Raw genomic sequence first — 142776 nt, 5'->3', positions numbered from 1 at the left:
CAGCAGAGAGGTCAGTGAGGTGGAGGAGAAATGCAGGGTGAAGTAGGAGAAAGCTGGTGCAGAGTATCAAGAGATTGTTCTTCCACTTCATCTCAGTGCCCCCCTCCATGCCACCAACTGTCCGCCAGGGTACTTTGGACTAAACTTTATTGGTCTTCCTATACGTTGGGCTAGAAGGAGAAACTGGTGGGACAATTTTTAATTTCATCTCAGCTTTCAAATATCCAAACTGATAAGTGCTGCAATGGAACACATTTCTTTCTAAGTTTAAATTGACCAGCAGGCAAACTGCAGGTTTAGGGGTCTTCCAGTAAAGACTAGTACACCAATGTATATCAGATACCCATGTACTGCCTGAATGGTGTTTTGCAAAGCTTGAGTCAAGCCTTACATCAGGAAAGATCCCTTTGTGGAAATCAGGTATTCAGTGCCTCCTGAAGCTGAAGACCATGATGGGCAGTGCCCAATGACTGACCACAGCAACCTGAGCTGGCCAAAATGAGGTCAGCAGATGACTATAATCAAGGTGAGGTCATGGAAGATGGAAATAACCATGTTAAAACTGAAACAATAGGGTGGAATTTAGGCTATTTCCATATTAAGCTGGAGATAAGATGAAGACTGCTCCATGAAAACATGTCCTCTAAGAACAGTTGGTGAGACAGTGCTTCAGCTAGAGCAATGTGAGGAAGAACCTACAATTAGCCATTACCCAGGTGGACTATCCCATTCACAATCAGAGATGCCACTTAAATAGGGAGAGCCATCTTTGATCTCCCAGGTGCCGCAAAAGAGCTGGAGGTACTGTGTCCTCCAGCCATTACTATTTTTTCTTTTTTTTAAAAAATCCTCAGTGGCCCAACTGGGGTTAGCTCCATGGCTGATAGACATCGTGGGCTTAGCCTACTTTCTTCCATTGTTTCATCTGCCTATGAAGTTGGGTATGAATAGTTAAAACAGAGAGACCATCAATGTTCCTAGAACAGCCCCATTCTCTCAGGACTGCTATAGAACTTCATCTCTCTGACTGGCAGTTGGGCAACAGGTTAACCCTCTGACCCCTGTTTAGATAACATGATGATCAGGGAAAGTTAGTGTAGCCTAAAGCAACCCTAGAGCTAGTCTGGGGTGGAAGTAGCTCTCTCTAATGCCAATGATGAGTTGGTTATGAAGTTCAGAAAACACACACTGTCCTCTTGCTCAGTTAACTGTTGAATGAAGAGAGCCAGAGAACACCATACAGAGGGAGGATTAAGGGCATCTGCAGTGATGGTCATTGGCTTCAAACTGGAGGGTGCGATTCCCTGATTAAAGTCTTATACCTTTTAAAAATATGTTGTACACATTACAGGCACATAATAAGGGGTGGGGCTTTGAGTGACTCTTGTTACAAATTCCCTGGGGAGGATTTAGTGCAGAAGGGGGAAAGGGAGGAGGAAACTTAGGGTGGACCACTCAGGAGTGTACAGGAGTCCCCCAGACCTTCTCCCAGGCCTTAGGATAGGCTGGATGGAACCTCTTATTAGAGGTGTTGGTCATACATTCCACATGTTTTGATGTTAGTTGTCTGGATTTGCCATTTTGTTTATTTCTCTTATTATAGTTTAATTTCTCTTATTGTATTTGTGTTTGTTATTTTGTGAGCCTCACAGAGTTGGGCTGAAGTCGGGGGGGCCACTGAAATTGAATTAAATCATAAATAAATAAATAATATGTATCTTGCCCAAGGTCCACTGAGCTCTAGTAATACTACCAGTATTCCTGTTTTTGATGGACTTCTGCTGAAAACACAGCTCTCCAAACAATTATTTCATAGGATAGCCACAAATGAAATAGTGTGTGTCTGTATTTCAGAAGCCTTACTGTCAATTTGTGATGCGATTGTGGTTTTATGAATTTAATAAGAAAAATAAAAAGACCATTAAAAACATGTGGGAAATAAGTCACAAAATAAATGCAGAAGATGAGTGCTCTCCACAGGAAGTAGCCTAAATGAAGGATTATGTTAAGAGGGTGTTGATTGCCTGTAATTGTAGTATTTCCAAAGATCTTGTTATCTAGAAAAATGATAGTGTTTCTATTAGCAAAAAAAAAAAAGAATCTGGTCAAAGTGGTTGCTGATTTTGTGGGAATGAATATATTTGTCTCCAAGTATAAAGCTTACAGGTATTTTATAGCCCTAATCCGATGGAGACAGTGGGGACCCAGACATGCATTTGGAAAGGGGTTACAGATGAAGGTATGCCCATATGACAAAAAATAGTAGAGGACTCAGGTAAAATGCCCTTTAGGTCCCTCACACTTGGCTATTCTTTCTCCCCAAAGTTTTCTTTCCCCCAATTTCATTCTATTAGCATTTCTTCCCTCTCCTTCCTTGAATAATTACTGGAGTGGTAAGACGGGAGAAATTGAATAAAATAATTAAATAAAAGTTTTAAGAGTTTGAATGCAGTTCAGGGCATCCAACGTCTTAATTTCACCTGAAGATCTTGGAGGGAGAGAAGAAGGAAGGAGATGGAAGGTTCTCTGTTTTGTTTTGTTTTTTAAGAAATTGCTGGACTAGAACCAGTAGCTATTTTGTGGAGCAGCATAAGTTTTGAGATGGCACCACATTCTTCTGTATTATTCCAAACCCCTGACTGCCATTTCTGTTTTCCCAAAAGGCCCCAACTCATTCTCAGAGGTCCTCTGGGGGATGTGGGAGAGAATGATAGCCTAATGCCCAGCAGTGTCTGCCTGGGGACAGGGGGAGGGTATCAAAAATGTTAGGGTTAGAAGAAAGCAAACTGGATGTCAGAACAGATGGCTGAAATTGCTAAGAAGACAAGAGAAGCCAAACCCTAGAAAGATAAAGGTCTCAGTAAGGACAAAGAATTCCAGACAGCTGTTAGAAGAGACAAGAAGCAGTATTACAACTTCTGTAAAAACACTGAAGATGAAAACAGTACTATCAATAGTGAAATAAACAGCACAAGAAATAGGTGGCAACAGACTGGCAATTGATAGGTATCAGTGAAGATCTTGGGAAAGATATTCAGATGCTGTGATGTGTCTATACATACAAGGGTTGGAATTGTGCAGGCAACAGTTTTCCCTCTGAAACTCTGTGAAAGCAAAAGTTGGACCTCAATGTGACAGAGTGGCTACACCTCCCACCCATCACAACAACAGCTCTTCCTTGCTATGGCTGTTCCTTGCTATGGCCATGCATGGGAAGCATGGTACCATGCCCAGGCAGTGCAAGCTAAGGGGTATCTGCACTCTAGCCCCACACCACAATCCTGGGGACTTTGAGCTCCTTGTTCAAACATGGAGCTATTCTTCTCAACCTAAAGCCATAGGAGAAGGAACTGTGATCTTGGCCATTGGAACAGATCCCAGCCCTGGCTATGAGAGTATCTAGATATGGTGTAAGGAAGTGCAGATGACACTTAACCTGCTTTGCCTCGGCGGTGAAAAGGTGAAGGGTCCCCTGTGCAAGCACCAAGTCATGTCTGACCCTCTGGGGGCACGCCACTTTTGCAATGTTTTCTTGGCAGACTATAGTGGGGTGGTTTGCCATTGCCTTCCCCAGTCGTCACCTTTCCCAGCGAGCTGGGTGCTCATTTTACCGACCTCGGAAGGATGGAAGGCCGAGTCGACCTGAGCCGGCTACCCGAGAATCCAGCTTCTGCTGGGATCGAACTTGGGTCATGGGGAGAGTTTCAGCTGCAATACTGCCGCCTACCACTCTGTGCCACACAAGGCTCTGCCTCGGCAAAGAGTCACATTTTTCACCCTAAATCCATAGAAAAATAAAGTGATGGCAGTGGTGGGTGGGTGGAACAGGACCTGGTCCTTGCTGTGATAGCCTTACTTTCTTGCCCACCTAAATTACCCTGGGCAGAAAGATCCTGCATTGGAGAGAAAGGTGGAAAATCCTGTATAGGATGGCAGTGTGGTGCCCTAGGCATGACTGGTAGGTGTGTGAATAGGCATGTTTGGAAGCATGTTTCAGTGCTTCCAATTATAACAGGGTTTTGCAGAGTCAGAATATATATTTAGGGAAGCTGGTATGGAAGATGATGACTGTGCTTTTAAAATTGTAAGAAGAAGCATGAATAACTTGAGCTGAGTTATGCTGATGCAACTACTCTAATAGCTGAAATTGCAAATGATCTCCAAGCTCTGGGAATAAAAGTCAAGGAGCACAGTGAAAACATGGGACAAGATTAAATATAAAGAATATCAAACTAATGACAACAGGTACAGCAACCAGACTTAGACTTGAAAATGAAGATATCAAAGTGGTAGATAGCGTCTGCCTTTCAGGATCAGCTATCAACAGAAAAGGAATCAGCAGTCAAGAAATATACTACAGGCTAGCACTTGGTAGAGCAGCCATGAAGGCCTTGGAAAAGATATTCAAATGCTGTGATGTGTTTATACCTACAAAGATCAGAATTGTGCAGGCAATGATGTTCCCCAAGGCACTCTATGGAAGTGAAAGTTGGCTTTGAAAAAGCTGAATAGAAAAAGTATTAAAGCTTTTCAATTTTAGTGCTGGAGAAGACTTCTGAGAATACCATGGTCAGCCAAAAAGACAAACAAATGGATCATTGAATAAATCAACCCAGAGTTCTCACGCAAAGCACAAATTATCATATTTTGGATATATGAAGCAAAACTCCAACTCTCTTGAGAAGTCTGTAATGCTGGGAAAAATGGAAAGAATGACAAGTGACAACCAGCAGCAAAGTGGATGGACTCAGTTACAGTCCCAATAGGTACACCATTGGAAGACCTGAGGGACCAGGTTGGGAAAGATCATCCTGGAGAAAATCAATTGATGTGGTTGGTAAGAATCAACACCAAGTTGATGGCACATAATTGATCATTCAGTCTACATAGTCAATGACTTCACTACTCCTAGCTGTCCAAGAGCTAACTCCATGTCAACAACAACCCCATTTGCCACTGTTCAGCCACTATCACAGCCAAAGTAGAATGACAAAGAAGTAACTCGGTTTTGCAGTAAAGTTTTTTTTAAAATCTAAGCTGTTTATAGAATATTATATTTTTAATGGTATACCATGATCCCCTTCACTGTCTTTCTTTTTGACTCACTAGACTTTTGCATCTATGTATGCAAAGGCTTCAGTGTTGTAATCCTTGGGGTAATGAACTGGTCCTCAGGTGTCCCTTGGAGTGACCTCTCTCACATTTGAGTGTGAGACCCCTGCAATGGAGACAGGATAAAGATTGGTAATCTTTGGTAATGGGAGCTATCATGCTAGTGAACTTTTCTGCTACCTGAAGGATGTGTGGAGACACTTTGATGTTAGGAGAACATCCTTAACTTTCCTATTGGGTGGAATTTGCTATGATCTGTAGGACTCATTATCAGTAAAAGATATGATTCACGTTGATGCATTTATCATTTGGGTTTCCATGCCCGCATCTCCCTCATCCACAAAGTGAAAAATAAACCATTTTTCTTTTTAATTCTCTCCCCAGGGGTCAAAAAGGAGACAGGAGCAATCCATCAAGATGCAAGAACAAACAGAATTTCCCCATTTTTTTATGCTCAACGTGTTTTTCTATGATAGGTAGATAAAAACTAAGAAATCAACCTTAATAAGAACTAGGGATTGATCAAAGTCATCGAATAAATCAGCCATATAATTTTACAAGTAATTGTAATGGTTGCCTATTCTAAAATACCATCAGACTCATGAGTAGGAATTCAAAGATATCTGATTTATTAAAGAATAGTATGCAGGATCACAGAGAAAGCTGAGAATGATGAAAGCGCGCCAAATTCAAACTAAAAACCCACGGTGCAAATGAAATCTTCTTCTCAAGTTCATAATCCCAGGTGCTCCTAACGGTTTCTGATGGTCTGTGGGAAAAGTCCTTGAACAGAGCACATAACCCAAACACATTCCATTGTACTGATTTCACATACAGAGCTTGGCACAAGGTCTCACAGAGGCTTCCTCCCAAACAGAAACGCACGTCAGTGCCATGGCATGTGAAACGTTACGATGTATAAACTACATTGAATCAGTGAACATGACAGTAATATAAACATAGTTTAGATTGATACAGGTGTGTGTGTGTATCTATCATCTATCTATCTATCTATCTATCTATCTATCTATCTATCTATCTATCTATCTATCTATCTATCTATCACTGCAGGCAGTGACTGCAGCCGTGAAATTAAAAGGCGCCTTCTCCTTGGGAGGAAAGCTACAGCAAACCTAGACAGCATATTAAAAAGCAGAGACATCACCTTGCCGACAAAGGTCTGTATAATCAAAGCTATGGTTTTCCCAGTAGTGATGTATGGCTGTGAGAGTTGGACCGTAAGAAGGCTGAGTGCCGAGAAATTGATGCTTTCAAACTGTGGTGCTGGAGAAGACTCTTGAGAGTCCCTTGGACTGCAAGGAGGTCAAATCAGTCAATCCCACAGGAAATCAACCCTGACTGCTCATTGGAAGGACAGATACTGAAGCTGAAGCTCAAATACTTTGGCCACCTAATGCGAAGAGAGGACTCACTGGAAAAGACCCTGGTGCTGGGAAAGACTGAAGGCAGAAGGAGAAGGGGACGGCTGAGGAGGAGATGGTTACATAGCATCACCGATGCAATGAACATGAATCTGAGTAAACTCCTGGAGACTGTGGAGGACAGGAAGGCCTGGCGTGCTGTGGCCCATGGGGTCACGAAGGGTCGGGCACGACTTAACGACTGAACAACAACAACAAAATTAATAATAATTAATAGAGGTAGAGCCAGGTTAATTGGTGGAAACAGCAGTTCATATATCAAACTAAATGAGTTTTACCACAAATGTTTGTAATACAATTATTTTTTGGGTTGCACAGTGAAATGGGATTTTCCATTGTTTACAGTTGCCATAAAGAAACTTGCTTGTTTTGGAAATTGGGGGTTTGTTGGTCCCTAGGAGTCAAAAATGCCTTGATGGAACGTAATTATCATCATGCATTTATTTTAATATGTCCCATGTAACCACAGGCTGCATCATCCTCATTATTATTATTATTATTATTATTGAATTTTTTTTTAAGGTTACATAAAATCTGATATTAGCAATCTTAAAATCAGATAGTCACAAGGGTTACAATTATGTGCAACAGAGGCATGGGATTCACAAAATGAGCAGGCGGACCATCTGTATGTGATTCAATACTGAGCAATTAAAACAATAAATACATCTTCAGAATTAAGGCTCAATCAGTAGCTGGATGCTATTAGGAGTCTGGGTATATATTTGAGGTAGAGCAAGCAGTGTTTTAGAAGCTCTGAAGGTGCTGGAGGAAAACTTTTTGTCTACAGAAAAGTGGGACTTGGTCCAAATTTCTTGACTTTTTCTGGATTTGGGATTTTGAGATGAAGGAAAAAGACAGTTAAAATGGTTGCTGTGGCAACCAGGACTACAGTGTGTGACCAGGCAATGAGATAATGAATCTGTGAGAAGAAAATAAAATGTCAAGGAACCATATCTCCACCTGCTTTAGGTGACCTTTGTGAAGCTTGCATGTGTCTGGAGAAACTGTTTGCAGATATTTGCTGCCTAATATTGTGTTCATGGTTTCAGAACTGAATTAGCTGCAATCTAAAACCAGGGCTTCGTTTTAGTTTTGGAATGTTTATTTCAGAATCTTTTGCCCTCCCAACACGCATACCCTCACATAACTGCACATGCTCTTTGTTGTGATTGTCAAAACTACATTTCTAAATTGGATTAGCCTAGATTTTATACGCCATTTCCTGAAGTTGAATCTCAATTCAGCTAAGCCTGTCTCTTCTTACTGAAACTGAAATCACAAAAAAATCACTTTCCTGGTCTCGTCTTCCATTCGCACTAATATAATGTTTATGTTTTATTTTTGTGAATGTGTTGTTTGACAGACCTTTCCATAAATTTTACAATTGCATTGCAACATGTAAAGAAATGTAGATTTAAAATAGTAACGAAATTTCAGTTTGTGTATTGCTTCAAAAGTATGAGATAACATAAATTCACAGTCAGTGTGAATGAAACAAACTACTCGAACCCTATTTGGAATTAAGAGGTGTATATTTTCTCTCTTTTTTATTTTTTAAGGTAAATTGTTTTCTCTTTGGTAAAAAATAATAATTTTAACAGTAATAATTGTTTACTAGTTTAGATAGCTGGAACTTCTAGAAAAAGTAACATTTAGGGCATAATACTATTTTATTTTATTTATTTATATTTCAAATTTTGTCACCACCCATCTCACTCAAAGAGTGACTCTGGGAGGTTTACAATAAAACAAAAATAAATACAGATTAAAATACAATAAAAACAGTATCCTTGTATATAAATATAAAATCCAAGATGGAGATATTAAAAGTTCTTAAATAAAATTCATGAAATTCATGGGGGCCTCTTCAAGGTGCTAACCACCCCCAGGATTGATCACCCCTCCTCCTGCCCCAAGCGAGATGGCAGAGACAGGTCTTCACCCCCTTCCGGAAGTCTGGGAGAGTGGGGGACCGCCTCACCTCTGCAGGAAGAGTATTTCACAGGGTGGGGGCCACGGCAGAGAAGGCTCTCTTCCTGGGCCCCACCAATCAACAGTCTCTTATGGAGGGGCCTATAACATGACCTAGCTGCCTGACTGGGTGGGATGGGTCGATGTAATGGGGTAACCTGGCCCCATACCATGTAGGGCTTTAAAGGTGATGACCAACACCTTGAATTGGACCTGAAAACAAACTGGCACCCAATGCAGCTCCCACAGCAAAGGTGTTACATGTGCCCTTCTTGGGGTACCCAAGACCGATCATGTGGCTGTATTCTGAACCAGCTGTAGCTTCCGGATACTCTTCAAGGGTAGCCCCATGTAGAGTGCATTGCAATAGTCTATATGGGTCTAGCCTATAATAATACAATAGGATAGGATAGGATAGGATATTATCTAGTCTACAATAATATACTTGCTTTACTGATGTCTTTAACCATGATCACTTTAACTTTTCTTTAAATTGTTGCTTTCTTGATATTTCCATGGTTTTTGTCCTTTTAGCTGTTTAAAAGATTATTTCTACATTTATAGTTTTTATTAACACTTTGTCCACAAGGTCATTGCTGATAGCCACTCTTTAATAATGCGTTGCTCTGATTATTGCTAATTCTACCTGTTCTTATTTGTTATTGAATATGTTTTAAAATTATTTTTGGTCTCTGGCCCTTCCTGATTATTCTTACTAGTGCATTGGAATAAAACAAAGAGAGTTAAATGGAAATTATTTTCTGAACATTCATATGATGCCCTTCTAAACAACTTGCAGGGAGGACACAAAAATCATGTGGCTGGTCAGCTTCGTCATGGAATTTGTAATACATTTGCTTATCTTACTACTGACTCAATGAGCAGAAAAGGATGTAAATTCCAGCACGTTATCCCCACCTAGACCCTGATAAGCAAGATGGGGGCTGGGGAATGCAAAAGATCTAAGGTTAGTGAATGAATTATGTACATGACTGAAAGGGGGTTAATTCTATGCTCTCTTGTCAAAATCAGTACTGCAGATAGATAATTTTAGACTCTGGACAATGGTCTTCTGAATGAGCATCCTTTGCATATATTTGAAAGGTAAAGATAATAAAATGAGATTCTAACTGTAATTTTTTTTAAAAAAAATAATGAAGATGCTGTGGCTATCAGCACAGTAGCATCAAATATACTGGGTCCTGGCATGGATTCTATAGATCAGCCTTTCTCAACCTTTTGACCCTGGAGGAACCCTTGAAATATTTTTCAGGCCTCGGTGAACCCCTGCACATTCAGGCTCAAATATAGGCCAGAAGTTACAAAATGATTATATTCATTTCATGGGTAGGCCTGTATATATGCATTAACAGTGTTCTTAAACTAAAAATAAAGAATGAAACCTACCTCTTTAATGTGCAGTTGCCTGAATTTGAAATATATTTTTAAATAAATTGTGATCTTCCAGGGAACCCCTAGTGACCTTTCTGCCATGGAACCCTGGTTGAGAAACCCTGCATTAGATTGACACTCAGCTTTTTGTTTCTATCACTCTCAGTGATCTTCTGGGATGTCTACACAGCCCTAATGCATAGGCCAAGGCCCAAACACTAATAATTACAGCTCATTTTTTGTCAGTTGTCAGCTCATGTGGAACCTCAATAACCTTCTTATCATCCCAGTTGTCTCAAATGACCAGACCACAAGCAAACATTCAGGCCTATAACCCATAAGACTTTATTTTTCTCATGAGCATCCAGTTACACTGGGCTGGAAAAGTTAGATTCTGTCCATATACTTGCCAGCTGTCAATTCATCCTTCTCTGGTTATAGTGTTGAGTGATCAATACTTTCATCATTTTAAATGAAATTGGAAACGGAAGCAATTGCTTCTGCTCTTCATTTCACAGCTGAACTGTTGGTTAGAAGTGAATTAGTCAGAACTGGGTGATATTGAATATAAAAAGCACAGCATAAATACAAGCACATATACACAGAGATTTACACTCTGCATGACTGGCAACCCCTACAAGAAGAAATTTGAGTTAATGGTTCTCCATCATTATTATAAAACTCTGCTTGTGATCCATATCTATTATAATCCGCTTTTATGAAAATACTGATGACTGCAAGGTCTTCTCAGTAACAATAGACTGTTCAGTCAGCCCTGTAAATAATTCTGCAGATGCTATTAGCTAAAGAACTAGTGGCTTCTATTTCCATGCTGGTTGTAAAAAAGGGCACAGAGGTTTTGCTGGTAGACTGAAAAAGAAAATAAAAGTCTTCTGCTAAATAAGCTGGTGAAACTAATACAGATTTCCTTCCTTAGTACCAGCATAGAAATTAAGCAGAGTGGTAAACAAAGGACATCACTTATGACAATCAGATCAGTTCTTAAATACAAGATTTAACACATTGGTTATCACTTCCTAAGTTAGGCTCCATAATTTACAGGAGACACACACACACACACACACAAAGAGAGATAATTTACAGGAGATAATTTGCAGGAGAGACAGAGAGAGTAAGAGAGATCTTCTGCAAATTATGTCAGCATAGCCCCCCAGTTTCCTTAGATTATACATTAATGGAATTGATGTATTGCCTAGTTCATTGAACTGGAAAATAGTTCTGAAAAATCAAACCTTTTCTTTCAGGTTTCTTTCACAGGCTGCCACTAGACTAAAAGTCGTCAAGCAACTCTCAGTGAGATTGGAATCTACTCTTACTTTTCATCAGTTCTGGCTAAATTCCATCATTCAACAGATCGAAACTCATTTTGTTACATGCAAATATAGTATGGCATTAATGTACAGTATCTATTGAATTAGTGGGTCTTGGGAAAGTACATTTGAATGGAGATAATGTTAAAACCTTTTAGAATGAATAATTTACTGCCAGAATGGAAAACTGTTTCTAGTTAAACAGCTGCTTTCCCTATGGTTCCCATGCTTTTGGTAAACAAGGCCCTCCTCCTCCTCTATTCTCTCTCTCTCTCTCTCTCTCTCTCTCATATCTATGGACCTATTTATGACCATTCACTCACATGCATCCATTCTTCCATTTATATTCCTCATTCCTGTTCAGGAACCAATGAATATCCACAAAGAGAGCCATAATTCAGGATCAGAAGCAAAAATATGACCACTCCAAGGCCTAATTTCAAAAAGAGTTATTCAGTAGTGGAGAGACACATAAAAAAATAGTCCAGAAGTCTGCAAAGGATGTAGTCAATCTGATTTCGATGTTGTCCATCTGGTGAAGTCCATGTATAAAGCCGTCTCTTAGGTTGTTGGAAGAGAGTGTTTGTTATGCAGAGTGAATTGTCTTGGCAAAATTCTATCAGCCTATGTCCTGCTTCGTTTTGTTCTCCCAGGCCATACTTACCTGTAATTCCAGGTGTCATTTGACTGCCCACCTTAGCATTCCAGTCTCCTGTGGTGAAAATAACATCTCTTTTAGGCATGTCGTCCAGTAGGTGCTCCAGATCCTCATAGAACTGCTCTACTTCAGCTTCTTCAGCATCTGTGGTTGGGGCGTATATTTGGATCACTGTGATGTTAGATGGCTTGCCCTGAATTCGAATTGAGATCATTCTGTCGTTTTTTGGATTGTATCCAAGCACTGCTTTAGCCACTTTACTATTAATTATGAAGGCTACTCCATTTCCTCTGTGGTCCTCTTGTCCACAGTAGTAGATCTGGTGGCCATTTGATGTGAAGTGGCCCATTCCAGTCCATTTCAGTTCACTAATGCCCAAAATGTCTCTCTTTAATCTTGACATCTCACCAATAACTACATCCAATTTGCCCTGGCTCATAGATCTTACATTCCGGGTTCCAACGGTGTGTTGATCCTTAGAACATCGGATTCGCCGTTCACCACCAGCACCGTCGGCCGCTAGCCGTCCTTTCGGCTTTGAGCTAGCTGCGTCATCACGTCTGGGGCTAGTTGAACTCATCCTCTGTTCCTCCCCAGTAGCATTTTGACCATCTTCCGACCTGGGGGTCTCATCTTCCGATGGTATACCGACATATCTCTGGTTGTACTGATCCATTTAGTTTTCATGGCAAGAATACTGGGGTGGGTTGCCCTTACCTTCCCGAGGGATCGCATTTAGTCTGACTTCTCTGTCATGACCTTCCCGTCTTGGGTGGCCCTTCACGGTTTAGCTCATGGCATGATTGAGGTGCTCAAGCTCCAGCACCACGGCAAGGTAACGATCCTTTGCTGAAGCTATGTTCTCTAGGTGCATGGTTTCAGGAAGGCAGAAAGCTTCACCCTTTAGCCCTGCCATATCTGAGAATATACGGTAGTGGATGACCTCCGGAACTCAATACTCTTTTCAGATCATTCCATTTGGCTTATGGCTTTCTGCCTACATTTGGTCAGAGTATGATCCTGGAACTATGTTATAACTGAACAACGGTTTCATACAAAATTATAAACGAATACTTACCTCTGCTACATTGGAATTATGGCATAAATTACAGTATGTCTCCTGTGGCATCATTGCATTCCATAGTGTGGTGCCTATATGATACTTTGGGTCCAAAGATGCACAATGGTTATAAATTACCTTCTCCCTGCAGTAATAAGAGCTTGATTGCCCCAAGAACTGTCATATACTAAATACGTATGCAAACATCGGATGATGCCAAGAAAATTATTCCCATTTATCTCAACAACCAGCATCTCTTGGCCAATCTTGTCAAGTCTGTTGAACCTGGTTAGTATTTGATGAAAGTCTACTAAGGAATATGAGAGTTTAGGCTAGTAGAGATTGGAAAGTGAAAAAAAAAATCTTAGAAGAAGGCAGTAGCAATCCATTCCTATTTCAAGCCAAGAAAATTGCATGAAGTCAAGAGGAATCAAACTGCACTCAAAGGAAATTTTACCTTTTTGCCTTCCTCCCTGGAGGCTTCCAACGTTCTGATAATGTTCTTGCAACTCTGTAAATCCTTTATTGATCTGCTTGGGTATTTTGTGCAGCTTCTGTACATTGCATTTTACGCAGAGTAGAGCTGATTGTACTCTAAATTGTCAGTAGCTACTAATGTACATTAATCAGAGTGACTTCATTCTCTGTCCCTTCCACACCCCTTTTCTCTATTCTGTACTGAAAGAGAGAGACAAACAGGACAGCACTGATCTGGCCAGGGACGATTTCCATAAAGTTCCTCCCCTTCCTCCTACACATACATGCCAACTCCTAGAAGCGCACATCTTGAGGAATACTGCTCTTCCGTGCATGTTAGCTTGGTAGTTTCCAAAATACTGTTTTGTTCTTTCAGGTCAGACTTCCAGTTTTCATTCCAATTTCAACTTAAGAGGGAGAAAGAGAAAAGAACATCCAAGTCTTTGTTTGTTAAAACGCCAGTGAGCTGTGTCTATGTTTTAGTGCAATTACCCTGCGCTTGTTTTTGAAGCCAATTCAGTGGCCTGCTAGAACCACTGAAATGGAGCAGAGCTTATAACACAGCTGAGAAGCTGGCACAGAAAAAGAACATTATCCAACAGTTTTGGCCTCCTGGAAAGCATGCGCCTGAAAGATTTACATGGTGAGCTGCTGGCACGCTTAGTGAACAAATGGATTATGATCTGCTTTGTTGATATTGCATTTTAAGAGAAGCTGTCTGCAGACAGGTCCTCTGTTGTGGATCCTGCTGTGTGATTAGAGCTAACTGCAGTCTGATTGCTGGGAGTTGCAGGTGGCTTCTGGTTCCTTGCACAGAACTCTTTCTTCCACCTCTGCTATATTAGATGTTGGGGTAACCTCTGCCTACATAGATCCAGTAGAGTTTAATGGAAATACAGTTTGCAGAGATTTCCACTAAACGACGTTCATTTAGCTTGCAATAGAAATAAGAAATAAAGAAATCTAGTTCATTGCTTATAAGAGTAGACAAGTTCCAACTGTCACAAATGTAATGCATTTCAATGAAGACAAGAAGTTATCCTGAGGTAATTGTTGAACAATACCTTGAGGTGCACAGAATATTGCAGAATTCCACCCTGTGTTCCTGAGCGCTCCAAACAAATGCCATATTCTTGATTTCTCTAGCCCATTCATGGATTTAAAAAAGGGGGTATGGATATGCTCCTAAAAGACTCCAAGTGGCTTTTTCATCACCACATTTTTTGAATGAAACTGTATGTGAGATCGTAGGGAAAATACAAAATGGCAACCGCATGGCCGTGCCATTAAAATGGCAGCAATGGTAAGGGCTTAGACTTGTCCTTTGAATATCTGGCTAACTAATCCTCACAGTTCAATCCTTAGCCACTCTATTTCTCCAGAATAGCTTTGTCTCATCCCAGGAAAAAGAAATTGGATCAGATAGGAGGCATTGATTACGTTTGTTCTAGACAGAGCAAAGGCATAAGATGTTTTATATTGACCATCAAAAGGGCCTAGAGACATCTCGCATTAGGTGGGGATTAATTCTTTACTTTCACAAAGTATCTGGCAAATATGGTAGACACTGGAGAGCTTTCCTCCTAGCCTGGCTAAACACATATTCCTCCATATTGTTGGTGGATAAATATGAAAAAAACCCAAAAGTAGGGTGAATATGGCCATGCAGTTAAAGGTAATAGAAATAGTAGACCATGTAGGATTTTATTGTCCATTTTTTACAGATCTTCTACATGATTTTATACAACCATTCACTTCTCGAGGTGAGAAGTTAAGAGACAGAATATGTGAATTTATTACTGGGTGATCACTTCCATATGGATCAAAGAGGGTCGCAGTTATATTCAACTGTCATTCATGTATAAGAAAAGTTGTTGAAATAATTTGGAAAAATCCAATCTTGTATATTGACTATTGACTATTTTTCTTTCAAATTCCTATTTTTTTTGTATAAAAATGTTTTTAGAGCTGAAGATTGATTGTAAATAAAAATTATTTGATTAAAGTGAGATGATGATGATGATGATGATGATGATGATGAAATAGGAGTATCAAAGATGAGGTCATCTCTAAATGTCGGAATTTTCCCTCTGGAAAAGAAATTAATAAAATTGTCTCTGAGATATGAATTTTGTAGTCTCCGCACATCCCACTAAAATGCAGTTATTATGACTTGGTCTATGTCCTTCAGGATATGTGAGCTAAAAATAAAATCTCTTTCTTTAGAAGTGGAATTGTAAGTGGCAGCTTAGAGGTGTGGAACTCACATATAGTTTAGGAAAGCATAAAAGAAAACAGAGATCAGTACACTTATTTTTAGTAAGGCATTTAATTAAATTTCAGTAATCAACTTTCAGTAAAGGATTATTATAGGGCATTAATGAATATACAAACATTTCATTTGCTTTTTAATGAAGTCAACTCTTCTATATTTAAATTATGGCCAAGGATTATATAATAGGATTTGCAGCATCTTGAACTCTGTGGTTCCAAATTGATATCAGGAGGTGCCATTTTTCTATAAACCTCTTGTTTTGTCAGTTCAGTCACATAGGCTGTGTCTCATATTCTATTAATCCACTTGAAAGTAATGGAGAAATTTCCTACAGAAACACTTCACTTATCATAACAAAATAAAACCATCATTTATACCAGAAGATCATATCCAGACACATCTCAGTTTCTTCCAGAATGAGCGTCCAGTAGGATATAATTTAGGGAAAGTGCAATTCATTTTGTTATTTATTGGCTCCAGCAAAACTAATACCATCTCCTATCACTAACTTCTGATCTTGAGAAAAAAATTCACAGCACTGAAAAGCAGTTGCACATTTCTCTCTATTACTGAAAGAGCCACTTGGAGAAAGGCACCGTTTCCAATTTCTGCAATAGTATTCCATTTTCTAGCCTAGTATAGCAAATGGAGGAGCTACTATTTCAATGCTTTCTGGCTTCTGCAAACCAATACCTTTCATTTGAAAGTTTCCTTGCAAACCTTTTAAAGTGTTCTTGGAATTAACAGAAGATTCTGATCCTGTAAGATGAATGGTAACCAGTGGTTCCTAGTCACTTAATTGGGGCTTTATTTGATTAATTTCATTCAGCCATAAAGTGAGCTTACCTCTCCAGTTTATATTGCTAAGAAGCCAAGAATGTTGTGGAGTTTGCTCTTATAGCCAAGATCCGGTTAGGTGAGCAAGGCTTGGAATTGGTTTCAAAAAAACATGTGAATGGAATCAGTTTCCAGTCACTTTGCCTACCAATAGCTTTCCAGGAAAAAAAAAACAGCGGGTCTTCCTGACACTCTAAGGCAGTGTTTCTCAACGTTAGTAGCTTTAAGATGTGTGGACTACAACTCCCAGAATGCTGGCTGGGGAATTCTGGGAGTTGTAGTCCACACATCCTAAAGTTGCCAAGGTTGAGAAACACTGCTCTAAGGTGAAGATGGAAAAATTGGAAAGCAGCTGGAGCAAGACCATAACTCAGTGGCACAGCATGTGTTTTTTCATGCCAAAAATCTAGCTTGGTTCTGAGTAACTACAATTCTTTAAAAAAACAGGTGGTATGAGATGGAAAAGACTGGAAACAATGGGAGAGATAGAATGGGAAAGACTGAAAATGAGAAAGACTGAAAAGAAAAGAATGAGAAGAATGAAAGACTGGGTATTGCATAAAGATCAGGTTGGCTATAGTGGATGAAACCATAGAAAAGCAGGATATAAATCAAACTGATGAATAACTGAATTAAAACAAATCAACTTGTGCATTTATTATGGATATACTGTATGTATCAGTAGTAAACCCATTATAAATTACAATTTATACACGTGTACATTTTAATCTATTTGTAGGGCTGACAATGCGATAGTGTAAATATTAACTGGCCCTGAATGTAATAGGATAAGGAAAAGAGTTGGTAGAAGGCTGCCCAGACTTCACCGTGCTATATTCTGTGTTACATCAGGAGATTATAATTGACACATGATACACATGGAATTTACCTTGAAGAAAATCATTTTCCTAGGATGTCTCACAGGTTCCAATGCAATTTTTTTTTGCAGGGAAACATTCAGCCCACTTTCCCTATCTCCTCCCTTCCGGATTTCTTGGGTCACATCTCCCATCACTGCAGCCTGCATATCTCTAGTGAAAGTATGCGTTAAACTATAAGCATGGTTCAGACAACTCCACTTGCCTTTTTAAAAATTGTCAGAAATATGCAGAGAGCCTAAGGGGTGGGCTGTGTTTATTTCCCCTCCTACCTCTCAAAAGGTCATGTTGTAAGAAGACAAAGCAGAACAAATACCAGCAAGGAACCCTCAATAACCTTTGCAGCTGCAGTGAATTTACAATGATATCCTTTGTTATCTAAATGCTTATCTTCAGAATTATTAACTTTAATTATATATTTTCAAACAGCAAGGTGACAGTTTCCCCCATTACTTAGTATAATGAACAAAAGTAGAAATCATGTGAATATTTTAAGCTATCCCATTTACTTATTTATTATATGTTGCTTTTCAGCAGGGTAATCAAAAGCCACACATTTTCCATCAGGGTATTAACTGACAACATTGCTTTCCGTATTATTTTCGGCAGCCTCTTCCGTGTTTTTAAATGTAGCTGATACTCTGCTGCTGGCTTTAAACTGTATTTTTGTTATTGTAAACCACTTCTGAATTTTTTGGACAAGTGGTAAAGAGATATTTGAACCCACACACATGTATGGCAGACTAATTCAGATATATATTAGTGAGAATGCACAATTAAAGTTACGTATCCTCTTATGACTCTCTAATGTCCACTTATGTATATTCACATTGGGCAGATGCCTTAACTGGGTGATATCTAGGACTTGAGTGCACATTAGGAAGAAGCATATTCCATGATGTGGATTGTTTGGCTTTAGCTATGTGCATTGTTTGAAGCCACAATTTTGATTTGTCATCTATGACTTAATAGTTAGTTGGATCTGCAGAACACACTATTTGTTCAGTAACTGTGTTTATATAAAACATGGCTTAGCAGGATGTAAAAACTAGAGCATTTATTCATATATTGTATAAAGAGCATGAAAAGGTGATGCAAGAGGATGCAGCAAAAGATTTATCCTAAATTCACTTCCTATTCTTTAGAAATAGTGCAGGAAGTTTGTAGAGCTGCCACCAGGGGTAGAGAACCCTTCTTTCAGAAAACATTAGAAAATACAGATTAATCAGAACTGTAGGACTACAGGTAGTCCTCATTTAGCAACAATTTGCAGTTACGATGATGATGAAAAAGTAACTTTACAACCAATCCTCACATTTATGACCTTCACAGGTCTGTAAAGCAAAGGAAAGTTGAAGTAAGATCATAAGCACAGTTGCAGCTTCACTTAGCGATGGCTTCGCTTAACAACTGAGTTGCCAGTCCCAATTGTGGTCGCTAAATGAGGACTACCTGTATTGGGAAGGGTGAAATAAAAAGGAAAGAAAAGAAGGAGAACACATTTTGATTCATGGCACAAACCTGGGATAGCCGCACCTTTGTTGTCTATAATCTGGATGGAGAGATGAACCCATCTCTTTAAATGCTATATACAATATATGCAACTAACCAACTAATTAACTAATTCAGTAGGCTGCTTGGGAACTGGGGATGAAACTGATGAAGAGGTGCTCTCCTGAAGCCCAGAGAAAAGTGCTAGTTCAGGAACACAAAAATAGTATTTTCCTTTAAAAAAAAACACCATTACCAGGTTTTTGAACCGGCAACCTTCTATTTATAAGGCAAGTGTTATAACCTTTGTGTTATAACCATTTCTGCTAAATATAGAAGAAATCATGGTAATTATTAACTCAGTTGAGGGGTGTTCTCTCCCCTGCAAAGCAACTAATGAACTGCTGGAATTAACTGGTAATAAAGACACACCAACCAAAACAGGCAGGAATGCTCAAGGCAAGATAAGGGGGGAAAGAGTCCTTTCAAAGTGCAGCAGAGAACATGGCCAGAAGTTGCATTTGTGATGAAAACAGGGCAAGTATAGAGCCATGTCAATTATTCCTGCCCTCCCAAAATGGTTGCTGGCCTATTTTGATGAAGTGGCAACCAGGCAGTTGTGGTAAGTCCTAGATCATTAAAAAAAAAAAAGCTACATACACAAATCTCCATTGCTGGATCAAAACCACATTTCTTGAAGGCTTTGATCCCTTAAGTTATATTCTGTATAAACTATTTTATTATTTTTTTTAATTCCATTTTTATTGACCAGAGATTTCTTTTTAGTTGACTGTTTTCCAGGTGTGGAAAATAGTGACAGTTTGCTGCTAGCAATTTTCCTGTTGCAGATAATAGGCATTAGAAACTGTGACTTCCAAAACTGTAAATGAAAAATGCCACACATCTGCTCCAGACCCTGGCCTCACTGCTGCAGCTTTATTCATTATGGATGACTGCTTCCTGCAACAGTTAACCTACAGAAGAGAGTGAATTAAATTGCCCAAACTGTTGGTTCTATCATTTTAAAACACCTTTAACTCTTTTGTAAAAGTCATGCACAATTCCCTGATTTGGGTATTTTCAACTGTACCTGAACTGGGGAAATATGCTTTTTATTCAGTAGTCATGGGTAACAAAGCTTTGATGATTCATGGATGGATGGATGATAAAAGATAGATAGATAGATAGATAGATAGATAGATAGATAGATAGATAGATAGATAGATAGATAGATAGATGATAGACAGACAGACTTACAATGCAAATGTGTCTTTTAAAATTTATTTTTTTAGATGTTAGCACTCCTGTTAGCACTCCTGTATTTTACCAGCTGACATGCCATCACAAGATCTCACAACATCCATGAAGCTTTCACTATTTCTAATTTATATTTAGACTGCTTTTTCAGTGTATCAAACCTTGACACAAACGTGTCCTTTTTCTGCTGCATCCCCATGATACTGCCTTCATCTCATCCCCACCAGCCCATGAGTGAGAAAGGCTTAACTGTACCACTGCCAAAGTAGTATTTTCCCCCTTCTGTCCACAGCATCCAATGGCAGCTGAAAGGTGTGCAAAATCTAATAGGCTTTGTCACCCTGAAAGGAAGTTACAATTAGGAGTAGAGTTAGAGTTAAGATTTCAGTTAGTCAGATGACTTCAGTGATTAGGCATGGAGGACAGGTTGGATTAGCAACGAGGACAGTATACTTTTCTGCCCATGTAGTTTTCTGTATGGGTGGATAGCATTTTAACTCATAAGTGGGAAAGACCCGAAGCTATTTTAGCTGCCCGAGGCAATGGTCTGAAAACACTGAAGGCCTGGGGAATAAATGAACAATTCTGTGATCTGTGATGAGATATATCTGTGACCAGTGACCAGTTCTGTGATCTGTGATCATATGTATTGTGGCCTTTGGATTATCAGTACTTCAGTGAGAAAAATCATATTGATCAACCATGGGGTAGCAGAAGTCTTGCTGGAATAAGAGTAAGAAGTCAAAGAACTGCCATTAAAAAGAAGGCGAGCGAAAAGATAAAGAACATCTTAGATGTACAGACTTACACTGTAACCTGGGAAATAGCAAAACCTTAATTTAATGAACCATTCAGGGGGAGGATGTCTAAAGGAAAAATGATAGAAACGAACAAAACTAAACATGATGTGAGGAAAATGGGATTTCCTCCCCCTTGTCTTCCTCATAATTGTGGAACTTGTTCACTGAAATAATTGGGTAATAGAAAGGACAAAATAAAATACCTCTTCATACAGTGCGTCATTGATATATAGAACTGGCTTCCACAAAATGAACAAGCCCCTTAGCCTAGATCTCTAAAATCAGGTAGAGAAAGGATTGTACTGATCATGATATTTTAGTGGACCTTATACGCTGAGAGGCAGTATACTTATCTGACCATGTAAAGTCCATTAAAATATCATGATCAATAGCATGTTTCTGAAAGATAGGCATTGGGGGTTACTGTCAAGTTGTGTATGTTGGCAAGGATGCCCTAACTGTGACCTTCCCGGCAAATTCAGAGTGGTTGCTACTAGCAATAGAAATCAATAACATACTAATACAATCAAATAAAAATAGTATGGTATATCTTATGCTGATTCAGGAATATCCAGAAGAAAAGGGATGGGGGAGAGGAAACACATGTAAGATGCTTTCTTCCTGTCCTGGATTTATTTTTTATTTTATTTGTATTTATTTTATATCCTGCCTTTATTATTTTCATAAATAACTCAAGGTGGCGAACATACCTAAATACTCCTTCCTCCTCCTCTTTTCCCCACAACAACCCTGTGAGGTGACTTGGGCTGAGAGAGAGGGACTGGCCCGAGGTCACCCAGCCGGCCTTCACGCCTAAGGCGGGACTGGAACTCTCATACCATGCCTGATTGGCTCTTGGGCTGAGAGAGAGGGACTGGCCCAAGGTCACCCAGCCGGCTTTCACGCCTAAGGCGGGACTAGAACTCTCACACCATGTCTGATTGGCTCTAGGGCTGAGAGAGAGGGACCGGCCCAAGGTCACCCAGCTGGCTTTCATGCCTAAGGCGAGACTAGAGCTCTCCTACTACGCCTGATTGGCTCGTGGGCTGAGAGAGGGACTGGCCCGAGGTCACCCAGCCGGCTTTTATGCCTCAGGCGGGACTAGAACTCTGTTTCCTGGTTTCTAGCCTGTTGCCTTAACCACTAGAACAAACTGGCTGTTAGGCATATTTATGAGGCAAATGTGATTCTTCTTGTCCCATTTCTGAGCCCAGCCATCAAACATTTAGCTCCTGTGATTAATCACGCAACCTTAGCATCACTGTCATTATTACTCAAAGGAAAGTTAACCTGCTATTTACAATAGCACTCCCTCCCAAAAGATAGAAACAAACAATTTCTTCTGCCTCCTTTATTGTATTCCCAGTAAATCTGAGATGATGCTTTCCTTTCAATGTAGTTATTTGGGGAATGGAAATTATTTCTTCCAGGTGTATATTGAATTTCATTATCTGAACCTTATTCTATCCTGTTTATCTCTGTAGCAGTTGAACTCTTAATGTAGTTGTAAACATAATAATATTTTAGCCTTTGACTTGCATCCTACCATTAGAGCTTGGCTGAATGCCCCTCAAAGAAATAATAATGAGTATATTCCTTCAGCAATAGAAGAAATATATTTTATATTAATGGAGGTCCACAGAAGCAGTGTCACTAAATGTAAATTCTTGGCAGCAAGAGCTAATAAATATACTGTATATATATAAAAAAATCCTACTAGATAGGTTTTTTTTAGACCATGGAATTTGAATAAGCTAGTAAACCAAAGAATATAATAACATTAGCTATTTTATTCTGCACTTGTCTTGGCTGCTTTTAACTCAGGAGGAATTAAGATGATTCAAGAGGTGTTTTTCCCACTGAAATACTGGTGAACTTTTAAAACTCAGCAGGTATTGAAACATTTGGAAGTTGACAGATCAAGCACTTCAATTAATACAGCTTCGAAGGCATCGATAAACAACAACTTGTCCAAAGTTTCAAGCTGATGCAGCATCTCTTTGAATCTCTGCTGACCTGGCATTGAAGCGAAGGGAAAATTACTTTTTACAAGCAGTGTTAATATTTCTTTTCTCGGTTGCAAATGTAGTGTTTCCTGGATGGATGTCCCAGGGGTGGTAGGGTGGAAAGATTGGTCTGCTTTTAGTCAGAGAGAGTCTACTTTTTGAAGTGATCCCATTGCTGGTGAAGAAACATCGGCCTTCTAGTTTGTCCGCACTACTCCAATGGCATTTTCAGAGGGCAGATCAAGGATTATTTTGGTTTGGTATGTTCTTAAGCCTTCCCATTCCTCTGCTGGGTCCCTAGAATAGAAGGGAAAAGATCTAGCCATGGAAATGATACATTAATTCTTTCTCTCATTAAGAAGAATAAGATGAGAAAATAGGGAGGGAGGGAGGAAGATACCTTTCTGTCACCGTAACACTGTCTCATATTGCTAAAAGCATTGACTGATTGATTTACAATAGCTATAAAATTATTAAAGAATAAAAACAGAAAAAAATTAAAAAGAGAAAGGTAAAGCATGGTAAAAAAATACATATAAATGAATTTATTAGCAGAGTTAAGAACTAGGAGAGGCAAATCTTTTTAAAATGTCATAAAAGCATTTAACAGCAACTGGCTCAAAGGCACAAAAAAAAAGAGGAAAGTTTTGACCTGCCTGATGTGGAGCTTCTGGGAGAATCTCGTAGTCCTCCATTTCAGTGAGGTAAGGAGTGCAGAGGCCCACAGACCTTGTTTCTCTGTTGTGGCACCAGTGCTCTGCAAGGCTTTGTCCCCTGACATCTGAGTTGGTCCTACTTTATTAGGTTTCAGGAAATTACTAAAACCAGAATTGTTATGGAGAGTTTGAATGTAAAATGATGCCATCTATTTTCTTCTGTTGTTGTTTCTATTATTCTGGGTTTTTTTCATGATTGTGAGGTTTTTTGTTGTCTTGAGTCAATCTTGATTCCTGGCAACTGCCTTGACAAGTCCCTGCAGTTTTCTTGACCACACTTTTTGCAAGTGGTTTGCCCTTCTCTTCTTCCTAGAGCTGAAAGAGAATGACTGGCCCAAAGTCACCCAGCTGCTTTCATGTCTAAGGCTGGACTCATGGGCTCCTGATTTCTAGCCCAGTGCCTTTGACCGCTACACAAAACTGGCTCTCCTTTGCTTTTAATAACCATTTATTTAATATATATTTGTACCATGGACATTTTATTGGCATGATTGTAAACTACCAAGAGTCTCTCAATTGTACGAATGAAGGAGGGTGTGGAAGCCAAATGTTAACTCCATGGACAGCGTATTCCATTTCTGGGAGCAAGACAGGAGAAAGCTCTCCTCAAATATTTGTGGAGTTGATTGCAAACAGGATTGTAGTTTGAATTACTTGCCTGGACTGAAGGCTTGAAAAAGGGCCCTATGTGCAAGAGAAACTGGGGTGATGGAAGATGTAGTAGGACCCACCTAGAGGTTACCAGTTTGGGAAGATTGAAAGTTCTTGCAAGCCAGTCTAAGCTAAAGAGACACCACCACCTACTGGTGAAGGTTCTTCCTCCAGAAGTTCTGACTACAGTATCTGATCCTGGTTCACGGCAGCAAGTCACCGCTCTCCTCTCACCTCTCCCCGCTGTCCAATGCCCATTTTGCTTATTCCCTCTGGATCTGATTGGCACAACCAATATTTTGTAATTATAGCCTGATGAGAGAATGAATAAAACAATAGGAAGGAGAAGAGGCAGTTGGACCAGAAGATTCCTGATGCAGAAAGTGCAAGAGGGTGTATCTGCTCAGATCGTCCATAGGTGAATGGATACATCCAGTGGCTAGCTTCGCATAATATGGCAACCACAAAGTAGCTAAGCATGTTGTGTAAAGCCCACCCCTGTGGTTAGTTCATGATTCAATGTGTTATGCAGACCCCCCAAATTGACTTAATTTTGTAAACCACGGTTAGGTGATACCAATCGAAGCGAATATTTGTAGCTCAGGGTTGAACTGTGGAGTCCTTGGTGCTCTTTGAGCCTTGTTGTTTTCTTGCAGATGTTTCATTGCCAGACTAGGCAACATCTTCACTGCAAAGACTCTTTGCACTGAAGATGTTGCCTAGCGGGGCAATGAAACGTCTGCAGGAAAACAACAAGGCTCAGAGAGCACCAAGGACTCCATGGTTAGGTGACTGTGCATGTAAGCATGTTGTGCAAACATAGACATTATGTTGGCTGACAGCCATGACTATAGGTAAGTGTTGAAATTTAAATCTACTTGTTTTTTGGGTTTTTTTTGCTGGAGGGGGCCCAGTAAAAAACCTCTATTGCTGAGCACCAGCTTATTTCAACCCCCATGAGGTAACGGTAACCAGACTTCAGTGAACGATTAAAATAGATAAAGATGGATTTCTATGAAGTTGCCGCAATTGGGAGAATCAAAAATAGAAAACAAAACCCCCCAAACCCTCCAGAGTCACATCTATCCGTTTGCTTTATTCCCAGACAGAAAGAGCCAAGCAAAAGACATACAGGCATCTTAAATATAATTTCAATACCAGTCCTTGGGCAATTGCTGAGAGAAGGATTGAGAATGGCAATTCATGATGCTGATATTTAAATGATAACAGTAGTAGTAGACTAGCTTATTCATATTTTACATCCTTTGTGCTTTGGTCCCAAGATTTAACTTCTTCCACACAGGGCTTCAATCCAACCGCTGTATTAAGGCTGTGCCCCTGTGACCAAATGCTGTAATTTGCTGCAGAGCAGCTGATGCAATTTACTTTTGGCTCAGTTGCAGTTTAAGGCAAATCATTTCTCTCTTGTTTCTCATCCTGCAACACTGGAGCTCCACGGAACTTGGGGCTGTCCTGTTTTTCCCAGGGGAAATAATTTTCCCAGCGCTCCACCCCATTCTTTGGCTCCTCTCTGTCCCCGTCCTAAGCCAGCACCACAGCCCTGTGTATCTGCACAGGCTGGTTTTCTAGCTATAGCTCAAGATGCCTGCTTGTTTTCTTCACTGCATAAGTAATTAACAAACAAAAACAGGGATGGGTGCAACAGCTGGCATGCCAGTTTTGGCACTGTGCTAGTGTTAAGCAGGAGGGAGCACTGATTAGCTCACAAGTTCTTGGCAGATGCCATGAGGACAAGTATGGGCTGTTGTCAAAATGGTTTAGAGATATTGGGGAGCATTTGAGAAGTCACAATGGAAACTGAGTGGAATTGTCTCCCAGGAGCTAGAACAAAAACTGCTACTAGTCTTGATTAATAGAGGTAGTCCTTGTTTCTGGTTTCTTTTCTTGGGAAGGTAAAATTTCCCTAGCTTGGAGAAAAAGAACGGACAAAATCTCACCACTTAATTTCTGTGATTTAAAGGCAACTGTTAAAAACTTGGTAACTCCAAATCCTTCCTCAAAGGGTTAATAAAGCCAGATTTCCTTGTTTAATGGATTCATCCTTAAGTCAGGAACAGTAACTTCACCAGGATTTAGCCTGAGATTAGCTGTCTACCTAACTTACATTTTTTTAAAAAGAAAGCATCCTATTTCTGATGAAACAATCAGAGATCAGTTGGCACCCTGTGGAAAAGATGAAATAATTCACTTGAGCTCATTTCATGCAGAAGGAGAAAAATGAATAACTGAAAAAATGATCTGAGAAAGCTGATGTGAAAAATTTCAAGTCTGACGAAGCTTTAACAACAGAGGACAAATGAGGGCAGTGTAACCAGATAGCTCAGCCTTGATGTAACATGTGAGAAATAGGAAGAAAACAAGGGCAAAACTAAAGCAATTTCCACACCACCACTGCTTCCACTCCTCAGTTCCTCAAAAGCAATTTGAAGATGGCCTGCAATTGTCTTCTCTTCTGCCAATTGCTCAAAGCTAAGAACAAGGAACAAACAAGCACAGCTTTGCCATGAGCTGCCACAGAACCTCAGCCTCCATTCCACACCTCTTTCCATTCATGTTGTGTGCATCTTTCTGGTTGTAGGCCCTGCACAAAAAAATCCTAGTGGTTTCTATGAGGAGGAGCTGCAAAGCTGTCAAGCCCCCTTTAGAAGCCTGCTAAGATGAAGCCCAGGAGTCAGAGTGAAGCAAGAGTTCTTGCAAATTAAAAATGGATCTCTCATAAGTTCCACAGCCCAGGAACATTTTGAAGAAAAAAGAGTAGTTTTACTGCAGTTTGAAAGAACACCACTGCTGAGCCAGAAATAAATTCAACTCTTTATTTACTTTGGTTTTACTAAGCGGCCTGGTTGAGGGATTCTTTCTAAGCATGCCCTACGACAATCCTACGACTGATGGCTCCAGGAAGTGTGTAGATGAAGAGTACTAAGAAGATAACTAAGATAATTAGGATTAGCCCAATAATGATGTATTTCTTGTAATTTCTCCAGATCAGATGATACAAACACTTGAAAGGATTCACAAACCAGGAGAAGGATGTGTCAGGCCGGCTAGAAAAGAGAGAGAAATGAAGAGAAAACATTGTAGTATTGCTAGAAACATGAATGTGTAAAAAGTGAGTATATCAACATCCCAATCTTTAGCTGAAAATTGTGTGTGTGTGTGTGTGTATGCACACACACACACACACAAGGTGTACCAAAAGTCAAGCCCCATGGACAATTTATTATATGAATTATATTAAATGTTCAAATTGATTGCCATTTTCTTCTACACATTACCTTACTTGCTTGATGCATTAATTTTGTACGGTAAATATAAGTAATATTTTCTCTGAAATATTAATTAAAGAAATACATTGTGATTGGTCTGTGGACCTGAGTACATATATCTCACAATATCATGCTGCAGTATTGCATGCATTAAATCTCCTAGCTACAAAATTATACCAAGCAGTTAGTTGATGGGGAGAAAAATTACACAATGAAATAATTATTCTGTGCACTGGAAAATAGAAGCTATGAGTTGAAATTTATTATCAGTTCACCCATTATTACCATGGTGGTATACCTCTTTAGTATTCAGGTAGTCCTTGCTTAATGACCACAATTGGGACCAGAATTTTGGTTGCTAAGCAAAGTGGTCATTAAGCGAATCTGACCTGATTTTATGACCTTTTTGCAGTGGTTGTTAAGTGAATCACCACGAGTGTTAAGCAAACCACATGGTTAAGCAAATCACATGGTTCCTCATTGATTTTGCTTGCCAGAAGCCAGCCAGGAAGGTTGAAATTGGCATCACATGACCACAGGACGCTGCAATGGTCATAAATACAAACCAGTTGCCAAGTGCCCAAATCATGATCAGGTGACCATGGAGACACTGCAATGGTTTTAAGTGTGAGGACCAGTCATAAGTTGTTTTTTTCAGCACTGTTGTAAGTCCGAACCATCACTAAACAAATGGTTGTTAAGCAAGGATTACCTGTAGCTGGATCTCACACTGCATCATCACATGGAGCAGAGATAATGGTTGCTGATGCCCTAGTGGATTACTGTAATTCCCTCTACACAGGATAGCCCTTGAAGACTACCCGGAAACTTTACCTGGTGCAAAATGCAGCCGCCTGCATGCTGACGGGACAGTCTCATAACTGCATGGGCTACTGGTTTGTTTCCAAGTGCAGTTCAAGGTGCTGGTTACTATCTATAAATCATTGCATGGCTTAGGGCCTGATTATCTGATGCCCTATCCTAAATGAATTTGCCTGCCCAATCCAAACAGATGGGGAATGCCTGCTTGAAGGTCCTGCCTACCATGAAGAATGGTAGGAGGGACCCCAAAGTGGACATTCTCTTTGGGAGCTCCGGTTCTCTGGAGCAGCTCGTCTCCCACTCTTACAGCCTTCCAGAAGCTTGCAAAAACATGGCTGTGATGAATCATTGCAGCCAGGCATGCTGATGTGAACTGGTTATTGCCATATTTGCTTTTGGTATTATTCTATTTCTGTGTATTTATTCTTGCATTGGCTTCTTCTTGTGGTCCTTGAAGACTGAGGCAGGTTAAGATGTTAATAAATAAACAACAGTGACACAAATTGAAGTATCACCATGGCCATTCTCATTCTATGTCGCTCCTATAAACTGACATTACTAATGCAACGTGGGTGGGGCCTGATCATGTAAAAACAGTTCCTGTATTAACAGTAGCTAACTCAACAAGCCCTACAATTCATCTGCTGCATGTGATTCAGAAGTGGATACACTCCATCTGAGAATATAGATTCTATTTATGTAAACTTGTTGCCAAACACACCTAATACATTTCCCCTAGCTGAGCTTATTTTTTGGATCCTACAGCCAGGATGGGAAGAAAGAGCTTCAGAATGCCTGAACAGGGATGTTCATATTGGAAATTAATAAATGTGGATAACCACTCTTTCTCCTGCTTGCCGAGCTGTTCCTGTAAATCTGCTCACTTTCCTATTAGCATTGTGAAACAAATCCTGGGGTCTTTCCAAGTGATAGTCACACAAATGAAGCTAAATGTAAGGCAGATGATCAGCACTCTTGGAAAATAGCCATCATTCTAATGTCCCGATGAGGAGATTAAATAATAGATCACAGTAAGTAATGGCCTTGTTTCTCATTGATGCTGATTTAGCATTTTGTGACTGATAAATACATTATAAGAAGTGCCACTTTGCCAAGGACAACCTTTGAGGATGGGAGGCTTGAGGATGGACATGAAATCGGCTGAATTTTCTCACCTGTCCAGCTATAATAAAACAGGGATGAAGTGTTACTTACTTGGGTTTTTCCAAAGGTTCTGGCTCCTTCCGAGCTTTGCCAACTGGATTTTTTTCAGCTTCCTCAGCTGTGACTAAATGAAATTCAGCTTCCACTTTGCCCTAGATTGAAAAGAAAACGAACCTTTTGTTCAAAGTATTTAAGCATCCCATAATGAATGCTTTAGTCATTCGCGCCTTTGACCAGTTCATTCAGATGTCCTGCTAGAAAGTCTACAGAATGGCCAAATAAAAATTAAATTATATGGAATAATAATAATAATAATAATATCTTTGCCTTTCTATATATAACTCAAGGTGGCAAACATGCCTAATACCCCTGCTTCCTATTTTCCCCACAGAGATAGGGAGACCTTACTTCTGGTAGCTAGATGTACGAAAGAGGGGGTCTCTTCCCCACAGTCCCAGTGATGTGCCTTCCTCCCATTCCTGAGACAGGAGAAAAGTGGAAAAGTGCTGCCACCACAGCAGTCCTTTTGCCACACCACAAAAACGAAATGTTTGTGCGCACACATGTGTATGCTTTATTTACTTAATAAAAAGAGTAACAGAATAAATCACAAAAAGAAAAAAAAATGCACTGCTATTATAACAATGATATCTACAAGGGCTTTTCCAGAGTCTGCTGGAGTTGGGTGGCCAACAAATTTAAATACATACATACATACATACAGTTTGGCTACTGTCATCAGAAAATTTTATTATAATAATTAATTAGCATTTATTATAGCCACTCACTCCCACAGACTCTGGGTGACTTTCTCCCCTGCCTCCCCAAGTGTGGTTTCCACACTACTTCTCATCACGGTGATCCCAGCCATCATGTTCATACTTGGTGGAGGGTATAGAGTAAAAGTGGAGGTTACTCATAGGAGTACTGACCTATGCTGGTGTTCTAGTGAATATTAGGCATCTTTTCTTTAGTAGGCTTCCAGATCCCACAGAGAGATTCCAAATGTTCACCAGAACACCAGCATGGCTCCACTTCAGATCTGCCAGCAACACACTGAGGCCAGTAGGGGATGGACTGAGTTTTCAGCTCTCTTCCCTATCCAGTTTGAGCCCTCCATGATTTGCTGCATGCCTGAAGATGGCCTCCCAAATCTTACATTTGTTGCACCATCAATGCAAATTTCAGATGTATGCAGTGCATTCAGTGCTCAGACTCCTTAAAATACATTATCTGGTTACAGCGGTATTAAAAGGATGTGGTTAATAGCTTGTGGCTTTAGGTTTATATCTCAGATGATGAGGTTTCAGAAGCTAAGCTGGAAAGTGAATAGGACTATCAATTCTTGGGAAAAAGTGCTGATCTGCTATCTGGAACTTTCTCTCTTTAGGCGAAGTACTACAATTCCCACTTTCTAGCAGTCTGTGGTTTTATCACCTGGTTAGTTCCTGGTTTCTGCTATTCCACCAACCCAGGTCTTTGATGTAAAGGGATGATGTTCTGGTTTTAATATTCAGCAGTTCAGCCTCTTCCAATCCCCTGGCAGGTTTGCCAATGTGCAGAACTACACATTCCTGGCCATAATACCCTATTATATCTGCTTGCAGTGAGACTGGGTGGGAATTATATAGGAAGGATGCCTCAGGAAATGACATTTTCTTTCAAGCTCTTGCTGTGCCTCAGTAGCACAATGCTTCTGGATTAATTATGGCTGTCTCATCTGCTATAATCCTTTTCTTGTAATTGAAATATAGTCAGTGCTGAGTAGAGGCAGTAATGATCTTAATCAGATCACTGAAACCAGGGTTATATAAAATGTCAGTGGCTGAATTAATACAGGTTAACCGGATTAACCTTCTGAATTTACTCTTTTTTCAGAGTTTGCACAATACAGTGAATTGTTACCCAATGGGCTGGGTTCACCACAAACTAACCCAAACTGTCCAAGCTTAGGATGTTGTGAGAAATCAGTTAGTGAGATTTTAAAACAGAGTGAATTGTAATCTAAACCCAACCTATGGGACTTATCCATGCTTTAGGTCAGATCATCCTTTCAGCCAGGACTGTTTCAGCGTGCTAAGTCAAAATCAGTGCAATGAATCTGGGCAATTGCACTTTGTAAAGTTTACAAAACTTTCTCATGTTGTTAAGGTCAAGTTCCCTTTTTTCCTAGCCTGGTTCAGCACTCAGTCACTGTGTACCTGTAAAGAAACTGAGTTGGCCTTGAGGGTAGGGAAGGTATGAGTGAAACATTAAGTGGGGTACTTGAAAAAAAAAGGTAATGTGGAAGAGAGCAGTGCAATAAAGAAACTCAAAATAATCCTGTTGCTTGGTATGAGACAGAGAGAAACCTGGACAGGCTTTCAAGATTTGGTTATTCTACTTTAGTCCAATAAAGAGCCTACCTGCCATCTGCCAGATTTTTTGACCTGGCCTACCTTGAAGGTCTGACAACACCCCAGCATATTAGCATTGGCATCTAAAATAAGCATCGGGAAATGTTTCTTTATTACTCTTGGTGAGACATTATCTCTAGCTACCATACCAAGATGTACAACTGCCTTGTAGTGTCCCAACAAGCAAAAGGAAACTGGAGAAAGCCCTGGGATATGTGTATGTGGTGGTGATGGTGACTGGAGAAACGGTTATAGCTACCAGGGCACCACAGTGCTCCAGAGAAGGTGGCCCCTTCTCTGCTGTCAATATCATTATAATGTGTACAATACATCCCACAGGACATCGCTATAACCAGTCTATGTGGAACCAAAGCCCCAGAAAATGAGGGGACTGCAATTCTTGTAATACTGAACCTGGGATGATGCAGAAAGAAATACATTAAGAAGGGGAAAAAAAAAGGCTGAGGTCTGAAACATCCCCAAAGCATTTGGATTTATCATGTGTGGAATGCTTTTCACCAGTAAGACATTTGAATCTTGACGGTTTTTTGTTGGTCAGTTTTACCGTGAGCTCTCCAGTTTTGATAAAAGGCCACCAGCCTCTGACCCGCTTCTGCTGAAATATGGACATCTTGTTCTCCTCAGTGGTGTCCATTGCCATGCTTATGTCACAACGCTTGGCGGATTTGGCTGCTCGAGGAAAGCCGTTCAAGTTCATTTCAAGAGAGCCTGGCGGGCGTAGAGTAGAATGCTATGTTAATCCAAGACTTAATGGGCCATGTAACTTTTCCAGCTTAGCCAGCTTTTGGCTAAGCTCCACACACTTCAGAAGAGTATAACCTATTTAAAATGTCTATCGTTGTTAGAGTGATTAGAGAAGAAAACGCTTGGGTGATGTGTTTACAGAAGTCACCTGTAAAAATAAGTTAGAATGACCTTCTCCATCCTTCATCCATTGAGAAGATCCCAAGTTCAGATGGGACTCAGATTTCTGTCTGAAATCCTGGAAAGCCACAACCCACTTAATATGGACCACAACAAGATAAACGGATAAGCATTCTACCACAGTATATATACCGCAGCACCCTATTTTGCATCACAGTTCAGTCATGTTTTGCTATCCATCCATTGTGTAGCAGTCTGGATTCCATGCACTACAGAACTTTCCTAGATGATTTTTTTTTAAAAAATTGAACTTCTTCCTGACTGTTTACATGAATTAGCCATTACTCGGCATGAAGGCTAATATATGCTGTCTCATCCAACAAGTGCTGCCTGTGTATGAATGTATTGGGTTGTCTTGTTACAGAAAAACCCAGCTTTTATTACTTTAAAAGAAACTTGGAAAGCAACTCCCTCACCACCCCCTCCAAAAAAACCCAGTAAGCCTGAGCTGGGGTGGGTTACTGAGGTTAACTAAGAGGTTCCCCATTTTGATATTCCACTGCCATCCTCCATGTTTCCCCCATGTAGTAGCTGCTATCTTCTGACAGGTGCAACATCACAAAGAATTAAGGAGGCAACCTAGCTAGCTTTTAATTTATTATTAGATTTATATCCCAGCTTAATTTTTCAACTCCAGATGGTGTACATAATGTTCCTGCCTCCTAAATTCCCTATAATATGTGAGTTGGGTTGGGCTAAGAGAGAGTGACTGGCCCCAAGTCACCCTCCACTTCCATGCCTAAGGGAGGACTAGAACTCGCAGTCTCCCAGTTTCTAGTCCAGCACCTTAACCACCGTCCCACACTGGCTCTCAGTTTAGTGACTCCAGCCTTGGAGGGAAGCAGCCTTTTCTAAATCAAGGCCCACAGTTATGTGATATGTCTGTGGCCAAACTACATAAAATAAGGGGTGAGGCCAATACTAAAAAGTAATTTCATTTGGATTTAAATTTAATTATAGTTAACATGATATTCTCTGGCCCTGTGTTCAGTAATTTTTTTCTTCTGTCACTCTGGTAATAAGAATTTGGTAAACATTTCTGCAGTCTTTAGGAACCATGTGCAGACTTTCATGATGTTAGGTTGAGTAGCTCTGCACTGACCCTGGACTGAATAGATCAAGGCTTCAACCAGGAGGTAAAACCTTGGGCTGAAACCTCTCCACCACCACCACCCACTTCCAGCCTGGAATGTCTCACCCCTCTTGATTCTGCTCTTCCACCCAAAAGGAGGAAGGGGTTGATGGCTATCTTCCTTCTTCTGCAAGGAGAGTTTTCCTTCACTCAGGAAGCTACCTGCTCAGAGACAGGAACACTTTCTCCTACTCAGACAGGGAGTGGGAGCAATGGGTTCCTTCCTGTTTCTGAGCAAAGGAAAAATTGCTGGCAGGTGGAAGGGGTGGAGCTTTGAAGAGGATATGGGGTTTCATGAGAATATTCTGCTCCTGGATATTATCCAGGTCCTGGAGGATGTTGGAGATAGAAGACCTGTAACCTTTGTGCTCAGTACAATGCCCCAGCCCTCCTTACCCAGAAAGTCATCAGAAGACAGCCTTTCAAAGTCCCACACTTGGAGGACCAGTACTGGAGGCATTTTGCGTTCTGTCTTTTCCAAGGAAAATATGTTCTCTCTCTTACAGACAACCATTTGTTTCTCAGGCGGGAGATAGTGGAATGGGTACACAAAGCGCCAGTTGAAATTCCCTTCTCCTGTCAAGGAGTTGTAATGGACATCGGTCTCCTGTTTATCCTCTTCAAGGCCTTTCAACCACCTGTAGGGAGGATGAAAACATGAAATGGGAATGTGTGATCCACAAAGTAGTCCAACAATTGGTGTCAAAACAAAATATCTTAGGATGGTTGTTAGGGGGTAGAGCTGACATGAGCACATGACTTCTGTTTTCCATGCTCTGAATGGCTTCCTATCAGCTTCCAAGTCCAATTCAAAATGCTGTTTTTGATCTTTAAAGCCCTACGTGACTGGGCACCTTCAACAGATTCTAATCAAGTTGGATCTTCTTCGAAGGTAGTACCTTTGTGATGCTCCTAGGAATCAGCTCATGACTTCCATGTTAGCTTTGGCTTGTGCACCAACTAGATTCCTTCCTGGACTGAAATAGTCTAGCCACAGTAGTTCCTAATAATATTGAATGCAGCAGCCAGAGTTTTGATCTTGACTTACCTGTGGCCATGTTACTTGCCATTCTAAAAACATTTAGCTCTGGGCTTGAAAAGGGGTTGGTAGAAAAGAAACAGGTACTCAGCCATTGGACTATAGGAAGTGTGAGAAAAATACTAGGAACAGCCCCATCTTGACAGCGTTGTCCTTACAAAGGGGCAATGAAGGTTTTGGATAGGCTTTCAAGATTCTGTTCATATCTCCTAGATCAATAAAGTAGCATTCCTGGAATCCCTGTCTGTTTCTTGACCTGATTGACCTCAAAGGGCTACCAGCATTTTTTTTTCCTTTAACCTTGCTTCTTAAACATCACATTCATTTAAAGTGACTTTTAACTACACTTTTTAAAGTGTATGTGTTGGTTTGTATTTATTTTGTTGATTTAACTTTGTAACTTCTGGGCTATAGGCACAGAAAACTTTTTAAAATCCTGAACAAAAGCAATGGAAAAACCACTTCCATAGATTTGCAAAAGAAACTAAACAAATGTGTCTGGATAGAGGTAAGCAGAACTCAAAGGAAACTTTAACCTGTTTATAAATGTTTGGGTGATAGAAGTATAGGTAAAGGTAAAGGTTTCCCTTGACGTAAAGTCCAGTCATGTCCGACTCTAGGGGGCGGTGCTCATCTCCGTTTCTAAGCCTTAGAGCTGACGTTGTCCATAGGACACTTCCGGGTCATGTGGCTAGCATGACGACACGGAACGCCGTTACCTTCCCGCCGAAGCGGTACCTATTGATCTACTCACATTGGCATGTTTTCGAACTGCTAGGTGAGCAGGAGCTGGGACTAGCAACGGGAGCTCACCCCGCCGCACGGTTTCGAACCGCCGACCTTCCGATCGGCAGCTCAGCAGTTTAAATTGATTAATTATCTGCAACTGCCTATACTTCTTAAATTCTGAGACTACATATGAATTCTCTGTTACTTCTGAATTTTGAATTTTAGTCCTAGAAATGGAAATTCATTTTCGATGCATACCAGTTCTATGCCTTCTGAATTCGAGGTGGAGGCTGAATTTCCAATGAGCTATTGCTGTAAAACACCCAGTTGCCATGCTGCAAAATGCTATGCTCCCAACAAACCTGGCAGGGACTCCATTTTGATGAATGGCTTTGACCAGGAATTAATTCCCCTAATGTTAAATAATTGAAGTGATCTGCAGGCCATGCCTAAGTAGACATACCCTTTTACATAGATATCGCTTGATTTTTGTCCTGTGAAGATATTCTCATCCTCCAGAATGACATCTTCGGTATTCCAGATTATGACTCTTAGTTCGTAGCTGAGGAGGAGGGAGAGAAAACAAATTGGGAAAAATCAAATGTAAATGGAATATAAAGTCACTCAGGAAGAATGCTTTTGGTAATCTGTAATCCATCACTCTGGTCATATGTTTGAAGGAAGTCCCCAATATTCCCTATTCCATTATTTTGACAGACAAAAAAGTGTTTTTGAGAAACTGGGTTTAATACCCCTTTGCTATTAATGTTTCCATAAATCATCTTCATGGTTAACTGCTGGAATGAGATGACTTAAATCTTGTAAGCACATTCACATACAAGATAAATACTGTCCTCATGTAGGACTTCAACTCCCAGCTCATCTTGCCTTTTCATTGGCCATGTTGGAATGGGACTAGAGGTCTCAGCTCTTGCCTATTACAACTATACAGTACTGGTTTTATACCAGTGTAATTGTTAGGGTCTTTTCTCCAGAGAATCCTGGAAACTGTAGTTTGTAGAGTACTGTTCAGAAATGTACAAAACGGATGAGTGGTAGCCCTTCAGGCGCTGTTAGACTACAACTCCCATCATCCTTAATACCTAGCTATGTTGTGGGGGGCTAATGGAAGTTGGAATCCAACACCATCTGAAAGGTTCCCAATTCCTCTGCTGGAAAAGATTCCTCTTAAAATTACAGCTCCTAGCATGGATCAGTTTATGCCTGTAGAATTAGTGGACGGACAGATTCTTTTGAAATAGGGGTGTTTTTGAACAAGACTCCCCACCCGACCCCTTGTTATGATCATTTGGAGTGTATGGGGCAGGTGGAAGAAATGTCACAAACATTTTAATGCACTTTCTTCAACACTCTGCCTTTTGTATGATTTTTCAAAATATCCCTTTAAAAAGTCTTGGCCTGTTGAGAAAGCTTTGACCAAACAGGTCATGTTTACTTTCTCTGACATGCCTGATTTTTCATTAACTATGATGATCATGCGTTCCAGCTCTTCAGCCAGCATTGCTCACGCTCTAAACAGTGATGGTGCCAGATCTAAGCATCGACACAGTATCCTGCTGGCATCACATTCAGTGTGTGCTTCCTGTCCTGTTGACCTGGGATCACCAGGAGGAAGACGGTAACCTTGACTAAACAAAAAAATGTCTTGCAAAGCAAGAGCAAATAGGGGGGAAAAATGGAAATGAATAAATAGCACTCAAAGGAGTTAACATCTTTTAGGGTTTTCTCAATGTTTCTTTGAGCCACCGTGAAAATATCACTTTTGTTGGATAACAGGTGATGCTTAGTTTCACATAGGTTCTACTTAAGGAACATGATATATCTGAGTGCTTAAATTCACTCCAGCGTAGTTTGAAACACTATGAACTATTGGTTATGGCTCGGGTATACAATATTTTTGCATTATTAAATATAGCTCTTGCTTGCTCAAAAATTCTGAATTTAGATAAAAACCTTTGGTGCAAATTATACGCTATAAAGTCTTTTTTAACAAAAGTCCTCTTAACAATGCAGGAAATCTTCAAGCAATTCTGTCAGAGGGAGCACCAAACAATGCCAATTAAGGGCAGCAAGTGCAATTGATGGATAGAAAGTGGAAGGGAGACATTTTTAAAATGAAAAGGACATTCAGGTCCCAGTCAAAACTGGAATTTCCTACTGGCCAAGGGGCTATTTAACTAACCTTTTCTGCTCTTAAAAAATGCAAAGGTTGATTTGTACTTGAACGTGAGAGCAAATCTAGGATTCAGAAGTAAATATGAGAATCCTCCAAAGCAGTACAGGTAGTCCTCACTTAACGACCACAATTGAGACCAGAATTTTAGTTGCTAAGCAAAGCAGTCATTAAGTGAATCTGACCCAATTTAACAACATTTTTGTGGCAGTCATTAAGCGAATCACTGTGGTCATTAAGCGAATCGCTGCAGTTGTTAAGCGGATACTGCGGTCGTTAAGCAAATCACATAGTTCCCCATTGATTTTGCTTGCCAAAACCTAGCGGGGAAAGTCAAAAATGATGATCATGTGACCAAGGGATGCTGCAATGGTCATACATGCAAACCAGTTGTGAAGTGCCCAAATTTTTATTTTATTTATTTGATTTCTACAGCCGCCCATCTCAGCGGCTATATCAGTCATGATAATGTGACCACAAGGATGCTGCAACAGTCATAAGTGTGAGCACCAGCTGTAAGTAGTTTTTTCAGCACCGTCGTAAATCTGAACTATCACTAAATGAATGGTCATTAAGTGAGGACTACCTGTAAAGGTAAACCCCTTTCATATTGTCATCACAAACACTACATGGATGTGCCGCTGTAATCACAAGGGGACCAGCTCAGCTTGAGGGAGTCCTTACTTTTTCATAATAGGCAATGCTATCTTATGAAAGATGCAGGACATTAGCAAATGTATACTTGCAGATGAAGAAGAAATGTGTGTGTCATAAATTACCCTTTGGGCTTTCTAGGTGAAATATCAACAGGAGGGCCTGGAAGAGGCATATCTTTAGGAAATATGTCCACCCACATCTGCACACGACCCTTTAGAAAAGAAAACATACAAGGCAGAGAATAAGATTCTGAACTAGCCAAGAAATAATATCATTCTGTTCAACCTCCACCCGTCTCCCCACAAGGATCTGGGAAGAATTGCCTTTGTACGTCCTCTCTGCAGGAGTCTCAAGCCTGGTGGTCTCAAACCTCTGGCACTTCCCCTTATTTCATGAGTCTCTTGACCTCATTTCTAGAGCGCCCTTGTAAGTGACTGAGTCTAATCTGTGTTAAGAGCTTTTTATCTCCTTATGGTCTTTGGCTTCAAACGATTGAGAAGAGGGAGCCAGAAAGAGAATAAAAGAAAGAAAAGGGGATTTCAGAAAGGGAGGACAAAAGGATGCCAGAAAGAGGACTAATGGCCTTCACTCTGGCCCCATCTCTTCCTGCTTCAGCCAACCATCATTAGTGTATGATTCCAACAGGCTATCCCTGAAGGAACACAGCCCTTGTCAGAGAAAAGTTTGCTCACTTTTCCTCCAGTGAATCAGTTTATTTTCACAATTCAAGCACAATCCAAACTCCAACTCTGTAACACTGTTAACTTCCGTGGAGGAAAGTTGAGGTGTTGGATTCGTGTGTTCTCTGAGCTTGAGTGTTTTCCTGCAAATGTTTCATTACCAAGCTAGGTGACATCCTCAGTGCATGGGAGAGTGACGTTATGTATACCAGCTTGCCCCGCCAATCTTGTTGGGGTGTAATTTTCTCCTCGATGGTTCTTTGTTCCTATTGTTTCTTCCCTGATTATTTATCAGGCGCTGGTTCCTGCTTATCTGGGTGTTTGTGGTGAGGAGAATGTGCTCCAAGCTGTTTGTTTCCTTTCTTGACTTTGGGCTGTATCTTTTAAATGGTACATAGATAGGGTTTATATCTACACATCTACTGATGGCTGATTTCTCAGAATGCCAAGCTTCCGGGAATACTCTAGCATTTTTGGATTTGGCTTGATCTTAAATGTTAGCAGTTTCCTGGTTGAAATTATGGTTTAATTGGTCTATGTGTTGAGAGATTAAGGATTTTTCACCATTTCTTTTGACTGACAGTTGATGTTCATGGATGCATTCTGCCAATCTTCTATTTACCTGGTAACAAAACATCTGCAGGAAAACAACCAAGCTCAGAGAATACCAAGAACCCAACAGTTGAACCCTGAGCTACATATATTCTCTACTATTGAAAGTTGGGATGGAAGTAATAAAACAAGACCAAGATCTGCAAAGCTTCTTTTTTGCCATCTATCTAAGATCCAGCAACATTTACCTGTTCCATGCCAGGTTTATCTTTGTGATAGAGAGGCCTTGTCTCAATGTGTTCAGGCACCAGCTTACATCCAACCCCTGGAATTTTATTCCAGGAACGTAAAACTTTCAGAGCAAGGTGTTCGTGTGATTCTACCGGCTCCTCTGAACAAGGAAGGGCAGCACAAAAATGAACAGGCAGAGCTGAGTTAGTAGGTTAATGTATGGATGAATGTAATTGCATCAGTTAACAAAGCAGGTAATTAAAATCTCCTTACAACAAAGAGGGTCTCAGCAGGTGGCAGCCTGGAAGTGAAGCAGAGTTAGGCCTTCTAAGTACTTAGATGCAGACATCCAGGGCTGTAGGAAGTAGAAAACATCTCAGAAGATGGCAGTGGTAAACTCTTTCCATACCGTTGCCAAAAAAAAACTTCACAGACATGTCTATGAAATCACCAGGAGCTGAATTAGTTTCTAGGAAGACTTTATTTTTCAAATGCAGAGGCAGATGACCAACTGTTGGGAATAAGAATATCCCATGGAACAATACAAACAATATATCTAGATAATTATTATTCTCTATAACCTATCAAAAGATCAGGTTATGGAGATCAGTTCCTAGAAACAGGATTATCATTTGCATAAAGTGCAGTATGTATCCATAGCTGCATGCTTTGAAAGCAATGAATGTTTTCATATCCCTTTATATGTATATTTCTAGTCATGCTTTTTTCATCATTTTTTTTTTATCTTTTTAATTTATTTGGTTGTGTTTTTCATCGGTTTTGATCTATCTGGATTCTTTTATTGTGTACGGCATCCAGAGTCATTATGTGAGATCGGTGGCTATATAAATGTGATAGATAGATAGATAGATAGATATAGATAATGTTCCTATGCCACGTGGCATATATTAACCCTAGTAACAGTTAAACAGTTAAATTGAAGATATTGCCTAGAAAGAATTGTTAAAGGATTTGCCTTTTTATTTTTAAAAACCAGATATTTTTATTAGTTTCTGTTAACCTAAGACAAGTAAAAGAGAAAAAACTGGGATACCAACATAAACGAGTGGCTTGGTCCTTTCCTTTAAAATAACCAGGTAGATCAGATTTATTTTGACCCATGTTAAATTCCACCTTTACTCTAGATGACTGGAAAATGAATGATTTTCCTTATGGAAAAAATAGTATGTACAGTATGCATGCATGCATTTAAAGTTTAGCTTGTCTCCTGGTTACTTCACTGACATATCCATGCTGTCTTCCATGTCAGCAGGGTGAGGCTGGTTTACCACCGACTTCCTCTGAGATATGTTTTCTATTTCCTAGTTGCAATCCTAGGATTTCTGATGGTTTCTGATAAAAGTACTAACCCAGTCTGTCCCTGCTTAGCTTTTCAGATCAGCCACCATTGGTTAGGTCTGCAGCTAACTGGTAATACATATTATTAATAAACAGTAAGAGTAAGAGTAATAGGGCAGCACCGCCTGATACTTTTACACAGTGACAAAAACATTGGTCCGTTGGGGATACACTATGGGTACTGTTGATATTGGTAATAATTAATACTGTGCCAGCATAGTTACCACATTCATCTTCCTGGAATACCGTTTGCCCTGTAAAGATCTTGTTCTCTATTTGTATCTTTCCAGGTTGCATGATCGGCCCATTCAGTCTGTTATCTTTGCATAACTTGCCCAAGATTTCAGTTGGTTTGATTGCATCTCTCCAGGCATTGTATCCTTCACTACAAATTCAAGGAGAGGAGAGGATTTTGGAGAGGAGAGGAGAGGAGGAGAGGAGAAAATTTTGGAAGGATACTTATTTCAGATGGTAGTCCACTACAGTGTCAAAATTAGTTTTGCCAAGTTCTACAAAACTTTAATAAATATCTACCACTCAGCAACCTCTAGTTTCTTGTAGAAGTTTCTGAATCTGCACAGTCTCCTTATCCATCGGTTACTTATAGACTGTATGTCCTGAAAGGACCTTACATTTCATATTGGGCTTGCAATCCACAAGTAGCTCTGTGTCTGCTGTAGAAACGGTTTTCCAGATCAATTTTAGTTTCTCCAATGAGGTCATCTGAACCAATCAAATCATAGTCATAGATCAAGACTGAAAGCAAGGATTCTTTAGGGAAAGTTGCCTGAATTTCAAATGACCTAATGCAAAAATATTAAAAAATTATAATTATCAAATTATCAAACTCAATAATTATTGGACTGCAATCCTAAGCATACTTAATAGAGAACAAAACTCACTAAAAGCAAGACAGGTCATTAGTGGTGTAGAGTGGAAATAGATTTTGTCTTAATCATGTTATCATATTAGCTAACAATGTAAGTTCATGTGAAGAATTATATTAGGTGTAGTTTTCCCAAGTGATCCTACGGGAAAAGAAGTAAGTGTGTTTAGTCAGGGACGATGGCCAGTCAGATGGGGAGAAGATCCTGGAAACCAGCTTCTAGACAAGATGGAGAAGAATTGAAGTGCTTTCAAAGTTTGTCTTTCATTTTATGGTGAACTTCAATTAAGTCATTTCAATTTTTCTTGGAAAAACTTGGCTGGTATCACCACAAAATGATGATTAATCATCAACAGAAAGAGGCAGCTTAGAGGCATTCAAGGAAAGTATAAGAAAGAAGTAGAAGGGTTAATTCACAAAGGTCTCTTTGGTGTGGTTTATGTCATTTGCTTCAACTTTCTCTCTTTCAAGGTTTAATGGGGCTGCAGAAAATTTAGCAACAAATTAAGCAAAGTAATAAGATGGAAATTAACAGGCGGAAAGTTTCAGGATTAGTCACACCAGTTGGCAAAGTAATTATAAACATCTCTGTTTTCAGCACAAACAGATAAAATCTCTGAATTACCTTTATGTACACATTCATGCAGTTTTCTTGACAAGAGTATCTTCTTCTGGGATTTTTTTTTTAACTTCCCAGCCTAGGCTATGGCCCTGGGATTCCCCAGTGGTCTTCCATCCAAAGAATCTGGCCTGACCCCTCTATCAAATACAGACTACCTTAGCCAGGTGCTTCTACCTGCTGAGGTTCAATATGTGTAACATAATGCAGTGCAGAAGCTTGCACTTTAAATTGATGAAATAAAGGGAAATATGTCTGCTGGATAAAGGGAAGTATGTCTTCTGGAATGCCCTGATCCTGCCCCCATAGTTTAACCTTCTTGGGAAGAGCATGTGACTGGGGAATTCAAGGAGCTACAATCCTGTTCACTTTGGTGGCTACCATGTTGGAGAAGACTGTTCTAAAGACCAAAGGACATTGTTTGGAAGCTTAATGACTGTATTTAAATGCTGCTTTTGAATAGTGGTCTCTTAACATCCATTTCCCCTCCCTTGGATATCTTTTCCAAAGTGTTTGTTAATGTAAACATTTCTTGTCAGGACTGGCTCTTATTAATCAAGGTTGTCTGGAATTGATTCATGTAGAGTCATGTCATTCCTGGAGAATTATTACCTTTCAGCCTCTAAATTAAACTTTTCAGGTTTGAAAGGGATTATGAAGCCTGACAGGCATTTGACATTTTTATTTTGGGAGATTTAACATGGAAACACTCCAGCCCTTGTTTTCTTACTGAAAATTACTGAAAACATGATTGAATTATCTATGCCATCTCTCTGAATTCCAGCTCTCATACCTCTTAACTTTTTGTCACCTAAGTATTATTTTACAGCATTTCTGTACATGGAAAACCTTCTGTTTTGTGTGTCAATAAAGTCACATTACCATTATTATTGGAGCATATTAAAATCACATAAGAGATGGAAAATCTCTTGGGTCAGAATGCATTCATTTAAATGCAAGAATGAATCCTGCTGTTGTCACTATACTCTTATTTTTAATATTTACTCTTCCTCTAACCTATTAGAGGGCCAAAGTAATCTCTAGACCAAAGTAAAAATTCTGCAGATGTGTTGCAGATGTGCTGTAAGCATGGCATATTTCTAATCTAGAAAGTTGCATAGGCAAAATTCCAGTGCAAATATTTTAATTACAGAAGAATCACTATCGACTTAAGAGATATTCAAATGCTTTGTGATTATACCATTGTGTCCATGGAGAGTGTGTGGTCAAAATCGTCAAAAAGGCAGGAGAAGTGTCATTATGCAAGCCCTACCCATTTTTAACATGCATGCGCACATTCAGAAGGGTGGGACTTGCAATATGACACCCCATCTGACATCTTGCCAATTATGGCCTTCTCCCCACAGATAACTATGCATTAGACAGTACAAATATTTTTGAGAACCAAGGCTTACAAACTGTGACATGTCAATATTTAATAAATGCAATTTGCCCCCAGTAAGGGAAGAAAGATGTCGGACTAACTCATTAAACATGAAACATCATGCACATCTAATGAACTCACCGTCCAAAAATTGGGTTTAGCTGCTTCGGGATATACTTGTCTCGATCCTTAATTTCTGTTTGCCCCAATCTCAGCACAATATAAGGATCAGATTTACCATCAGAATCAGCTGGGCTAAGATTAAAGGCCTGCAAAAATCAGAAAAAAATATTACTTATATTTTTATAAGTGGTATTCTGTGTATTAAATATGATTTCCAAAGACAAACCAAGGTGAGCTTTGAGGGCACCCAATGATCATACAAGGAGAACAAAATAATACACAAAGGGGCCCTTCCTTTTACTCTTCCTCACCTGCAACCAACATGAGTCTGTATTGATTTGGCAGTATGCAAGTAGAATAAATAAATAAACTTGTTAAACATGTCTTTGTACCATATCTTTTTCCAGGATCATGCTGCATCTGCAAAGGGCAGATATACAATCTCAGAGAAAGTTGCTGTTGCTTTAAGGAGTTACTGATTGATGCTATGTGAGTGCCCTTGTGCACTCTGAAGCTCTTCTTCTCCTTCAGACCTGAACTCTTCACAACTCTACAATTTATACAAAACAGAGATTTCCAGCATTTCCTCACTGAGTAAGATGCAAATGTTCTAATTCACAATAAAAATGGGATTAGATCTGCCTTTCTCAAACATTTTTCCATTATGAGAGAAGCTTCTGTATTCCTACTGGTTCTCCAGGTGCTCGAGAATTACTTTCAATTTCCTCTTGCTTCTATTTTGAGCAATACATTCATTAACAGAACTGGCAGAAGGGGTAAGTGTGGTGTTCTTGAACCATCTCTCCATCAGTCTACAGCAGTGTTTCTCAATTTTGACAACTTTAAGATGTGTGGACTTCAACCCCCAGAATTTCCCAGCCAGCATGGGAGTTGAAGTCCACACATCTTAAAATTGCCAAGGTTGAGAAACATTGGTCTAAAGCTTTCCTGGCTGCCCACATTTCCTGATCTAAAAAAGGGTCCCATGAAGGGTGTTCTCCCTTGATGTTTTTTCTTTGGGATTAATGGAGATGTGGAAGCCATGGAGGCTGTGGAATACTGGAGACAAAATTGTACCATGAAAGATGGGACATTCACACCCATCACTCAGCTCTCTTCACCGAAGATGTGTGAGAACACCACAATTCACACATGAGACTTTCTCTTCTACTTACAAAAAAAATCAAAAACAAATTCTCATTCATCAAACTGAATGAGGTTAGAAAAAAATGTAGAAGAAAATAATATTTCAGGATATACATCGGTGGAAAAAGATGCACAAATCATATATACTTCCTTGTCTTCTTTATATCTGAAGCCACTGATTCAAATGATGGAGGAAGGGGCAGAGGAAAACAGCATGGACTTCCTATTTCATGATGAGTAAACCAGAGTCCATATCTCAGGAAAGGAACATTCATTTACAGGGGTGGAAAAAATCTAAATGCAATCCTGAAAAAGTTTTACTGATCACTCTAAAAAAGTCCTGCATTGGATGGAAAAATGATCTGATTGGGTATAAGGCAGCTTTCTAGGTTCCTAATTTCTTTTGTAAGGTCCAACACAACTTTGGCAAGATTCCCCACCAAACTTATTTGGGACTTAAAGCTTTCCCTTTACAGTCTGTAAGTGACTCAGTAATAGGGCTCTCTGCAGGCTATGGTGGAAAAAAAAAATCAACATGGCAGCCAGGACTGTGCCACTGAAATTCCACCCATTCTTATCTGCATTTCATGTGTGACACACATAAAAATGAGCAGAGCTTCCATCACACTCTTGTGGCTTCCACCTTGACTTTTTTTGAACATACCTTGCAGCCCCCTTGTTCAGTAAACTTTATAAGGGAGAACAGATGTGCAAGTTATTTGGTCTTTATGTTCCTTTACATCTTCATAATCTTGCAGCTAATTCTTACATTGGACCCATGGAATCTACTCTATCTTGAAAGAAGAATTTGACTTGAGTTTAAGGCTGACATCAGAGGAATACTTACTGCCACGACGTATACTCTGATTAGAACTTTCACAGAATGATTCGGTGGCAGACCTTGCAGAATTTTAAGTGGACCTCCATCTCCTGAGCAGCAGTCTTCAGGAGTTTTGTATAAGCAGAAGCAGCCCTATCAATATACAACACGCATAAATTACTCGCATCAAATGAACTCAGGAAATGAAGACAAAAAATAATCATTCTGCAAATTATTCCCCCCTAATCTTATGCAGGTGCTCTTCTTTCATTTTTTTGTAAAGGTCAGTCTTATTTTAAGTTATTTTTGGCAATATTTTGGTGTTATTATTTTAGGTCTTGTATTAAAAAGAATGAAACAGATGTGGGTATCAGCTCTGCAGTCAATGTTTAGATCTTCAGATTTGTTTATCAGCAGTTAGGTTGCTCACCTTAGTCAGACAGTTATAAAGTTAACAATCCAGGACAACAGGGCAATGCTATGTTTTGGTTCATTTGCCAAAGTAAAAACTTGGATACTATTTGACAGCTGGATCAAGGTCTACAAATCTTAACTAGTTTAACAGAAAAACACAACTTCAACTCTTATTTTTCTCCCTTTTTTATGAATCTGTGAATAACTTGATGATAGAGCTATTAGACAATCTGCATATCATTTTTGCAGCATCTAAAATGCTTTCTGACTGCCTGCCAAATTTCAGTGGCATGGTATGAAATGAGAAAATGTGCCGATTATGGTGTATTTCAGTGTTTCTCAACCTCAGCAACTTTAAGATGTGTGGATTTCAACTCCCAGAATTCCTCAGCTAGCCTGCTGGCTGGGGAATTCTGGGAGTTGAAGTCCACATATCTTAAAGTTGCTAAGGTTGAGAAACACTGGTGTATTTCATAAAATAGTATATGCTAAGGTTGTATATGCTAAGGTTGAGAAACACTGGTGTATTTCATAAAATAGTATAGTTTAAGACCTAATGTACTGTAAGCCTAAACTGAATTAGAGTCCAGATATGAAAAGGAAGGAAGGAAGGAAGGAAGGAAGGAAGGAAGGAAGGAAGGAAGGAAGGAAGGAAGGAAACCCAGCCCTCTCCAAAAACTGTGGGAAAAATTGGAAAATTCTCAGCCATATTTCATTTAACTTTATTCACTTTGTGAACACTCTCCTATAGCAGCCTTAACACTCCCCAGATTATTCAGTACAGCTTCTAACCTATATGGCTTACCCACTTTTGTTCTGGAAGTCATCCTTATTATATGTCATTCATTGAAGAGCTACGAAATATTTGACCTCATTTTGCTACAATACTTTGGGCAGCTTGGCTTATCTACCAATATACCTCTCTGTCCACCTCTATATTTGCATATACAGTAGATGTACAAAGATCATTGTGGAAAAGAGCTGTGCTTGACTTGATTCTGGGGAAAGGCATGGCTGCCAAGCTACTGCAGATAGGGGCTACATTTGTGTTGCGCACACTCTGAAAGAACTGCACAGCCTAACGAGTAACATGAATTTCTGTACAACATTGATTTTTTGACACACATGTACATGTTGTCCATCTTTAACAATACCTTAAATTTCCCTACTATCCTCTCTTCAAAATCAGTATGATCTTCATCAGTATTTTTGCCTCGAAAGAGTTCAAAAGTTTTTACCCAGTCTTCAAAATTGTTGAATTCGCTCTCCAAGTCACCATCATAGACCTTGAGGGGAAAAAAAAATTGACCAAAATTCACCACTGAGGAAAAAAAAGGCCAAGTCTTACATTTAACTCTGATTTTTTTGCATGTATTCCATTGTGGGTTTTTTGTTCCAATTGTGCTTTTGCTATTTTATTACTACTATATTTTAGGAATCAAGTCCTTTTATTGTTGTATTTCTTTTATATTTCTTACGTACCTTATCCCAAGAGTCTAAACTATACCATACCGTAATTCATAAGTTTATCAGATAAACAAATGCAGACCTCTCAGTGTAGCAGCAGCTTGTGTGCAAAGCAGATTCTGTGGTTTTTCCTGTCAGGTTTGTTGAACAAAACTCTATGTTCAGAAATTTGAAAACCAATCACTGACACCGTATAAGATGTACACTCTTGCTTTCATAATAGAAATCTTTTCTGATCCAGAAGAATTCTTCTCATGTGCTTTATTTCAGCCAGAGGAATACAGAATTTGAGCCAGTTTCATTTTATATTGAATACCAATTGCCTTGCATTCCACAAGCAATTGTCCTTATGTTCCAAAACTGGAATTTCAGTTTTCCAAATGAAGATAGTAATAATATGAAATAACCTCAAACCTGAAGGAATCGTAATAAACTCTACCTCCATGGTTGCTAGGTTGGGTGGTGCCTCTTTCACTTTGGTTTTCAGCAATTTCTCTTTCTTCTTTTTGTCTGGCTCATCTTCAAAGCTGAAGATTACATGGTCTGTCGTCTGTTTTGCTATAGGAATGAAAGTATCATTATTACAGTTGTAATGGTTCTGACAAAAATAGGACTGCTATACGTGGGCTGTAAAAATCCAGAAAAAATCTAGCTAGATGGGAGCAAACAGAAAGTTTTAGCTGCCATCTAGTGGTCATCAAGATTTCTGCACCAAAGGATGAAACTCAAGGCTACTATCACTGAAAGTACAATTGAAGTTGGCCAACCAACCAGATAATATAATAATGAAATATGATATTCACTAATATCCCATCTTGACAATGGGAGGCTACAGAATCATCATGAAGGTCATCATTAAGCTTAACCTGGGGCATTCCCAAGGTGGGGTGGGGCTAAAAACAAGATGTTCACCATGGCTGCATGGTGGGGATTTGACTGCACAAGCACTATCTGGATTTTTTTGAGCTCCCCCCACCCTCTCCGAAGTCCCTGAGTTTCAGTATAATTGACTGGGATTCAAGGCCATCTTTAAACATCTGACCTACACAGAAAGACTTATTGGAGGACTAAATAAAACGCTGGCCCCCAGAAGCTTCTTCTGAGACCCACAGGCTCACTATCCCTTTACTTTCTTTGTAGATTTTAAAAAAATAGAAGCCAGCGTGCTGCTTAGCAATGGTCAAGCTTTCTGTACCATAACACTCCAGGTTCCAGCTATGCTCCATAAGCAAATTTCAAAAATAAAATAAAAATGGGGTGGGGGCTTCAACCCTGGGCTTTCTGAGATACAGCTCAGAAAAAAAAGATAACAGTAAATCAGAATGGTAGGGAGCATTCTTGGACTTGAGAGGGAAGAGCTGGGAACATCTGCACTAGTGTTCCTTCCAGAACATGGATTTTTTTTTGATGGCCACATCCATCATTGCAGCTATTGTGTGAAAGGACAAGTTCCCCTCCTATGTAATAAACATGTTGTGAGATCTGTTGGAAGTTTTGGCAAATCCAGCATGCCTCATTAACATGTAAATTAAGTTGCCCCACAATGCAACTCTGAGGAAGCTGTTTGTTGCCACTCCCACTTCCCCCCTTCTCCACCCAGGGAGAGGCAGCATGGATGCTGCTGTCTCTATCAGGGCCATGTGCTTGGGCCTTGATGAAGAATTCTGCCCCTTTCTTCCACACAGCTCTTGGCAGCTGTAGGGCTGAGAGTTCAGGGCAAACTATGTAATTAGAAAGAAAAGAAGAACAAAGGAACTTCACCTTTTCCACCAAGATGGATGTTACAGAACAACAAAGAATAAAGTCAATAAGCTTCTTTTTACTTCTTAACCTAATATATCTAAGCATGTGATTCTTTATGCTTGGGAGGGCTGAGTGTGTAAGATCAATAACCTGTGTTTCTCTGGCATGCTCATTGAAGCTATCTAAGATAATTTTCTTTTTCTGTCCCAGCTTCTCAGCTGTGTTAAGCTCTGCTCCATTTCAGTGGTTCTAGCAGGCCACTGAATTGGCTTCAAGATCACCCCATTCTGATATGTCAAAATGCCAGCACAAAAGTTTACTGAGTGAACTGTCCCATCACTTTTCTTCCTCCTTCTGTCTCTTTGCTCAGTCAGTTTTTGAGGTAGGCCTGAAGCTCATGGAGATTTTTTGCCACAGGACTGGCAGCCCACGATACTGTGACACAAGCTGGAACTGCTTCACATATGGGATTTATCAGGCACAGTGGAAGCGAACAAGGTCCTACCTGGTCACTGTAAGCTGCGCTACTGGTGCCAAAAAATGGTTCCGGTTTTGCTTCTGCTTCCGATCCTTCACATGCTACACATTCCCTCAGGTATAGCATTCATACTCTTCACTCCTTGCTCCTTTGTGTTTCACACTTCCTTTTGATTTAAATAGCTCTTCACAAATAACCACGCTATTTAAATAGCCTTTGATTCTAGGTCTGGCAAAGTATCTCAAATTCCTTGACACCCACATTCAGATATTCCAAGCCAACATTTGATGCACAGGGCTGAAACTTCTATAAAGGCCTGTTCTGGCTTAACTAAGACAACAGGAGGAATGATGGCGCATGGGCTGCTGAACAAAACTGTATTTGAACTGAAGGCAAAATTATATTGAACATGAATACAGAATTAGAAAGAATGACTTTGTGTAGCTTGGCTAACCGATTAAAACATTTCAGTCACGGGTAGATGCAAATTGCCTGCATAATTAAATCTCTGAGAAGCTCTGCTGTGTCAGTGATTTAATGATTAAAATTCCACTCACCTTCACCAGCTTCCAAGCTAATGAGTGTAGAAAAGGTAAGATTATGAGCCAAAGCACCATCTCCTTAATAAAACTTCCCTGAGATGCAGTAGCTTGATTTAACCCACTTCTTTCCTGAAATTGATCTCTGCTGATCTACACTAGAAATTTAGACCAATCACTCAGGTTTAGGGCCAAAGTAGATGATGAACGCCAAATACTTCCACATTTTTATCTTACCAGTATTAACCAGAGAGGGGTGTATCAGAAGCACAAGTGGAGGGAGGGAGAAATTAAACATCACCCTTCCTGTAAGATCTCAGTTAGAAAGTTCCAATAAGGAGAACGGCCAAATAGCCTCACATATTAGGTGAATTCAAAAAGAGGTTCTATAACCTTGGTTCTGCTCTCTCTCTGCTGGATGCAGCCATGAATCCCATCTATGAGATTGCAATATGTAAGAAATAATACATGTGTGGCAACTTCTCCATGAAGAAGGGTCTTGGAAAAAATCTCCTTTGTCACTCAGGATCTCCTTCCATGTGGAGATGCCCTTCTAAAATGTGCTAAACTTGTAGATCTGGCTGAGCAGTGTTCTCAACCTTGGCAACCCGAAGATGTGTGGACTCCAACTCCCAGAATTCCCCGGTCAGCCATGCTGGCCAGGGAATTCTGGGACTTGGAGTCCACACATCTTCGGGTTGCCAAGGTTGAGGAACAGTGGGCTAGAGCATACAGTGGGCCATGGCTACCAGGTTTATCCCATCCTATCTTCAAGCATGAGCATGTTTGACTGAACCCTCCCCTAAGCACATGTTTGGCTATAGAAGAAGAATGAATGAATGAATGAATGAATGAATGAATGAATGAATGAATGAATGAATGAATTCCAGGGTACTATAGCAATGAGTCTTCCCATAAGGTCAATGAAAATCTACAACTCTGCATCGTCTTCTTGATAGTGTCTTAAATAGAACAAGCAACTGGCTGGATCATGGGAATGGCATTAGCAATATATCAGGTAGGATTAGAGCAGTAGGGAAATGGTAGCTACCTTGTACACAGACAAAAGCAACTCTCTAGTAGTTGTCCAGATTGCATTCTCAAATTCCACTTAAGACTGATCCCTTCTGTGAAGGACACACAATGGATCCTAAATTCCTTGCCAGCTCACAAGTGGGGAAATGCAGATCGCTAAAAAATCACATCTGCTTTGCTCTAAGTATTAATAGGGCAGTATTAATATATGGAGAGCCAGTTTGGATGTAGTGATTAAAGGCACCAGGAGACCATGAGTTGTAGACCTGCCTCAGGCACAAAGCCAGCTTGGTGATTTTGGGCCAGCTACTCTCTTTCACTTCAGCAAAGGATCGTTACCTTGTCGTGGTGCTGGAGCTTGAGCACCTCAATGATGCCATGAGCTAAACCGTGAAGGGCCACCCAAGACGGGAAGGTCATGACAGAGAGGTCAGACTAAATGCGATCCCTGGGGAAGGTAATGGCAACCCACCCCAGTATTCTTGCCGTGAAAACTAAATGGATCAGTACAACCAGAGATATGTCGGTATACCATCGGAAGGTGAGACCCCCAGGTCGGAAGATGGTCAAAATGCTACTGGGGAGGAACAGAGGATGAGCTCAACTAGCCCCAGACGTGATGACGCAGCTAGCTCAAAGCCGAAAGGACGGCTAGCGGCCGACGGTGCTGGTGGTGAACGGCGAATCCGATGTTCTAAGGATCAACACACCATTGGAACCTGGAATGTAAGATCTATGAGCCAGGGCAAATTGGATGTGGTTATTGGTGAGATGTCAAGATTAAAGATAGACATTCTGGGCGTCAGTGAACTGAAATGGACTGGAATGGGCCACTTCACATCAAATGACCACCAGATCTACTACTGTGGACAAGAGGACCACAGAAGAAATGGAGTAGCCTTCATAATTAATAGTAAAGTGGCTAAAGCAGTGCTTGGATACAACCCAAAAAACGACAGAATGATCTCAATTCGAATTCAGGGCAAGCCATCTAACATCACAGTGATCCAAATATACGCCCCAACCACAAATGCTGAAGAAGCTGAAGTAGAGCAGTTCTATGAGGATCTGCAGCACCTACTGGACAACACACCTAAAAGAGATGTTATTTTCATCACAGGAGACTGGAATGCTAAGGTGGGCAGTCAAATGACACCTCGAATTACAGGTAAGTATGGCCTGGGAGAACAAAATGAAGCAGGACATAGGCTGATAGAATTTTGCCAAGACAATTCACTCTGCATAACAAACACTCTCTTCCAACAACCTAAGAGACGGCTTTATACATGGACTTCACCAGATGGACAACACCGAAATCAGATTGATTACATCCTTTGCAGCCAAAGGTGGCGGACATCTGTACAGTCGGTAAAAACAAGGCCTGGAGCTGACTGTAGTTCAGATCACGAACTTCTTCTTGCACAATTTAGGATCAGACTAAAGAGATTAGGGAAGACCCACAGATCAGCTAGATATGAGCTCACTAATATTCCTAAGGAATATGCAGTGGAGGTGAAGAATAGATTTAAGGGACTGGACTTAGTAGATAGGGTCCCGGAAGAACTCTGGACAGAAGTTGGCAGCATTGTTCAGGAGGCAGCAACAAAATACATCCCAAAGAAAGAGAAAACCAAGAAGGCAAAATGGCTGTCTGCTGAGACACTAGAAGTAGCCCAAGAAAGAAGGAAAGCAAAAGGCAACAGTGATAGGGGGACATATGCCCAATTAAATGCAAAATTCCAGAGGTTAGCCAGAAGAGATAAGGAATTATTTTTAAACAAGCAATGCGCGGAAGTGGAAGAAGACAATAAAATAGGAAGGACAAGAGACCTCTTCCAGAAAATTAGAAACATTGGAGGTAAATTCCAAGCAAAAATGGGTATGATCAAAAACAAAGATGGCAAGGACCTAACAGAAGAAGAAGAGATCAAGAAAAGGTGGCAAGAATATACAGAAGACCTGTATAGGAAGGATAACAATATCGGGGATAGCTTTGACGGTGTGGTCAGTGAGCTAGAGCCAGACATCCTGAAGAGTGAGGTTGAGTGGGCCTTAAGAAGCATTGCTAATAACAAGGCAACAGGAGATGACGGCATCCCAGCTGAACTGTTCAAAATCTTGCAAGATGATGCTGTCAAGGTAATGCATGCTATATGCCAGCAAATTTGGAAAACACAAGAATGGCCATCAGACTGGAAAAAATCAACTTATATCCCCATACCAAAAAAGGGAAACACTAAAGAATGTTCAAACTATCGAACAGTGGCACTCATTTCACATGCCAGTAAGGTAATGCTCAAGATCCTGCAAGGTAGACTTCAGCAGTTCATGGAGCGAGAATTGCCAGATGTACAAGCTGGGTTTAGAAAAGGCAGAGGAACTAGAGACCAAATTGCCAATATCCGCTGGATAATGGAAAAAGCCAGGGAGTTTCAGAAAAACATCTATTTCTGTTTTATTGACTATTCTAAAGCCTTTGACTGTGTGGACCATAACAAATTGTGGCAAGTTCTTAGTGGTATGGGGATACCAAGTCATCTTGTCTGCCTCCTGAAGAATCTGTATAACGACCAAGTAGCAACAGTAAGAACAGATCACGGAACAACAGACTGGTTTACGATTGGGAAAGGAGTACGGCAGGGCTGTATCCTCTCACCCTACCTATTCAACTTGTATGCAGAACACATCATGCGACAAGCTGGCCTTGAGGAATCGAAGGCTGGAGTTAAAATCTCTGGAAGAAACATTAACAATCTCAGATATGCAGATGATACCACTTTGATGGCTGAAAGCGAAGAGGAACTGAGAAGCCTTATGATGAAGGTGAAAGAAGAAAGTGCAAAAGCTGGTTTGCAGCTAAACCTCAAAAAAACCAAGATTATGGCAACCAGCTTGATTGATAACTGGCAAATAGAGGGAGAAAATGTAGAAGCAGTGAAAAACTTTGTATTTCTAGCTGCGAAGATTACTGCAGATGCTGACTGCAGTCAGGAAATCAGAAGACGCTTAATCCTTGGAAGAAGAGCAATGACAAATCTCGATAAAATAGTTAAGAGCAGAGACATCACACTGACAACAAAGGCCCGCATAGTTAAAGCAATGGTGTTCCCCGTAGTAACATATGGCTGCGAGAGCTGGACCATAAGGAAGGCTGAGCGAAGGAAGATCGATGCTTTTGAACTGTGGTGTTGGAGGAAAATTCTGAGAGTGCCTTGGACTGCACGAAGATCAAACCAGTCCATCCTCCAGGAAATAAAGCCAGACTGCTCACTTGAGGGAATGATATTAAAGGCCAAACTGAAATACTTTGGCCACATAATGAGAAGACAGGACACCCTGGCGAAGATGCTGATGCTCGGGAGAGTGGAGGGCAAAAGGAAGAGGGGCCGACCAAGGGCAAGGTGGATGGATGATATTCTAGAGGTGACGGACTCGTCCCTGGGGGAGCTGGGGGCGTTGATGACCGACAGGAAGCTCTGGCGTGGGCTGGTCCATGAAGTCACGAAGAGTCGGAAGCGACTAAACGAATAAACAACAAAAAACTCTCTTTCAACCCTAGGAAGAAAGCAAGGGCAAACCACTTCTGAAAATGTTGCCAAGAAAATTGCAGAAGCTTGTCTAGGAAATTGCCAGGAGTTAATACTGACTTGAAGGCACAAAATTAATTGGGCACTATTTAAAAAAAAATCCACGCACTCACATTACAATGTTCATAATCATTTACATTTGCAACTTCTCATAACAGATGGAGGTTATATACATCTATCCCTCTAATACAGGTAGTCCTAACTTAACTATGGTAATCGGGACTGGCAACTCCATCGCTAAGCAATAGGGTCGTAAAGCATGTCATGGGACTGCACTAACTTATGACGGCAGTTATGGCAGTTCCTGTTGTCGTTGTTAAGCAAATCCCGCATGATTGTTAGATGCGACATCACATGATCACCATTTGTAGCTTCCACTCCCACTTTGCTTGTCAGAAGCTGGCAGGGAAGGTTGCAGATGGTGATCACATGACCATGGGATGCCGCAACCATCATAATTGTGAGCTGGTTGCCAAATACTTGAATTGCAATCATGCGACCACAGGGATGCTGCAATGGCCACAACTACGAGGACCAGTTGTAAGCCTCCTCGTTCAGTGCTGTCGTAATGTTGAATGGTCACTGAACGAGTGACTGTTAAATGAGGACTATCTGTATATAAATCTCTAGATAGCTCTCTTGCTACAAACCGGTGTTTTTTATACAAATTATTCTATTTTGGATCTTTGACATACACATTCTCTTGATTCAGGCTTTTAAAATGCAAATTATACCATGCAAGAAAATGTAAATCCTTTGCATGGAAGAGTGAGTAGTGTACCCATTTTCTAAAAAAACACCTTTTGCTTTGATTATGAGTGCTAGAAGACTTTATTTAATTATTATAGTTTCTTGAAGCTACAAAACATGGTGAAAATAGAGCATCCACATGTGTTCCCAACAGTAGTCAGGGTGAACTTCTTTTGCATTCCAGTAGCCTCATGTTCCCTATAGATCTGTTTCAGTGGATCCTATGGACCATTATTCAGTAGGCTATAGGACAGAAGAGGAATCAACATGAAAATGGGCTTCTCTCTTTCCTCTACAAGTGAGATCCTCAATGGGATCGAAAGCCCCTTTTCCAGGGGAAATAGATATTCTATTGGCAAAACAGAGATTTGGGATACAGCTCACTCACAACATAGCAGAATACTGCAGAATGAGTATTTCTTGAGAGAATGGACTGTTACCATTAATTATGGAACACACTGTTAATAAAAATGCAAGTATTTACTTACATGCTCCTGGTTTTCCATCACTGAAATCAAGGACTTTTGCCTTTTGAAATAAAATGAAAAGTTTAGGTAAATATGAACATATAGAATAAGCTACTTAACTACAACCCAGCTTTAATATATTTATTCTTCTTATTTAATTAGGAGTACTTTTCTTTGCTGGAAGACTGTGTGTGTGTGTGTGTGTGTGTGTGTGTGTGAGTACACACACATACACAGACACAGACACACACATGTATGTATGTCTGAAATGTCTGAAAAGGAGCTATTCCTAATGAGGGAAAAACTATAATCCTACAAAATTATATCACGTATAAAAATAGATTAGAATGTGTATTATTAAGGTGCCTACCTTTTGTACTTTTTGTATTGAAGCGTAATACTTTGACCACCAATCAATGACATTTTCAGCAGATTCATCAACAAGCGTTCTCTTTTTCCTCTTGGTAGAGCGGTAAATTGATTTTCTGGGGCCCTTAAAAATGGTACCGGTAAAAATGTTTGTCACTGGGAGTAATTTTTTTAAAAATTTACTTTTGTATCTATTTTTAATTACATCAACACAGTAATTCCTAATAAATGATTCGAATTTTATACAAATGTCTATGACAAAGAAATACTGAATATGGATGTTTTAAACCTGGACCTCTTCTGTGATGAGGAATGTGCATTTTTCTATTGTGGTCTTTCTGTTTTCTGTTTTTTATTATTTGGTTTTTCAAAAACAGAAGGAGTATCTGAGCTATAGCATCAAACTATACAATGATTTTCAGTATGGTTACTCATCCTAGTTTATACAATCACTTCTCCATCCCCCAAACAAGTATAAGGAATAGGTGCATTGTCCATAGCCTTTAAGGTATAATAATGTGACATAATCCAGCTAGCTTGATTGATAACTGGCAAATAGAGGGAGAAAATGTAGAAGCAGTGAAAGACTTTGTATTTCTAGGTGCGAAGATTACTGCAGATGCTGACTGCAGTCAGGAAATCAGAAGACGCTTAATCCTTGGGAGAAGAGCAATGACAAATCTCGATAAAATAGTTAAGAGCAGAGACATCACACTGACAACAAAGGTCCGCATAGTTAAAGCAATGGTGTTCCCCGTAGTAACATATGGCTGCGAGAGCTGGGCCATAAGGAAGGCTGAGCGAAGGAAGATCGATGCTTTTGAACTGTGGTGTTGGAGGAAAATTCTGAGAGTGCCTTGGACTGCAAGAAGATCAAACCAGTCCATCCTCCAGGAAATAAAGCCAGACTGCTCACTTGAGGGAACGAGATTAAAGGCAAAACGGAAGTACTTTGGCCACATAATGAGAAGACAGGACACCCGGGAGAAGATGCTGATGCTAGGGAGAGTGGAGGGCAAAAGGAAGAGTGGCCGACCAAGGGCAAGGTGGATGGATGATATTCTAGAGGTGACGGACTCGTCCCTGGGGGAGCTGGGGGTGTTGACGACCGACAGGAAGCTCTGGCGTGGGCTGGTCCATGAAGTCACGGAGAGTTGGAAGCGACTGAACGAATAAACAACAACAATGTGACATAATATGTAGGAATGTATATGAAATACAGATTTGTTTTATAGACTCAGAAGAAAACATCCCCACTTGAAATATTTGGCTGGAACATTCTGAGTTGGCTGTGTTCTGAGAAAACAAAATTGGAAATATTTCACGGGTTCTATAATCTGACAGAACAATACTCCAAATATTTTGAGTGTTTCAGCTATAGAAGACAAAAGGAATTTGGAATATGTCCCTCACTTTTCTTCCCAAAATTAGTGATGAGAGTTGGAGAAGATGGGCTGATAGTTCATGCTTCATACTGCTGCTACCTGTTACCATATGTACAGAAATATTGGCCAAGAAGATGATGATTACTATTGCAACCTTTCAGCCTGTCTACAGGCATAAGCCCAGCACAAACTATTGGATAAGTTGCTTTTTGCTGAACATTGCCTACTTGATTTTGTTTCTGCAAAGAACTACTGTTGCTTAAGTCTTGCAAGAAAAATAGCATTAACACTATTGTGGAGACAGAATTTTATCAGCATCCTTCTTATAAGGAATATATGTGTTCAGCTAACTGTGTAAGCTGTAATTGTCAAGGAAAATAATAAGCTTCCTTGTCTCAAGAGCTCCAAGGCTCTCCTGGGGGATAAGGATGCCTAAGAATAAGTTGGAATATGAGGGAGGCTGACAAGTGCATGACAGGTATAAGTTGGGAGATGGCACGAATGGAAGATAAGGGAAGGAAATACAAACCAGAACCAGCAGAAACCAGTAGAAGACAATACAAGAATGCAAGCATGCACACATGGGGGATATCTTGTCCAAAAATAACCAGACAGGTAATTGTAATGTTAAATTCTCCTCCCATTATTAGATCATTCCACTCCCAAAGGAGGGGCCAAGAAGGAATTTTACACCTGAAGAAGGGCAGAATCCCTAAATGGTGATGGGTGTAGATGTAGCGTATAGTTAACATAGATAATACAAACGTATGCACGCCTATGTACCCTGTGACAGAAATGGTCCAATAATCATCTTATATTTGTAACTTTATCTTATGGATAATGGTATAAAAGATGCTGTCTACTAACACAAAGGGCTCTCCTTTTCAGAGGAGAGACCCCCTTGTTACTTGAGCGCTCAAATAAAAGGGTTATCCTATTTCTCACTTGGTATGTTTATTGGGACCCATACCAGGTTTAAAGGACTCTGGTCCTAAGCCGTGATTTGCGGCCCTTCACTATGCAACAAAAATTACACTACAGCAGCCTTTCTCAACTTTTTGGCCCTGGAGGAACCCTTGAAATATTTTTCAGGCCTTGGGGAACCCCTGCACATTCAGGCTCAAATACAGGCCAGAAGTTACCAAATTATTATATTCGTTTCATGGGTAGGTCTGTGTGGATGCACTAAAGGTGTTCTTAAACTAAACATAAACAATGAAACGTATCTCTTTAATGTTAAGTTGCCCAAATTTGTAATAATTTTTAAATAAATTGTGGCCTCCCAGGGGACCCCTAGTGACCTCTCATGGAACCCTAGGCTTCCATAGAGCCGTGATTGAGAAACCCTGCACTGCAGTATTGCCCCAGGTTCTACAAAGCAGCAAAACCAACATTTAAATGTCCACTGAAGTTCAAGTTCAATTTCAGCTGTGTACAAGAGCATGCTGATGCTAGGAAGAGTGGAGGGCAAAAGGAAGAGGGGCCGACCAAGGGCAAGGTGGATGGATGATATTCTAGAGGTGACGGACTCGTCCCTGGGGGAGCTGGGGGTGTTGACGACCGACAGGAAGCTCTGGCGTGGGCTGGTCCATGAAGTCACGAAGAGTCGGAAGCGACTGAACAAATAAACAACAACAAACAAGAGCATGCACAGAATGCATGCCCACAAACAAAAGCTCAACAACTCAACTCAGTCTGACCCAACATAGTATTGGTAATTGTCTCTGCATTTAAACACTATGATCTCAGCAGGACAGGCAACTGTGTAGTTGGCTGCAGCACTTCTGGTCCTCTCTCCAGCAGCAGAACAGAATCCACAATCCACAATTCCTCAGCCCTATCACGTGCTGCTTTGCCTCGCCGTTGCATCTCACACCTCACCCTTTTGTCTAACCCAATTGCCATTAACTAGGCTGAAATTTAAAATAGCAACCACACTCCGATTGCAACCAAAGAACAAAGTTCAACTGTAATACTTGTAATAGCCCGGGATAGCAGAAATGACTCGTTCTGAGAGGCCCAAATTTTTATTCTGAATATGGAATGAAACAGCCAAGAAATTTTTTTTGCACCCTGTTTAATAATATGGAAGAGAATGCATTGTCTAGTGGAAAATTCAAAAAATTCCAAAATTGGATGTTACCTACTTTTAGTTTCCTATCTTTTGAAGATCCAGAGGTAGGTGCTGGTGAAGGTTTCCGTGAAGGAGCTGCTGGTAGTAGAGAGGGTGGTGGGGGAGTACATACTGCTGCTGTCTCAGGTTTTGGGATGGCTAAAGCAGGCTCACCATGCTCCACATCAACATATACGTGTTCTGCTGGAGATGCCAGAGGCTGAATCGTCTGAGGTTGTGCTGGAGCAGGTGAAGCTGGAAAGGAGTGGATATATAAAACTGAACAAGACCATGTCTTCAGTATTCTAAACAATGAAAGCCCTATCAGCTGTATAGGACTAAACTGGTTCAATTTCCTCACTAAACTAAATAGTTCCCAGGTTCATTACAAATGCTGTAGTTCATAAATTAATAGAAGTATATTATGCAAATCAACCTAAAGTAGATATTATTCCAAAATGCCCATTTTGGCTGTTGCAATAAAAAAAAAAAAGACAGGATGGGGGACGCAGGACACCCATCAGATTGTGTTGCAGCATTTCTTCTCCTGATCTGAAATTTTAATCGTCCTTGGTGTGAAAAAATGCCTCTCTGGGACCTGTAAATGATCCAGGGCAGTGGTCTTTCCCAACTCTAATTCCAAATGGAGATCCTGAGACTCAGCACGTTGTAGCAGCTTCTCCCGTTTAAGTGGCTGTATGATAATGAGAATATTGGCACATCTCTTAGATCAGAGGTAGAGAGACCTTTAAGCATTCCCACCTGTCCTTCATGCAGGCAGATCAAGCGGTGATGTACAGCCTGTGAACCAGGGGCCACATGTGGTTACATAGTCTTGGGTATGGCCTTCTAAACTCCTGAAAAGTCATTCCCAAACTGTCATTTTAACATGACAGAAAAGGAAAGAAAGATTAAATAGCCAGAGGGTGATCCTCTGAACTGTATTGTTAGTTAATGTTCATTATAGTCATAGACCAACATGTTAAAATGATGCACCATAATCAAACAAAAATGTATTTCGATCATAAAAGGAACAAGAGATATAAAACCTTAGAAATAAATGCTAACTGAATAAAACTATTCCATAGTGCAATAAATCTAAATCATATAACCACCTTGATTAGTACTAGAATAATAAAACTGGATTGTAATGAATTAAGGACTTTTTACCATCTACCTCTTGGAATATATTATTTATTAAGGCGATAGTTTTTATTTTATTGCCTTATTGTTTTAGTGTTTTATTGTATTTTAACTAAAATTTTATTCCTGTTTTATGTAAACCACCCAAGGTTGCTCTCTGAGTGAGATGGGGCGGTGACTAAATTTGATATATAAATAAATAAAATGAATTTAAAATATTCCCATATTGCCTTTTAGTCTAATCTTACAGGCTGTAGCACAGATCTAGCTACCTGGTAAAAATAACCAGGCCTTGACTGGCAAGGGGCATTATTGCAGATGCACACTGGATAACTGAGAAAGTAAAAAAAAAACCCCAAAATCTTAAATAGACGTCAGTATGTGCTTCATTGACTATAGCAGTGTTTCTCAACCTTGGCAATTTGAAGATGTGTGGACTTCAACACCCAGAATTCCCCAGCCAACATGGCTGGCTAGGGAATTCTGGGGTTGAAGTCCATGCATCTTAAAGTTGCCAAGGATGAGAAACACTGGACTATAGAAAGGCCTTTGATTGTGATGACCATGTCAAGGTGTAGAACGTCCTTAGGAAAATGGAAATCCCAGAACACCTCATTGCTCTCATGTGAAATCTATACACAAGAAAGGAAGTCACAGGCTGGATGGACCACAGTGAAACTGACTGGCTCCAGATTGGCAAGGAGTGAGGCAAAGCTGTATACTCTCTCCTTATTTATTCAGCCTCCATGCTGAGTATATACTTAGGGAAACTGGATTGGAAGGAATTGAGCATGTTTTTAAAACTGGAGGAAAAAACATCAATAACCTGTACTACTCTGATAGTGTAAATGCACATATCTACAAGCTCTAGTAATGAAAGTCAAGGAACACAGTGAAAATATGGAACAAAGCTTAAATATAAATAAGACCAAATAAATGACAAGAGAGCCAGTTTGGTGTAGTAGTTAAGGCATCAGGCTAGGAATTGGGTGACTGTGAGTTCTAGTCCTTAAACTTAAAGTAGGGAGCAAATCCTAAGCCACCTTGTTCCAAGGCCTGTTGGAAGAGCCAAGAGTCTTAAAGATTTGAAAAAGCCCTGCAAGTTGGGACCATATGGACTTGGGGGTGGGTGGGAGATGCTGTTCATAGGGCAGGTACAACCACAAAGAAGGACCATCTCATAGGTCCTGCAAGATGACATTGCTCTACAGATGGGACCTGGAGTAAGCCAACTCTGCTTGACAGATATTACTGGGCAGGCAGAAACAACAGGAGAAAGGTGATCCCTTAGGTATCCAGTTCCTAAGCTATATGTAGAGCTTTATAGGTGACAACCAACACCTTGAATTGCACCCAGAAGCCAACAGTGCCCATAACTACTCCTGCCATTGCGTTCAGGACCAGCTGTAGTTTCTGAGTGGTCTTCAAAGGTAGCTCCATGTAGTACAACAAAGTAAAACAAACACGTTAACATTTAACAATAAAATATTAACCAGTAAATCCTGCTAAAATAGATATCACAAAAACAACCAGCCCCAGTTAATAGCAGCAACAGTTAGGTCTCAAAGGCCATCCAAGAAAGATCCATCTTCACAGTTGTATGAAAGGACTGGAGGGTGGATTCTGACCAGACTTTTGGCATGTCTTACCTTTGTCAACTTCTATGATGTCAGCCTCTTTAGCTGAGGCAACAAGAAGTTCCTTGGGCTTATACAGAAACTGCTTAAGGCAGTTGACAGTGTGGGTCCCAACAAGGGTGCTTCGGCCAAAGGCTCTCCAGTCGACCACACAGATGCTTAGCGGAGGGTGCAAAAGTTCATTTTCAGGCAGTTCCTAACAATGGAGAAACACACAAGAACCAGTCAGATCTTTCTTCATCTTCTCAAATGGCAGTTTTCATCACCTGCTTTCTGCACATTTAGCTTTAACTGGAGACGGGTTTTCTATCAAAGCCTACAAGAAAATCTCTGGTGATACGATTTCTCTAATTTACTCGAGATGACTTGCCATTTGCCTTCTGAATTTTTACAGAGGCTTGCCCTTGCTGAATTTCTTCAAATTTCATGACTTTCACTTGGTAGAAAGACCACTGATGTTTTAGCACCCTTCCCTATCTATTTCCAACATGTCATCAGTCCTGTAAACAGTCCCCATTAAATGTCACTAGGATTAAAATCTACCGGGTTTAAAATAACTGCAGCTGTTTCTCTTAAAAAAAAAAAAAGTTAGTTATATCCCAACCTTACATAAAATTCTCAGTAAAATCCCATTTAGCTTAAAATATTCTGTGAATATGGAACAAAACAGATTTATAAATAAGCAGTTGAACAAAATCAGCAGGTTTTTTCTCTTTTTTTCTCTGGCTAACTTAAGGTCTAACAAGCCCATGATCTTAATGATATGATGAATAATCCTGTAATATTTTTCTATAAATTATATGTCAGATGCTGCTAGAAATGTAAAGTGCAGTTAAGCATTCTTTTGTCTTTTTTCTGGAATTTTTTTTTAAAACAATATTGTAAGGATTTTCCTTCTCCTGAGCAGTAGGTGCTAGGGGAAAAACTCCATGGGTGTGAACAGCGTGATAATTCTAACTGCAGGTTATGCCAAACTGGAGGTATCCCACAAGATAGCAGCTCAGGAAGGAAAGTTCTACTCAATGCCCTTCCAACATTTTGGAAATGAAATGAAACTCAAAATCTGATTGTATCCCCTGGTTTCAACCATGTTCTAAGGTAACTATAAGTTAAGAGACAGTGATTTGTTCAAAATCACCCACTGACCTCCAGATCTAAGCCAAACCTGGAGCTCAAGTCTCCCATGGGCTGCCTTGTGCTGGATGATTGAATTACTCTTATGAAATTCTATCTATCTCTACTGTATTATTTTTAGCAAAATGCAAAGATTGCAAAGACCAATCTATTTAGCAGAGATTTGAATGCATGTACCACTTCAAACCAGTCTGTCAGGACATTAAAATTGGGATTATTTTTGTAGTTCTGGATCACAGAGGATTTCACTCCTTTGCTGGCACATTCAATGAGGACTTGGGGGCGATCGACGGAGAGAAGCTGCACTTTCTTCAACTCCCGAAGACCCCAGAATAGAACCTGCGGCAGGGAAAGGAGTAATATGTGATTTCTGCAGGACTCACTTCAAGGTTAAATGTGTTAAACAGAACAACCCTTTAGGGCAGGCAGTTATTTGGATCCTCACACTGCAGGTGGAGAGGGAAGGAGGGAAGATAAAGCTGGTAAAAAGAGGATTGGCTGTGATGGGTGGTGGTTGGTTGGGTCTTGTGTCAATCATGAAGCCATGAGACCACCTTTCTGTCTTTCTTTGGAGCAATTTATAAAGCATAAAGCAACTGCCCCTGGATTGTGTTAGTTAATTAATTAATTAATGAGAAGAAAACCTCCCAAAGTGCTCACATGAGAAGGAGAAGGAGGAATTAAACACTCATAAAAACAATTTGAAAAACTGCATTCCAGGCAGAAAGTTCAGACTTACTGAATTAAGATTTACATCTTATTCAGGAGAAGCTACCAGTAAGCTGTGTTTGTTATGTTGTTGACTGTAACTGTACTTTTCTTTTTAATGCTTTGTTATTGTATATTGTTATTCAAGATTTGGCAATACACAAATGCAAGAGAGAAAGACAGACAAATGGTCTTCAGGGCTTTCTTACAAGCTGTTAGTGATATGGCTGGACCAATCCAAAACCTTTCTATAAAAGAAATTGAAACATTACCCTGAAACAACTAGAGGTAACTTTTTTCTTACTGTTTCTTTGTTATCTGTTCAAATGGAAAAGAAGTTTGGGATGGGATTTGACTGTAGCATAAATAGGTAAAGGTAAAGGTTTCCCTTGACGTAAAGTCCAGTCGTGTCCGACTCTAGGGGGCGGTGCTCATCTCCGTTTCAAAGCCTTGGAGCCGGCATTGTCCATAGGACACTTCCGGGTCATGTGGCCAGCATGACTCACGGAACGCCGTTACCTTCCCGCCGAAGCGGTACCAATTAATCTACTCACATTTGCATGTTTTCGAACTGCTTGGTGTGCAGAAGCTGGGACGAGCAACGGGAGCTCACCCCACCGCGCGGTTTCGAACCACCGACCTTCCGATCGACAGCTCAGCGGTTTAACCCGCAGCGCCACCGCGTCAACATTTATTTAACTAACCTCTGCCTGCAGCTCTTCAACCTCTTCCATACCACTATATGTTATTGCAAACAGAACTAGTCAATTCCACACCAAAAAGAATTTCATACTTTGCATCTATTATAAGGTCTATGAATGAAAATGCCCGCAGACAGCAAGCACAATTGCCAGTTGGGAACAATTAATATGCCGACTAACATCCTCCAACCCAGCAGATCTCCTGGAAAAGTGGCTCCATCTGCTGCTTTAGGTTGCAGGTGAGTTTTTCTCCCAACAAATTGTGGACATGTACATGAAGGAGAAGCAAGAGAATCATTGAGGAAGAAGAGGCACACGACTTGGATCTCCTTTTCTGGGCTAAGAATCCCAAAGTATGATGTCAATACATTATGAATTGCAAGGACTTCTGTAAATGTGGGACCACCATGATCTCTCTCTCTCTAGAACAAAACATTTGGCAGGGGAAGAACGACATCCATATAGGTGTATACTAGAAGTACGAAGGGGGAGTGAGCAAACTCACCTACTATCACAAAAGTTTGCATCAATTCCTGATTTAAGCACATCTGCATGTAGTAGATAAGAGCTCAGAAGATCATTAGTGAGTTGTTCTTTCTCAACCTACCTCTACTCTATATTTACTTAATATAGGTCGGATGTTGGCTGGGACTGGATAGATTAGGCTGGCATCTGGAGGATCAAGAGGTGGAAGGTTTTCTGGGCCAGAATCAGAGACCTATAGAAGAAAAACATAGTTTATTGTTCAGCTGTGATGCTGTTAAAAATACTCTGAAAAAATATCCTGCAATTCTCCCTGGAACTAACATAATCAAATCAACAGTCCTTTTCTCCTCTTTTATTCAAGTAAAATCTTCCTATAAGATATTTCTACAGGAAGATCATTCTTACTGACTTGATGTCTTTCATAGTTCAGTGCAAGATGGGCCTACTGAAAGATCATAGTTCATTCTTAACATATGATGCAGTGTGACACCAAACCACATTCTCCCCAGCAGCCACAACAATGCTGAAGTTTGAACCACAGTTTGGAAACTTGTACTTGGCCTGTTTCAAAGGGTGTCCAGGGGGGCAAAAATGTCAAGATGGCTGCAACTGCATGAAGCCCTGCCACTTTTTTACATGCATCACATATTTCAAGCCATCCATTGAACTTAGCCATTTCCAGGAAGAGATAAAATGCCTTATATACATGCAGAAGACAAAAGCCATTACAAACACTTTGCTATAGCAGAGAAAACAGCAACTAAATATATCAATGAACTATAGGAATGTGGAGAAAAGTGATAGTAGCGTATAAAGGGCAATAAATCATATTATGTATTCTGCAATGAGAAGAATCCCAAAGTATTTGAAAGTAAAATAGAGATAATTCTTTTATACCTTTGCAAAATCATTTATCAAATGCTACCTGGTCTGTAAAAAGACAGAAGTCCACCTGTTTTGTAGCTCTTTTCCTTGTGCATTCATTTAGCCATATATCTGTTTAATCTATGTTTTTAAAAGTCTGCACAGCATCTCCCAGGTAATACATACTTAGGTATACATTTCTAAACTTTTCTTTTCTCAAAAAACACAGATCTATCCAAACTGGATTTTTTCTGGCTACTTTTGACATAATTTACCTTTTGAGGTTTCTGAAAGTCATAGGAAGGACAGTTTGCCAGAAAAAAATATGTGTTATTTCTCTGTTTAGCTAATATATTCATCTATTAGGATATTTTAGTGAGAGCCAGTTTGATGTAGTGGCTAAAATCACTGAACTAGAAACCAGGAGATCATGGGTTTTAGTCCTGCCTTAAGCACAAAGCCAACTGGGTAACCTTGGGCCAGTTACACCCTCTCAGCCCTAAGAAGGAGGCAATGGCAAACCACTTCTGAAAAATGTTGCTAAGTCTTGTCTATGTAGTTGCAAGGAATCAAAACTGACTTGAAGGTACCAACAAAAAGTATATTTTAATATACAGTTAATATATTTGTATAATAATATGGGATTACACTGTTTTCTATTTACATGAAAAGAGGAATACAGTGGGAGGACATCTGGTCTATTCAACCGTTTATCAACCATTTATTTTATTAATCTGTGATTGTACTTCTTCAAAACTTTCCATGCCACTCACTGGGATGTTGTAATTGACTACAGTTTGAAGGAAAGAGAAGAGGAAGACCAGTAACAAGGCAAAAGGACTCAGTTATAGCGGCAATGGGTGCACCATGGAAGGCCTGGAGGGTCAGCTTGGGGACAGATCCTTCTGGAGAAAATCTATCTGTATGATTGCTAAGAGTTGACACCAACTTGATGACACATAAGCAATCAATTCAGTAGAATACATTCCCAAAAATTCTAATGAATTACATATCAAACAAAGCATAGCTTGCTGGGTTTTTTAAGGACCTAGAAGGGGAAATTACTCAAAACAAAAACAAATCAGCTGTTTGGGAAGGATTTAAATACCAAGCTAGATTCATCCCTAGTAGTTCTCTTCAAGTGTAGAGAGCATCATTGGTGGTACAGAAGTGCTTGCTCAGAACATATTGTACACACAGCAGAATATTTTGGGAAGAGAAGGCATTTAGAGGGATAGCTTACATCACTGTTTCTTAGCTGACAGATCCAAATAAGCAACAAAAACTAAGTTTTGAATGCATTATGATAAATTTATCTATTATGCTTTAAATATAATTTAAATTCTATGCAATTCATCTGATTATTTCCTATGTATTCAACAACTGTGCTTCAGAGTATCCCAGCACCTAGTTGATCTTGGTGGATCTCAAAAAGCTAAGCTGAATCTGACCTGGTTAGTATTTGGATGGGAGAATGCCTAGAAATCTTAGGGGTATAGGTTAGACTGAGGAATTAAAATATATACAGTATATATACTGAAATGGTGAACCATTTCCATATTATTGCCAAGAAAATTACATGGAAGTCACCCTTCCGGTAAATTAAAACTACAATTCAGGGGTGACATTTGCAGGAGCTTGGGGACTACTACAGAGGTTTCGGGGCTCATCTGTGGTTGTGTCCCTTCAACTTGGGCATATCTGTAACCACTATGATTTACACTTCACAATGGTTATTTCACACAATGTGCTAAGCTAAAGCCAAGGAAAGTATGTACATCTATTTATGTGGTCACTAGAAGTAAAAAAAAAAACACTTGATGGTTCATCATCATCATCATCATATACAGAAGAGCAGTGTTTCTCAACCTCAACACATCTTAAAGTGGCCGAGGCTGAGAAACACTGTTGTAGAGTACAGTTGAATCCAACAATTAAAAAAGAAATTATTCCAAACTCACCTGAAGCAGTTCAAATGCAGCCAGAAGATCTCCTCCGGAAAGACTGCCACAGTACACGGGGTAGTAACTAAGCTTTGGCGGCTCGTATTTGTCCCCCACCAGTGTTGTTACTGGGGCAGCCACAGTTGCACCAATATATTCTGATTTTCCCTATATGTTTAAAAAGAAAAATACTCAGTACCATTTAGTCCACGTTCTGCCAATCCTCCAAGTTCATGCTTGTAGTCATTGCTGTAAGCAAAAGAGCTATTAAGCAGTGCAGCATTATTAACTGTCTGGATTCAGCAGAGACAAAGGATCCTGCACTTTCATTTAATTGTTTATTTGTCCAGCCTACTACTTCTATGCAGCTTCAATCAATCAACTGTAAGTGGCTTAGAAGTCCATTGAGGGATGTACAAAAAGGGAATTCCAGCAGCGTTAGAAGATCTGAAGGTCCACGTTGGGGAAAGATAATCCCATATAGAAAGAAGGTCTATGTACATGGTTGCTAAGAGTCAACAACCCTGATTTGATGGCACCTAGTGAATCAATTAACGGAGGTTAAATGACAAGTGTGCTGTCACGGAAATAAAATGTGAATGTGGCTAAGCCCTTGGTGATATTTCAGAAACTGGAATGGGCATTATGTCAGAATTCCCTTAGTCAAGGTAAGGTTTTTAATTTGCTAATATTTTACTTTTCTTCCCTGTAAAGTTATTCTTGCATGTCAGGCACATCCTGGAATCTAGCTTTGGCCAAATCTCACCTGAGGCCCATTAAATTTTGATACCCAATCCAGTTTGGCAAGATGACATCCATTTTCCCCAAAGTGACACCTGTAACCCACCACCCAAATTAAAATAATTGCACACAATGCTCAACACTCGTAGGATCACCTGATAACATGAGATCTCAATTTCTTGAGATCTCAGAAAAAAACCTAGGCATCTTGCAGAAATTACAATGAGACATCAGCATCTTTGCCTGAGATCCCAGAAAGAAATGGCAGCAATCATACCACATTTGGCCATTTTAGAAGATTTGGGGGGATTTGGATGGGGACACCCAAGTCATGTGAAACTGGGGCTTGGGGACCTAAAAATATGGATGTTCTGTTTCCAGTCCAGGCCTGCACCTACTTCTCGAGGGTCTTATTTGACCTGCTGGACTGATCTTCTCTTGCTTGATTGAGTTTCTCCCTTTCGTAGAAAAACTAGAATATATTAGATCAAACATGGTTGATTCCTAATGAAAAGGCATCAAATCCGTGTTTTGCTCAGCTCTTTCACCATATCGATAGAAGTAGAATAACTTTGCTGGAGCACCCTCAGCTTCTAGGCATTGCTTGTACTCTGTTTATAACAATGAGATGCTTTCAAAAATATAAGTATCAATTTAATATCATTACATTGACCCAGCAAGCCTTTTTAAAAAAAATGTATATAAATATGTGGAAAATTATCTTTACCACTGCATCATCATCGTAGAGTTCCACGATGACCACAGGAGGGAATTCAGCAATTTCTTTGCCATCCCCATGAAGCTGAATATTATTAAAAAGCAACATCTGATTCCAGGTAGGAGACAAGGTTTGCTGAATGATCTAAGGGAGAGGAGGAAAAGAGCATATCAATAATAGCAATGCCTGCAAGAAGGTGGTAGGGTTTATCCTGCTATAACCTGATGCCTCCAAATGAATTTGGCAATGGTTTTCAACACAATGGGTCCAAATGGCCATTTTTAGCCATTTTGGTTGGGAATTGTAGTCCAATACCTTTGGAAGACCCTAAGTTGGGGAGTTTCAAAGCACAGTGAAAGCACCTAAATGTTCCTTGTTTTCAGTGGATGTGAAATGGGACTTACTCCCAGATAAGCATGACTTAATACAAGGATGGTCAAAGAATAATTCAATAAATTTGAAACCAGTGATCCTTGCGTTAGGCATATCTTTGGTGTGTAAGCTAAAGAACATCAGCTGGGGAGGGCACCATGTTGGGAAAGACCAGGGTGGGGTCAAACAAGTCAAGATGGCAGACACAAGAGAGAGCCAGTTTGGTCTTGTGGCTAAGGTCCTGGGCTACTAACCAGGAGATTGCGAGTTCTAGTCCTCCCTTAGGCACGGAAGCTGGCTGGGTGACTTTGAGCCAGCCGCTCTCTCTCAGCCCAACCCACCTCACAGGGTTGTTGTTGTGGGGAAACTAGGAGGTCAGAGCATTAGGTATGTATGCTGCCTTGAGTTGACATAAAATGAAGGCAGGATAAATCAAACAAACAAACAAATACAAGGCTGCAACTGAAGTTTGCCTTGAAACACACATAAAAAACAGGCAGAATTTCAGCTGCATCATCACAGTTGCCATCTCAACTTTTTGACCATATCCTGAGGACACCCTGGGGAAAGATTGAACCCTGGATTCATTAGCCCTTTCGTGTCCGTGCCCCAATCTCATATAATCAGGCCAAAAGCATAAGAGTTGGCAATATTAAATACATGCAACAAATGACACCCTCTACCTTAGATATATCTGGCCTCCACCTGGGTTGTGCTGAAAACTGGGCTCTTTCCCCAGGCCTTGGGTTAAGCAGGCAGTGGGTCCTGTGTGTTTGATTGTCTTAAATGGTTGTTTTTCTTCCAATGTTTGGGTTTTTTAAATTATATTGTATGATTATCTTTATTGCATGCCACCCAGAGTCACTGCAGAGCTGGGTGGCCTTGCACATTTCTAAAATAAATAAAATACATTCACTCTTGCACTCTGGATCATTCAGCCAACAATTTACAGAACAGGTTTTCCTATACCTGCTTACACCTGCAGAAGGATTTCCTCTGGGTTGGATTGTCTAATGACATCCAGCTCGCCACCACCCCATCCCTCTAAGTCAGTGTTTCTCCACCTCAGCAATGTTAAGATGTGTGGACTTCAGCTCCCAGAATTCCTCAGGCAGCATGCTGGCTAGGGAATTCTGGGAGTTGAAGTCCACACATCTTAACATTGCTGAGGTGGAGAAACACTGCTCTAAGCACATTAATTCTTCCCATTTTCCCTTACCTTTGTGGTCTGGCAGTGGGAAACAAAAGTAACTTTGGCAAAAGGATCTGAAAGGCCACTGCTGTCAGCTGCAATAAGTCCTCTTGCTTGATACATGTGAGCTCTCAGCTGAAAGATATTCTTGGCTGCAAGCAGGTAATGGAGAGAGTTATGAACATCACTTGGGGAATGATCAGGAGTGGGAAAGAAACATAGTTTGAATTAGGGGATATAAAAGAGCAGGGAGCAGGTGGCTTTGTTTTTCTTCTTGCCAATCCATGGTGAGTGGAAGACTAGCTGGAAAGTAGCCTGGCTAGTCATTGTCTTCCAGAAGAAATAACCAGTTCACATTTGAAATTGTATGCTTTTGGCTTTTTCTTTCCCTCCTTCCCCAACAACACATGCAGCAGTATGAGATTCTCTGCAACTACTGCATCTTCTTTTTCAGCACTTCCTGGAATGACCATGAGATCATTCACATGGTCATTCCAAGAAGTGCTTCAAAACACCCTGGTTTAAGCAAGGAGGAATATTTTTACTGTGAGAATAAAGACAAAGCCCAAAGTCCCAGTCCTTCATACATGCTGAAAATTAAGTACAACCCTTATTTGCCCCTCATTAGACGAGCAAATTCATGTCCAGATATTTTATAACAAAATGGATGGGGCAGTTGATCCGGATTACATTAATCCTCACTCCCTAATAGAATGGACTTAAACAGTCATACAATCCAGTTCATGGCTTCTGTTTAATTTTTTTTTAATAAAAAATGACTCCATCATCTTCCAAGGCAGTTATGTTCTTATTGAGCAGCACATAAAATCAGGAAAATTCAATCAAAATTCCTCTTTCTACTCTAAACCAATGATCTAGGTTTTATCCTCTGCAACAACAGAGGATAATTTTAAAAATTTAACTCTGTTGCTCTTTAAAGATCCAAAGAAATGCATGAAGCTCTAAGCAATAATTGCACAATATAGATTAGATCAGGGTTCCTCAACCTTGGCAACTCTAAGCTGTGTGGACTTCAACTCCCAGGATTCCCCAGCCAGCCATGCTGGCTGAGGAATCCTGGGAGTTGAAGTCCGCACAGCTTAGAGTTGCCAAGGTTGAGGAACCCTGGATTAGATAATTTAGTAGCCTGCAAAAGTTCCCCCAAATTTAAAGTATGTCTCACTTTTGTAGATCAGACTGACAGGTGAGGGAGCAGGATGATGTCCTGTTGCTGCCAAAGGTGTTTCTGTTTCATATCCAACTGGTAAGTTGTCCAGAATAGTATGGGCGTAGTTAGCAGAGCTAAGCCAGAGATAAGTGTCAACTTTTCCATGGACATTCCAGCCTGGAGGCCTTTTCCCTGGCAACTAAAGGAAGAAGTTAAAATGTCAAATCACCAGTGATACTTCTAAGCATAACTTTTTTCAGAGCACTCCACTGGCAGCATCATCTAGCTGACTTCTGCTGACCATGAAAAGCTAAGCAGGATCTAACTGGGGTAGTACTTGGAAGGGAGACTCAGCACATCCTAGGGCTGTAGGACATACTATAAGTTGAAAAGGCAGTATGGAAGAAAGCAGTGACAAAATACATTTGTACTGTAGACAGACAGACAGATCCAGAAATGATGTCAGCCCTAAGAATATAAATCTGACCAATAGGAGAGATGTTTAGATTGAGATGAGAGAGAATTCCTATCCACAGAAAAATGTAAAAGTGCAAAATTCATCTGTACTATACATCTACTAACTTGCCACTACGCCTATAATAGGTTTATAAGATAGAGAAAGCCAATGCAGTTAAGGTTGTACAGCACATCCCAAGAGCCAAGTTGGTGTAGTGGTTAAAGCCACGGGGCTAGAAACAAGGAGATTGTGGGTTCTGCCTTAGGCACAAACCCAGCTGGGTGACTTGGGGCCAGTCCCTCTCTCTCAGCCCTAGGAAGAAGGAGGAATGGCAAAATACTTCCAAAAAATCTTGCCAAGATTTGTCCATGCAGTTGCCAGGAGTTAAAATTAATTCAACAGTATACACACAAAATGTGCATCCCGTTTCCCCACATCTTTGAGTCCTGGAGAGACTGAGTATGATCTGACTCCCACTCGGACTAGAAGCGCTTGACACCTGAAGACATCTTAAGGCAGATACCTTTAATGTACCCCTGAGGCATTTGCGTTCCCATTTTATCATCAGTCTTGGAATCTAAACACTTACCAGCTGGGTTCACACAACACTCTTGACCATGCTAAAATGGAGATGGGTCATGTTAGCTCAAGGTGTGGCGAGAATTTGGCCATCATCTCAGTCAGTTGCATAAATCAGGCCATTGTGTTAAGTCACAATAGTTTGTGTGTGTGGACATTGGGTGTTGTGTGAACATAGCCATGTTGAAGGAAGGAAAACTCATGTTTAGCTGAATTCTTTAAAACAATTTTTTTTCCCTATGAAGGTCTTTTGAAATTTTGGTAGAAAAAGTTGATAGTGAGCAGAACAGAATTCATTAGTATTGGACAGTCAAGCTTTGGGAGATTTATTTATTATTATTAGATTTAGTTTTAATAACTCAAGGAAGCATACAGAATGTTCCCACCTCCTATTGTTCCCACAACAATCCTGTGAGGTGGGTGGGCTGAGTGAGAATGACTGGCTTAAATCCCCCCGACAGCTTTCATGCTGGCAGGAGGATTAGAACTCATGATCTCTTGGTTTCTAGTCCAGCACCTTCACCATTACACCATACTGACTTTCTGATGATTCCAAATACCTGTTGCAGAGGAACCAAAACAGGATGGGAATATCCAACCAGGGGCATGCATGGGGTGGGTGGTGGGGGCGTTCAAAAAACCAAGATGGTGGCTGGGGTTCTAATCATCAGGAGCAGGAACTAAAGGCAGAGGGTCAATTGAAGCACGATGTGGGGGCTTCAACTACCCCTTTGCCTCAATCTCCATCTCCTGCTTGCGAGCACCCCAAAAGCATCTGATTGGCTAGTGTTAAACAAACTGCTGGACTAAGAGGGGCTGCTTATATTTGATTGGAGGCCAGGACCAGAGTGGGTGGGGCAATAATGACCTGGCCTACCACTAAGGGCTGACAATCTCTCTCTCTTTCAATCGATGGGAAACCAGCCTAAGAGATTCAGAAGCTTTCATCCAAAGGATGCAGGTCCCTGCCACCACTTTTACAAATGTCCCTGGCAACCTGGTCAAAGTCCTGTAAGAATTAGGCAGTATTAAAATTATTATACTTGTTTTCAGCCTTACTTTCAAGAAGTGGGTTTTAATCTTCGCACAGTGCTTGCCCCGTTGCTCATTCGCAGGAGAATACAGCACATCTTTGGCTGGGATTCTTGTATAGGCAATTCTTTTGTTGTTGCTCAGCATCCAGATAAACACGTCAGGCACTGTATGTTGAGGCTTGAAAAGAGGGACATTTGCAGCATTAAGGAAGGCGTCCAGCTTGCAAAATCTTTTTTTTTTTTTTTGAAACAGCCACAATTTGAAAAATAATACAAATTGATGAACAAGGGCTGAGTGGTTGTTAAACACATCATGGTCTTATTTCAAAATTAAAATACACGCATAGCTTGAAATTACAAGAATTCTTTTCAGCCTACATTTAAGGCATGCTACTATACCTTTTTTGCAAGACTCAGAACTCAGATTTGATGGTTTATATACTGCATATTTTAATGTCTAACTTTCAGCACAGGATGATCCTATCCAGTTTGGCATCATTAAATATATTGGAATGAGGAGACTTAATCCTTTCATTCCACTCCTGTGCTCCCTCTTTTTAACTGTCAATTCTACACAGGGGAGTGTGTGTGTGTGTGTGTGTTTAAATCCATGGGTGATAATAGAGGGTTTTTTAGAACCTATGCCTGCATAATTTTTTTTTAAGGGAAGGTTAGAGAAAAAAATAATTTAAGCTACTTTTCCCAGTTCATGCTTATACATAATGACTGGGGAACCATGTACTGTTAATATGTTTTCTACTACAGATTAAGGTTACTATGGTAACTAATCATTTTGGCCAGGTGAAGAGGTTGAATTTAATTGTCCTCTTTTCGGATGTTAATTTTTGCACCTGGGGAGAAGAACGAGCCTGGCCTTGTTTTAGTTTCAATTTCCCTTCTGTGTAGGCTTGCAGAGAATATGCAGCTGAGAGAAATATCTCCTCTCAGCAAACAGCCTTTAAATATGTTTGTCTTCTGTAAATAAAATTATTTTTATAGAAATGCCTGGTGTGTGACTTTTCTGATCTCTCCGGGGCCAAAGGCTTTCCTAGCAATCTGCTAACATGTACTTCTGCTGAAAAAAAACCCACCAGGAAATGTGGCATCCCAATGCACTACTTACATGTTGTCTTGCTTGTATTCAGTACAGTATAGAGTGAAACTAAAACTGCATTTGCACATCAGCTGAATCAGTTGGGTAGGGAGTGAGGCTGAATGTTCTCAGCCCAAATGTATACATCACAACATAAAATAAGCTTTTGTAGGTGAGAGAGAGAGAGGAGCTTCTTAGAAATATTAGGATATAGGCTAAGGAGACATTATCCTTCCTCATGTTCAGGATTCACAACAGAGATGTCAAGCATATTTATTGTTGCTGATTCTTAGTATTGTCTAATTAGTCACGCTTTTATTCTTTAATCTGGAGATGCTCAAAGCAATTTGCAAGAAATGTTCTGGTCTCAAGAAATATTAGCTATAACAAGTCATTTCTAAGGCATGAAGTAGAGTTTTGCCTTTGAGGGTCTAATGCAGGGTTCCTCAACCTTGGCAACTCTAAGCTGTGTGGACTTCAACTCCCAGAATCCCCCAGCCAGCAAGGTTGAGGAACCCTGGTCTAGTGGGTCAAGAAAGGAAACTTGAGGCTTTACCTCATCAACTAAGAACCGAATCCTCTCTATAAAGTTTTGTGTTTCACGCATCATTTCATCTAGTGAAATCTTCTTTTTTTGCTGTTGGAGAATCCCTTTAGTATCTTTCGACATGGCTTCCTGTAAGAGCACAGAAGAGCAGAGAAGCAGCTGGTTACTTATGGGACCCACTTAATTCCAGGGGATCCAAATGCTCTACTAGGATAGGAGAAGGCAACCTGCAGCTCTAAGTCCTTTGTGGGGAGCTGCAAAACTAACAGATCAGTTTTCAAACTTCCAACCCCTCAGAGCAAGGCTAATCCTTCCAACTGCAGAGATTTGAGGGACAAAAAGGTACAGTCATCAAGCACACATTTTCTTCCTAACACATCCGCCGAAATTCCCCCCAATGGACAGATTTGCTTGTGATGGTGCCAGTGACAACATGACATTGGCAGCCACATGTCCTATGACCCTTGAAGGCCCCCAAAATTTAAAAGGGTGGATTCCAAGCCTCAGGAAAGTTGCCAGACTCTGTACTAGGATGTAGAAAGGACAGATGATCATGGTTCTTTGCCCATGTTTGTTGATATAACTAAATTCCCCTCTGCCACCATGTTTCATGTCATTCGTGACTGTAGTCCTGAATGATAGTGCATCACTAGAGGTGACTGAATTATTTACAACAAAAATAATGGTCTTTCCATTTGTCATTTTCTTTTAGCATTTCCCCACATTGCTCCTTCAGATCTGTGTAAGTATGCAGAACTGGACCAATCAGGCTGGATGGTGGCCAGACTCAGCATTTCATGGGTGATTGAATTCCACAGTAGGTAGGGATCATGCAACCTATGATAATGTGTTTGCCATAATGTGTTGTGGAAACCCAGCCATTTTGGTCAAGGCTTACCACATTCCTAGCCTACCACATGATGGAACTCCAGCTTTGTCAGTTTATTCAATAAACTATAGTTAAATCAAGCATAGCTTAGCACATATATGAAGCAATTGATGCAGAAGGTTTCTAACTCCTTCCAGCAACAACCCCATCAAATAGTTCACATACCAATTCTTGCTTGCACAGTTTCAGCCTTTTTTTATCCAAAGCTGTCCGATTCATCAGTTTGGGCTTTTTTTCAGCATTTGAGATAAAGGCCCTATGGATGCACAAAAGCAACTTTAGAGGCAATAAAAGATCATTCCTACAAAATAAGACATAGCACTTCTTCTGGAGTATACATATATCTAGCAAAGCAGGAGAGGCAGGTGATACTAAGATAGCTTCGATTTATGGCACAATATTAAAACGGAGACATAAATATAAATGATTTGTGAAAAACATGAAGACTCAGAAACACAATTTATATGTTAATATTTCAATGGAAATTAATTTGTTGGGGGAATATGTTGTTATTTTGCATCTCTACAACTGCACCCAACAGAGGTTTAAACAAATATTTATAACTACGTTGATCTTGAAGATTTTTGCAGTATCTATCTACAAGAGTTGTCAGTGATTATTTCCAATAAATATTATGTTCTTCTGGTAGATTCAAAAGCTTGCTAGATTATCTAGTAATGAATTGCAGGGAAATTTATAAAGGAAAAACAATTGAAAGTAGTTCTTTATAGTTGGAATCAAAGGCAGCAGTATCTTTTATATTTACAGAATACAAACAAGCAAGCAATTATGATTTAGCTAGGATGCTCAAAGATTTTGATTAGTCTTCATTTTCAAGCTGAGTCGCACTTCCCACACGTATATGCAGGATAAAACCTGGTTACCATTCAAGCTTCATATTTCTCAACCTTTTTGCAATTCAGTTCTTGGAAGAATATATAAACATTGATCAAAAGACACATATTTTAAGTTCAGATGACTACAAAAATAACTATGTACAGAAGTTTATTTTGTGGAAAATTAATCAAAAGTAAAGGGATTTTTGTAAGCCTAGGATTTGTTTAAAAATAAGTCAAAAACTGATGCAGGACAGAATCAAAATCAGTGTAGACATCCGTTAGAAATTGTTTCTGCATGATTTCTGTGTATGTGAGTCAGTGTTGACTCCTAGTGACTGTCTGGACTAGTCCCTGCAGTTTTCTTGGCAAGGTTTTTCGGAAGTGGTTTGCCATTGCCTCCTTCTTAGGGCTGAGAGAGAGGACAGGCCGAAGGTCACCCAGCTTGCTTCATGCCTAAGACTGGGACTAGAACTCACAGTCTCATAGTTTCTAGCCTGGTGCTTTAACCACTACACCAAACTGGCTTTTCTCTGCATGATTAAGAAAGTGTAACTTTTTCCAAATATCACCAGTTCCTAATCCTTATCAACTGCCTGTGACTACTCTGGCAGATTTCTTCTCTCAATGTTCTTACCTACTTTGGTTGATAAAATCAGTCAGAGTTGACTTCATTTTCTCTTCTGATGCAATCTCAGAAACTTTAATTAGATCTTTCACTTGTTCTAAACCTTCTTCCTGAAAGGCAAGCAAAGGGCAATTACATGAAGGGCATTAAAATCATTCCAGGTAGCAATCAATGCTTTAGATACATACTGTTAATAGGGAGAGAGTCTCTCTTAACTGATTAGTGTGCAGTTCAAATGTCAGCATTTCCCCAGACTTACCAAGAGATCTCCCATTTTTTCCAGGATATTTGAGAAATACAACCTAAAGGTTTGATCCCCCCAAAAGCTCTTGATATAGACACAAGGCTTCTTTTCGCCATAAGGCAAGTAGAGATAGTTTCTGTTGAAAGAGAAAAAAGCTCATTGGTATTTTGAGATCCACTTCCCAAGGAACATCACACACGTCATGTATGTCTAGCATCTCTAAGTAGTGATACAAGAATTGCCTGTTTTTTTAAAATAAAAACTATCTCTAATTCAATTATGATCATTGCTGCCGCTGGGTTTGAGAAGGTCCTGGTCAAAAGGTCCAAAATCTCTTTGGGATTCCCAAATATGCCCATGGGTATCCCACTTCTTGGCCAGATGTACAAGCTGGGTTTAGAAAAGGCAGAGGAACTAGGGACCAAATTGCCAATATCCGCTGGATAATGGAAAAAGCCAGGGAGTTTCAGAAAAACTTCTATTTCTGTTTTATTGACTATTCTAAAGCCTTTGACTGCGTGGACCATAACAAATTGTGGCAAGTTCTTAGTGGAATGGGGATACCAAGTCATCTTGTCTGCCTCCTGAAGAATCTGTATAACGACCAAGTAGCAACAGTAAGAACAGACCACGGAACAACGGACTGGTTTAAGATTGGGAAAGGAGTACGGCAGGGCTGTATACTCTCACCCTACCTATTCAACTTGTATGCAGAACACATCATGTGACATGCTGGGCTTGAGGAATCCAAGGCTGGAGTTAAAATCACTGGAAGAAACATTAAGAATCTCAGATATGAAGATGATACCACTTTGATGGCTGAAAGCGAAGAGGAACTGAGGAGCCTTATGATGAAGGTGAATGAAGAAAGTGCAAAAGCTGGCTTGCAGCTACATCTCAAAAAAACCAAGATTATGGCAACCAGCTTGATTGAGAACTGGCAAATAGAGAGAGAAAATGTAGAAGCAGTGAAAGACTTTGTATTTCTAGGTGCGAAGATTACTGCAGATGCTGACTGCAGTCAGGAAATCAGAAGACGCTTAATCCTTGGGAGAAGAGCAATGACAAATCTTGATAAAATAGTTAAGAGCAGAGACATCACACTGACAACAAAGGTCCGCATAGTTAAAGCAATGGTGTTCCCTGTAGTAACATATGGCTGTGAGAGCTGGACCATAAGGAAAGCTGAGAGAAGGAAGATCGATGCTTTTGAACTGTGGTGTTGGAGGAAAATTCTGAGAGTGCCTTGGACTGCAAGAAGATCAAACCAGTCCATCCTCCCGGAAATAAAGCCAGACTGCTCACTTGAGGGAATGATATTAAAGGCAAACTGAAGTACTTTGGCCACATAATGAGAAGACAGGACACCCTGGAGAAGATGCTGATGCTGGGGAGAGTGGGGGGCAAAAGGAAGAGGGGCCGACCAAAGGCAAGATGGATGGATGGTATTCTAGAGGTGACAGACTCGTCCCTGGGGGAGCTGGGGGTGTTGACGACCGACAGGAAGCTCTGGCATGGGCTGGTCCATGAAGTCACGAAGAGTCGGAAGCGACTAAACGAATAAACAACAACATCCCACTTCTCAATTTTCTGCCTTCTCCTTCTCCTTCCTTCCTTCTTCTCCCCATCATACCAGGCAATAACATAGGAAACTTTTCTTTCCCTCTTTTGACTTATGAAACAGTTCGAGGGTACTGCAGAAGACACAAGCATGATTCTCTTTTGAGCTGAGCTTAACTCCTGACAAATTCTCTTTTGAGCTGAGCTTAACTCCTGTAACTTCATGGATGCATCCATGTTAGTTTCCTTGGCAATAATATGGAATTGGCTTAGTTTTTATTTCCTGGTCTAGCTACACCTCGGGGGGTGGGTTAGGTAATCTCCCATCCAACCTCTAGCCAGATCTCACCTTGCTTACCTTTTTCAGATCAGCTGATGCCAGTTAGGCTAATATTATATCACTGTTAGACTGGACCATTACGCTCAGAACACCTCGGTCCGGTACAAAGTCATTTGATACATTTTTAAAGAAATTCATGATAGCAGCCATGACTGACAAGTTTCCCCAAATGTTATGCTAGCCACCCAGAGTCACTGTTGCCTGATGAGTGCCCATGTAAGTGGACTTAAATAAATGAATGAATGAATGAAATACACCTGAGCTTAGAAATTCCTTGTGCTTAAAAATACCATTCCATACAAATGCAAAGTAAACTGCAGACAGTTCAGTTCTGCGAAATACACCATCAGTCTGGCACACCGACTGATGAGTCCCTCCAAAGACCTGTCCTGTCAGCTTGTTTTCTGGGAACAATATTTCCAAGGCAGCCTCTTTTGCAACTGTAACATTTTCCACCTGTTCAACAGTTTTTTCTTTCAGATGCTTCCACTTCAGATGCCCAAATCTTTCCAGACTGCTAATTGAACCTTCCCTGGACTACTTGAAATGCATCAGGTACATCACATTACCCAGAGATGAACTTCCAGATGAAGCTCCAGAAAGAAGAGTTACATAATAAGCAGGGGGAGGGGGGTATTCGTTAGAGAAATCCTGCTTTTGATTTTTATTTTTGAAGTAGAAGGAAGCCTGAAAGAGCTGAAGATGCCTTTAGGAGAAGCTTTTGTTAGTTACAACTAAAACACTTTGCCCTGGTATGCTGAGACACCAACAGTATTGTAACATTGGGCCTTGTCCTACTGCTGAGTTAGTGTTCTCTACCCAGTCTTGAATTGGCAGAAAATAGGTCAGCATGAAATGTGGTGCCCCAGCTGCTAATCTCTCTCCTACCTTTATTTCTTCTATTATATTATTATAGACACAACAATGTGAAATCACAGCTGCCAGTACTTTAGCTGGTGTTGGCCTTCATTTGCATCAAGTTCTTCCCAAGAACCTAGGATGTCGTAATGTACCGGCGTAGTATATGTGTGGATCCAAGTAGTGTGGCCTTTTGTGATTGACAGATGGAAATTTGTCAATGTGCAGATTTTCTAAGTGCCATCCAAGGCTTTTTGACATGCCACCCAGGGTGCCGATAACCACTGGGAACACCACGGTTTATGCCATAATCTTTCAACTTCAATTTTCAGATCTTATGATGTAATGTTTCCCTAAGGAGGGAGGTGAGGTGATGGAGATTGGAGCGGGGGGGGGGGGGGAAGAGAGCACATTCTAGGCTGATAAGCATCCTCACAGTTTGCATTCCTTGGAGAGTATGGAGGGGCTGAGGAAGAAAGTTAGACTAGCCCTGCCCTAGATTTCCCAAGAGTATTTTTCCTTTTAGCTCAGTTAAGGAACCTTTAGTCTGGCAAGATTCTGTATATGGTAGAGAACAATAAAGGAACTGGAGTTGCATCTGACACAGCATGGTTTTCTTCGCTGATTACCCCGACAGATCTTGACAGTTTGTGATCATCTCCAATTCTTTGTCTTCTATTATCCCCTGGTATTGCCACATCAATTAGCCATACCTTCTTCTTTTCTACCACAGTTTAACCTGGTGTGTTATGCACCAAGACTTTATCAGTTTGTATTTGGAAATCTCACAATATTTTACTGATTTTATCACTACTTTTTCAACTATATGTTTCCACCAATTTTTCATTACTGGCACATGATAATTTTAACAGATGTTCCAATGAATCATTTGGTGACTGTGTTATATCATTGTTTATAATCGGTTTGTGTGATCTTCTTCCATGAGCTGAGTATATGATCTACTGTTTCTTCTGCTTCTGAGGGAAGATTTGATACCAATCTTCATATGTCTGAAGGGTTGTCATATAGAGGACAAAGTGAACTTGTACTCTGTTACCTCAGGAGCACAACTAATGGATTGAAACCACAGGGAAGTAGATTCAGTTAAATAGTTAATGGAAGTTCCTGATGGTAAGTGCTGTCAACTAGTGGACTAGGCTGCCTCATGAAATGGTATGCTCCCAATTACTGGAAATCTTCCAATAGAAGATGGATAACTTCTGTCTTAAATGTTTAATAGATCCTACTCTGAGCAGGACTTGATGACCTCTGAAATTCCTTTCAACTCTTTGATTCAATGAAAAAGTCCAGAAAATTGAGAATTCAAGCACTCTTCATTCAGCAATGCCCTCATTAAAAAGAATCTGAAATGAAGTTCCCACATCATCACTCACTGGCAAGTGGTGGGAGGAACTGAGGACAATTTAAGGACTTTCTTGGTTTCTTTCTTGTCCTCTCACCTTCTAATGCTGGAAATTATTTATGACAGAGTCAAAAATAAAAGAGAAATGAAGAGAAGACGGAATTCTGCCACTACCACTGCAACAGCAGTGAAGGGACTGAGGAAATATGGGAGGACTGGAGGAAGGATTGCGACATAGCTACATTCCTGATGATGTCAAAAGGACTCACTTGGTGATCAAACTCCCTAAGTTCTGATGAAAAGAGCCTTTTTAGCTATAGCAGTGACATGATTGGTGGTGACAACAGGAAAAGTTTACTCTGGCGGCACTTAAACAATGGGGCTCCATGCCTCAAGAAGCCTAGTTGGCAACTTATTTGGAGGTCTTTCATTAACTGATTAAAAGCATCACATCTGGGATGTCATCTCAGAAAACTGCAGCAAGTGGCCAACCTTGTCCAGACTTGGAAGCTAAGCAGGGTTACATCTGGTTAGCATTTGGAATGGAGACCACCAGAGCATTCCATGGCTGTAAGCTCTGTATTGCTGCCAAGAAAACGGAATGGTTATGTCCACATATTGTCATCAGGATTTGAGTTTGCCTTGAGGGCATTTTATCTACCACATGCTTTTATTATCTGATCATTTTAGCATTTTGTCTTTTTAAAAATGATTTTCACGTTTTGTATAGTTTTAACTGTTAGTTGGCAGGAGCATTATATACACATGAGAAGGACAGGCTATATACTATGATTTGCAAATCTTGGTTTCAGATCAAAATGATCTGGTAACCACTTTAAGACACTGGTTTATATTTAATAATTGCTGCTTCTAAACTGCACGGCTCAGGAGATGATTTCACTGGGACGATTAGCCAATATAGCAACACTACAGCTTGTGTTACCATTTGAAGGGTCCTGGTTAAAGAGAACAAAAGATGGAGATTTATCAGACATGAATCTACCTGTTTCCTTCGGTGATTAATGGCTTTTCAGGAGATGTGGTAGATATCAGAGGCATTGCAATGTCATGTGAACCTTCTTCTGTTCCTTCGTGCAACAAAGGGGCACCTTCTTCCTCTTCACCTTCATGGGTCTTCTTTTTCCCCCTGGCTCCAGACGACGCTCCATCAATCACATTTCCAAAGTTCCCTAAAGGGACAAAACCAAAAGTACTTGTCAGGATGGCAAAATGAAAAATAAAGACATCGATTCGATAGGAGATAAAGACGAAAACAATTCTAGCAGGTCATTTCTTCCTCTCTTTTTTTTTTTTAAAAAAGGATGCATAACAAAGTTTTTCAGATTTCAGTTCTAGAGCAGTGCTCCTCAAGCTTAGCGACTTTAGGATTTGTGGACTTCAACTCCTTTGAAGTCCACACATCTTAAAGTTCCTGAGGTTGAGAAACACTGTTCTAGAGCATTCATCCTGTTGATTCTATTTCAAGTGGAATCAAAGATTTTTACAACTCAGTTTTAAGAAATGGGAGGATGGTTGATAAAAATAAATAGAAGTTCAGATACTAAGAAACAAAATAGCTTTTGTTGTTGTTGTTGTTGTTGTTGTTATATTTAATATTCCACCTTTATTTTGTACAACAGAAGGCAGAATACATTATGTTCCTAGCTCCTATTTTCCCCAAACACCACGCCTGTGAGTTGGGTTGGGATGAGAAAGGGACTCACCCAAAGTCACCAAGCCAGCTTTCATGCCTAAGAGAGGACTAAAATTGCTTATTTCTCAAGTTGTTAAATTCAGAAGGGTCTCTGAACAACCAAGTACATTGTAGCCTTGTATATACAGTAAATACTGCCCTTTCTATGCAATATTAGAAAATTTTCAAGGGAACTTTTGTTTTGTTTTCTGTGTGACTTAAAATTTTTAAGACACACTGGCTAAAAGTGCTTTTGTGGATAAAAATAAAGGGGAAACATTCCATTTTGTTTTTCTTCTGACATTTCCCACCTTTCCTCTCCTCTGAGTTCTGCAAATGATTTACTGATAGTCCCTATTAAAGTTTAATCCTCTTGCTGATTTTTGAAATTGTAATGTTTAATAAAATTACTATATATATAAAAAAGAGAAATACTAGCCAGCATGAGAAATGGAAAAGCCTCTCCCTTAATCCTTCTTAAGAGGGTGGAGAAACAGGATAAGAGCTCTTAACTACACAAATACACTCACGAGGTTCTGACGTATTCAGCCTCTCCCAAGCCCCAAGTTTTAGTAAATATTAGACTTATTTGCCTAAAAGGCCTTTACACCCAAGCTGATAATATAGCCTTGTTATCTTGAGATAACAGCTGAAGTAATGTGATTGAAAGAAGAGTTAATTAAAAGACATGTTGGATTTTTCCTGAAGTTTGATACTGGCACTGAATCAGGCACCCTTTCTCAGGTGGAGGGCAAGATGTGGTCTTTTTGTGGCATTTGAACACACTTTCTAAATTAAGTAAAGTTATTTCAAAGAACCGCCAAATCAAATGGATAATAGCAACATCAGCCTGGAGAATTTCTATTTGAAACAGAATTTTATACACATACCAATAGATACTTCAAAGCTTATTGGCTTATCTCCAACCTTCCTATCAATCATTGTTGCTTCAAAAAATGCCCCAAAGAGAAGGAATTCCTCAAGTTGTTCTTCATGGATCTGATAAAACATAACAATAAATAAGAGCGAACCTGTCTTAAAAATGATTGAATTTGTAATGGCTTACATATGAACAGACACCAAGATATGCCCAGAAAACTTTGGTATACTGTTGGTTTCATATTTGTTGTGGGACATCTGTTTACTATGGAACCAAACAAAACAAACATGAAAGGCATATCTCCACTGTTTATTTTACTTTTTAGATTCCTTTAACTGAAACAAAAATGAATGGGAAACTAGCAGATTGCAAAAAAATTACTGGCCTCAAGCATAACCTTGTTTTGATAGTTAGACGTATCCTCTTATCATGGGTAAAATCCAGTGAGATGAGACCATTGAGAAGCAGATGAGCTTAATTATGGTTCAGGGCCCAGATAAGCTAGTCAGAAACCCGGTGGGATGGAACTATGATGCAGATATAGCTGGGAGGATGCTGCAGGCTTGCTAGCTTTGAAGGGGTCCACCTGCCATCATTTTTTTCAGTCATAAGGTCTTTCTTTGTCTTGCTGTACTCTTCAGTATTACTGAATAGTCTTTGATTGCTGACTTGGGTAATATGATTATGTTATTTTCTTATACTGCCTTGGAATAAAGCCTCAAATACTCATAGTGTGAGGTCATGGTTTCTGAATGCAGAAGAGCCTGTATGTCATGTTCACCGTTCCAATGTTAATGGTGCATCGTGACGTTTCGCATGTCATTTGGCTGATGCGTGTTTCGTTTGGGAAGGGAGGAGGATTCTGTCTCCTGGGCTTGTTATCTGTATGCAGCTGGATTGGAATGTGTTTGGTTTATCTCGTGTGTTCAAGTTTTCCTTCCCAGGACATCAGCAGAAACTGTTACCGGCACCTGGGGTGGGGAGTTTGAAACTGTTGGGTGAGGGGAGGGATTACATTTGTGCCGAGGGTTTTTAGTTTGTATTTGGCGTGCTTTTGCTCATTCTCAGCTTTCTCTGTAATTGCATACTATTCTTTAATAAATCAGATACCAGTAAGCTTCTACTTGTGAGTCTGGTTTTGTTAGGGTAGGCAACCATTACACTGTAACCCAACCCTGCTGGGAACTGCCGTTTAGTAAGGAAGCGGAAACGTCTGATAAAAACTCCCAGAGAACTACCCTTCCCAAGGCTCTTTCAGTAGGAGCAGTGTCATCTAAAATAAGATCAGCCCTAAGTCTTGGGATTCAACAGTAAAGCAGATGCAGATTTTAATTATTTACCTCAGGGGGCACATCAAAGGGTTCCACCTCCACATCTGTTGAATTTGTTTTATCTGAAGGGGAAGGCGACTTGCCATCTTCTGCCCCTTTTGAAGTTTTGGAATCTTTGTCCTTCAAAGGCAGCTTCACATCCTTGATGATCTTTGAGAACTTTGATTCATGGGCTACGCCAGAGGGGATTTCCACTGCAAGCTCAATTAGGAGACGTCCCCTAAAAGAGACACCTTCCCCGTATCCTTCGTTGAGCTCCTGATGGTCATCCATCAGGGTGTGATTTCTGGGTGAACCATAGAGATTGATCCAAGCAGGTCCAAAAGTAGGCAAGAAACCTGAAAAAAGGCACACGTTCCACAAAGACAAGCATAATAAAGCAGGAGAGGAACAAAGATGCCCAACACAAAGCAGGCGTGCCAATATACTTTTGAGTTGGCACCGTAGCTTGCCACTTGGCTTACATATTGATGCACTTGTTTGCTAGTAAATATACATAAGTAAATTATAGTCCTGAGCAGAAATTTCATGTTGACTTTTATATAATCATAAATGAATGATGTCTGTGCTTTATTGGTACCTTATTCCAAGGCAGTATATGTGTCCAACAACCCAGGTTAGGAAAGCAAGAGAGCTTGATTTCCATCAGAAGAAGTTCCAGCAAAGGGAATCTGCTTTGAAAACCAAGCTCTTGGATGGCTTTTCCTTACTCTAAAATTCTAGATATGAGTAGTGAACTAAAATAACAGGAAATGCATTGTGCAAATATTTAGATCCTATCATTTCTTCCTCAGTGCAGGGAAAAAGATTTCAAGGGCTACTCACCTCTTCCATGGGAAGAGTATGGGTATGGGTGGGTTGGGCAATTCAATCTATCATGTAAGAAGAAGTAATATATTCTTTAACTACCATCCATGCCACATGGCAAGAGAAGAATGGCTTCATAAAATGCTGTAGGACATCAAAGGAAAGTTGTAGATGGCACTCATTCTAGAACCCCAGTCTCTTGAAATCCCTTGCTCCATTGTGAAATAACAAGATATAGCCCTCTTCCCAACTGTCTCCTTTTTCTGACAGACTCTCCCCTCATCCTTCCCATTCACTTTCTCAAATGAAAATACATATAAAAGAGGTAGAGATTCTGAAATTCCCAGGTAATCACATCTGACTATGCCTAGGTGTATCACTGGAAATCCAGATGAAGATGATGACAAAAATCACGATATGGATGGGCTCTGGATAGATAGGAATCAGCCACTCTCCTATATATATCAGAATTGGAGAGATAAAGCAATTTCTTCAAACTTTCTTCAGATCTGAAGGATGAACAGAGGGGAATAACCTACTGTATGATTGTTGACATGCTGTCAGGCCCGGCTCAAGAACAATGACGAGTCAGTGCATTCAAACTCCAGTTCTTTATTTGCTCGCACCGTATAGACAGAATCTTGCCAGACTAAAGCTACTCTAACTGACCTAAGAGGAAATAACCTAGGAGACTCTAGGGCAGGGCTATCCTGAACATCTTTGTTCTCCTACCATTGCTCTCCAGACTGTGAATCCTCTTATCTCCTTAGAATGTGCTCCCTCCTTCCTGAGAACCAGCAGTAGTGCCGAAATCCACCATACATGACCTTCCTATAATGGCATGTGGGAATGACCTTGGGAGACAGGAGGAAGAGCTGCAGCCTAGACAACAGTCTGATAAACAAAATCTGAGTCCAAAGGAGGGGTGGGGGTGGAGAAAGAATCTCAGAACAGACCCTCTCTAGTTTATGGGAGAGTAAAAGTAAGAGAGAGAAGAGGTACTTTCAGACTTGCAGGATTCTGTTACTGCAATGTTAGTACTCGTGGTTGGTGCTTCTTGTCTGGACTACCTCAACAGGCTGACACTTCCTAACTTCTCAGAAGTGTCAAGCTGAGTAGTGGCAACAGTAGTGCTAGTAACAGAGTGACAAGCGAATGCTTCCAACAGTCAAAGGGGCCTCTGGTTGTAGACACTGAGGCACATTTTCTTGTTCTAGTCTTGCAAAACTTGTCCAACTCTTAATTACACACTGTCTGGCTGTATGTTCGCAAGAAACATGACGGAAGTGTAAAATAATTAGCATATTGCATACTGCTGTGCTTGCTTTTATAACTTAGTCACCTTGTTTTTAATAAAAATAATTTTAATTATATAATTAATTAAATTACTAATAATTTTGTGCATTTTGCTTGGAGGATCTCAACAGAAAGACTATGTACACATCCCTTTTTATGAAGCTACGTCACTTTCATTTTCTAAATGGATATTAATATCTCATATCTAAGTTATATCATGTTATAAAGAAATGCCCATCTTTAAAAATCAGCTCAAATTTAATAGTTTTTTTTTTACATATAAAGAATCTGAAGTCTTAGGTTACATAGCATTCTACAAGAATAAATGGGGGAAAAACCCTTCTCCTTTATAACACAGATTTTTTAAAAAAATAATAATAATTCAGGATTTTACGAATCAGAGAAGTATTTAACTCTTTACCTTTATCACCATCCTGCTCATTTGAGATCTTCTTCAGGTCTATGAAATGAGTTGCCAAAGCCACATCATTCATGCTGCCTTCATCCCATACTTGGATCTTGACTCTCCGGCATAATGGGGGAAACATTTCTTTAAAGACAACCTGTTCATGCCACACAGGATCAGCGCAGTTTTTTTGCACTGTGGTCCGTCCCTAAAACAAAACATATTATTTATTAACAGGGTTGTTTTTACTGTATTGTTTTATTGTTTTATTGTATTGTACTAATATTTTATTCCTGTTTTATTGTAAACTGTCCAGAGTCACTCTTTAAGTGAGATGGGCAGTGATTAAATTTGATAAATAAATAAATAGGCTGGTTGAAAGATGTCACCACCAAACACCAGGTCTACTCTAGCTGTAAATGGTAGTCTCTAACTTATAACTTCCTTCCGGATTCTGATATTCATGAAAAATAACAGAAACCCCCAGTGCCTTTTCTACCCAAAGGAAGAAATCTACATGGGATCCTACTGGGTGTGATGAAGAAGGGAATCTGATGAAAGTTCCTAAGGATGAAGATACAAACTGTACAAATAGTGGAGGCATTTGTGGTTTGTTCCTTTATTGTGTGCCACCCAAAGTCTTGTGATTGTGGCAGTATACAAACATGGTAAAACAAAGACATAAATTGCTGGTGTTGCTAACATAGCCCTGCTCATTCAAAATTCATGACAGCAAAGTTAAAAGTTTTCTGCATTTTTAGCTGTCAGGGGACAAGAAGAAAAAAAATAAAGGCTGTAGGAGACTAACTGGCCAGGAAAGGCACCCTCTGTATGCTCCCACTTACCATCTGACCTGCAAACATGACAAGCACAAATGGATCCACCAGGTCCTTACTATCACCTATGAATGCTTTTGTGACATTGGCCATGATGCTAGAGTTCATTTTCGGAAGCCCCTCAGCTTTGTAGATTCTCACGTAAAACCTAGCCCAAGGTCTTTCTGATGGAAATCCTTTCGGAATCAAGAGGTTTCTGGAAGCGGGTGGGGGTGGGGGAAAAGAAAAGGAACAGATGAGTCAACCTCTGAAAAAAACTCAGCAAAGAGATTTCAAACAAACAGTTGCATCCATCAAAGTAACTCAGAGCTTGATGAACCCTTGGCTGCAGCCCCAAAACTGCCATTTTGAATGGATCAATAGGGGGAAATTATTAATATGCAGAGAATGATCAAGTGACCTTTAATTCAGTAGTTTAATGGAATCTTAATTGGATTTATTACATTCAAACCTAAATTAAATTCAAATTTAATTTTTTAAAAACTAAGTCTAATTTGATGTTGAACTTGAAATTACTGTATCTCTTTGTCCAGAGTGTTATTCAAAGACTAAGTCTAGCCCTCTGCTTGTAAAAGTTGTAAAAAGTTATGTATTCCAGGTCAAGTAAAGATTTGACTGCTGGCAATTACATAGATGTTTTCCTGGTAGCAATATGGAAGCGGTTTGTCAACGCCTTCAGGATTTTTACTTGACTTCCCAGTCTCAGCTCCAATTCTGAGATTTCCTAGTGGCCTCCCATCCAAGTACTAACCAGGCTCAGCCTTTGAAAAGATCACCAAGGGCAGCCAGGCACTCCTACCTGCTGTCAGATATTTTAGACAATGGCCCATATTAAACAATAAAAGACACTAAAGACTAAAGCTAAATATACTATTCATGCAAGTAATGGTGGAAAGGCATTAATAAAATCAAAGAGCAGACAGAGGGCCCTCAGTTCAAATCATGAGCATGACTTGAAATAGAGAGTTTAAATCCCTTCTCCCTTCCTGTGCAGATCTATCCTGCCTTCTCCCATGATTGCTATTTAGCCTTTTAAAATGCCAGTCTGCATGGCTCCAGTCTAGCCAGGAATGAGCAATAATATCTCAGAATGGGACTGAAAGGGAGGTGTATAATACATACCTTAGCAACTTTATTTTATCCAAATTTAACTATCAGAACTTCCCTCCATCAAATCCTGAGATTCTGCAACAATTAAGAATGCTGTTTCTCCAGAGACCCTTTACCCAAAAGACCCCCAACATATAGCTGTGATAGATTTTGTCAACCATCACCTAAGACCCATGTTATTCCTGCAGGGTTTCTGTCATTTTGCGTGGAAGCTGCTTTCCCTATATGGGATCTGAGGGCCAGCCAGAGAAAAAGCAAAGTTATGCCCTACTTCTCTATCTGCTCTTCCGCATCACTTCCTTTCTGAGCCACTTGTATCAGGTCTCCTTTTCCCGCAACGCTGATGTCACATTTCAGATATCCCTTGACTCCTGTCCTAATGTCAGCGGGATCCGTGAGAAGGGCCCACTTGTCACAGAACTGATGACCTGGAAAAAATGCACAAATGAGAACAGCACCCAGCCAAGGTTTTGAGATCCCTGCTTTTCAAGGGTCACATACATCAGCAGATGGCAATATATCAGCAGCAGCAATTATGTCTGCCAGATGTATCCAGGGGAGGGGTCAAAAAAGCCAAGAAGTGCCCAGCCTTCTTCTATGTCTGCTGCATGTTTAAAAAAGGCAATGCTTTGATTGCTGGTCATGGCCACCCTCCTCCTAAAGACATCCTTGCTGCCTACCCTGAAAGTTAAGCTGGAACCCCAAAAGCAAAAAGAAGAGAAGAGGCCATTCTCCTTCTTCCAGCCTCCTTGGGCAAGGCTGAAGCTGGCCATATGGAGATTTGCAAAATTAAATTGCCAGAGCTCCATAAGTAACAGCATCTACATTCTGAACGCATGAGGGAGCATCACAGACCTCAGACTTCATCTCTGGACACGGGGTTGCGTCTTTCACAGGACCATCATGGAGTTATTGGCCCAATGTGTTGTATGAAGCCAATCACTGTGGTTTGTAAACTGTGGTTTATGGTCTATGGCTGGGGAATTCTGGGAGTTGAAGTCCACACGTCTTAAAGTTGCCAAGGTTGAGAAACACTGGTCTATGGAATACAGCCTATCAGAGCTTGTTAAAAGTTCATGGCCATAAAAGCCATGGCTTAACATGATGTGGGAACAGCCCATGTGACAAGTCCTTCCTCTCCACAACATCTGATTTTCCATGTAGCTTTGTAACATCTAACACAGTTTCCTGAGTCTAATTTTCTCACTTTGTACCTTTCTCTTTCTCCCCAGGAGTAGTCAAATGATAGAGAGCTGCAACAGGGGAAAGTTCAGGATCACAACAATACAATCATGAGAGAGAACAAGAGAAATTAGAAAACCATTGTATTATAATGTGATGTTTTGGAATTAGTGGGTTTAATTTTCAGAATGAACTGTAAATTTATTTATTGTATTTATATGTTACTTTTCTCTGGTAGTTCAAAGGGTCCTTTCTCTTTAATTCTAACACAACTGTGTTAGTCCTTTGCTGCAAAAAAGAGCAGAGATTTGTGGCACCTTAAAGATGCATTAATTATGCATTAATGCATTTATTATCTCATGTATTTTCAAGAACACATCAAGAACAGGCTTGTATTTTTTTTCCTTCTGCTTAGAATCTTTAATCCCCTCTAATGTCCAGTGTCTAAAATCATAAAATAACTTATCTTTGTTATGACTTACAATAGCCAGGATAGCCAAAATAAGTTTGTTTCCCACAAGAAGCTATTTATTTTTTATACTTAATTCCAAAATCTTATAGTAAAAGTCAATAGAGTTTATAACTTTCTTAGATGAAAATCTTATTTAGCCTTTTGGTGTTTGTTTCAAATTCTTTAAGTTCTTAAGCTTATCGATAATTTTTTTATTGTTCAGAGTTGAAGCTAAACTCACCCGGCGACTTTTCAAACTTGTCATTCTGAAGGTCTCTAATAGCTTTAAGACAGTTAATAGGCAATTTCTGAAAGTGATTAGAAAGCAAGGCTTGCAAACTTAGTTTCCTTTAAAAGGCTCTGCCGCGGTTGCAAGCAAGATGGCTAATCCCTTCGCCTCCTGGCGCTCAAACCTGCGGAAAACTGCTGTTCTGCAGTCTCCTCACCAGGAGCAGTCATCTGGAGCACATGTGGGTGACCTCCTGACCTCCCCTTATCCAGCAAGGTTCCAAGGAACCGGTCTACACGCCGGTAGTGGAGACGTCTTCAGTTCTCCATACCTCTCCCGGAAGTCGAACAATGGTACTAAATCTCGTTATGAACTCTAGCTCAGCTAAAACCAATGTTGGTAACTCTATTTCTGATGGATTATGGTCACCTTTAGGTTAGTTACAACAACCCTGGGGTGTTCAAATATTCTGCCTCTGATTTCTGGATGTTGCCTTTTCTTACATCAGGTTGGTACCAATTTTCAACCTTCTAACACAGCAGAAGTCACAATCCAGATTTGTCCACTCTCAGGGGAAGCCTTAACATAGATGATTCAATATGGGAAATTGTCATGAGCACCGTTGAGCTGAATGCATCAGCACAACGGTACACATAACAATACCACGGAAACAAGAGCAAGGGATTAAAAGATAAGCAAAGCGATGCACAACAACAGACACAGACCCCGAGGAGAAGGGAACGGGAACGACCCCGGCCGGAAAATCCAGTCAAAAGAACACAAAGGGGGAAGAAAGAGTGACAAAGACAGGGCGGATCACGAGGCACGCCTGGAGCTGTCAGCAGGAACGCAAAGGATATCGCCCAGCTGAAAGCAATCACCGGCCGGAGGAAGAAGACGATTACGAGAGAAGCCCGGGGCACCAGCAGGGCCCCCGCGACCCCTCACCTACCGGCAACGAAGCATACAGGACTTGGGGGGATGACACAACCCAAGGTGGGGGGGGCGCTGACCGGCGCAGGCTATTTAAACCCCGTACCGGCGCGCTCCCTTTACTCTCAGCTTTTTCTAGCTATGCACTATGCTGAAATAAACCAGAACCTGATCTTCCCTAAATTAGTGTCTGTGTTTTACTCAGTAGTAGGCAGCGCATGACAGAAATGAATATGCAATATCTACACAGTCCAGAAGTTTGTTTTTTGTTTTAATAGCAAATTAAGTGAATTAGCCTTGAGATGCAACAAGCTAAGCAGAAAGATCTATTTAACAAAAACATGGATTGCTGAAAATATCTCACTTACCTGGCTCATTGTAAACAGTCCCCAAATCTACTTTGAAGGAGCCAATCAATACGCTCCCTATGAGTTTGTTATGCATAACCTGCAAAGGGAAGACATGTGAAAAGTTTATCTACCAACCTATCAACCTATCAACCTATCCTACCTCAATCACCAAAGCAACACTACCAGAGAAGTTCCATTTCTGGAGTATCAACTTCCATGTAATAAATTTTGCGTTCTTCCTCTATACTTCATCTGAGCCCTCCAAAGGCAGAAGAACCAGAGAAGTGATTTTCCCTTGGAATAAATATTCTTGGGCCTATCTGTTAATCATTCTATAGTATAGGGATGGTGAGAAATAAACTGAATTTGAATTTAACTAATTTCGTATTTTCCAGGCAAAGTACAACAAAACAATTGAAATGCTTTTTTTTTTAATTGCAATGCCATTCACCATTTTTTAAAATTGTAATTAGGGAAAAGTCGGTACAAAACTCCAAATATTCATACAATTAATGTATAAAATGTATTTTGAAAAAAATGACTATTAAAAAACCCTATATAAAATGTCTTTGAATAAAATGTGTTTGGAGAAATATACATCAAAATGCATATATCTTTTAATATGAACATTTTTTTAAAATGTCAAATTTGGTGCAGCATATTTCACAGATCTGAAAAAAACAAGACATTGGAAGAAACTGAAATTTTGTTCGTTGCTAATATAATTCAGCTCTTCTTTCATTTTGATGACAGCTTCCAATCCTGCAGATTCCTCTGCATTTCTCCCTTTCTTGCCATTTTAATCCATTGCCATAATTCATTCTGGATAGAAGTGGCTGCAGGACAGGGTCAAAAAAGTCACGATGATGTCCATGATGGTATGATCAAAGCCCCATCCATTTTTGTTTCTTGCATCAACAACAGCCAAGCTTTGATCTCATCATCATCATAGCCACCATCTTGACTTTTTTTACCTCACCCTGCAGACACTCCTGATTCTGTAAGTAACATCACAAGGGACACTAAAAGGAATGTGATTGTTCATATTTTCTATCAATGCAATAGAGTAAATGAGTCCCTTAAAAGCTCCATTACCTTTGATTTTGCAAACAAATTCGTTACAACAGTGTCACAAAGAGACATGAATTTTGGATGTTGGCTGTGAATCTGTCTTATTTCCTATAAAGAGGACCTGATCATAAGACAGGCCAATCTTAAATGCTGATTTAAAAGTGTAATATAAAACACAGGAACCCAGCAGAAAACAGATTTGAGAAGAAAATGGATTGTTCCAATTACAGTCCCTTTATAAGATAAAGAGGCAGCATTAAAAATTCATGAGCTGCTTATTAGGATAAAGTAGTACAGTCAGTTTTGAATTTTTACAAATACAAGCCACCTCTCTTCTACGCAACATCAATGGTTCCTTTTGTTTTCAAACAACAGATTAATTGCCTGCCCAAGATGTATATACTTACAGAGATTTTGATAATTTTGTCAAATAGATGAACTTGGGGCCCAATGAAATCAAACAGAAAATACTGAGGAAGGAAAAATAAAACAGTAAATATAACAGAATTAAAAAGAGTAATCATGGGGAGAAATCGAAACGGTATCTTTAGATCTCATATCTTTAAATTTTCCAGCAAAGGATAACCTGAGAGAATTACATAGAGCAGTGTTTCTCAACCTTGGCAACTTTAAGAGGTGTGGACTTCAACTCCCAGAATTCCCTAGCCAGTATGCTGGCTGGGGAATTCTGGGAGTTGAAGTCCACACCTCTTAAAGTTGCCAAGGTTGAGAAACACTGGCATAGAGGAAAAGGTGGTTTTCCATCACTGTGGTTCTCATCTAGTTGAAAGGCTACTTTATTGTTATATTTGAATCTTAACAATTGATTTCTTGCTTTTTCTTTTTTTTTTCACTTGGATCCTAAATTAAATCATAAGTCCTTCTCCTAAGGGACGAAACCTGGGAACCATGTTTTAGTGAAACTGTTAGGAGACTCTAATGAGATTCTTAGCATGCTCAAGATACAGGTTCATTTGCAAGATATCTTAAAATGTATTCTGCCCTAAAGCTCATATCACTCTAAAATAGGTAAGTATGCCTAAAGATGGGATAAACCAATGCAAGTTCCCTTCAACAGGTGGCAGAGCTGGCCTTTCAACCACATTTATTTATTTGACTAAAGAAAAGCAAAAACCAAACCAGCTGGGACATCTGCATTTTCTAACCAATCAGCTCAATTTACATACTTCGTTGTAAAATGGTGCATTGGTTCCTTCTTTGACCGTTGTCTGCTTCTTTTCATCCCCAATTTCTATAATCACCACCGGATCTATATTCTCACCAACAAGCTGTCGTGCTTCAATGATGGTTATGGCAATCTGCGAGAGTGCAATGCAAATTCAACTCAAAATCCAAAGGATGTTTGGGGCCTTCCCAAAGACACTGGCCACCATTTTGTACCTTACCTGGTAATTCTGGGACTTCATTTCCATTTCATGGATCTTCCACTGCACCTTGGCTCTGTTTCCATTTCAGAAGATAAAGACATGACTCAGTCTTCAGAAGCTACATTTTGCATTGGGAACAAGTCTAATATGATGTAATTTGCCCATTTCCATACCCAGATATGGAGCTTGCTTAAAACTGCAAGTTTTTCAGAGAACTATTAGAATCTAGGCAAGAATCCAAGCTTCAGAGCTAAAGCATTTATAGCCCTGGTTCGCATATATTTGTTCTAAGAATGATTGTTGGGAGAACCAGAACTGGCCTGGTTCATGTACAGCATAAAGCATAATGCTCAGTTCACTCAAAATGTCCAACCCAAGCTAAAACTACATTTTCAGGTTCATTCCCCAAAGAGCTAGGAATCTTCCTGAATCCTTGGGAGCCTGATGTAATGGACACTAAATAATGCCAGCACTGATTAAACCATGAGGTTTGATGGCTTCATATGTTATACAACTTTGGAGACAAATCATCATTTCATAATAGGGTCAGGTTTTGGCATTCAAAAATCCTATGTTCAGTCAGCTGGAGAACTTCTATCAGCATTGGAGAAAATGGCAATCAATCACTACCATTCATGGTGCATCAACATTGCCTTCTGGATTAAAGGCACTATCTGTCATGAGTACTAATGGTGAGCAGGAGAGGGCCTCGATCCAGGGTGGAAAATGCATGCGTAGTACTGAGGAATTAAGCAGCCATTCAAAGAGACACAGATCAGACCCGCCTTAGCTTTTGGGGTTTATATGTCTGGGTTTTTCCCACGCTTCTTCAGTTTGTTAGGATTCTGTTTAATGTAGCAGTAATAAACACTAGAGACCTACTCCTCGTCTCAGCGTGATTTCTGACTGTTAGGACACTATCATCCTCAACATGACTTAATATGGAGGACACACAAGAGAGTGCTCTGCTCATTCTTTTCCTAGAAGCATACAGCCATCCATTCTAGGAGCAAAATGCTGGAAGAAGTAGGACTTTGGGGTTTAGAACTGGGCAGCCCAAACATTTCATTTGGAATGAGTGTTTAGTATATTTTCATATGCGAAGCCTGAAGTGGCTGAATTCACGTATAAGTTATATAAGACTTTCACAGGAAGCCAGAAGAATGTTCATCTATTTGGTCATCAAGTGTTGTGGGAACACAGGAAGATTTAATTATAAATAAAAGGACTAAGATGTATATTGAAAAATATAACTTGATGTCATCTATGCCATTGTAGGTATATATGAAAGTAGGAATCAGTAGGTTAGTAATAGTTGCATTTTACACTGTAGTGAAAGGGGATAATGGAAGAACCAGAAATGAGAGTTTGAAAATATCGTAGACATTCTGAAGGAATGTCATCCAAGTGAAAAATTCTGATAGAAGAGAATATATGTAGCTCAGGGCTGAACTGTTTATATAAATAGCTTGTCCTGCCAGTGTTGGTGGGGGTATGGTTTTCTCCTTGGTAATTCCTTGGTTAGGGTATGGTTTTCGGTCTGATTGTTTGTCTGGTGTTAATCCCTGCTTATCTGGGTGTGGGCTGCTGGAGAGGATGCGGTCTGGTCTTTCTGTGTCCTTCTTAGCTTTGTTTAATTGTCTTTTTTGAATGGTGTGTAAAAGTGGTTTATCTCTGTGTGTCTATTGATGGCTGACTTGTCTGAGTGCCAAGCTTCCGGGAGTCCCGGGGGAGATGGGCAGTGATAGAAATTTGAACAATAAATAAATAAAAATAAAATTCCCTAGCATCTTTGGATTTGGCTTGGTCTAGGATGCTCACAGTTTCCCCGTTGAAACTGTGGTTGGGTCTGCCCATGTGTTGTGAGATTAGGGAATTTCCAACATGTCTTCTGACTTCTGGTTGGATGTGCTCTGCTAGTCTTCTGCCTGTCTGTCCTACATAGCGGCTGTTACAGTCCTCACACTGTATGTTGTAGATGACGCCTGTTTTTTCCTCTCAGGCCACTGGGTCTTTTGGTTTACTTAAGGTGTCTTGGAGGGCTTTAGTTGGTTTGTGTGATGCCGTGCGGTTGTAACAGTCTGTTGGTCGTTTCTGAGATGTTTCTGATATATGGCAATGTTATCCTTTTCATAGCTTCTGTTGGTTGTGCTGTAGTGGGTTGAGTGGTCAGGCACTGTGAAAAATTATTCTGCCAGATAATATGACTGGATGGGATAGGAACAGGTTGAGAGAGTTCAGAAGCTGATCGGGCCATTTGTAGATGCAAGAATGAGTTAGAGTGTTTGGTGAATATCTTTTTTGAAAAAGGCCTGTTTGTTCTGAATACATGGTTTCAGCATACACCTCTTCTTATGCACACATGGCAAAGGAATTAAGAAAAATCCAAAAACACAACTGATTTGATTATGTTGAAAGACTGAGAGAAGTAGTAAAGCATGCAATGGCAGCAAGAAATTCTGAATATGGGGCAGTTCATTTTTGGAGAGTATCAAGAGAAGATCTTGGGGGACAGTAGAAATGGAAGAAAAAGAAAGAGGTGAAATAAAGAAGAATGAAAGTAGAATGACTATAGGAAGAGAAAGTGCAAGTCCTGTATGAAAAAGCAATAGACTAATTTCCCAGCAGAAGAATTGTAAGTAGTTATAAGAGAACATGAAATCTGCTTGGAACAGAGTGAAAAATATTATGTTGGACAGTGCAAATATCGCTATCCCCTAAAAGTTGGAGATAGTAAGTAGAGTGCATGTTGTAAAGAAAAAGTAGCAGTGGCTGTACTTAAAAGGATGCTTCTGCCCACACTGTTATAGGGAGGTGAGAGTTGGGCATGTCAGGAATAACATAATAATAAGTTGAAGGCAGAGGGAACTGGGTAGCTAGGAATTATGTGTGGTGAAACAAGAGATAAAACCAGAAATGGATGGATGCTAAATGAATATGGGCTGACCATCGTAAAGGATAAATATACTGTATTTATGTTCAATATTATATTTGTATTTATATTTATTTATGGTATTTTAATACTTTTATCTCTGTTGTAAACCACCCAGAGTCCCCCTTTGCGGGGCGATGGGTGATGGCAAAATGTAGTAATAATAAATAAATAAACAAACAAACAAACAAACAAACAAACAAACAAATGTATGTATGTATGTATGTATGTATTATGTAGAGGTGGTTTGGTCACACAGAAGGAATAAGAATCAGACCGAAAAGCAAACCTATGAAAGAAGAGTGAACATGTTGACAGAAAGGAGAAGCTTGAGAAAGTTGTGGTCAGGGGAAGTTGGTGAAACTCTGAAAAACAGAATTTTGCAAAGTTTGAAGCAGTGCATGGATGTGTAAGCAAGGCTAATTTGGAAGGATAGAAATGTACAGAGAAGTATAGTGAAAATTCTAGGTATAAATTAAATTAAATTAATTTCATTTCCTTTTTCTTAGGTCTTTAATTTCTTTTGATTACCATTTCTTACTCCTTTTCTGCCATCTGAATAATGTTGCTTATCCTGAAATGGAAGAGGGTGTTGGGAATATACATTTATGAATTCTTCTGGTGGATAGACTCAATAACAGCAGCAATGGGTGCACTGTTGGAAGATCTGAAGGACCAGGTTGGGGACAGATCATCCTGGAAAAGATCCATCTTTGTGGTTGCTAAGAAGTGACACTGATTGGACAGCACATAATCAATGTAGGTTTCCTCTTTTTAGAATCTTAAAATATGCCTTGGATACCCAGACCAATGAATAAACTACCTGCCTTACTCAGAAGCTTTGAGTAACTTTCATCCTGGTCTGCCCAGTTACTCTTAAGAGAATACTTTGCTGACATGGAAGTTCTTTCTATGCTTCCCTATTCATTGGCCACAACAATGGTGGTGGATCCTGCCCAATATTCTGCTAGGACATCAGCAGAACTGGGCAGTAGTTTGGAAATAAACTACTACTGGGCAGTAAGGTAAAGGTAAAAGTTTCCCTTGACGTAAAGTCCAGTCGTGTCCGACTCTAGGGGGCGGTGCTCATCTCCGTTTCAAAGCCTTGGAGCCGGCGTTGTCCATAGGACACTTCCGGGTCATGTGGCCAGCATGACTCACGGAACACCGTTACCTTCCCGCCGAAGCGGTACCAATTAATCTACTCACATTTGCATGTTTTTGAACTGCTTGGTGTGCAGGAGCTGGGACGAGCAACGGGAGCTCACCCCGCCGCGCGGTTTCGAACCGCCGACCTTCCGATCGGCAGCTCAGCGGTTTAACCCGCAGGCAGTAGTTTCCAAATAAAGTTTGGAAGTGATTTAGAGCATGTGGGAACACAAACATAGCACCTGTAGCTCCTTAAAGCAGCTGCATCTTTTCCAGGGAAGCAGACAGGTGTTGCATTCATGCCCATAAATGCTCAAAAGCATCTTTTTGGAATTGAATGTGTAGCAATTGCACAGCCCTAGTGACTTATTCAAAACTTACTTTGAGTTTAAATCTTAACCACATAGATACTGTTTTCAGCTCAAAGAGCAAAAAATAACATTGGGAAAGTTGAGGTTGTTTGCTTGCCAAACTACAAGAATTCTTACATTATATTATATAGCCATCAGTCTCATATATATGAGAAATACTGCTGTATAAGTGCTTTGCAGCTTCATCTATCAAATGGACCTAGAAGGCTGATTCAATTTCCACTGAAGTCAGAAACTTGCTTCTACAGACAAGAGTGAAGGCTAAATCAGGACTGTTGATCTGTTCCTTCCCACTAGCTTCTGAGAAAATCTCTGGCAATTACTATCTCTCTTCCCCAACATGCTTTTAGGAAGGACTTGAGTCTGGTTCTCTTCCTGTCACTCTTTCCAACTCAGACCTTTCATCTGATGCAAGCTTGTCTTCAGATGGCAACATTTTGGTGACATATAGATCCTGCCAGATAATGGAGAAACATGACAAATTCCATGGTTTCCTGTCTTTGGCTAGGTCAACAAGAGATTGGAGAATTTAGCAAGGGAAGAAATTTTATGACCTATATACCTTTTGCTCCAAGACCCTGAGACTCCAAAGCTACAGACCGAGCCAGTGTCATCATACATCATGTTTTCTTGTTCCCCATCTTGACCACTCACAATCTCATGCTGCAGACTTCCAGATTTCTCCTCCTCTGTTGAAGGGAAAAAAAAAACTTGTAAGCATGGATTCTATGGTAGAAGCAAGCAAACTGTGGCCTCCCTATATAGATCATGCTTACTGAACTGTAGTCCAAAACATGAAGAGGACACCATGTTGCCTTTATGGCATGAATTCATGCCTTAATAAATCCTATCCCACTACTTTGGTTGAAATGCCTGACTAACAATAACAGTAACAAAGCGCTATATGATCTATTACTCATTTATCTGTTCATAATTAAAGGGGGAAAGGGGGGGATTAGAAGTTTCTTGGTGACATCTCTGTGGACAAGTTAATCAGTCCCCTTGACATCTAGGTTCAGTTTAGATTTGTAACTGTACAGTATTTCTCTCCTTCCTCTCCCTGAAAAACAAATCCCAAAAGAAAAAGAACAGTTGGATAAATGCAGAGAAGATCTTTGAGATATCAAGCAAGTATGTGGCTGAGGAAGTTCATTTGTGATAAGTAAGGGGACTTTCAGAGAAGGTTGCCTTCCATTATTGATGTTTTTGAAATAGCTACTGTGTCTAACTATTGCATAGCTACATGAGTTAGGCTGAGCATTAAGGTTAAAGCAGGCGAGGGCAATTTTCTGCTCAGAAAACCCTTGTTTCAAATTCTTAGAGCCTTCTCTGATCAAAGGTGCTGAAAATAAAAATTTCCTGCCATTTTGGGATAAGCAATGCTCAATAGCGTAGGCCCTAAAATAGGTTTAACATTCTTAGAAAAAGCCAGACCCTTTTGTTCTATCCTTTCCCTCTTCTAAGAAGAAAAGGCCTAAAGATTTCTGGACCTTGCCTACTGTGGTTCCTGGTCATCCAAAAATGTTAACTAAGGTCTCAAACCATCAAATGTTTGTCCACCTCTGATCTAAAAACCTACCTTCTAGTCTACTAGAGAAATGCTCTACTGGTAAGGACCAGAACCAGATCTTCTCAATGGTAGCTGCTCAGTTTTGAAACATCCTGCTCATGATTACAGTGAATCAGCATGGAAAATGGCACACACTTTGTGACTCACAGAAAATTGTCTACTGATCCAGCACTACTGATGCTTGAAAAATCCTCCCTTTAAAAGGGCCCTATGTTCAGAGTTCAGGCTTCACTGGGACAAACATAACATGTTATCACGTTCTTTATAGTGGACAGTATTTCTGATGTCCCAAAGAAGCCATTGCCCTGGGGCATTTGGATATCAGATGACATCATCTCAAACTAGGGAGACTTACCTACTGCTCCCTTGTTGGCAATCATTAACCCCTTGTCTCCTTTTCTCTTCATCTTCATCTTTATTCCAGAGAACAATCCTTTTCTGCAAATAATAGTACGAAATAATGAGGAGGAGGAGGAGGAGGAGGAGATTTGCATAGAAACAAGACTTGCAGTCCTTCTCAACAGTGTTCCAGCAGCCTCTTCTAAGATGCTATTCCATTCTTCTACCCTTTATTTTCTATTTTACTAAGGAAACTCAGTCTTTGCTACACTATTTTTGACACATACACCCCCGACCATAGAGTTCTTTTTCTTTAATGTTTCTTTTTTGTTTCATTTCTGCTAAAAATTGTGGTTCTTCCAAAGCTGTTGGTACCACCACCACCTTTGTAAGTAAGGATGGTGCTCTTTTGACTATATTAGAATCTACACTCAGAAAATGAATTTGTTCAAATGTTGCACAGGTGGTACACTTTACATTTGTTTAAAGGCATAGTAGTTAGGCAGGGAAGTAGGTGCACAAAAAAAGAATCCCATACTAGATGCAGGACACAGCTTCCCCACACTTCAGTTTCTTAAAAGCTTTGAAGAGGAAAACTTAGATGCAGATGGACATGGATTCCATTCTTCATTCTTGCCCTGCTATTACTAAGAGCATCCACTGCAATAATCACTGGCCATAACATGGCAGGCACAACTAGGTGATCAAAGCCTCACTCTTTTTTAATGTGCATCACATGCATGGCACATATGTAAAAGGGGGGAGAGCTTTGATCACCTGGTCACACCCACCAGTGATCATCACCATAGACATCCATGGCTATAGGTTCTGCTGTTAATGCCACCATAAAATAATATGGCCAAATAATAAACCATTTCAAATCTCTCTTGCATTACAGTCTACACAGTACTGGCTAAGCCAACATGTTAGTTTTGGTTTAGTGCAATGTTTCTCAACCTGGGCAACTTCAACTCCCAGAATTCTCAGCCATGGCAATCTGGAAGTTATCCAGGTTGAGAAACACTGGTTTAGTGTGATATATGAACCCAACTGTGGCAGCTTGTATTGCCACCTTGCTCCATTTGTTTGACTACAGCAGTGTTTCTTAAACTTTTTGCTCTTAGAATTCCTTCCCACTTTTAAAAATTATGGAGGACCCCAAAAGAGCTTTTGTTTGTATAGGTTATATTTATCAATATTAATCAATATTTACCATATTGAAAATTTAAACTGATGCATTCATAGAATATTTAGTTACTGAATCATGTAAAAAGAACAATATTAAACCCATTAGATATTAACAATAAAATATTTTTCATGGAAAACCCCTATATTTTTTAACAAATAAAAAATAATAACAACAAAAGTGACATGGTTTCAATTTTTTTCAAGCATCTTCAATATCTGGCAAATCATTTTGATTTTGCAGACCCTTGAGAGGTTCTTGGGGAACCCCCAGGGGTCCTCGGGCCACACTTTAAGAAACACTGGACTACCATAAGAAAGCTGGACCAGACAGATGTTTGATCCTACAGTAGATAAGCTCTTTGAATCAGAAACTGGCTAGCAAGTTACTGTTTCTCCCACTCCTCTTGTGGGCTGCACTATTCACAACAGCATGAGCTTAAGGAATGTTTTCCAGATAATCCTTATGTACTTTTTTCCTAGCTGATGCTAGGGAGAGTGGAAGGCAAAAGGAAGAGGGGTCGACCAAGGGCAAGATGGATGGATGATATTCTAGAGGTGACGGACTCGTCCCTGGGGGAGCTGGGGGTGTTGACGACCGACAGGAAGCTCTGGCGTGGGCTGGTCCATGAAGTCACGAAGAGTCGGAAGCGACTAAACGAATAAACAACAACACTTTTTTCTTTAAATCACAGAATCCCTCAGTGCTATGGCAGAATCCATATGGAGTTGTTCTCCATGATGTGTCATTAATATCTAAGCAAAAACAACAGGGGACAAAACAGCATCTTGCTGATCCAAGATACTGATATCCAAGCATACTGAGAGCTATCCAGCTAAGCATTTCCCTTTTTGAGCAACGGAAAACACATTTGCAGAACAAATGGCATGTTTGTGCGGAACAGTTGGAACAAATGTATCGGTCCCGGGGTGTCACTTGCCAAGAATTAGAACAGTCAGTGGCTGATCAGTCCTTCCAAGAGTTGTAAAAATATGAAGAGCACAAACTGATAATTAAAAATAGAAGCCGAAGCAGAGATTTTAATGCAGCACAGAATCATAAATCCCTGTGTCTATTTCTTTTTACTTTATTTATACAATTTAGACACCACCCAACTACTGATAACCTCTTGGCAGCTTACACTTTAAAAAGGAGGAAATAATAGAATAGAAAAACAGATCATGTACCTCCAGAAGGAAAAAAACAAAACAAAACAAAATACACCTTAAGCATACACAGGTGCTCACAACCACTGTACTCCAAGGCCTGGGAGAATTGCTTTGAAATGCTTTTTCATACCTCTCTCAACTCAACTGAGCAGCCTTTTCCAAAGAAACCTCTCAAACCCCTCACCTCCAGCTTTCCTGCAATATCTCACAAGATTTAATCAACAGTCAAGGCCACAAGGGATGGATCAATGTAGCTGTGATATCTTCAGAAGTCTATTGTAAGAAGAATTTCCATATCTCCTGGGTGTTTTTTAAGCTGCTTTCAATTACCATGTGCAGATCTTAATCATTTTCATTATTCTGCTACAACTATGTATTGGAAGCAAGATTTAATATGAATAAAACTTCTCCCAATCGTTTTATTATGTTGCAAACAAAAATCTGGCTCGTAAGCTGGAAAATACAGCCGATTGTGGGTCTCTGCTGGTAGTCCAGAATAATGCATGTGTCTTTTAGATGCACACTCTATTCCAGTGTTTCTCAATCAGCAATATGGCTGGCTGGGGAATTCTGGGAGTTGAAGTCCATACATCTTAAAGTTGCTGAGACTGAGAAACACCGTGTCTATTCCATCACTTATATACTTCAGGACTACTCTCTAGCTTTGTTGACTAAAGAAAGAAAAATAAATTAAGCAGAGAAATATATATTACTATGTCTTGGAAAGTGTGTTTCCTTAATTTTACTGATGCTGCATTCTTCTTTTAGAAAATTGTAGCATTTATTTTTTAAAAGTTTCTAGAGCTTATGATTACAAAGCTAGATTTGAAAGTATATGAGAAATACTTAGTCTACTGAATTCTTTAGTCATTTGGGGATTAAGGAAGTTTCCAAAAGGTGGTCCAATGCTTAACTGTTGAATGCAAAAGCATGTCATTATGAGGAAAATTAGTTACACTAGAACAAAGCTTATTTATGTACAATCCAGATGTTCTTCTCATTGTCCTCCTTCAACTAGAAAAACATCCTATAGGACAGAGTCCTGAAACCTGCAGTGAATAGTGTATAATCCTGTTTAATTCATATTGCCCCCATTAATTCCAGCAAGATGAAGTCTGAACACAATAAAAGTCCACAATTTATTAATCAATCACTTGAGAAGGAAAAACTTCCTTATGACCAAGAACAGTATGTTCATATTAAGATTTACACATTTAAACTCAACAAACTTATCAAAAATCAAATTCTGAATGTAAGGTAAATGTTAGCAACACACGAAGATCGTTTTTTGAGTAACTTGGTCAGGTAAATTGGCAAGGAAAGCCCTGTTATTTGCTTATTCAGAATATATTCTTGCATATACTGTATATATAAAAATATATAGATTAAATAAACCCCATCTTATTGGGCAGCTCAAGAATTAAGGAAAACTGTGGAGTGGACCGCAGTGAGAAAATTAGTTACTAAATCCATAAATTAGTAAGACTGGGTTCACGCATCACATTAACCCTTATTTTTTAAACCATGGTTTCCTAAGTAAACTTCAATTCACTGGGTTCACAAAACATGCTAGTCATAAATCATATTTTGAAAGGCACAACAGTTGAATGCACACAAAATCCAAAATCCCAAAACAAATCAACTGCATTATTTGGTTAAAATGCATCCAGATCCATCGCCTGCTTGCTTGGAAGGAAGTTTATTTGTATTTATTTATAAAGCCAAGTAATCACCAGTGGGCTGTGATCATAATTAGCTGTGCACAGCTATGAAGAAGTCAGAATAACTAAAGAATCACCGAATCATTCTCAAATTTACCTCTGGGATTGGGGCCTGTTTCCTGAAGGCTCCATCACCCTGATGGATAGTTGGGCTTCTTGTCTGTCTTCTATATCCAGCACATATTCTCCCCTTAACATATCCCTACGTTTGAGACAGCTCTGCCCCTCAGTGATGGGTTAGTCAGATCTGCCAACACCTCCCTACAAAAGGCTAACCTGCTTCCTGTGCAAACATCAGGCTTCCTCAGGCTGGCTCAACTGGAAGCTTCCGTTCTTCAAACATTAAATATAAAATAAGGAATGAGTGACTCCAAAGAGGCCTTGTGATTGCAGGTATGTACTGCCCAAAACTATGATTTGTTTTAGCCATGGTTGGTGGAACTAACCACAATGGCTGGGTTCACACATAAAACTAAGCCAAAGCCCGAGCAAATCATAAGCAGCTTGCCAAACTCTGCTTTTCTGAATTGATCAGGAATTAGCAATAGAATGGTGTTCCTACACTGCATAAATGAATAAATACTATTTATTTAGCAAAACATTTTTTGTCATAGCTAAAATCCTTCCTCAATCTTTACTTACTATATTCTATTCAATATCTTGGGGGTAGGTTAATTTATTATTATTGTTGGGGGAGTTAAATAATTTTTATTTATTTCTATTGCTGTTTTTCTAATCTGAACATGTTACAACCTACCAGCCTATATGTTCATAAACACTGTAAAAACCAAACCAAACATTAGAAAAAAGCTTCCCTCTTGCTTTAATTTATTACTTTATTTCTTCTTTTTTAATTAAATTTCATTTAACCATAAAGGAATAATTTGGGGTGTCTGCAGGGTGTAGTAAAAAAATCAGGATGGTAGCCATGACGATGCGAGTGAAGCTCCGGCTATTTCTTAATGTGGTCATGTGCACCTGCTCATATTCCACATCAATTTAGAATTACTATTGATCATAATAGCTATGGTACATGCTTTATCTGAACATCCATAGAGATAGGTTTCTCCTTTCCAGCCCTAAGCTTCAAGAAAAGCTGTCCTTTGGGTAGAATGTAACATAATACCCGGTTGTAATTTTTCCCAGCTTATTACAAATCTGTCTTTTTAAAAAAAATCTGAATCCATTTACATCCCCTTAAGTTCCATGCTTTCACACAGACAACGTACAGTATTTCTCAAGGTCAATTTCCCAGCATTACAGATACCTCACATTGGAGTAAGCTTAATAAGTAGTAGATACACCTACAAAGGTCAGAACAGTGCAAGCCATGGTATTCCCTGTGACTTTCTATTGAAGTGAAAGTTGGACTTTGAAGAAGCAAGATAGGAAGAGTATTGATGCTTTTGAACTTTGATGTTGGAGAAGACTCCTGAGAATATCATGGACAGCCAAGAAAACAAACCAATGGATCATCAAACAAATCAACCCAGAGTTCTCACTCAAGGCACAAATGACCAGGCTCAAATTATCCTCCTGCGGACACATTATGTGAAGACCCAGCTCTCTGGAAAAGGCTCTAATGCTGGGAAAGGTGGAAGGGAAGAGAAGAAGAGGATGACCAGCAGCAAGGTAGATGGACTCAGTCATACTAATGAAGTTACCAAGTTGGGTTATGAAATGTCTGCAAGCAAACAACCAAGCTCAGAGAGCACCAAGGGACTCCACAGTTCAACCCTGAGCTACAGAGATTCTCTTCTGTTGGAATATGGGCTTAGCTGAGCTATCAATAACAGGCATTCATTATATTGGAATTAAATGCTAGATTTATTAAGAAATACAAAGGATACAAAAGCTTCACTTCTATCTAGGCTACAGTCTGAAGAGAGGGAGGCCTAAGAAAGAAGAGAGGCAAGACATCGTCTTTGTCTTAAACACAAAGCCTCTTTTACCTAACACGAGACCAGGTGAGAAACAGACAAAGGACAGCAGGTGAAAACTCTCTTCCGCATCTCTCTCTCTCTCGCCATATGCACTAATGATCAAAAGAGCTTATAGGAGGGCAAAGAAATGATGCAATCGCCAACCTTGCCTTCATATATGAGAGGGGTGCAGCTGCCAAAGCGCTCCTCTACCCTCACCTGTTTAGCGCCAGCAGTACAACGTCCTGCCAGTTTGAGGGAGGAGACTCATGAAACCTAAAGGATAATCTGTAAACTGGTGGTGAAAATAGCAAAGAGAAAACTCAAGATTCCTGCCCAAAATCTACCAGCATGCGTGGTATCCCCCTATCTACCACAGCCCAGGGATGGTCCATGGAGGGGCTGGGTGTTTTTTTAGAAGGCACAAGGTTAAAAAGGGCAGAGCTACAATTGTGGTGTTCTAGCCACCATTTTGATTTTTCTTTAACCTCATCCCCATAAATGCACCTGCAGCTCCCTACTCCAAGAAATTTTAAGTGTCATGTCTGGCTCCCAGAAGAATATAAGAGGGCAGCGTTTTGGTGTCTAGTGTTTAGTGTCACCAACACTGACGCTGACACTAGTGTTTAGTGTCAAAGCCAGTTTGATGTAGTGGTTAAGGCATTAGGCTAGAAATCAGGGGACCATGAGTTCTAGTCCTGCCTGAGGCATGAAAGCCAGGCTGGGTGACTTTGGGCCAGTCACTTTCTCTCAGCCCTAGGAAGGAGGCAATGGCAAAGCACTTCTGAAAAACCTTGCCAAGAAAACTGCAGGGACTTCTCCAGGCAGTCACCAGGAATCAACACTGATTCAAAGGCACAAACACACACAAAATGTTAGTGTCTAGGATACTTTTTCCTTCTTCATTGTCCATTAGAAAACACAACCTTTGGCATGAATTCAGACCTGTTCACTGTCATTCCACAGTGCAGAATACAGAATAATGGATTTAAGTTACAAAGAAGTGGATTCTGACTGAAGGTTAGGGGGAAAAAAACTTCCTAAGAGTTTGAGGCACCAATTATCCAGAAAAACGGTGGAGGTCATCTTCATTAGACAGCCATCTGCATCTTTGATGCTTTAGTTTGGATTGCTGAGCTGAGCAGAGGTTGAAATCTATGCCCTAAAGGGTTTTTTCCAACTCTGATTTGAAAGAATAGAATGAGATGTCATGGCAACATTGTAATCCCCTACGAATTTCTGCTATTAAACAGATTAAAAATCTGTTAATTGTACAACAATAAATTAATCCATGCCATTCACCATAAATGCAGATGAATCTCATCCTTTTCCTTTATATTCTTCCCCTTTGTTTTTTACAGACTGAGAGAGGTGAATACAAAGGTTAAATAGAAATTTCTGTGTTTACAAAGGAGGTGTTTCGTTAGGCATCATGATAAATTTAAGCAGGGGCTCCACCTAGCCACAAGTCATAAGGTATGTATCATAGGCCTTGAAATTGGAAAGCTTTTGCACGAAATAGGGTTCCCATCAAAACTGAAAGACAACATCTCACACTGCTAGTGACTGAAGAATTCTAGATGGCACTACTTCATAGTTCTGCAACATATTTTAGCTGTCTGCCTAGATTACAGCACTTCTGGAGAACGGTGCTTATCTTTAATAAAGGAGCAAGTATTTATTAAGAAATTTTATTCTGATACTTCGGTATCAAGCCTGCATACCTAATCTGACTGTATTCAAGGTGCAAGAAAGAAAGACCATGCGATGTGCTAGATTACTTGAGCCTGACATGGTATCTATTCCATTATCGAAAGAGAGAAACATGTGGCAATCAGAGAGATGCAGCACCACCCAGAGTTGTTTGTAGAGATGGGCAGTGAAGAAATGTAATCAATCAATCAATCAATCAGGAACCAGAACTTGGAAAGGTGATGGCAGCCCTGAGAACAGAAGCCTTCAAAGTTAGTAAATGCTAAAAAGTGTCAAAAGAAGCAATATAAAGGAGTCAAAGAGGGAAATCCTTAGTGACCTATAGGTTGAGAAGATCCAACAAGGTAATGATACAGAAGTGGATCTTCCAATGTACCACCCCTTCCTCCTTTTTGAATTAGACCTTTGCTAGGGTAGATCATATCTTCCATTGTGTTGGAGGGGAAGGCTTTAGAACCACTGTTATCAGATTCTGTCAGCCGTTCAAGGTAGACCAGACTAGGAAACCAGAGTCATGCATGCTAATAGTACTTTATTTATAAGCTTATAGTAACAGAACTTTACAAGTCTGAATGTCCTTCCTCCCTCCTTCCCTTTATCTTCATGAGAACCAGGGAGGGTCTTGCCTGAGATGCTTACTCGGGTTACAGCTCTGGCCCAGACTCAGATTTCCTTTTTGTGACCATTGTCTTGATTGCGGCTTTTTTTCCTCCCCCTCAGGGTTGTTCCTTCTTCCCATTACAGTTTCTGCTAAGTATTTGGGAATCACTTTATTCTCCTCATGCAAACAACAATAATGAGACATCTGTGGGATGTCCTAGCTAGTCTGTCTTTCCACCCACATAAGCTAACCATGAATTAAGGGAAAAGTGAAAAAACATATGCATAGAATTCATTCATGTAAATATAATGCTCTTTGGTTTAAGATTGCTCTTCATGTGAAATTGCTTGGGAAGTCGACAGTTCTCCAACTCAATCTAGAACAGGAGATTGCCCCTGCAGGATCTGAAGAAAGATCTACATAGTCTAGTCTTCCCCAGCTGGGCGCACTTTATATATGAGCACTTCAACTCCTAAAATTCCCCAGCCAGCATGGTCATGGAATCTACAGTCTATTCCACTGGTTAAAATGTATGGGAAATCCACAGCAGAATATCATCTTATCCATAAATAAATTTCAGTTGAAGCTCTGCTTCAGTGCTTCTGAGGGACAGTTGAGAAATTGAAGACTACTGTTCTCTTCCCTTCTTTGTTTGTGACATATATACCATGAAGTATATCTAAGTGCTCCCTAGATCTCCCAAAAGAAATGTTAAGGTCATTATGGGCAGACTTGTAGATGAAATTATTAATCTGTCTCAGTACATCCCTAAAACAAATAAAGGCTGAACCTCTGGCATTGTCATCACTTTTGACTGTGGGGAGAGATCTGTCAACACCACCACTGCATTGCTGTGAAAAGTCAAGAGCTGAAAGCAAGGAATTTGTTAACGAACAAATGTTGTATAATGAACTGTCTTTACATTCCTTTAGTTATGTTTTTACCTTGACAATGGGAAAAATGTCAATAGTTCTGGGAGTTGAAGTCCACCCATCTTAAAGTGGCTAAGGTTGAGAAACACTGCTCTACTGGATGCCAAGTGGTCTACATAAAACAACCTTCCCCAGCTTGGTGCCTTTCTGATATTTTGGACTTCAGCACCCATTATACCCCTCCAATACAATACGGAGAGAATGTAAGATCCAAGAGCTTGAAAACTGTATTCAGGCAACAACAGAGGTATTTTAATATCTAGGAGACAACAGCACATTCTCTAAACAAGTGCATACAAAACGTTTGCTTGCTTATTTATTTCCTGATTGCCTGTTCATTGTCCTGTTGCAAAATTACTCTCCACCCCCAAGTGTAAGGATTGCCTACCCTAATAGACTCAGACTCACAAGCAGGAACTTAATGATATCTGATTTATTAAAGAATAGTATGCAAATACAGAGAAAGCTGAGAATGAGCAAAAGCACGCCAAATACAAACTAAAAACCCTCGGCTCAAACGTAATCCCTCCCCTCGCCTTGCCATTGCAAACTCCCCGCCCCCCCAGGTGCTGGTAACCGTTTCTGCTGATGTCCTGGGAAAGAAACCTTGAACACAGGAGATAACCCAAACACATTCTAATCCAGCTGCCAACATATAACAATCCCACGAGATGGAATCCTCCTCCCCTCCCAGACGAAACACGCATCAGCCAAATGACATGTGAAACGTTACGATGTAACGGTAACATTGGAATGGTGAACATGACATACCGCCCCCCCAGAAAACACTAAGGAGCAGGTTTCAGAGGATAAGCTAGATGAAAGCGTCTAACTAAAACAGGAGAGTGAACATCATGGGCAGACACCCACTCAGGGTGGGGAAAGTGTTTCCACCAAATGAGGTACTGCAGGGTGCCACGAAGTCGGCAAGAATCAAGGACCTCCTTCACCTCAAAATGTTGCTGTCCATCAATCATGATTGGAGCAGGAGGTGGGGGTTGCGGATGCCAATGATTGGAGTGGTTGACAGGCTTGAGCAAACTGCAATGAAAAACAGGATGTAAACGTTTCAAATTGTGTGGCAAATCCAGTTTAAACGTGACCGGGTTCACAACTCCCACAATGGGAAAAGGACCAACAAACTTAGGAACCAACTTCTTCGAGGGCTGAGGGGACTTAATGAACTTGGTGGAAAGGTAGACCTTATCACCAACTTTAAAAGCAGGTTGAAGGGCTCGTCGCTTATCAGCGTGCAGTTTATAGGCAGATTGGGCATCAGCCAACGCCTGCTGAATCACTGGCCACGAATCTGCCAGTTGAGCAGCCCAATCAGAAGCAGAGCAGGGCTGCGCGGGGGGTTGAGGCAATTCAGGAATGGGAACAAAATCCTGTCCAAAAACAATATGGAAAGGGTGTGCCCTGTGCTCTGATGGATGGTGTTGTTATAAGCCACCTCAGCAAAAGGTAGCAGATCAACCCAATTATCCTGCTGATAGTTGACAAATGCCCTCAAAAATTGTTCCAGGGTGGAATTAAGAACCTCCGTAGATCCGTCAGTCTCTGGATGCGATGCAGTGGACAACGCCTGCTTGGTGCCCACCAGCCTCAAAAATGCCTTCCAAAATTGGGAAGTGAACTGTGTCCCACGGTCCGTGACCAAGCGGGAGGGGCTACCGTGAATCCGGTAGATGTGGATTAGAAAAAGGTGGGCCAATTGATGAGCAGACGGAATAGAAGCACATGGAATGAAATGGGCTTGCTTGGAAAAGTAGTCTTTTACCACCCAAATCACAGTCTTTCTCTGACTAGGAGGCAAATCCACAATGAAGTCCATAGAAATCTCCTCCCAAGGACGGGAGGGGCTGGCCACCGGCTGCAGCAGCCCGTGCGGCTTACCCCCCTTCTGTTTTGACATGGCACAGACAGGACAAGAAGCAACATAACTTTTTACATCACGTCTCAATGTGGGCCACCAAAATTGGCAGCATACCAGATGCAAGGTTTTGACAAACCCAAAATGACCAGCCACTTTATCATCATGAGAACTAATCAAAATTTCCCTTCGCAGACTGTCAGGGACATAGAGGTGGTTTTGCTTCCAAGCGAAGCCTCTGTCAAATGTAACATTGTCTCTATTCGCTTGCAACCAAGTGTCAGATTTCACCTCTAGCAGAAACTGTTGTTGCAATTGCGAAGGAATTGGCATCCTTCCCCCAGCCGGTGAAACTGAAGCTGGGGGCAGCTGCGCATGAGTTTGACTGTGTGTGACAGCCTGCAAACCCAATTGGGGTTCTGTCCACAGTGTACCCACAACGTCATGTGCCTGGACCGAATCCTGGGGCAGGTGGGAAAGCGCATCAGCCAGGAAGATTTTCTTGCTCAGAATGAATTTCAACTTAAAGTCAAAGCAACTGAAAAATTGAGCCCAGCGGATCTGCTTAGGACTGAGCTTACAGGGCGTGCTGAGCACTTCCAAATTTTTATGGTCAGTCCAAACCTCAAAAGGACATTTAGCCCCCTCTAAGAGGTGGTGCCATGCCTCCAAAGCAGCCTTGACTGCAAAAGCTTCTTTCTCCCAAACATGCCACCACCCTTCCGTCTCGGAAAATTTCCAGGACAGATACGCACACGGCTTCAGGTGGTTGTCAGCATCCGCTTGCAGCAAGAGCGCTCCAGTTGAGAAATTGGAAGCATCCACTTGAACTACAAAGGGTTTAGTGGGATCAGGGTGTTGAAGAATGGGTTCAGCAGTGAACAGGCTTTTGAGCTTGTTGAAAGCCAACTGGCAGTCAGGTGTCCAATTAAGCAATGCCCCCGGGTTCTTTACCTTGCGTGTGTCCCCCAACCCCTTCATGCATAACAAGTCAGTGAGAGGCAACGCAATTTCGGCGAACCCCTGGATGAATTGGCGGTAATAGTTGGAAAACCCAAGAAAACTTCAGAGCTGCCTGCAGGTGCGCAGGCACTCCCACCCCAAAATAGCTTGAATCTTCACAGGATCCATCTCAATGCCCTTGTCAAAGATCCTGTACCCCAGGTAGTCAAGCTGAGTCTGATGAAATTCACACTTAGAAAGCTTAGCATAGAGCTCACCCTTTCTCAGTTTGCTAAGCACCTGTTTCACCAAGCGCTCATGTTCCTCTTCCATTTCAGTATAAATCAAAACATCATCCAAATAGACCAGTACACCCTTGAACAAATGTTCATGTAACACTTCATTGATCAATTGCATGAACACCCCTGGTGCCCCCGCCAACCCAAAAGGCAAAACTTTATACTGAAAAGAACCCAGTGGACAATTGAAAGCAGTCTTCCATTCATCCCCCTCCCGTATGCAGATGCAGAAATAGGCTTCCCGCAAATCCAGCTTAGAGAAGATTTTCCCCTTAGCCAGATGTGCTAACCTGTCTTTTATTAACGGCAGAGGATATTTGTTTAATATCGAGACTGCATTTAATCCGCAGTAATCTGTACAAAGTCTCAATGTCCCATCCTTCTTCGCTCAAAACAAGACGGGGGCGCCCACTGGCGAATTTGCTGGTTCAATAAAACCCCTGGCCAAGTTTTTGTCCACAAACTCCCTCAACGCTGCCAGTTCCTTTTGAGTCATGGCATAAATTTTTGGTTTGGGCAGTTGAGCATCGGGGACCAACTCTATCGCACAGTCAGTTTTTCGATGGGGTGGGACTTGGTCTGCTTCTTTCTCACCAAACACATCCACAAAGCCTTGGTATTGCTCCGGCAAGCCCTCCAGTGGGGTGACAGTGAAATGCGGGGTTGCTGCCGCCACCCTCCCCACTGCAGCCTCTGGAGCGTCTTCCTCCCCAGGGGCTTGATAGAAACCATCCCCAAAAGTCAAAGTCCTGTGTACCCAATTTATATAGGGGTTTTGTTGGACCAACCAAGGAATCCCCAGAATGACTAAGGGATGCCCCACAGTCGCCACCACAAACGGCAGCCCCTCACGGTGGCTGCCCATTTGCAACGCCACCATGCCCGTGTAATGGGTGACCGGTTTCCACCCCGCCATAGAACCATCCAGCTGGGTGAAAATCATGGGACACTGCAGTGGAAAGCTGGGTAACTCCAAAGCAGCCACCACGTCAGGGTGCATCAAGCAACGCGAACACCCCAAATCGATCAATGCCGAAACTTCAATGGTTCTTGTGCGGGAGCCTAACTTCACTTTCATGTTCAGTGTGGGATAGTTGGCACTCACCAAAACATGTTCGCGCCCATCCTCCACCACCTGCCCACAGGTGCTCCTTAGAGCAGGTGGCTGGCGTTTCCCGCCAGCTGGTGTAGATCGGGCTCCCCCTTGCACCCGAAGTAGGGAACCTCCTCCACTTCAGTTTCAGCCATGGCTGCCTTCATTTTCCTGGGTAGGGAGGGAGATTTCCCCGCCAGCTTCCCCGAACGATCATCGGTCTTGACCTTCCTTTCCACATCAGAGGCACTGCCCTTTCGCATAGCGGCACTCCACCAGTCTTATCCGGTCAGGGGTTTGGGAATCCTCCTTTCCCTCCTGCCTCACCACGGTTGGGGACATCGGGTATCACTGCTTCCAAGACGTTTTGGACGTCCCTGGTAGGGGTCCCTGTGTTTCATCCCAGGTGACCAGTTCGCCTGGCAACTCGCTGGTCAGTTCAGGGGCTCTTTTACCTCCAACCTCCTCTTCTCCCAGGCTGGAGCTCGACACCTCCCGAATTTCTGAGAGCTCCTGAGTAGGGACCCTCTCTGTTCTTATCACCGTGGAGTCAGGTTCCCCCTCACTCGATTCCTCGCTTCCCGTGATTTGGGGATTTGGTTTGCTCATCGCTAGCACTTCTCCCTCACAAAATAAATCTGGAAAGGGGCTAATGGAAAATTTTTTGAGATTCTCAGCTTTATGTAAGGATTGCCTACCCTAATAGATTCAGACTCACAAGCAGGAACTTAATGATATCTGATTTATTAAAGAATAGTATGCAAATACAGAGAAAGCTGAGAATGAGTAAAAGCACGCCAAATACAAACTAAAAACCCTCGGCTCAAATGTAATCCCTCCCCTCGCCCTGCCGTTGCAAACTCCCCCCCCCCCCCCAGGTGCTGGTAACCATTTCTGCTGATGTCCTGGGAAAGGAACCTTGAACACACGAGATAACCCAAACACATTCCAATCCAGCTGCTAACATACAACAATCCCACGAGATGGAATCCTCCTCCCCTCCCAGACGAAACACGCATCAGCCAAATGACATGCGAAACGTTACGATGTAACGGTAACATTGGAATGGTGAACATGACACAAGTGGCTCAGAGAAGCAAAGATAACAGCTTTTTTTCATGCATTTTGCTGTGGCTTCTCAAGAAAAATGTGCTAATGATTTGCCTTAAATGATAAGAGTCCATTTTATTGCCATAAATCATATGACTCATGCAGTCATATCCTTGTTTCATTCAATCTATCAGTTCTGTTTGTTTGCTATTCGCCAATGGCACACAATGAGTGTATGAGTTGCTGAAACACCATCAGCACAATAAGACAAAGAGGAAAAGGAACATATAAGGAGCAAAACTCAGGTGGTGACACAGAGTCATTCCACAAGATATGTAAGGCATTTTGCAGTCAAGGCATGACATTTCAGATGCCTTTCCTGAGCGTCCTGACGTTTGCAGGAAACATTAGCTAGGATCACCAATAGTCACCCCAAGAAATGATTTTGAAAGCAGCAAAATAGAAACCAAGCAGGTGGCTGTGTCAGGCCCAGCCCAAGAACGACGAAGAATCAATCCAGTCAAACTTCAGTTCTTTATGTGCTCACACCGTATAGACAGAATCTTGCCAGACTAAAGCTGCTTTACCTGACCTAAGGGGGAATAACCTGGGAAGGCTCTAGGGTGGGGCTAGTCTGAATCTCTTAGTCTTCTCACATTCCATCCCTGGACTGCTTTTTCTCTTATCTTGCCTTCCTCCTTGGAATGTGCTCCCTCCTTCCTGAGAACCAGCGGCATTACTGAAGACCATCACATCACCTCCCGCTTCAGAGACACATTATATAACAGGCTGTTTGATTACTCAGGGGGACTGCCATGTACACCAAACATCCTCATCATTTTCATGGTTATGTTAGTCTTGATCAGTTTGTTAGGAATAAACATAGATTCCAAGTGACAGCCAACAGAGCTACTGTGGTTAACTAAACTGTGAAACAGCATTACTCAGGAGCAAATCTTGGGTTTCTAAAGAGAAAGTGCTCAGCATGGAACTTCAGACACCCCTATTTAAATTAATTCCCAGGGCATATGGCTTTGGCCATCTTGAAGACACTTTGTTTTTTGGACTATTTTCTTAGAGCAGTGTTTCTCAATCTTGGCAACTTTAAGATGTGTGGGGACTTTAGCCCCCAAGGCTGGCTGGGGAATTCTGGGAGTTGAAGTCCACACATCTTAAAGTTGCCAAGGTTGAGAAACACTGTCTCAGAGGAACATTGATGGGGACTTGCAAATTGAAATCAGCAGGACAGGCCTCCCCTCGTAGATCTCCTCTCTCAAAGAATTCCTCAACATGGCAAACAAGAAAGATGAGATGAGAACAAGATGAGACATGACTGCAATTCCATTGCATCTGGAGGACACCAGTTAGGCAAAAATTGCATTACAATGTGTAGGCGTGTGTGTATGACCAAACAGATTTATCTGACCCATATTTATATTTTCAGGTATTGTAATGAGCTGTAGGAAGAACCTTGGAAGAGCCACAGCCAGGACAATGGTCAGACAAGAGATATTTCAGCCCCCAAAAGGAATGGGGGTGGACAAAGCATCTCAGGAGGGACCCCTCCCTAGTTCTCTGGAAAGCAAAGGCAAGGGAGGGGAGAAGCACTTCCAGACGTGCAAGATTCTGTTAATGTAACCCTACAATAAAGGTAGTGATAGAACTCATGGTTCTGGCTTCCTGCCTGGGCTACCTCAAAGGGATGATGGGTGTACACCTTCAGGCATCAAATGCAAGGGTAAGAATCCAGTGGCCTTCAAAATGGTACTGAACTACAATTCCCTATACGTCTCACTGTAGACTTCACTAGCAACCTTTTGATGTTAGCAACCTCTGGTGGAGGACAAGTACCCCATACCTGGTCTAATGTGTAGTGTGACATTCCTTTTTGGAATGTCTAGATCAGCCTTTCTCAACCTGACCCTGGGGGAACCCTTGAAATATTTTTCAGGCCTCAGGGACCCCTGCACATTCAGGCTCAAATCTAGGCCAGAAGTTACAAAATGATTATATTTGTTTCATGTGTAGGCCTGTATATGTGCATTAACAGTGTTCTTAAACTAAAAACAAAGAATGAAACTTACTTCTTTAATATGAAGTTGCCCAAATTTGGAATAATTTTTTAAATAAATCATGATCTCCCAGGGAAGCCCTAGTGACCTCTCACAGAACCCTAGGGTTTCATGGAACCCTGGTTGAGAAACCCTGTTCTAGATCATGTTGATAAGCTGAGGGGGAAAGGTCTCTAACCCTTTCCACCCTCTAGCTCCTTATCCAAACTCTATCCATGTGGCCAATAGTATCTGCTGTGACTGGGAGCAACTGTCTAGGTTTCTCCTATTATGTGCTACACTGTTTTTCACTGGAGCTGCAATGCAATGTATATTCAACATGCAAAACATTTTCTCTCACACTAGGGTTATCTTCTCTAGCCAAACTTTGTAAGAAGGAGCATGAGAACCAAGAGCAGTTTAATAGTGCAATCAGTCATCAAGTGGTGCTCTCCCATTAATTCAAGCAGAGGCTGGATAGCCATCCAGCAGAAATGCTTTAATCTGAATTTCTCCATTAATTGGGATTGGATTCATTGGTCCATTCTAGCCCTACAACAGTATGAAAAGGAGAAGGCCATTGAGAAAAGACTTCTAGATCCTGAACCAATCAAATGACAATGGACAGTTGCTGTGCTAAAAACAACCTGGGCAACTCACTCCTTCAACCTATACTACCCACTCATTTAATTATCCAGGTAATTGAAAGAACTAACCAAATTAAACTTGTTCCAATTTCATCCTTTCTAAAATGGGTTGGCCACTCTATATCAGCTGCTGTTTGGAGACCTTACCCAATCTCAAAACCTCCAAATGGATGGAGACTTCTTTTCTCAGAATTCTCCAGTCAATGTGGCCATTGCTGAGAACTCTGGGAATGGAAGCCTACACATCTGAAAGGAGCCCAAGGTAGGGGAAACCAGATGATGATGATGATGCAGATGCAGAGAAACAGATAACAGACCATATTCCAGCAAAAGTGAATACAACTAAAGATTTAGGCCTGTTTTGTTTTGTTTTGTTTTAATTTGACTTAGTGTAGAAAATATAACAGGGCATGTCTCAGGTAGGTGTCTCTAGAGAGGGAATTTGGAAGCTATGAAACTGCTAAATGGGAAAGTATTCTCCCAGGCAGCCACTGACCATTCTGGAAGCATTACTAGTTTTCATCACTGAACTGCTAGATTCCATTATTACTACAGAACTGAGGTGTAGAAGTAGGAAATACAACTTCTGGTTGCCATTCAGGATTTATGAATATAATTCTAGATGTAGCACTCCCGCTGTCAACAGTGACATAGTCCCCATATGTAATATCAGGCATGGCAAAACCCACCAGATTTAATGGATTTGTGCATTCCAAGCTTTCCACACAATCAGTTTGTGGATTAAGACTTTAAGAGTACCATCAGCACTCCAAATCTTCCAATCCCTCAAGACACCAATGGTACTAGTATAATTCCCAGGATTTACTGAGGTTACTAGGATTGACCTTCATCTTATAATATTTGCACTTATTTATCAACTTGTATAGTTAATCATAAGTAGAAACTTCACGGCATTAACATTCCACTGGAGTCCTGAAGTTCTCTGCTCCCCATCAGATTTTCAGGACAATATTCAAATTCAGAAAGGGGTTTCCTGAGCTCTAAGCTAATTTTTGATTCCCACTGCAATAACTTAAAGATAAATTAGAAACTGGGTGTGTGTTTAACCACCCCACTCCAATGCCATCAGCCATTAGATTGAGGAAACCTGTAACTCTCCAGGTGTTGCTGACCTACAAATTGCCGCATTCCTGGTCACTATGACCAATAGTAAGGCATGGTGAGAATTTTAGTTTGATAACTCTAAGAAGTAACAGGCTTCTTTCCTCTGTTGTACACAGAGAAATCTCCTTAATAAGAGGAAAGCACTTAAGCCACTATTTTTAACAAAGCCAGACTGGTTGAGCAGGTGCGGCAACTTCACTAATTCTTCTGTTGTCCTAAACCTAGTCTTACAAACCTAAAATCACGGAACCATAAGAAATATTTTAGAAAACACATACATTAATGCTCTCTCCCATTGATATGCAGGTCTATTCTGAAGTAAGTCCCACTGATTATGTTCACATAACATGCTTCCCTTCAGTTAGTTAAACCACTTTATTCAACCCAATTTTCTATCTTTACACAGTACAGTAAACCATAAACAAACCATGTGGGTTGGATGTCTATGACAAGCTTGGCTAATAATTTTCTCATTTGTGGTTCATGGTACCATGTGAACACAGCCACTGTACATTCAACTCAAGCTGGCAACTCTAAAGCATCTGAAAATAGTATTTGTTAAATATAACTGCATGCCTTTGGTTGCCACTGGCATCTTGCAGGAGCCATGTAGACACTGCAACTATTGCTGCAGCTAGTTCAGCCTTCCCCACCACTTGATTCCAAGCGTGGGGACTCCAAGTCTCAGAGCTCCCATCCAGCATGTTGTAGTCTGCCCCAACACTTGTAGAAAGTGAGGATGAGCTGATTCATCATCTGATCCTCCCAACCCAGATTGCCATCATGCTTCAGATGTGTTAACTTACTTTGGTGGCTTCTCCATGGTTCTTTTGACTTCCACGCTTACTTCCCAATAGCCTACTATAGACGGTATTTCCTGTAGCTACTCAAGAAACAAGCCATTCTTCTTCTGTTCCTGTCTATAGGATTTCCCTGTAGTTAACTTCCCAAGATAACAGCTGCTGCAACAGGGTGGGGCTGTTCAAACATACAGTTATATTCATGACTTTTGACATGAAGCCCAAGAGCATCCAAGACTGTGCAGTTTAAATGAGGCAATGCACAACTGTTTGACATTTTCCTTCAGTTAGATCTTCTACAAAACATATATCAATCACATTTCTTCAAACTGGGGCAATTCACAGCTCTCACAACTTCGTTTTGAGGGACACTGAGCAGTTTTGTTTTTTAATGCTTCGTTTCTGTTTTCAGGGCATCTTTTGCCTAAAGGACAAAGATGATCAGTTGCAGTGTGAGAACAGGATGTCCTTCTCTTAAAAATCTGGAGATTGGAGCATAAAATTGTTGAGAGTTCTGTTAAACACTTTTACAAACAATTAAACCAAATCAAAGTCTGAATGGAAAAGAGTGTGTTACATGGCTGTATTAGCCCTTCCCTGCCCAATCCGTCTGATTCCAATAAAAAACACACCAAGGGTTGAACTGGCTGACTTCTTGCATCTGATACTTCCATACCAATTATATTTTTACTTTTTTATTCAAAATTTATTTGGATAGTATTGACAAGCTGCATCAAATTAAAAATTTGAACTGGACCAAAGTCTCTAGTCAATGCAAGACACCAGCTGGAACTGTCTATTTTCTTCTGAGCAGGCTAAAGAGAAAAATATCCCCTTTATTTTTAGCAGAAGCTGAGTCAGAGTGCTGCCAGGGTTGTGTTTTGTTTTTTCTCCGTCTTGTCGTTTTGCTTCTTTTACTCAGAGAGATAGTTTCCAGGCAGTTAAAAACCCTTTTCTCTCCAGCAGAAATCAGGTCAGCTCACTCAGCAGCAGGCTGCTTGTTGTTGGTGGCAGTGGTGATTTTTCATGGTTTTGGAGACAGACCAACAGGTCTGAAATGGAAATTTTCTTTCCACAGAATTAATGGGGCTAGATCAAGATCTCATGCAGTTCTAAGCCCCTGATCACTAGGAAGTACATCTTATGCCATAGCCAGAACTGTCGATTGGTCTATTAATACATTCCCACTCCTCATCTATCTGCAGTTTTTAAACAGGTAAAAATGACTTTGGATGCAATAACTTACTTGGTAATAAGTCCTATTGATTTCAGTAGCTTCTACTAGACATTCATAGGATTCCACACTGCGGCGGCAATCCTATGCATATTATTGCTGCACATCACTCCTATTAAATGCAGTGGGATTTATTCCCAAAGAACCAGCTACAGCCCTGTGTAATTCTATACATGTGCATTGCCATACCCCAGCCCTTGGGTAGTTCTATTCAACTCCAGTCCTATGCATCAGGGAGTGGAGCAAGCAGCTCCTGAATCCTCCTTTTCACACCTGCCAGAACTCACTTTGACTGCAATTGCCAAAATTTCCTGCAAGTTGAAGTGGAAAAGACCCAAAAGCAATGGCACAGGAATAAAGAGGCTGCCATCCTCCACATCAGCAGAAAGAAAGAAAGAAAGAAAGAAAGAAAGAAAGAAAGAAAGAAAGAAAGAAAGAGAGGGAGGGAGGGAGGGAGGGAGGGAGGGAGGGAGGGGGGCAGGCGGACCGACAGACAGACAGACAGACAGGAAAAACCCATGAAACCCATGAAAATACAGAAAATCCTGGCAATGCCATTGGATAACTGAACTGCACCTACATACCAAATCTCCCTGCCCCTGGCATCTTTGCCCTCCCAGATACTATAACGGTGCATTAAAATAATAGCAGAGGCTGGTCACAAAAAGTTAAGGTGACAGTTGCGACAGCACAATCAAAGCTCTGCCTGATTTTGTGTGTGTTGCGTGTGCACCATCTTGACTTTTTAACCATCCCCTACAGACATCCCTGCGTCATAGGATCGCTTTAAACGGGTAGGATAAAGCTGTGAGGTAGCTGATAGGGAGAAAAGAGTGGTGATTACCACTGTTGGCTCCTTGAGACAGGATTATTATCACTAGCTTAGGTAATCAATGGTTCCAACAGGGTTCAGCTTCTTCTGGACAAGAATGGCTCAAATGTGGCAGATTTCTTTGTGACAGGACAAGAAGCCCTTGAAATGTTAAACACTGAAATGGAAGAGACAGGAAAACTGGCATATTTATTTAGCTGTAATTGTAAGTAAGACATATTGATGGGAAAAAAGCAAAGAGAAAGGAAGGGAAAAAGTGCAATTTGTATTCAGCTTTGAATCTTAAAAAAAAAAAAGCTCAAATTACACCTCTATTTTAAGAAAAGGGAGCATGCCATGTTTACTCACACTAATCAAACAGGAGAGGGAAGATTAGCATGACAGGTGTTGAGTGCAGCCACCAGTCACCTTCCTCACATCAAACCTGTTCATTTTTTATTACATTATAAAAGCTATTTAGAAGAAATCCAACACTATCTCTGGCAAACCATGGGTGTCAGCCCTTCAAGGTAGGTCACATCATCCAAAGTCATGCATGCTAATATTACTTTTATCATAAAGGTATAGTAACAGAATCTTGCAAGTCTGAAGGTGCCTCCCCCTCCCTCCCTTTATCTTCATGAGAACAAGGGAAGGCCTTGCCTGAGATATTTTCTCAGGTTACATTTCTGCCCCGGACTCAGTCCTCTTTTATTTGACTGTTGTCTTGGTAGTGTCTCTTTCTCCTGTCCCTCAAGGCTATTCCCTCTGCCCTCTGCAATGGAAGAAAAGAATAAGGGAAAAGCAGTGTTTTAGTTTGAACCCTAACCCTTCTTTGGAAACCCAACCTCATGGGTGTCCAGGGAGGGGGGGGGTTAAAAAGTCAAGATGACTTTTTGGTGGCAAATTCTGGATGGGCTCTCAGTAATGTTCCAGGGATTTGGAGGCTGCAAATATCTCTGTGGTTTTGGGTTATGCACCCACATTTTAAAGCTAAATACAAAGTTAGGCTTTGCAGGAAGCTCAGGAGAGAATTAACCAAACTGCAACATGGCCAAGGAACAAGTCACACACTTCCATTGAATAACAAGGACTTTAATAACTGTACCAGCCTTTGCCAAACTGGTGCCTTTCAAATGGTGTGTGATTATAATGTTCAGAATTCCCCAGCCTGCATGTTGGGGAATTCAGAGACCATTAATCCCAGCCCCATGTCAGGGAAGACTGCTTTAGTATGCCTCGTCTGCCTGGTTCTCACTTGGACCTACTTTTTGGATTTTTTTCTTTTTCTTCTAATTTTGTTTCTTCCTCATCTGAAATGCTTTTTGTGCCATTTTGTAATGACCAGGCTGAAATGATCCTATTCCGACACTTTATGTGAAGACCTAGCTCCCTGCAGAAGGTTCTGATATTGGGAAAGGTGGAAGGAAAAAGAAGAAGAGGACACACGGCAGCAAGGTGGATGGGCTTAGTTACAGAGGTGATGGGTGCACTATTAGAAGACCTGAAAAATCATGTCAGGGACAAATCATCATGGAGAAAATCTATCTATGTGGTTGCTAAAAGTCAACACTGACTTGATGGCACATAGTAATTCAATCAATCAGGATAGATGTTAGATTTTTTTTCCCCTTGTGGAATGACACAGGTATTATTTTTAGCTGTTCTGTAATATACTATTTCAGCATCTATTTCAAGGGGAGCATCTAGGAATTCTAGAATGCTCTCATGAGTCAAAACCATTCCTCTCTGTTCTTAGTTCTTTCAAACAAAAAGCAAAAGAATTATCAGAATCGCTTATCATCCAAGCTCCAGGGATTTCTTGAAGGCAATCTGTCATGTAATTTCTAAAGAATAGGTCTCTTCACAAAGTTTAACTGACTGAAATATTTATGTTTAGAAACTCAATCAATGCATTTCATCAAGCTAGTAGTAATGATGCTATTGTACAATGACTGATTCCCAACTGTGCCAGTGTGGCAATATTTTCCTTTTGATACTGAAAGATTATATGACATTTGCATATTAATATCACAGAGGTACATAACTTGGGGATACCACTTCACATGGAAATTCACATAGCAGCTACACATGAGAATTTGGTCCTGTGCGATCATGGCAGACAGTGAATTAATGAATGAATGAACGAATGCTCATTCACTAGGGTTAAGATCTGACTGGTACAGGTTCCCCTTTCTAGAATGACCCATAATTCAGTGAGAGAGGGACCCACATAAAAAGATTATAGTAATGAGCACTCCTCTTCCAAATGCCTTTCATACTTCATCCCATTTGTCCTGTTGGTTTTCTGCCCCTCCCTTCCACCTGTTGGACTGAAGACCCATTACGCTTGCTCAGTCCATACAGAGATTTGGGGATGGGGGATTTATTTCCTTTATCCTTTGTTGTACTTCAAAAACATTGGGGTGTCCCTCTGCCAAGCCTGACAAGATCCCAATCTTGTGCACCAAGCATGCTGTGGAGCCACATATAAGATTCCAATCTAAATCGAATAGTAAATGACCTAACAAATTAAACTGAATAAGGGCTTAATGCATTTAACTGTTGTATAGTATGCAGTGAGTAGTATAATTACATGTTTTCTTTATTTTAATCCAGCCTTCCCAGACTTTGTGTCCTCCAAATACGGTAAATTCCCATTATCCCCTGCAATAATGGCCTATTTAGCTGCATTCTGGAGAGTATTGAGATGGTTTTCATGAATTAATTGAGCATGCACACACCCACTCTATCCATGATGGCTAGGAATGATGGGAATTGTGGTCTGACACAAATTGTGGGCATCAGGGTTGGGGAAAATTGCTCTAAAATCTTTGGCTATGTTGCAGGATTGGCACTGGTTCTACATTTTAACATACCCTATGCTTATCTGTGATAGTTGCCTTAATTCCAATAATACACTCAGACTCAAAGAAACAGTTCAGGTTCTGAGTTTATTTAGAAAAGGGTGCAAACAGGTAAAAAGCTGAGAATGAGAAAAGCGCGCCTAAACTCAAACTAAATAGCATCTTACAAACAGCAGCCCAACTCCTCCCTCACATGCAGTTCACCCCACATTCCCAGGTGCTCCTAACGGGCTCTGCTGCTCAACGGGCAAAGAGGCCTTGACATTTCAGAGATAGTCTAAACACATTCCTTCTGGCACAGGTCAACACGTCTTCAGTACAAGGCTCGCAGCAGCACCCTCCCAGCCAGAACACGTATCAGCACCATGGCAAGCGAACCGTTACGATGCAGAAACATCGGAACGGTGAACGTGACATTATCATTTCAACATCTGCAAGAAAATGCAATTCAGTGTCCCTCATCAATCATCCCTTTCTGGTATAATCTTCCAAGTCTCCATTTCAGTTAAGGAGGAAAAACATAATAATATTGATTTCAGTTCTGTCTGCCACCTGTTGTTATTTCCAGAAGACCAGATATTTCCTCCCACACCTAATACCAGCCCAGATAATAATCTCTTTTTAAAAAAGGAGCACAGCTGACTTAGTTGAAGTCATAAATACAATACTGCTTTTCCAGACAATTATATACTGCCATTGACTTTTAAGTTGCTTCTAGAACAGCTCATTCGTCTTTTGAACTCCTACATATGCAACTTTGAAAAAGGCAAATTCAGAATAAGTCAGGTGGTAACTCCTGGACAAGTTCTATAAAAGTAAATCAAGAGGTTGATGTTAGATTTTCAGGCCTAGTGCAACAAAATGCCCCTCAGCATCAGGGGATTTATTGAATTCCACTGCTGGTTCCTTTGATTTGATACATCTCCAACATTTGCAAAAAAAAGAGGACCATGCCTTTGTAATGCCTACTCGTATTCCAAGGATCTGAACCCTGTCCACCCTTTTACTCGGCCTGCTATATTTATATTCTCTGAAATGCCATACCCTGCACTAGTTACTGAATCAGAATAGCAAGCAGACCAGGATGCTACAGTGATTAGAAGAGATTTCCCCAACCTGGTTCATTCAGATACATTTGGACCTACACCTCCTACTACCATATAGTGAATCAGATCATTAGCCCACCTAGACCAGGACTACAGTATACCAGGTGATGTTCTTAGCAAATTTTGTACTCTAACTCATCACAGTTCCTTGTCATTGGCCATACTGGCTGGAGCTGATAGGACGAAGTATAAAACACAAAGAAGGCATCAGCTCAACTCTCTCTCCTTTAGACTAATTCTTCTCTGATACCAGCATTTCTTTAGGACTCCAGGCAAACATTTTTCCTACTTGACTGAACAAGCATCAAAATCCTCAGGTGCTGCTGCACTTACTTGCAGATCATACATCTAATAGGTTCCATCCAATAAGTTTTATCTCCACCAAGGAGATAAAAATCAGCTTTAAGTCACTGAAAACAAGAATCTAGGACTATGATGTAAGCTAAAGAGAATCATACACTCTCCATCTTACATATGAACACACACATATCCAATGGATTCATTCATCATGTTAAGCTGGCAAGCAGCTCATTTTGGTTAACACGTGTAAGACACACTTTATGGTTAAATGCAATCCATGAATCCAGCCAACTGTGTCTTATTAAACAAACCAGGGTCGAAACATGTCTTTATTAAACAAACCATAGTTAAATAAGCCTTTGATTAGCTTGATTTGTAAAACCAGTCTTTCTTTCTCTTCTTTGTCCTTTCTCAGCTACTTCTCCTCCTTGATCATGAGATGAGGTGGGGGAGGTGAAGGGGAAAATTTCCACCAACCATGAAAACTTTCAGAAGCCAAATTGCCACTGAAGGGGTGGAGCCAAGAAGAAGATGCCATCCAGATCATTAAAAAAAAAACAGTTCCCCAACCTTGGATTGGGGGGTTAGCCAAATTCATATGTGGAATCAACACAGGACTCAAAGCACAAATAATCAAGGCCGACTATAGCCTTTATTGATACAATGCGCACTGGAGGGGTCCTCACCAAGATGGTGGGTGCCTCCCATGCAGACAAAAGAAATGCACTGATATTTATACATTACAGAAAAGGAAATGATATAAGCATAGATATTCATAGGATGATGCAGGGAGGCATATATACATATTCATAAGCAATAGATCTCACATTACTTTATGCCCTGCTTATCTACTCTGAAGAAAGCCATTGTCTTAGTGGGAAGAAGAGAGGGAGCAAACTTCTTGAATATAGGGATTCTTGGGTTGCTGTAAGAATGTCCTGATAAAAGTTAGAAGCTGCAGAAGCTGGTGTGAGATAGCTTCCAAGGTTGTTGCCACATACCTTTATATTTCAATTTGGTTTAAATGGGACCATTCATCTGAAAACTTATTTTTCTCACACATACAAGATGTGATCCTGAAGAGCTACTAGTGATGATAATTGAATGCAACCATTAGTATATCTTAGAAAACAAATCATTGATTAGCAGAAGAAAGGCAATTCTGGGTCTTCCTAGGTGCATGTGGTTGGTTGCAATGGAAAACAGGCTTCTGGGCTAGAAAGGCCTTTGATCTGATTTATCAGATCTCTTCTTATGTTTATCGTCAACATATTCCCCATTATTTCTGTGCTTTTTCATTTCTTTCTTTATCACGTATATTCTATCTTTGCCTCTTCATTTTCCCTTTTATTTCTATAGCTCCCTACCTCAATAATCCCCTGACACTCTTAACTTTGTACATAATTTTAAACAATGTCTGCAACCTTAAATGAAATGAATGGGAATCTGAAATGAAGATATGTACACAGATGCAAGATGAACACAAAGAAATGCTTCATGAGTCACCTTAGGGAACTTCTGCTACGTGGCAGCTAGTTTCAAGGGTCACTTGATCCATCTTTCCTTGTATGATGCATTGTCATTAATTTTTTGCTGCATCTTTAGCATAATACAGGAATAATACTGAGAAAAAAATGAAGAAACAGAAAAAAAATGAAGAATTTCAGGAGCCTAACAGGCCAGTTCATAACTTGATTTGCAATTCTGGTGCATCTTTACAGAAGTTGCCCAAAACATATACTGAGTTCAGCAGATTGCCTCATTCATTTCTAGCACTTAACGTTCAAAGGCCATCTCAGGATACCCTACAACAGTGTTTCTCAGCCGTGGCAACTTTAAGATGTGTGGACTTCAACTCCCAGAATTCTGGCTGAGGAATTCTGAGAGTTGAATTCCCCACATCTTAAAGTTGCCAAGGCTGAGAAACACCGCCCTACAGAGTGTAAGAACTTCAGTTATTTATTTTTATTATAGAGCCGGTGGATATCTGTGCATGCATATAGACATTTGTGCAGGAAGTAATGAAAATCTTCACTATGTACAAGACTTTTCTTGAATGTTCTAGTAGATCTTGCATCAGTCTATCCCTCTGAGGAAGGTTAAAAGCAGCTTGGGGATTCAGGGGAAAGGAAGCATATTGCCTGCCCTTCCACAGAGGTCCATGGCAAGTCTGTGTCTGTGCACAGCTTCAAGATGGCAGGCACAATGACATGATTCAAGCCCTGCCCCTTTTGATGAGGCTTTTAAGATTCTTGTCAGCCCTTCAAGGTAGGCAAGGTCAAGAAACAGGCATGACAGAGATTCCAGGCATATCATTTTATTATTGTAGGGTAGAATAACAGAATTTTGAAAGGCTGTCACAGTTTATCTCTCTGTGACTGTCCCATCTTATACCAAATCAAGTTGGAGCTATTTTGAGTTTCTTTCGTATGCTTCCCCTTTTCCTGGACTGAGTAATATTTTCTGCCATTCCCTCCTTAATGGCTTACTCATTCCTTCCTCATCTCCCAGGTCAGAGCCACATTCCTTCACAACTGGGGAAAAAAGCTAGAATCTGTCACCAATAAGTGCTTGACAGATTCTCCTCTACTTCTGCCAATTCATGGCCATAATTTTCTTTACTATTTTTATTACTTTAGTGCAAGGATAGCACCACTGGTTTCCTTCTACTTCATTTTGCCTACATCATGGGCTACTTCTGGTTGGCCCCAGAAATTCCCTGTATGCACCGCCAGTCCCTTGTAGTGTCAGTCATGGACGAAGTTTGGTCATTATCAAGCCCACCCTTCTGCTTCCTCACATGCCCCCCCTCTGTGCCTGTTAGCCTGACAGACCAAAGTGAGAAGAAAGATGAAGCAAGAGGAAGGTCTTCCAATGCCCCTGCTCAGTATAGTAGGAGATCTCTTCATCTTATACCTCCTCTGGGTCTGAGATCTGTCTACCAGGCTACTTTTTGGACATGTTTAACGCTCTTCCAGAAGAGTACTAGACCCATGTTCAGAAATAGCCTGACATAGCCAGGATACACTTCTATGCGACAATTTAACAAGCGGCTAAACCCACTTTTTAAAAAAACCTACCAACACTTGTCACCACATATTAAGACGAGCAACTGGTGATTGCTTCTCCCACCAGCAGCTGCTGCTTGATGGGACGGAAAATGACATCAGGGATCCACCAGTCACTTTCCTTGTCCCCCATTAAGGATACCATCGCTTATTGGGTTTGTTACTGACAAAGAACATTGCTCAGACATCAGGACATCAGATTTTACGGTGGCAGTCCAGATGGTCCAGATAAGTTGGACTACAACTCTTGGAATTCCTGTAGCTCAGCACTCAGATTTGTTGTTCCAGCTTACACAGAGGGCACCAAACAAGGGAAGACAATATAAGGACTCAGTTGTGATGTTTTGGCCAGTCTTAGGACCTATCCATGGTACTAAAGGACTCAGCCCTTATCTGCAGATAAGCATCAGGGTGCTTATTAGAGAGCTGCAAAATGTTTTGAGTCTGGAAAATGTTAGTACACCACAAACCATTTCCTGTTCTGGGCAATGGACTTTCAGAAATACAAAACACACAGGATCACTAGGATTGTCCTATTCTGGTAGAGCGGGGGGATGGAATGAAACATTTCAGAGGGCAAAAACGAAGGTTCTGGAACCAGATTCCTCCAACACATAGCCTATCTCTAGGGTACGCAGTGCATATACAGTGCACACACAGTATGTATTGCCCCCCACTTTTTTTCTTGTAGCTGCTGAGTCATCAGTTGACTTCATACAACTGCATTTCCATCTTCCAAACAATGCCTTCTTTCCCACTCAGTAGCAGCAATGGGGAAAGCAGAGCAAGGAAGGAACTCAGTGAAGGTACAGTATATAAAATTATGCTTGGCGCAGAGGAGAGAAAGCTTTTCTCCTTCTGTCCAGGGTTAGAACCCAGCAGTGTCCAAGGAAGGTGAAACTCTCCACCAAAGCCTGATTAAGCTCTGGAATCCAAGAGATGGAGGGTCACCAATTTAGAGAACATCTTAAAAGGTGGGACAAATTCACGGCAGAGAAGGCTACAGTGGCTACTAGCCATTGCTTTTAATATCAGAGGCCATGCATACGTCAGTGAAAGAGAGTTCTGGTCTGATCCCATCAGGGTTGTGCTTACATTCTGGGCTCCTCACCAACGTGGACAGCTGAATAATTGAAGCAGCCCAGCCACTTATCCTGCTGCTGGCCCTGATCCATACTGAAAAGTAGAAAGGCAGGGCCACCTGGATCCAACATGAACCGCCACTTTAGGGTTGGCTGATTCAGTAAGCAAAATCACTTCCTGGTTGACCACTTTCCAAAAATCATTTGCATCAGTCTGACTGTTCCAAAGATAAACAGACTATGTAATTTCAGCCCACATCTCTTTTGCACAACTTCTTCCTTGGCAGTTTTTCCAATATACCTGCTGTAACGGCAACTCAAAAAGCTCCTTATCACCAGAATCTTTCTAGTGTTTCCTTTATTTTCCACACACTTCTGGAGACGTAGGCACCAACACATTCAGATAAAGCTTACTTCCTTCTGAGAAAATATGGATAGAACTGGACTCTTATCAATGTTATTCACTAAATTATCAACTCCAAATTACCACCAGTCAATTACAGTCTGAATTTTGCTAGAGTGGAAGAGAAAAAGGAGGCAATTTTATTTTCTAATTAAATTTGTATTTATGGGTTAGTATCACTTGGATCCCTTCCACAAGTTAATGAAACATTGTGATTGAAAACAGGGCGATGAGGCAAGATTTCATTGTGCCCTTTTTCGGGAAGTGTGTGCACACTGGGTATACTTAGTTCACACTTCAGGTTTTACAGGTAGTCCTCGACTTACAGCCATTCATTTAACAACGGTTCAGAGTTACTATGGCCTCGGAAAAAGTGCTTTACAACCTGCACTCGCACTTATGACCATCATACCACCCCTGCAGTCACATGATTGCAATTCAAGTGTTTGGCAACCGGCTCACATTTACAACTGGTTGCAGCATCCTGCAGCCATGTGATTGTGATTTGCAACCTTTTTTGCTGGTTTCTGACAAAAAATGTCCATTGGGGAAGCTGGATTCACTTAACGACCTGTGATTCGCTTAACAACCACTGTGATTCGCTTAACCATAAAAATGGTCTTAAAATTGGGTGTGGTCATGTGGTGAGTCAACTGATGACCGCAATGACTTACAACAGAAATTCTGGTCCCAATTGTGGTGCCTGTCTGGTGACGTCAGGCAGAGCGGGCATGCTTCGTGTCCCATGGAATAAATTATATCATCTTGGAGGACCCAGGAGGTGCACCTTCTCTGTGGGGGTTCCTGCCCTCTGAAATATATATAGTATATACGCACATATAGTTGCTACCTTTTCCTCTTAATTATAAGCCACCCGGAGTTGCTGAAGAGTCAGGCAGCCTCTAAATCAGGGATTCCCAAACTGCGAGGTGTACCTCCCTTGGGGAGGTGCAGACAGAGTCCTGGGGAGGTGTGAAGGACCTTTTAGGTGTACATTGTTATAATAAATCCACTTTTCCCAAAGGTTCATCATATTATTTTCATTGTTCATTTTTGTTCGTTTTGGTGTTTAGATTTTAAGGGGAGGTGTTTATGTTAAGATTCCACTAAGGAAGGTGTGATAGCAAAATGTTTAGGAACCCCTGCTCTAAATCGAATGAACAAATAAATAAGCCACAAATACCTGCATTTGTACAATCCACTAAGCTATATATCATGACTCTGTATGTGTGTGTGTTGATATTTACTCTTTATTTAAGGCCCCGGTTTTGTTTTATTGATTTTGTTATTTATTAGATCATTTTAGTCTGGGCTTTCTGTCTGACTTAACACTTGTAGCTGTTTTTATTTTTTCTGGTTTTGTTCGCTGCCCAGAGTCCATTGGAGTTGGCAGCCAATAAATTCAAATAAATAAATAAAATTGAAAAAATATCTCTGTATATTGCCGTAGGCTCCTGGAGGAAAGAAGGGGGGGGCATATGAACTCATATAAAGTTAGCTCAGGAGTTGTACAGAGCTCTAGATGCTCAGCTGCCCAATTCAAAGGCAAAGCTGTATACTAAGAAGAGAAAGTTTCCCTCCTGATAGCTAGATGGAACCATCCATGTAGTTTTCTTGGCAAAATATGGAAGTGGTTTGACTGTTGCCTTCCTCTAGGCCAGTGTTTCTCAACCTTGGAAACTTTAAGATGTGTGGACTTCAACTCCCAGTTGCCAAGGTTGAGAAACACTGCTCTGACTGGGGAATTCTGGGAGTTGAAGTCTACCCATCTCAAAGTTGCCAAGTTTGAGAAACACTGCTCTAAGCTCTTTCAGCTTCACAATCAGATGTACATCCCTGGTGGTTCTGTGGTCTCCCACCCAAGTCCTAATCAGATCTAAGCCTGCTTAGCTTTTTCAAGAGCAGCCAAGGTCGGCTAGATACTGCCACCTGCTGCAACAATTGATACTTTTAGTACATGAAATTAGTACGCAGCTGTCCCCCCCCCCCAAAAGAAGTTTCATGACCTCACCAGGAAAAGTGCAGATATTTTTGTCAAGATTGGTAGCTCTCATTAAAAATAAGAAAAAGCTGTCCTGATACCAGATAACTAACAGAACCTCATATCCCATCTTGTCCACGGGGCATCAAACACTGAAAAAAAAAATGAGGAAGAGAGGGAGGCAAGCTGCATTCTTTAGTTTATTGGTGTGAACTTTAGCACAAAGTCTGATCAGAACTCACCTATGTGAACCCCAAAACTTGGGTCAAATAAACCATGGTTCAGTTAGGTAAATATGCCATGTAAACACAGCAACAGTTTAGCTGGTTGTCATCTGGTAAGGGGAAGATGAGACAACGCTGCATTTAGGTAAAGATTGCACACTTAATACATTCTTGCTCCGCTATCAGGGAGAGACATTATTGCAGATGCACACTGGATAATTGACAAAGAAAATAAAATCCTAAATAGAAGTCAGTATGTGCTTCACTGCTACGAAAGGCCTTTGATTGTGTCAACCATGTCAAGCTGTGGAATTGTCCTTAGGAAAATGGGAATCCCAGAAGATCTTGTTGATTCCATGTGAAATCTATACACAGGAAAGGAAGTCACAGGCTGGATGGACCACAGTGAAATAGATTGGCTCCAGTTTGGCAAGCAGTGAGACAAGGTTGTATGCTCCCTCCTTATTTATTCAGCTTAAATGATGAATACATATTACGAGAACCTGGGCTGGATGAAGACGAATTGAAGGAAGAAACATCAATGACCCTGCAATAGGCTGATGACACTTCTCTGATAGCCAAAAATGCAGATGATCTGCAAGCTCACAGTAATGGCAGTCAAGGAGCACTGAAAAATGGGACTAAGGTTAAGTATCAACAAGACTAAACTAATGACAACAGGTACAGTGACCAGCTTTATAACTGACAGTGGGGATACCGAAGTGGTGGAAAGCTTCTTCCTTTTAGGATCAACTATCAAAAGTAAGAAAACCAGTCTGGTGTACTGGTTAAAGACACCAGGCTAGAAAGCGGGAGACCATGAATTTAGTCCTGTCTTAGGCATGAAACCAGCTAGGTAATTTTGGGCCAGTCACTTTCTCTCAGCCCTAGGAATAAAGCAACGGCAAACCACTTCCCAAAAAAGGTTTATTCTGGGAGTTGAAGTTCACATATCTTAAAGTCGCCAAGGTCGAGAAACACTGCTCTGTAGGGTGATTCTTCCATGTACCAATTTCATTTTTATTCTTTCTTTCTAGGAGGCTCACATCACGGTTCCATTTCATCCTCATATTGATCCTGCAAGATAAAGACATTTGGACCAAGGCTTCATAGCTGAATGGTGATTTGAAACTGGCTCTCCATATCAGTTCTAGCCTAGCTAAGCCTTCTCCAATCTGCACACCATTAAGATATACTGAGAATACAAGTCTACCAAGCTGGCTGGGACATCTGAGAATTGTAGCCCCAATGCATCTTCAGGACAGCAGTTTTGGGACGGCTGGCCTAAGAAGTTCACTGTGTGCTGTAAATATGTAGTAGTATATACAACACATTTATTGCTGTTTGCTCAATGCTTTCTGAGAAAGCTATAAATCTTAATAAATTATTACACCCCATTTGCCAACGCCACTATGCTAGCAGTCCAATCAGAACATATCGCTGTAGATTTATTCTTTACGGACTCTGCAACTGAACGTGTTCCAAAAGTGTTAATTACACTTGCACTTCTAGTGTTCCTTGGCTCATCAGCATCCTTTAATATGCATCAATCACTTACAGATTTCACCAGCTGAAGCACCAGCTGCAGAGTGTGACTGCAGCATAGCTCCAAAATGGGGGAATTAGACGGTTACTGCTGTCCCAAAAATAGACTCACAATGATGCATTCTCCACATCAAGATTCTTAAAATCAGGAGGAGTTATAGGAAGCAAGAAGTTTCACTTTCAACCCTAGACTGAGTTGCTCAAAAATATACATACATACCCATCATGCGATCCCCTTCTGCAAAGTACAGAAAAGCAGTAAGGGATAGTAATCCAAATAAATTAAGGTAAGAGATAAGAAAACACAGCTAAATCTTATACACACACACACACACACACCCCAAGCCTCCTATAATAGTATGTGGAAATGACCTTGAGAAACAGGGCAAAGAGATGCTGCCTAGGAAATGGTCCGATAAGAGAGAGCATAGCCCCCAGCTGGATAGTGGGCAGAGCAAGAGTCTCAGGAGGGACCCTCCCTAAGTTCTCAGGCTGTAAAAGAGACAGCAGGAGAATTGCACTTTCAGACTTGCAAGATTCTGTTAATGTAGCTTTACAATAAAGCAGAATTAGCTCATCTGGTTGTGTTTCCTGTCTGGTAAAGCTGACACCTCCCCATTCCTTTGTATCCTCGCTTCAACTGCCTCCACATTCTGCTTCATGCATTGTCTTTTATTGATTAAACTTCTCACCTCTCACTTCACCTCAGCTCTGTCCAGCCATGACTTTCTCCGTTTTTCCCTTCCTTTCACTCCCTGGCCACGTATCCATCAACTCTATCTGCAGGATCAGGGCATCATTTAAATCAATTACATTCTTCCCCTTTCTCTTAATTTTGCAGACACTCATCATACTGACTTCTATTTCTTTTACCTTATTCATTAATTGATGCTCTTCATCATTCATCCACTCCTCTTACATTCCAAAGCTGTAATCTTCCACTGCCACCACCAGATCAATCACAGACGTTGAAAATATACATAAACTTGCTAGACTTTTCAGGTTAGAAGCAAGTTAGAAACCGAACCACAAAAATGCACGTTATCACAGCAAGCTGTGTTTCCAGCATGCTGCTGCTTCTCACAAACGAAGTCTACGTCTTGGCTAACCTTCCCAATTATTTTTTACTGGTGAATGTTAAAATGTATTAAGACACCCACCGGCTGAAAAGCACATTCCAAGTCCAGACTTCATGAAAATGAAGTGAATTGAGATTCATGTGGATCAGCCAAAATGGAATGCATGCGTGAGTTATGAGCAGCATGTCAACATTGCAAAATCATGCACAAGTGCTATTCAGAGAATTAGCATGGCATGTAGTAGATCAGGACCTTGGGATGGGGAATGTAACATAAGGCAATTTATCTCCCCATGTAGATACAATACCTCCTGCTGTGGCTCTCATTCAATTTCCTTTTCTCCCAAGAGCAGCTGTTTGCATGGGATGTAGTGGGGAGAGCAATAAGCATGAATACTATAGACTGTTTCTGATATCATAGTAAATAATACATTAGGGATGTGTGGGTTAAAACTTACAGACCACTGAAATCAGTGAACCTTAAGAGGGTTATGACCGGCTCATTTTACTGATTTCATTATGTCCAAGCATGATTAAGTCTGGATCCAACCTAGTAAGTTTTATTCTTTCTAATTGTTTATATTTATGCTTTCTTAATATAGTATTTCCAAATCTACAGGAAAATCTAAAGGCCTGAAAGGAGCATTGCACTAATGATCAAATATATGAGTTCTAGGAGCTACCAGAGCTGAGCTGCAAGATTTTAACTCTGGATTTCTGCAGCACAGGTATCATAGAATGCAAGTAAGGGCTGGAAGGGACCTCAGAGGTTATCTGTCCCAACTCTCTGCTCAATGCAGGAATCCACAAGTACAGCATCTCTGACAGATGGCCATTCAGCTCTGTTTGAGCACCTCTAGCAAAAGAGAGTCCACCACCTGCCAAGGCAGTCTGATTCACCACTGAATCACCTCTTACCATTAGGATTTTTTCCTGAAGTAGACCAAAATCTACTTCCTTATAATTTCTTGCCCTGTCCTATGGAACAATTCTGCCTTGTTTTACATGACATCCCTTCAGTTACTTATAGACAGTTACCTTATTTCACTGCAATCTTGTTATCTCTAGGCAAAAGATACCCAATGCCTCCAACAGTTCCTCTTAAATTTTTCCTTCCAGATTCCTTATCATTTTGCTGTCCTTTGGACATGCTTTAATTAGTCAATCTTCTTCCTAAAATGCAGTGCCCAGAGTTGGGTGGAATATTTTAGGCTTAGTCTGACCAGTCCAGAATAGAGAGGACAGTGACTTCTCTTGATGCTATACTCATGTTAACACAGGCTAGGATTTTGCCTTTTTTTTTTTGCATCTGCCTTCCACTATTGATTCATGTTCATCATGTGATGTACCAAGACGCTCAAATCCTTTTTCCATAGCCTGCCACCCAACATGGTCTCCCCACCGTCTGACTTTAGTTTGTGCAAACCCAGCCTACAAGTCATTCCATTTTTTAATCTGAAAAGCAGAATATAACAGTTTTAAACAACACACCATTCAGGTCTTGAAGCTGCTTCCACAACAGGACCTGGTGGTGGTTTGAAAAGAGGGTTGGAGAAACCGAGGGCAGCTATATATGATTTCCAGTATGGAAAGCAAGTCATCAAATAGTAGGGCTGAAAAATGCTTTCTCTTCGAATGCCACATGATCCTGGGGTACTACATTCAGGTGCTCCAAAGCAATTAAATAGTTCCTAGAAGAGAGTAATGCACTCTGCGCCATATCTGTTTCTCTCAGACTTAGTTGTATAAGCATCTGGCATCAAAATGGTGATGTGATGCAAACCACAACCTTATGCACTTGCCACCTGATCTCTGATGCAAAGATTGAAACCACGGACTTTGTGTGATGACGGGATGCCTCATGATTCTTCATTTATCCCTCCTTGCAGATGCCTATATGAGACTAACCACTGCAGGTATAAAATACTGAGATAATGCATGCTATATGCCAGCAAATTTGGAAAACACAAGCATGGCCATCAGATTGGAAAAAATCAACTTATATCCCCATACCAAAAAAGGGAAACATGAAAGAATGTTCAAACTATTGAACAGTGGCACTCACTTCACATGCCAGTAAGGTAATGCTCAAGATCCTGCAAGGTAGACTTCAGCAATTCATGGAGAGAGAATTGCCAGATGTACAAGCTGGGTTTAGAAAAGGCAGAGGAACTAGGGACCAAATTGCCAATATCCGCTGGATAATGGAAAAAGCCAGGGAGTTTCAGAAAAACATCTATTTCTGTTTTATTGACTATTCTAAAGCCTTTGACTGTGTGGACCATAACAAATTGTGGCAAGTTCTTAGTGGTATGGGGATACCAAGTCATCTTGGATGCCTCCTGAAGAATCTGTATAACGACCAAGTAGCAACAGTAAGAACAGACCACGGAACAACGGACTGGTTTAAGATTGGGAAAGGAGTACGGCAGGGCTGTATACTCTCACCCTACCTATTCAACTTGTACGCAGAACACATCATGCGACATGCTGGGCTTGAGGAATCCAAGGCTGGAGTTAAAATCGCTGGAGGAAACATTAACAATCTCAGATATGAAGGTGATACCACTTTGATGGCTGAAAGTGAAGAGGAACTGAGGAGCCTTATGATGAAGGTGAACGAAGAAAGTGCAAAAGCTGGCTTGCAGCTAAACCTCAAAAAAAACCAAGATTATGGCAACCAGCTTGATTGAGAACTGGCAAATAGAGGGAGAAAATGTAGAAGCAGTGAAAGACTTTGTATTTCTAGGTGCGAAGATTACTGCAGATGCTGACTGCAGTCAGGAAATCAGAAGACGCTTAATCCTTGGGAGAAGACCAATGACCAATCTCGATAAAATAGTTAAGAGCAGAGACATCACACTGACAACAAAGGTCCGCATAGTTAAAGCAATGGTGTTCCCCGTAGTAACATATGGCTGCGAGAGCTGGACCGTAAGGAAGGCTGAGCGAAGGAAGATCGATGCTTTTGAACTGTGGTGTTGGAGGAAAATTCTGAGAGTGCCTTGGACTGCAAGAAGATCAAACCAGTCCATCCTCCAGGAAATTAAGCCAGACTGCTCACTTGAGGGAACGATATTAAAGGCCAAACTGAAATACTTTGGCCACATAATGAGAAGACAGGACAGCCTGGAGAAGATGCTGATGCTAGGGAGAGTGGAGGGCAAAAGGAAGAGGGGCCGACCAAGGGCAAGGTGGATGGATGATATTCTAGAGGTGACGGACTCGTCCCTGGGGGAGCTGGGGGTGTTGACGACCGACAGGAAGCTCTGGCGTGGGCTGGTCCATGAAGTCACGAAGAGTCGGAAGCGACTAAACGAATAAACAACAACAACAACCGCTAAGGAACATAGGCGAAAAAAGGCCATTCAGGGTAATATTTAGGCCCCGCCTTCCTCTCATTGTCTACGTCACAAATAAAAGGGAGGAGCATGCACCAAGCATCACGGGAATCGTAGTTTCATAGGTACGATGACCTAAGATGACGTACCAACGGTCCCATTTCTCGGCTTCTCAAGGATTCTT

The 142776-nt window shown here is 40.6% G+C and overlaps 1 protein-coding gene across 1 annotated transcript; it reads right to left on the bottom strand.

The window, feature by feature from the left end:
• Positions 1-27177: 27177 nt before the first annotated feature.
• On the bottom strand, positions 27178-123655 carry FER1L6 (fer-1 like family member 6). Its single transcript, XM_063299650.1, has 41 exons — positions 123559-123655; positions 104445-104527; positions 103082-103208; positions 98086-98140; positions 97867-97998; positions 97087-97149; positions 95627-95705; positions 92735-92891; positions 91363-91549; positions 90533-90725; positions 88018-88346; positions 86688-86796; positions 85108-85294; positions 79999-80119; positions 79749-79849; positions 78441-78531; positions 77396-77515; positions 75772-75924; positions 73692-73875; positions 72536-72660; positions 70954-71088; positions 69504-69653; positions 66800-66910; positions 64961-65122; positions 63662-63845; positions 60904-61124; positions 57373-57495; positions 57024-57063; positions 48843-48961; positions 48091-48222; positions 46550-46675; positions 44575-44702; positions 42177-42347; positions 41769-41929; positions 40203-40345; positions 38845-38933; positions 36335-36433; positions 34500-34741; positions 32592-32755; positions 29682-29782; positions 27178-27422 (listed from the first exon to the last, which is right to left on the bottom strand). The coding sequence occupies exons 1-41, from the start codon at positions 123573-123575 to the stop codon at positions 27236-27238; spliced, it is 5601 nt and encodes a 1866-aa protein (XP_063155720.1). The 5' UTR covers positions 123576-123655; the 3' UTR covers positions 27178-27235.
• Positions 123656-142776: the final 19121 nt, after the last annotated feature.

The sequence above is a fragment of the Candoia aspera genome, chromosome 3 (assembly GCF_035149785.1).
Source record: "Candoia aspera isolate rCanAsp1 chromosome 3, rCanAsp1.hap2, whole genome shotgun sequence".
Lineage (NCBI taxonomy): Eukaryota > Metazoa > Chordata > Lepidosauria > Squamata > Boidae > Candoia > Candoia aspera.
The sequence above is the reverse complement of the archived record's forward strand: the minus strand, read 5'-3'. Positions and strand labels throughout refer to the sequence as shown.

What these genes read in the sequence shown, in the direction of transcription:
- FER1L6 (XM_063299650.1), bottom strand. An exon ending in CAAAAGATAGGAAACTAAAA is followed by an intron (nt 57,496 to 60,903) that starts GTAGGTAACATC and finishes ACCATTTTTAAG; the next exon opens with GGCCCCAGAAAATCAATTTA. An exon ending in CCAACCTAGCAACCATGGAG is followed by an intron (nt 48,223 to 48,842) that starts GTAGAGTTTATT and finishes TTTCCCCTCAAG; the next exon opens with GTCTATGATGGTGACTTGGA.